The 144179-nt window shown below is 36.3% G+C and overlaps 2 protein-coding genes, 1 long non-coding RNA gene, 1 other non-coding gene and 1 pseudogene across 9 annotated transcripts; 4 read left to right on the top strand and 1 right to left on the bottom strand.

Moving 5' to 3' along the window:
* The first annotated feature begins 16288 nt into the window (after positions 1-16288).
* Positions 16289-17005, top strand: LOC106667675. The gene is made up of 2 exons (XR_001340617.1): positions 16289-16701; positions 16836-17005. It is a non-coding gene; the product is annotated as an uncharacterized LOC106667675 (long non-coding RNA).
* Positions 17006-29222: 12217 nt separating this feature from the next.
* LOC106667745 (serine/threonine-protein kinase BRSK2) lies at positions 29223-136581 on the top strand. Of its 5 annotated transcripts, none has more exons than XM_014395884.2 (16): positions 29223-29454; positions 116993-117087; positions 124743-124828; positions 126499-126639; positions 127612-127762; positions 131180-131395; positions 131450-131649; positions 131723-131941; positions 132018-132113; positions 132173-132366; positions 133048-133167; positions 133211-133392; positions 133460-133640; positions 133722-133891; positions 133964-134182; positions 134466-136581. In XM_014395884.2, exons 1-15 carry the CDS (start codon positions 29367-29369, stop codon positions 134174-134176), a joined length of 2352 nt encoding a protein of 783 aa, XP_014251370.1. In that variant the 5' UTR covers positions 29223-29366; the 3' UTR covers positions 134177-134182; positions 134466-136581. The 5 variants fall into 5 exon arrangements, with proteins under 5 accessions (XP_014251370.1, XP_014251369.1, XP_024084887.1 ...); XM_014395883.2 differs by having other exon boundaries at positions 132161-132366; XM_024229119.1 differs by having other exon boundaries at positions 132155-132366.
* Trnan-auu lies at positions 68943-69016 on the top strand. The gene has a single exon. It is a non-coding gene; the product is annotated as a tRNA-Asn (tRNA).
* On the bottom strand, positions 118613-119501 carry LOC106667746 (annotated as a pseudogene).
* A 2753-nt stretch (positions 136582-139334) lies between the features above and the next one.
* On the top strand, positions 139335-141402 carry LOC112127739. 2 transcript variants are annotated; one of them, XM_024229128.1, is made up of 4 exons: positions 139335-139442; positions 140621-140707; positions 140938-141125; positions 141201-141402. In XM_024229128.1, exons 2-4 carry the CDS (start codon positions 140630-140632, stop codon positions 141202-141204), a joined length of 270 nt encoding a protein of 89 aa, XP_024084896.1. In that variant the 5' UTR covers positions 139335-139442; positions 140621-140629; the 3' UTR covers positions 141205-141402. The 2 variants fall into 2 exon arrangements, with proteins under 2 accessions (XP_024084896.1, XP_024084895.1); XM_024229127.1 differs by having other exon boundaries at positions 139338-139442; positions 140938-141402.
* Positions 141403-144179: the final 2777 nt, after the last annotated feature.

The raw sequence follows: 144179 nt of genomic DNA, 5'->3' as shown, positions 1-144179 counted from the left end.
CACTAGGTAACTTCTCGACTTTATTTAGTGAACAGGCTATTCGTCTAAGAGTTCCTATGAGTTTCAGGTTTGTAGGAAACGTCTCTTTGCTCCTTACTGGGTGGGCGAAGATCAGATTTTTGGCCTTATTTCCAATAGATGTTTGAATTCTTTATTTTTAACTGATTTTAGCAACTATTCATATAACTTATGCTCAGATGGGGACCAAGTCGCATAATCTAAGCAATGAGATGCTCAATATTCTACCAATGGCCCTATTACCTTACACATCCACTCTAATAAATATAATCGAGCTCACGATAAGTTAAACAAAAAACATTATGTGAGATTTCTTCTTGAACCTGCAGTTCGGTCGTTTCCGATCATCCTGGCATGTCTTTGTTCTTTTGGTCCATGAGACGTTGGGATTTCGCCAACAACCAAATATAGACAGGTAGACCGGGATGATACTAAACGGCCAAACTAGAAAACATTTGTTATATTGAACCATATGGGGTAGAAGACTTGTACCTTCCAAAAATTGCAACAGTGGCCAGAATACAGTTCTTATGTCAGGTGGCACCGGATCCTCCTCGAGCACCTTCCATAAACGCAGCTTTCGGCCCAATCGTGATTGTATACCAACAGCGTGGCTTTTGTAAGAACGATCTTCTTCGAAACATAATCTTCGGAGGGTCACCATGACTATTTATCTATCCCAAAAAAAAGTCAAAAATTGACTGGACAATTACTTCAGGACGTTTGAAGAAAGACAGTACACAGCTTTTACAAGGACAATTCAAGTCAATGAAGAGATTTCATAAATCGATATGTTCTTGAATATAAAATAGACAATATTACTGAATTGTACATTCTACTGTACAACGAAAAGGTTGTTCCACCCAGGACAATGTGTAAAATGAGCACGTGTCGGTGAAGAGATAGGGAATCGTGCGAGGAAATTTTTCCGCTTCGGTGTAATGGATTCGCCGATAAGAAATTCCCTTTTGAGCATACATCGTTATACCCTTCAGCCCATCATCATCCATTATCTTAAACGTGTTTCAGCGCGCTGCCTCTTTTCATTTCGTAACCGTAATTAAACTCGGCAGGGAAGACGCAAACTTATAATTTGTACTTTTCTCTATCAAGCAGACGTTAGAGCTGTCATTGTTCATTTATGTTAGAAGAAAATTATTTTTTAAATTAATTTTTAACCATATTGTTGTAGCATTGTTAAACCTTTTTCGAAAATCAAACGTAGTAGAAGACAAGTTAATATCTGGCCTCATATCACAAGTTTCCAAGTTTTTGAAAATTCCAATCATGACAACCTTATAGCAACAAACTATGTCCAGGCTCTCCCCTCCATGGTAGAAGCAGCAAAGCGAGGACGGATAGTTCAGTACTTAAGTCCGGCCTTGGCATTGGAAGGAAAACTAAAAGGAAAAAAAATCCACCTGAAACCAGCCCAATCAGACAATCAGATTTGCATCATTTAATTTTTATTGATATAAATGATTTCTGTTGTGTAGCCCATTTTCATTTATGGTTTTATTTTTTGGTATTTTTCCTTTTTGACTATCAAATTTGATTGTTTTAATTTTGCACTTCAGGCCCATATTATTAATACTTATCATATCTAATTATTGTTATATTGTTTACTTGTAAGCAAAAGTTCATGCTTTATTTGTTTTTCTCTGTGTCCTGGCACCCAAGATATCATCAGGTGTTTCACCAGGTTTTCGAAATTTTGGATGTATTCACTGACTAATTTAATGTGATTTTTTTACATCCTAATGCTTTAAAGGCTGCTTGGCTAACAGATCTTATGAGGATTTTTAGTAGGTGTATTGGTATCTCCTTTGCTTCTCTGCATAATCTGCACGTGCAGTGTTGGGTTATGCCAATCTTCTTCAGATGTCCATTTAGTTTGGAGTGTCCTGTTAAGAATCTTGTCAATATTCGCAGTTTTCTTCCAGCTTCTTTTAATAAATTCGGCTACCCCTTTCCTTCCAAGTATGTTAGGAGGTTCTTGGATTGTATGAGTCCAATGAGTCAATTTTCCCTCATTTTATGTTTATCCTTCTGTCTGAAGTGCTCATTTATAGTGCATTTCCTATGCAACAGGAGTGCTCTCTGTCACTATATAAGAGGTTTGATTAGTTAGGCCGTTATACCAATGATGACCCAAAGGTCAATTCTGAGCCTCAAGGAAAACTTGAATATGCCTAAGCATATTTTCTATTATTCTTACGTGTCTACTATTTTAACAACGACGCAGTGTAACTATAGAGTGATGTGGTTTCAGTCTTAAAGAGTTTTGCTCACTAATACATTATTACAGAGGGCATGTGCTAAAAACGACCTTTTGAATAGCTTATTTTTTCAGTGGCCCTTTATATGAAGTCGGTTTATTAGCTTCAGGAAGGGATCCAAGTTAGAGGACGTGGTTGAGCGGATGCTCGAGGACGACAGCCGGTGGCAGTGACAATCCCTCATCATAACGACACCCGGGGGCGATATTGCTGAATTTTCCCTTCTTTCCTGACGGGATACGTGGCCGGGCCGGGCTTTATTGGAAGTTTGCGAACGGCGATAGTGCACCGTGAGGACGGCGGTTCTGCAAGTGGCACGGCCGGGGGCGCATGCTTGCAGAAAGCAGGGCCGGGCTGCCTGCCACCACAATCGATACCCGGCCCCCCTTCAATTCTCACCCAGACTCCCTACCAACTACTAACTGCCGTTATTAATTCTCGCGATTCTGCCCATTTGCATACCGCGATCCGAGGGCCGCCACCGCCGTCACCGGGGGACGACAGTTTCCATTCATCAACCATCCGTGGAAATATTGACTGACCGCCGCAATTCGCGGGACGCATAAAAAACCGGATTTAATCATCACGGCTTAAAAAAAAGAAAAGCTCATTCAATTTATAACGTGATTTCATCAACTTGATTCGTCGGCGAACCAAAATACCAACATTCCATCCATATAAACTGCTCAAAAATGAATACGGATATTGCCAATTTTGTAGTATTTACTTTCCCTAGCAGTTTTATTATAAATTGCATTAAAATTTATTAGATATTATTGTTTTTACTGAAAAAGAATTTAATTAAGCGATTTTGAAAAATAGAGAAATAAAAGGTTTTAATTCCATAATTTTGTTTATTGGACAAAATAATTTTTTTGAAACAATTGATACTGTGTATAATGTTCTAGGTTTCTTCAAGCTAAAACTTCTGGGTACCTGTTAGGCATACTGTTAATAAGGTTGGCACTAATTTTATAAGGAATTTCACTCCATAGATGCTGCAACGCTGCACTCAGTTGTTGCAGGTCAACTGGATGCGGATGGTGATCGAAAAGCCTTTTTGTGAACTCATCCCACTTGTGCCCAATGGGAAGGGAGGTCTGGTGACAATGGGAGAAGGGCCAGATGGGAAATTTTCAGGTTTTCTAAACACTGATGAACAACCATTTTGCCTCTATGAGGTCTGGCATTGTCATCCAGAAATCGAAAAGCCCTGCCAATGTGAACCCTGGTTTGAGGGTTGTATTCCTCGATAATTTCTTGGACCCAAGGTGGGGTTGCCTTCAACAATACGGAGTCCAGTTCGTCCTCCAGTGTAAATCCCAGCCAAGACCATTACACCCCTTCCTCCAAACTGCGCTGAAGAGAGCACGAACTGGGGCAGTGTACGCGCCTGCTATCACTATACAGAAAGAGACGGGACTATCAGTAAGCATAACAGCATTCAAATTGGTGTTCTCTTCTCGATCTTGCTGAACCATATTCATCTGTGTTGCAGGTGGCGGGCTGTTGCTGCAGGTCGTCTCAATGAGGCATACCATGTGAGGGAAACCCAACAAACGATTACGAATCGTTTGTGTCGATAAAGGCCTTGCCAAAACATCTTGTACTTCATTTCAAAGGGTTCCGTCTTGCAGCAATGACAATATTTCTATCCTCCCTTAGCGTCGTAATGCGCTGAGATCCACTACCAGCCCTCCTATTGGCACTTCCAGTCTCTCGGAATCGGGCTAAAACCCGGGAGGCCACGCTCTGAGAAACTGCCAACTGCCTCTCCGATATCCACTTCCCGGTGACCTCGATGACTGATTCTCACAATAATATTTCAAACTTCCTTGGTTGAAGAGAATTCCCTTGGTTTAAAATGGAGAAAAGACGAGAAAAGAATCTTTTGAGCCAGCAGCGTTTGAACACTTTCAAAACGTTTTGGCCGTTAAAAAAAAATTGTTTATTCGTTACGAGGAGAGACCAGAATTATGCCTCTCTTCTAGATTGTACAATAATACTCCTTCCCAAATCTAATATCAAGAATTCTACAAATTAAAAGCCATGCACATACCCTCTGAATTTATTTTCACTGATGGATCGAAAAACGTAGATGGAGTTGGAGCAGGTATTGTTTGCGGCGGACAAACGTATAGGTACAAACTGTCTTCACTGTGTAGTAATTTCACAGCAGAGCTACTAGCAGTACAAAAATCCCTCCATATACTTTCCACCCCTACAATCACATCGGTTCGTCACTGATTCGTTATCGGTTTTGATGGTTCTAATGAATCATTTTTCGAACAATCAACTGATACATTTTCCTCTGATTGAAACAACTGCAGACCGCAAATGTAAATGTGATGTGCACACGGACACAAGGCCATTGTGGCATCACCGGAAATATGAAGGCAGACTTAGCAGCGAGACTGGCTACGAGGAAGGTCTCCCCTTTCAGGAAATTCCCCCAAAAGACTTTTCCACGGATGTACGGATGAAAATGGACGAAATGGCAGAACAATCGGGAAAACACCATCGACAACAAACTGAGGGGAATAGAACACAACGTCCGAACATGGAGCTCATCCGCGAGAGAAAACCGGCGATCTTGATCAGACTCAGAATAGGGCACACAAGTCATACACACCGTTACCTAATGGCACTATACAAATGTGTGCACGCACCGAGCCACAGTCGGTGAGGCACATTCTGGTGGACTCCCATTTATATGCATGTTAAAGTTTTACATAGACTAGCCAATAATATGAAAAACCTTCTCAATCATCGATCCAGCTATTTGATGAATTGTTTCAATTCCTTAAAGCCTCCAGTCTACACTCAAAAATATAACAGGTCAAACCAATATATGATACTCCAAATAAAATAACAACCTTAGTAAAAATTTAATCAAAAAATTAGTCTTGTTCAAGATTTAATTATCTTGGTCCATTTATTTGCCTTTTATATCCACTATAGTTAAGTTATAATAATAATTTGTTAGTTAAAGCTATGGAAGGAATCAAGGCGAGATAGCCCAGGTGCTTTTAGTTAAAAAAAAAAAAAATATGGCCAAAATGTAGTTACAAAGTGAAATGTCCGAAAAGTATGGCGGCTAAGATAATTAATAATTTTTTGGTGTTTAATCCTCAAAGCAACATGGGGGTGGGCTTCGTCGTCGTGAAAGACTACATCTTTTCTGTTAAGTAGATAGGAAGGAGGACATATTTCTTATTGAATCAAACAGAAGAGCGCCGAGTGATAAACTGTTATATTTAATTGAAAATATACGAAAAGCCTTTCATAATCACACGAGCTCCGAAGTATAACTGTAAACTGACTGTGACAAAGTCATTAAAAAGTTCATTAAATGTATTCAATTTACACGGTTATTTCATCAACCTGAATCGTCGGCATGGAAATTACAAACATTCCATCCACATAATACAATATTTTTCTGAACTTCTGCCTAGTATCAAGTAATGAAAATCTAAAAAACATTAATATAACAAACTTATATTAAATTGGTAAAAATTTAATATTTACCGACTGGTTTACGAACTGATGAAGTCTCAAGGTTTTATTTCACGTACAATAAAGTAAAACACGTCTAAATTCTCTGAAATTCGATAAAAGTACTTATAAAAGAAGTAATTTAACTTTTCCTGTCTTGTATAGAATGTAAGATCATCAAAGTGCCAAAGTCGTTTCTACTTTCTATATTAACAAATTGTCGGACGGTGATGAAATTTAAATTTTACAGCAAATCTAAGGAAAACTAAGCGGTCTAAATTGTATAATTGAACGAAAATAGGTTCTTCATCTTTTTAGCGGCTTTATGCTGTTAAATCAACACTCATTTATCCTCTTCACCCAACCTGTTTGAAAAGTGAAGTTGCCTGGATTGTAAGGACTACAGTTTCCATTTTTGTGATTATGTAATAAAATGACGTAAATCTAATAAAATATAATATATTATAAAATATAATATTTTATTATAATATATACAATAAATAAAATGATTAGATAATTAGTACGTCTATTTGATAAAATTAAACAATAATCGAAAGTTAGTATTCCTTCGGTTTGCCAACAACCGTCTTCATACCAATTGCTGAAAGAAATAAAAATTTACTGATGATCTGAATAGTAAATTTAATATATTATATGTATTGTGATATTCATTAATAAAACATTTTGTATACTTGCTGATGAAGACATAATCCCTGAAAATCCAGCATTAAAAAGCCTTTTACCAAACTAGGTACTATAACTGTAACTTTTTTTTTTTTTTTTTTTTTTTTTTTTAACGAGGGTTTGCAACAGCAGAGGTCATATAAACCCTCAGGGTGCCGGTGTTTTTGAAAAAAAGCCCATTTGTAAGTATGTCGGATTCGAATGCAGGGCCGCTGGATTCGAACCCGGGACCTTTACCTTACAGTGATGAGCGCCGTGTCAAAGACTAAACCTTGCGGCCACCGACGCCCCCCGACTGTAACTATTAAAAATTATTTGTACGGTTTCATAAATATTTTAGGTAAATGTTGCTACAAAATTTAATAGGATTGGTGAAAAATTAACTCAAATTTGCCGAACTGGAAATCACTTACTTGGTTGAAAATTCTAATTGTTTTTGTAATAAAAACTAATCGGACAAAATTTTTTTTAAACCTAATGAACACAAGGGTTACATTTAACAATTTAATGATAGGGAAAAAGTTAAGAAGGTAGATATGTTGGAAGATAAGTTGAGTATTTAGGAAAGTAGGAAGGCATGTAGGTTGGTAGCTAGGTAGGTTAGTAGAAAGGTAAGCAGGTAGGTATGGTACGTTGGTTGGTTAGTAGGAAGTATGTGGGTTAGTAGGAAGGTAAATAGGTGGGTATGCTGGTTGAAATGTTGATAGATAAGGTAAGTAGGTTAGTAGATCGTTGTTTCCGTGTTTCCCTAAACAATGAAACTTCCAGACCTTTCACAATTGCCGCCGGTGTTCCCCAAGGTTCAATCCTAGGGCCATGCTTGTTTCTCCTTTTTATAAATCCACTCCCCTCACTGAGAAATTGCAAAACTGCGCTTTATACTGTCTATTGTTCATCCTGGAGGCCTAAGACAATTGTGAAAAGATTAAATGACAGCATCACCAGGATTTGTCAACGCTGGAAACTAAGGATTAATATCCCCAAAATTGAGGCCGTACTTTTCACAAAACGACGACCAATATTCAGTGAAACCATTTCCATTCATGGACACAAAAACGAGTGGTGTGAGGGGGTTACTTGGGTTTAAATCTGGAACGAAAACTTAACTTCTCTACGCACATAAATGACATAGTTACGAAAGGTAAAATAGCCATAAAAGCCTTATTTCCGCTGATGGCCTGTGAGTGGAAAGAGCTTTGAAAATAAACTAATTATTTATAAAGTAGCTATTAAACCTATCCTGCTGTATGCTTGCCCAGCATGGAGTCACGCGTGCGAATCGAACATCCAAAAACTGCAAGTGGTCCAAAATAAATTTCTAAGATTTATAACCTAACACGAGAATTGGCCTCCTTCATGAGAGAACGGGAGTGGAGTATATTAAGTCCGGATTAAAGCGTCTGTCCAGGAAATTTTTTTATGGTCTCTCCACCAGCAAGAACACTATTTGTAGGGATGTAGGAGTGAATGATGTTAACTTTCCATGGAAACATAGAAAGATTAGGCATAATACATAAATCTAGGATCTGTGATGTATTTATTGTTTCCTCTACCAGAGCTGTGATACTGTAAGTCTTACAGTGTAAGACAATTTGTGATAATTCAATTACTGGGGATGCATTGTTCTTGTTAATCTCATTTATTTTTTTATATTTTTGTTAACTCATTTAATTGTTGTCCTATTTGATACCTGGTGGGTTTTTTAAAAAAAATTCCCACTATTTACTTGTTTGATTAATTAAAAATAATAACAAACTAGGACTAGGTGCGTTGATAGGAAAAAGTTTTGAAATGGGACGTAAAAGTGCCCCGCCACTTCCCCAGCTTAATGAAACGTTATGTAACATAATGTACAAGTACTTTTTAATAAATTGTATTCATTCATTCAGGTTAGTAGAAAGGTGGTAAATAAGAAGGTCAGAGGTCAGTAGGTTGGTAGGTAGGTAGGAAGATAAGTAAGCTAGCAAAAGGTAAGTAGGTAGGTAAAAAGTAAGATAAATAAATAAATGTTGATAGGTAGGTCGATAAGAGTAGTTAAAAAGGAAGGAAAGTGGATAGACTGGCAGTAAGGTACGTAAGTTAGTTGGAAGATCGGTACGAGCAGATAAGAAGGTAGAAATGTTGTAAAGGAAGAAGAAAGTGGAAAGCAAGAAAGCGTTATATCTTTATAAAATTGTAATGATCGTAATTTCCCGATAATTCCTGAAATCTTTATCGATCTATAATCATATAATTATTTGGTGATCGTGAGATGCGGTCTGGTGTGACGTAGGTTTAATAAAAACATTTTCTTTCGTCCCAACGTTTCGATCTTTATTGAGATCATCTTCAGGGCTCAAAATGTTTGTTTTCTGTGTAGATATGTCATTATTGTGCGTCGTGTTGAGAGGACATTGCCACTCTTTGAGCCCTGAAGATGATCCCAACAAAATCGAAACGTTGGCACGATAAAGAAAATGTACTTCTAAACCTAAGTCGCACCAGACCGCATCTCACGATCTCCAAATAATCATTAACTAACGGTCACTAAACACCACACATACAATCATATAATTGGTCAACATTAAAACATCAAATATTTAATTTTGTGCATATATAAATTTTTTATTGTTTATGAATATTTCTTAAATGTTGTATTTTCGTCAATTTTCAATTGACATCTCTTTTTTGCAAATCAGCTAGTTATTGAACCTCGAAGGTTCGTTCGCTTAGTAATCTACTTAAAAAAAAGTTAAATTTCTGTAAATTGACGTTCATTTCTCTTTGAGAATCCCTGCTGTCACTTATGCAGATGTGATACTTGACCCAGGGCTTAACAAAGTGGTAAACGCATTGCAACATGCATATTTTGCATCTGATTTTCAGTTATAATCTGGCATTTAAAGCGAAAATTATTTCTCTTCGCTGTTTTTCATCGTTTGCTGTCCTGTTTCGAAGCAATAAACAACAAATTTGAATATTATGCGGAATCAGAGGGGCCTTTATTACAAGGGTTTGTTGACCAAATCATGAATATAATTTACAATTTTTTTGTTTTTTACTGTTTAAGTTTGTCTTTTTAGGAAAAGCATGAATGGGGTCTTCTTGACCGAAATAAAATATTTATGCGACTAGTAGCGCGATGCCCGGCAACTATCTTGTTCACAGGATATTTGGATTCAGGCCAGCATTAACCCTGGACATTATTTATCCTATGGTAACTTGCGCCATCCTTGGCACACTTTAACCGATGCCCTCCGAAAAGCCTTCGTTTCCCTCCGCCTTCTTTCCCTAAGAGCCAACTTTTCACATTAAGCTTGTAATGCGTCCCGGCATGGATTTCGCCTTGGGAAAAAGCTTGCTTTTGTATCGGAAAAATCACTGCTTCGGTTTTATTTAAATATTTAAAAAACAATTCTGTGTGTGTTATATTTTGCCATATCCTTGTCACAAATGAATAATTTTTGTTTTTATTATTTTCGCTATACTGACACTGGCTAGAGTTGCACAAGGAGGATACATGTTTTGTATAAACCAGCCAAAGGTAACATTCACTGTGAGGGAACTTCGGTCTTGAACCATCGTCGTCCAAGCCTAGGCGGGGTTTTTGAGATGGAAATATGTAGAGGTGTTTTGAGGAGTAGTGTAGAGGTAGATAGAAATTTATTTAGAAATCGTGAGATGCGGTCTGGTGTGATGTACGTTTCAGAAAAACATTTTCTTTATCGTGCCAACGTTTCGATCTTTATTGAGATCATCTTCAAGTCCTGGGATTTACAAACATTGTTTACATATTACAATTACATTTTTGGATGTGGAAAAGTGAATTTATACAATGCAAAATATATTTTTTATATTCAATCAAAGTGTTTGTTTTCTGTGTAATTGTACCATTCTTGCGTGGTGTTGAGAGTGCCAGTGAAATTTTGCTGTTTTATGTTTATATACGTTGGATTTTGAAGGGGTGGGGAAGGAAGTCGGTAAAGAAAAGACATTTTTGTATAAGTCGTCGGCTTCTTTGAGGTGAAAGGTGCCGACGAAGGGAAAAAATGTGTTGGTAATGGTTCGGCCAAATTATCCTTTCAGGATTATATAGAAAGGGATAAATAAGAAAAGGAAAGCCGAATTGTCATGTCCGCATCTCACGATTTCTAAATAAATATCGATTAACGGTCACTAATCACCACACATTTCTACACGGGTAGATAGATTGTTTGCATTTGAATTCTAACGGACAATGGTCATTTCAATGTTGACGAAAGGAATTTTAGTAATTGGGAGTTTTTTGATGGTACTGCCAAAGGCCGGTGTTTTTTTTCCCTTGGCTTTGCATCATCGGCCATGCGTTTTCCTTCGGCGTCGCCGCAGTTATAGAATTTACTATGTTTCTTTCACTACATGTTGTTGTCTTTTCTATTTTGATGTCATTATTTTTTATAAAGGTCATTAAACTGTCAAATACTGGAATATTTTTAGTGTCGCTCAATATAGTTGCTATATTTGTTGGGAACGCTACTCCGTGCTTTCTTAAATTCTCATATAATTCCTCTCTACCTTTGTTTCTGCTGTGGCATGTTAATATGATTTGTTCCGGGTCGGCATATGTTTCTCCGTCACAGTCGCAATTTGCGTTTTCTATGAGGGATATTTTTGCTAGTTGGTGCGGAAGTTGGTTGTGGTTAAGTCTAAGTCTGATAATGGTAGTGAAAAAGTTCCTTGGTCTAGTAAGTCTGTGGAACCATGGCTTGTAGGGAATGGCGGGTTGTATTCTTGCATAGTATTTCCCTTTAATTCGTTTGGATTCGACGTATTCTTTTTGCCAATTCTGTTTGGCCATTTTATTTATATGTGCTTTGATATCGCATGTTGTTATCAATTTAAATGGGCTCCCATTTTTGCAGCATCTTTTGCCAGTAGGTCTACTTCCTTGTTGTATTTATTTATATCGTGTGCTTTGACCCATATGAAGTGAACTTCTACTTCGCTTTTCCTCAATTCGGCAAGTACATCTAGTATTTCCTCTATCAGTGGGTTTTCGTCAGTTTTAGCCTGTTCTAAAGCCGTTAGTACTAGGGTGTCTGATACGATGGCTGCGTCGTCGTGTGTTAGATTTTCTGCGGCTAGAACTTAAGAGCTTGTAGTATGGCAATGCTCTCTGCCGAATAGATGGTGATTATTTCCGGAAGCTTCCATTTATGGGATACTGTGCCTTCTGTTGTCATTATTGCTGCGCCCGTTCCTTTGTCTGACTTTGACCCATCTGTGTACACAACTTTGGTAACGCTGCAGTTGCCTGTCTCGTAGCAGCATTTAATCACGTCTGGCTTTCCTGTTAGGTGATTTGGGTTTAATATCACACTCGGCCTAGTCACAGGTTTCCAACGCAGGTTCGGTGTTGTTTTGCATTGTTGAGCCGATGGATGAGGCCAAGACCGTATGCCGCTGGTAGTGATCCGTGACCCAGAGAGCCACTGGCTTAGGTCCGGGGCCGTGAGTCCGTTGAATCTGCAGCAGTTGAAGGGACTCTGGTGCAGCAGGTAGCCGAGTACAGCAGTTGACCAGTAGCCAAAGCGGCTGTGTTGAGAAGGCAAGTTCGAAGTGCTGATTATTAAAAATTCGTCGGGGAGACGTGTCTCGAGATGCGAAGAGAGAACTCGAAGGAATTTTCCCTCCTTTTTGCCATTTTTCAATTAGAAAGGTAGGTTGAGATGGGAAGTTGGTGTCCGAATGGATCGAAGTCACAATAGCCTCAAGTGGTAGAGCAGCGACGTATTTAGCCGAAGGTCGTAGGTTCGAATACCGTCCGGGACTAGCTTTTTTTTCCAACCAATACCTTACATAAAGATTAATTAATTGAAAGAAATTTTTATTAAATTTTAGTTACTCTGTTGATGACCTCAGCTCTTTGTCCGTCCATAAACCTCCCACTTTAACTACTTTTCCCACAAAACGAATGTTCTCGTGGCGAACCATCGAAACATTAATGCTATGTTATTTAAATGTGAAAACTTATCAAGGAAGTGAAATTTATAAATATCCCCTTCTCTGCTGCTGGTGTGTTGGCCGGGGGTTTCATTTGGCCCAAGGACGGCGAACCGGCTTTGATGTATGCCGAGAAGAGGGGCTTAGGAAAAGGCCAGCAAAAGCCGAGATAATGCAAAGTTTCCGTTTAAAGGAAATCGTTCCCTTTGAGGATCTTCACAGGAGATATATTTCAATTAAGTTCCGCATTCCAAGCTCAAGGAATTTTCCAGGAACTGCCCCTGGTTGAATACATACCAAAACAATTTCACTTGTGTTACGAATTAGTCTTAAACACTCTTAAATAAGTTCAAAATGCTTACCAACATCCAATCACTTGTGACTTTTTTCACATATTTTAAAAAAAATAATTTATAAATACGACAGGTTTAAATTTGAATTTTGGACTTCTCTAGTTTCTATACAGTGTCACTGTTAATGAGAAATAAATAACCAATTAATAGAATGTAGCACAAGAGAGAATAAACATTAATAATAAATTTGTATTTAGGAATGATTAGAAGATTTTTACGAGTATATCATATAATTGTGATTTTAAACGAAGAGATGATGGATGACTTCTGACGTAGGTTGATGACCGCTTCTTGCAGGTTGAAGTTGTACCTTTTGGTATTTCAGTATAAATAAACTATTTTAAGGAATCGATATTAAAATATTTATGGATCTGACCAATTCTAGTACACTTTCGTGCGTGATATGCTTATGTCAACTACAATCAAGTTACAAGTTAAAGAACTAAGTGTAGACGTAAAATGGCACTGAGGATTGTGAAAAGTTTCAGAACCATTTCATTTGAAGCTGTATACATTCTGGCTGACATTCTGCCCATTGACGTTTTCCTTCAAGAAATCATCCATCAAAATCAAATTTTGAAGGGAACTACTACACATATAGGACCCAACTATGAAGTTGATTACTGCTTACCAGTAGATAAATGGCCGCACCCGGCGACGTTCCCTGAAATAAATGAAACATCTGATCTTGATATTCAGATTTACACAGACGGAAGCAAAACGAACAGCTAGGTCGGTTGCGCAGTTGTAATTTTCAAGATTCAATCTGAATTCATGAGGAAAAACATAAAATGGAAAGTGCTCCAACAATCAAGCCGAACTTCTGGCTATTCTCGAAGCTTTAACGTGGCTAGAGGGATACAGTCCAAACCCTGATAAAAAACAGCAACATTGGACAGATAACCAAGATTCCCTGGTCTCGATTCAGGACTGTCAAAACCATTCGCTTCTTGTTGAAGAAATCAGGCATTTGACTTCCCACCTAGAAAATACCGACGGTATAAGAATCAAGTGGATTAAAGCTGACTGTGGATTCACTGGAAACGAAGCAGCTGACACATTAGCCAAGGAGGCAGCCAACAGCAAGGACGAAATTAGCTTTTACCGTGTGCCGATTTGCTGAATACACTTCAAGACGAGACAAGAAAGTAGGATAGATCGGAAAAACAATGGCCGGCGACAACAAAAGCGCTTCACATGGGAAGGTTTTCCCAACGATAACTGCCCGAGCAAACTCAACATTTAAGCACCATTATAAGTTGACCCAAGTACTTACTGGGCACGGGAAAAGCCGAGCATACCTTCATCGGTTCAAGATTATAGAGGACACAAAATGTCATTACAGTAATCCAGAGGAACAGACATGGGATCACATACTATTCTACTGTGCTTTATTTGATAAGCCCAGATCAGTGTTTGAGCGGTATGACAACGGGAGGCGTCTGGCTACCAACGAGGGATACGCTTATGAACGTTTACAGTGAACACTTTCTAAAGTTCCTCGACTCTATAGAATTTAATTTTCTGTGATATACCTGTGACGCTAAGTTAAGACAAAATTAGAATAACATTATTATTGCAATCTACACACAAGCGCCATATATTATAAATAAAAATGTAATTATTTGATATCTTACAAGCACACTTGTTATAAGCATTTAATATAAAAAGGGAGCGTGCAATAAATAAATAAAAATCCGCACACATCTTGGTCACCGCTTGTTGTTACACGTTATCCAATAGTGTTATCACTGCTTCAACAACTCGCCTTTCACGCTACAGCCAATGAGCGCTCTGTATATAAGAAGAAATTTAACCTGCTTATTTCAGGCGAGTCGACGAAGTTTCAGCTCTCACTAATGGTTCCGTCACCACTAGCTACAGTAACAAGGGTTATTGCAGCATCTTATCTCGCACTCTCAACAGCTTTCGTGGCTGTCTGCTGCTCGAGTCTCTTCACTCACTGCCGAGTTTACTGACTCTCGCTGTATCCACCATCGGCGACCATAACAACCACCCTTCTCAGGGGTCACCAAAAACTCCGGTCACTAAGCATCTGAATTGTAATACAGATTGACTTGTGTAGATGACACAGCATTTGGACTATATCGTGCAGTTCTGCAAAGTCTTTTGTTGATATGAGCTCTCTTTCAATCAAATTCTACCAAAAAAATCACAGCATCATCCTTTTTCGTCTTTTAAGATGATAATGGCCGCAATTGTTGATCTTAGGTTTACCAGCGAAATTCTCTGATCTTTCAGATATTGACTGAAAAATCCCGTGATGATTCTAGTCGGTTTCTGACGTAGGCAAATAGCGCCATTGAATGTAAAATTTCCTCCTGTCACTTTCGCACTTAGCTAGTCACTTTGCTACGATTACAGACTGTTGACATACCACGATACATGGGACTGTTCATTAATAAAATAATGACGTGGATCTTACACACTCGCTTGATGAACCGCCGTCACAAACTCTTACTCCTTGACCTCAAATCATTTACACAACTCTCATGCGTCCCATATGGACTTGGAGTGGAAGTTTAGAGCTCAACCAAACATTCCAATTCATCCCGTATCTAGTCTCTCCAATCCAAAATCCTAAGAAAAATCCTTAACGCTCCTTTCTACGTCACCAATAAAACTATCCACGCTGACCTCCATAACTCAATCCTTCTAGCCCTTATAACAACATTTTATTAGAAATTTCACAATTCTGTACACCCAAACCTCTCCGTCCAACAACTTTCCACTCTAACTATACCTGGAAGTCCTCAACGTCGGCTGAAGAGGCAATAGCCTAGGGATTTGCTTCAATGGTATGTGTATGTAATATGTATGGGCGCGCGGTGTGAGGTGTGTTACCAGTGGGTAGCCTCTCCCATCATATTTTTTTTCATATTCATGAATGACCAAATGTATTGTAACTAAAGTTATAGGTGTAAATAATAATAGCAATAATAAAAAACCCTCCTTTAGTCTGAGGGTGATGAATCTGTATTTTGATCCTTTTCGATCATCTTGGTTTTCCTATCCACGCTGGATGTCTGTCTGATTCAATGAAGATGGCGAAACGCCGAAACACGTCTGACAAAGCAATCCAACAATCATCCAAGATGATCAGTAAGGATAAAATTACAGATGATCTAGAAATTCAAAATTAGGAGGGAAACACTATATGGTGCACTGGTTGATTTTTGCCATCTAGGCACTATTGTTTTTTTAATACAATGCCCTTTCGATTAAAAAAGGTTTTGTTTATTGTAGTGGGATTTTGGCTAAAGCTTACAATTTTAAGCCCAACGTTCATAGTATTCTCTTAACTGCAATGATATGTAGACCTAAACCAAACCAAATATGGTTGGTCCATCCATGGTGGTCCAAATATAACATATTAAATAATTGTATAAACAGTAAATTTATTGCAGCAAATAAAAGTGACCAATAAAAATCAATAATTTGGAAAGGTTCAATTCAGTATGCTCGGGTAATTTAAGCTCGGAATTTTTGTACTTTAAAAATAAGCCTGGAGAAGCGGGTAATTTCAAAGAATAAAAATGAACTTCTTAATTGTTAATAATTTTAGTACTGGCCAGATAGTTAATTTAGTTGACCTTTGAAGTTTTTCTTTATGATAAAGAGTGCAAGCATCTGCGTTTAGATCGAAACTGGCGTGATCATCTGTACCAAAATCGAGATGGCATTGTTGTAGTTGTTTCAGGACGTCGATCGACACGTGGGATCGTTTAATTCATTAAAAAGAACCCGAAAGAGTTCTTTGTTACTTAGCAGTTATGAGTTTATTAAAGAACTTAATCAACAAGAGTCTTCCGATGGGGCAGACCTGTCCTAACTTGTGCCAAAAAAGAACGTTTATCAGCGGTCCGCCGACCCATTGTGTCTCCACTGGGGTAGGTCATTTGTTTACTAAGGAATATTAAATACAGATATGCCTAGATATTTACGTTTGATTCTTCTAATTTAGTTCTATGACTAGGTTTATAACGAAAGTGTTTTTGAATTTAAAGTTGTTTTTTTTTTACAGGAGAAATGTGTACATTTCACAACGATAGGCGTGTCCATGCTTGTAGTACCGCTGTGGATTCTAGCTCACATACGTACCTACAGAGAGATGAAAAAGTGATCATAATTTTCTTATTTGGAATATCGTCATTGTATTTTGAATTTTGATTAATAAAGAATGACTTGTTAAAATTATTACGTTTGGGTTTTTTATTACGCCTACAGATTCACGATTTCATTTCAAACTTTTCACAACCAGCATTGGCTATCGGCCTACGAACCCAGAAAAGATAATTGACATCATATTAAAGTTAATATTTTCTTTCTAAATGGACAATTCCGTGACTGTTTTTAATAAGAAATAGTTATAATGAAGTACGCACACACACGTAAACCTGCATATGGGGAAACTGAAGTTTGGAAATGTTTTTATATAGGTAGGAAAAGATATGAATGCTAATTTTAAATTTCCACCGTTATGGAATGTCTTTCCTGGATGAATAAATATCGGGAAAGCTTTTGAAGTAGTCTACCCAGAGCATTAAAGGCCCTCGAAGGCAACAAGTATCCCTATACATGGCCCATCTTTCCTTGTCCATCATGACCTGTGAGAAGGTTAACTTTAATAACAATGTTTTATAAATTCCAATTGTTAAATGTTATTTTATGAAAAGGGCTCAAAATTGACCATAACCTTTCAAGATGCCCCCACCCGGTATAGACCACTCTGTACGGACAGTCCCACGACGATTTAGAGGGAATGGATTGGTTTTTCAAATCGGGCAAAATAAACAGAGCTTCTTTTCAGCCGAACCAACTCCCGGGATTTGTTTGTCTTGGGAGGGGGGAAGTATAAATCATTCTCGCAGAAAAATCTGGGCAAGGGAAAACTCTTTAAACGCGATTTGTTTCCGTTTACTTCCAACGTCGAATCCTATCCTAGATGCTCTTTTACAAAGGGTTTACACCAGTTTTTTCCCCTTCCTGGCTACAACATTTGAACAGGAATTTTGAATTTCAAAATGTAGAACGGTAACAACTTTTTTGAAGTTAGGGTTTCTTTAGCGTTTATTTAGATCAGGCTTGTAAATTAAGTATAAAAGTTTCATGGCCTCAAGAAAGTCAAGCAAAAGACTTAAGTATCCCCTCAGATATAAAACTATAAGCTAATTTTAGCTTATTAAAGTAGTAAGGTTTAGGAAAAAATTGACACACGACTGAAAAGATTTAAGGAAGAAAAATTTATGTCGACAATTCGTAAATCGCTCAACCTTTTCCCGTATTTCTTATCTTTCTTTCTCTCTTCTGCACTTAAACTTTCTTCCGATCTAATAGGTTTTCTTTAATAAAATATAGAATTCTTCTTGGTGGAATTGTGTCGAGGTCTTCATTTCTCAGGAATGACTTTCCTAGGTGCCGTAGCCTTTTTGTAGCTATTGCAGGGCTTCTATATTTTCAACATCTGTTAATGGTCCCATTTTTAACTCTTTCCATTATGTTTTTGCATTTAATTTCAACGGAGTAGTTTCTATCCTGTTTGCGATCCAAAAATTGAACAATTATATCGAAATTATTTAATTAAAATAATTATTTTATACTTAAAAACTTAAGTCAGTCTTCGTAATCGAATTTGACCCCATTCTCGGGGTTAAAATTTCACGTTGTTTACCTTTCATGAACCGAAAAAATTTGTTTCTTCCTTCCAATTAGGAGTTTTCAAATATGTTTTTAACCTATTTGAATATTAATTATTAAACAATCAGTTATTAAAAAACACATTATTGTTTTAATCTAGAAGCCAACTTTAAATATTCCGTAAGTTCACTATCATACTTCATTAATTCTAGATGAAGATTCTCAATGAATTCACTAGTTTTCGTGGTCCGCTTGACCAATTAATATCATTCAATTAAGGTTTTTAGTTGACATAAAAAAGTCAGTGTCACGAGCGGGATTCGAACCCACGACCTTCGGCTTGATACGCCGCTACTCGAAGTCACGATATAGCTCAAGTGGTAGAGTAGCGGCGTATCAAGCCGAAGGTCGTGGGTTCGAATCCCGCTCGTGACAATGACTTTTTTATCTCAACTAAAAACCTTAATTAATTGAAATCTCAATGAAGATTTTTCTTTGTTCTAGACCATACTTCTAGATCGTTTCTATAATATATCTTTACAATTAATAATTACATCTTTCAATTAATAATTCTATTCTTTTTACGTAAGGTAAAAAGTCAGTGACACGAGCGGGATTCGAACCCACGACTTTCAGCTAAATACGACGCTGCTCTACCACTTGAGCAATACACACGATACACACGGAATACACTTCGATCCAGTCGTACACCAACTTCCCATCTCAACCTACCTTTCGAATTGAAAAATGGTAAAAAGGAGGGAAAATCGAAAGGTTGGGTTAAGATGGGAAGTTGGTATCCGAGTGGATATAAGTCACGATAGCTCATGTGGTAGAGCAGCGGCGTATTTAGCGGAAGGTCGTCGGTTCGAATCCCGCTCCTGACACTAGCTTTTTTATTCCAACCAATACCTTACATAAAGATTAATTAATTTCGATTTATGAGATTTGAATCATTAAAAAGAATCATTAATCCTGAAGAAAAACTTCAATACTACTTGTCTTTTATAATTATCTCACTAATTTTAAGGTTCCGGGCTTAATTTCCGCAGAGCTCGATTTAGGAGCCTCGAATTAAAAAAAAAAAAAAACATTAATCCGCCGAAAAACGTTAAAATTTAATATTATTTTAAAAATAATTATCTAGCTAATTTTTAGGTTCCGAGCTTAATTTAGGCAGTGTTTTATTGGGTTGTCCGGAAAATAATGCAGGATTTTGGTATTAAACAAAAAAAAAGAAACTAGTTACTTTAAAGCAATGTTCTTTAATCAAAATAATTTCCCATACTCTCAATACATTTCTCCCAACGTGTTGGTAACTTATTAATTCCGTCTGAGTAGAATTCAGAATTTTTAGAATTGATAAAGTCAATAAATGCATTTTCCAGTTCCGTTTGATTTTTGAATATTATGTGTTGTAAGTAGTGGTCCAGGTGTCTAAAAAAATGGTAGTCAGTAGGCGAGAGGTCCGGAGAGTAGGGTGGGTGAGGCAAAGTTTCATAGCCAAGCTCCAATAATTTTTGTGACGTTACACGTGACACATGTGGTCGAGCGTTGTCATGCAACAAAATGAGCCCTTTCCGATTGACCAAAGAGGGCTTCATTACTGCCAATTTCTGATGCATGGTATTAATTTGGTTACAGTATGATTCAGCATTGATGGTTTCGCCAGGATTTAAGAAGCTGTAGTGTATTAAACCAAATGAAGCCCACCATACCGTAACCATTACCTTTTTTTGATGAGTTGGGGGCTTTGGAAAATGTATTGGAGCTTCTCCTTTGTCGAGCCACTGTCCAGAACGTCTAGTGTTATCGTAGAGAATCCACTTTTCGTCACATGTAACAATTCTGGCCAGAAATGGGTCATTTTTGTTTCGACAAAGAAGTGATGCACAAACATCAAAGCGCTGATTTTTTTGGCGATCGTTTAATGAGTGTGGAACCCAATTTTCGAGTTTTTTCACTTTTCCAATCGCCTTGAGGTGGTCAGCGACGGTCGTTTTACTGACTTTGAGTTGCTCTGCAAGTTCTCGAACAGTTGTTTTGGGGTTTTCTTCCACCACTGATCGCAGAACATCATCATTAAGAGAGGAAGGCCTTCCACGACCTTCTTCATCTTCAAGGCTGAAATCTCCCTCCCGAAATTTTTTAAACCACCTTTGCACAGTGCACTCATTAACACAACCCTCGCCCCAGACTTGGTTAATGTTTCTAGCCGTTTGGGCTCCGCTTCGGCCGAGTTTAAACTCGTAAAAGAAAATCGTACGAAATTCTCGCTTTGACATTATAAGGATGACTGAATTATTTCCAAGTAGCGGAATGCTACAGAGGTAAACAAACAATATCATTTGGAAGAGGATTAATAAGTGTTGACATTCATACAAATGAGTAATCCTGTAAACGTAAACAGAATATTTTATATAGATTTTTTTTAATGAAAACTTAAAATCCTGCATTATTTTCCGGACAACCCGATACTTAAGTGACTCGAATCGATCGAATATATGTTCTTACATTCTAATGAAAAATAAATCATTATTTTTCGTTTTATGAACATGTCTTGTTTAATGACTTAAGTGGCATTTTCAATTAGGCCGGAAGGATGTTGGTTTAACGTGTTTTACATGGTGTCTGCAAATCAGTGCTGACAAAGTTGTTGCTGGCAATAAATCATCCTACAAACATAGTTGAAACAGAATCTCATGTGTAAAAGCCACTATATTGAATATGACAATTGAGTCTAATTTGACAATGTGACAGGTTTTTAAGACGTTTTGTAAACAGACTTTGACATAATTTTGTCAACCATTAAGAAAATAATTGCATGTTTGATCTGAACGGAGGTACAGGCATTTACATTGTAAAATATATTCAGAACGTCTCTCTTTTTCTTCCGCCCGATCAAAAAATGTGTCCTTGCCTTTCTTGAGTCCATTAGTACAAAGTCGAGGGAATTTACACGGGGCTTCTAATGTAGCCGTCGGGCGTAAAGTGCTTTAACCAGTCATTATGCGACGACCCTCGCCGTTACCATCCGAAAATAGGTGGCTTCTTCTGCAAACCTGGAGAAGGCGGCGGAGGTGTTTACTCTCTGAAATTAGTCCGGAATTAATTTCAGATAAAAAGGCCGGAAGCACAACAGGATCCTAAAGGTGAAGTCCGTTTTCCTATCAACTCAAATCGTTTACGTAAAACAAAGAGGATAAATTAAAAATAAATAACATTTATGATGATCACCTGCAAATTTTATAAATTGCAATCAGTATTAAAAGAAATTGTTTGTTTTCAAACATCATATTATTGAGGAAATCATCTGTTCGATCTGTTAACAGGTCGCTACTAAAAAATTATATAAATGTTTTCACGACATTTTAAGGGAAATAAACTCCTTAGGAGGGATTAATGATTTGTCTTTATCTAACTTTTTGTTAAACAAGATTAAGGATAAGGCCACTTGGAACGAAAATACTTAATCCTTCATCGACCTTTCTAGGAATAAAGAGCTTTAAGGACTTTAAAACTGTAATAAATTAATAATTTAAAAGAACAACTGGAGTCATTTTAATTTTATCTATGATTTCAAGTATAATAGAATTTACTAAGAACGAGATCAAACATGACGTGTTCATTTATTAACAAAGACATAACCTCCATCCGATTATGCTGTAACGTACAGCCAATAGATGTACTCATTTAACCTAATTATACTACCTAAATATAACTAAAACTGCTTTAAAACAGTTCGAACCAGACATCAATAGGGTCATGTGGTTTATCAAACAGCTGCCCAAAAGAATACGTATGTTCAGAGCAAGAAATACGTATAATTTGGGAAACTGGTTACAGCACGAGGGATATTTTGAGAAATGAAAATCTCACAACGTTATACGGATTTTTTTAACGCTTGGAAACAATGTACCTCTCTCTCTCTCTTTCTCTCTTAATCTCAATATCTCAAGCTCTCTCTCTCTCAATATCTCTTCCCACTGTGTCTCTTTCAACTCTCTCTCCCTCTCTCAATCTCAACAACTCTCTCTCTCTCTCTCTCCTCCTCCCTTCCTCTCTCTCTCTCTTAACCTCTCTATTCCAATTTCTCTCTCTCTCTCTCTCTCTCAATATATCTTTCTCCCCCTGAACTCGCCCTCACTCCCCCTCTCTCTTTCTCTCAAGTTCTCTCCCTCTCTCTCTCTCTCATTATCTCTTTCCCAATCTCCCTCAATATATCTCTTTCTCCCTCAAATCTCTCTTTCTGTCCCTCAAGGTCATTCGCCCTCTCTCTCTCACGCTCTCTCAACCTCTCTTTTCCAACTTCTCTCTCTCACTCTCTCACTCAACTCTCACTCTCCCTCTCTCTCTGTCTGTCTGTCTCTCTCTCTCTCTCTCTCTCTCTCTCTCTCTCTCTCTCAATCTTTCTTTCCCAATCTCCCTCAACTCTCTCTCAATATATCTCTCTCTCCCTCTCCTCTCTCTTTCTGTCTCTCAAGGTCATTCTCTCTCTCTCAATTTCAACAGCTCTCTCTCTCTCTCTCTCTACCCCTCTTTCCCAATTTCTCTCTCTCTCTTTCTCAAGTTCTCTCTCTTTCTCTCAATCTCTCTTTCCCAAACTCCCGCAACTCTCTCTCACTCTCTCCCTCTCCCTCTCTCTCTCTCAACTCTCTTTCCCAATCTCCCTCAACTCTCTCTTTCTGTCTGTCTGTCTGTCTCTCTCTCTCTCTCCTCCGCTTGCCTCTAATTAGTCCAAATCTGTCTTCACTTTTTCATAGACGATCTCTTGTTACGATTTGGAGTGTCTTCAGAAAGAACGGACCATGAAGTGTGTTATTTCTGCTGTTTAGATTTCCCAAGGCTATGTTCGACACTTATTTCTAGCTGCAATTTGCGGTGTCGGTGTTACACGTGTGGTCTGCGAATGTCAAATGAAAGTGGCCGAGGTCTCAAGGCTCCTAGTTTATCAAGAACGTTTTAACTTTGCAACGAAAAGCTCACAAACATCGTCCTTTCCGACTGCATCGTTAATGCTTTTTATTTCGATAATGGAAAGATATTCAAATTGCAGTTTACCACAGTAAAATTTTGTACTTGCCATCCGTTAATTAAATTCTAAAGAGTTAGTTAAGGTAGTAGAATAAAAGAAGAAGAAGAAAATAAATACTTAATTTACGTAATTTGTTTTGCATTAAGTATGTATGTAACGTTAATTTAAATAATATAAGTTAATAAATACAACTTGGAAGTATTTCTTGACATGAGAAGATATAACTATCCCTACCCACCCCCACTGAGAATTCCTGCAATTTAATACTATTTTACCAGTTTCTTAGAGTAATGCTTAGATTAAAAAACGTTTTGATTGGCCTTGGCTGACATTTTTCATAATATCGTTTTTAATGATGATAACACTTAAACCGAATAATTCGACTAATTATCGTTACTAATTCGGCTTGAATGGAATGACCCTATTGGCAATAATTAACGTAATCCCTCAAATGATTTATATAATGGTTCCCAATTGAGATTAAGGCATGATTAAAGTGTAATCGAATTTCGCCCCTAAAAATTAACGCCTTGCCTTTGCTGCACTTTTAGATCAAATTAAAAAAAAAAATTATTTGTCAACACTTATAAAGTAAATGTTAGATAATGATTAATACTGGAGGATTAAACAGGCTACATTCTTAAAAAAATAATTAATCACTTGACCCTCCCCCAGGTGGCAAAGATAGTCTGGAGTATTCCAAATAATATATAAAATATTCTAAGTATATAATTAGTTACATTAATTATACTTTTTATCTAAGCGTGTCACGAACGGGATTCGAACCCACGACCTTCGGTTCAATAAGCCACTTCACTAACCACTTGAGTTATCTTCGATCTACTCGGGCAACAACTCAATCCAATCTTTGAAATTTTCGAATTTTTTACATTCGTAGGCTCGAATTCCACTCTTTACCCTAATTTTTTCATCTCAACCAAGTCCTTTGATAAAAGTATAATTACTTTAAATGATTAGTAGTCAAATATGTCTATTGTATACTTATATGGATAAGTATATAATATTGTCTATTGAACATTGAAATATGTTTTATTGACAGAAATAATATTTTATAACATGTAAATTTATACAGAGATATACCTACTTTTTACAAACTTAGTACAAAGTTAGTGCCAATAATATCAAACCTTATTACTAAAAAGTTTTGTAAGGTTAGGATGTCTTGTATTATTTTCTATTTTTTACGCTTTCCTCATATTTTTAGCGTTTTATTTCATTTTTACAAATTTTTTCTCTTATGAGTAGTGTCGTTTCGTATTCTACGATATTGTTATATAAGGTAACAGCTATGACAAGAAATTTTTTAAAATTTGCTCACTCTCTTTAGTCAACAAGAATTTATGACGTTTATTTTTAAAGGTTTTTATTTGAGATAAAAAATGAGTGTCACGAGCGGGATTCGAACCCTCGAACTTCGGCTAGATACGCCGCTGCTCTCACTTGAGCTATCGTGACCTCGATCCACTCGGACACTAACTTCCCTGACTTTTTTTTATCTCAACTAAAAACCTTAATTAATTGAAATATATTAATTGGTCAAGCGGACCACGAAACTTGTGAATTTATTTTTAAAAGCCGTTTTCTTATTGCGGTTGATTTTACAGTTGTTCGATAGTTCATAGAAAAGTCTAGGACCATAATAATTGTCTATCAATTGAGACTTTTTTAAAGGTAGGAATTTCGACATTTAAAAACCATTGAGATCTAAAATCCATCCATTGTCCTAGATATTTAATTTTTTGAGTTTTCATCATTTCAGGGCAAGAATATGAATTTTTGTTTCGTTTTGAATTTGAAAAATTCATAAACCAAGTTTTGGAGACATTTAAACGGACTTCGTTCCTGTTTAACGACGAGTTTATTATATCAACTTTCTTATTTGTCACCTGTTTTGCTAAGGCACATGTGCAATTTCATCGGAATAAGCTGTCAAGTGATTGGTGTTAGCCAATTCAAAGAGATCATTTATATAAACAAGATATAATAGAAGTCCTAAAATCGATTGATGGGGTACCTTCCTTTTGACTAATCAAGGTTCTTTAACTTTTTGTATCATTTATCTCAACAAATTGATATCTATCCGACAACAATTTTTTTTGTATATTTAATACTACGTAATTTTTCCATCACCTCGTATTGCAATGTAACTGGCTCGTTGGGTTGCGAACTTTATTTTTTTGTGGTCTAAATGTGGTGGCTAGGAACAAAAGTTATAATATTGAGCGCTGGGAGAGTAATCTCTATTCAATTAACATTGAATGATGCATTCGCTCGGTTTTCAACCCCTTCTTTAGGCTTTTCGAAATGTATCCATCCCCTTGCAGTGAATTATAGTGCAATTAAGAATGCCGGGTACTGCAGCAATTAGATTCTTTTATAATGGCATTGTAGACTCCATTGACTCCACATAATTATGCACAATTCGCAATTTGAGGGTCAACGATATTTTGGCACACGTAATGCCAATGCTCCATATATTCGTCGTTAAAACAAAATTGTAAAACTTATTACAGAATGCACTAGCATTGTTCAACATCGACAAATAAACTAGTATGGTTACTAAATGGGAGCTGGGAAAATTAAAATATGAATGATTTATTTTACTATTGGGTGCATTGAAGTTGAACTAATATTACCTCACCTCGACCTGAATAGATCTATGTATTACCCTGTTTTTATAACTCACCGGCCAGTTTCAGGTTTTTAATCAGCCTCCATAGCTTTACCTGTGGCTCCTTAGTGTAGGATCTTGCTTACAGTTTTTTCTGTCCTAGTTGCAAGAACCTGCACCTTCACAGAAAAGTCCGCAAAGTTCGACCATCCACCCTGTGCCTGGGGGTAACCAATGATGGAGGCAAAATTCTCATTACCTTCCCTATCCTTCCTTACTCCTTTCCTTTTCCTTACCCCTCCCACCTCTCCTTTGGCAGAGGCTTCCTGGGTTACTGTACCCGCACCCCTCAGGCAACGGGTGCATCAGTAGGGGGTTCGTGCGAATCCCCGGGTGGGCGATCAGTCCCACTTAACCACGGTAGTAGAGGTTGGACTCGTGGTAGTCGTGGTTTGTAAACAAATTATACCTTATCTGGAGGGTACCGGCCAACCGGAGCCGGAGATAGAGTGCCTTCTCTATCTCTCTGTGGGTGATGAAAGGCACTTTTTCAAGGCACATGTATGGATGTGACCTTTGTAAGGTTTTCTGAACTTTGTTAGCATTGCACCACCTCGCTGGCCAAGGGATGTGACGTCCATGCATGTAAAATCTTCCTGGTGTTCTCTTTGAGAACACTGGGCGTCTGAGAAGTCCTCTCGGGGATAAGTCCGGACGTTAAAGATCCTCATGGGTCTCAACACCCATGAGTAAAGATGGGAACATCTGTCCTGTCAGGAGTCCAACCAGAACGCTGGTTCGGTTGCGATTGCCTTCCAGTAATTGCTTTTTAAGTTTTACAGATGGCCTTTCTATGAATTCGCGTGCTTCGTACCTGTTCCACCAGGTCTTGGACTCGTTAATGATCCATTTTTAAATGTATCCTCTTTTGTGACAGGATGCTATGCCACAGTAGGGTTCAGGACCTAGAGAGTCATATTGGCTCTAAATTTTCGTTGTCTCTATCCCCCGAATGGGACCCCATGGTAGGGTCAAGTCATTAGCATCGCTGACTTCAGTCAGGGTCTACTTGCAGTTCCAAACGCTCTTAGTCTTCACCTCGCATGAGGCTAGGACCTTCAGTGCTGACCTTCCTGACTGTCATAGAAGGCGGCTATATTCCGGGAATGTACTCATAGCTTTTTAATTTCCCTGGCGCAGTGTTTAATCTCTATGATTTCAAACTGGAAAACAGTAGCATATTTACCTAGGTTTACCGTCAGTAGCCGCCAGTGTACCAGTAGGAGTTTGCCTTTAGCGGCGTTCCTTTGGCCCATTGTTCCCATTCTAGTTACGGTACCTTGTACTTTTTCGTAAAATCGTATTTTGGAGTAGTGGCATCGATTGTCATGCCTAATATGGAATCACCCTGTATGTACCTCTTCCCTCAATTTCCATTGTTTATTTACACGGCCTAAACTTTAAGATGATTGTTCATTTATGAGCATGTGGGTTTTGCTCTGGCTTCTCCTTGAATTAAAATATGAAGTGGCGGGAGGTTTAACAATAAGGGGCGCAGTTGGCGTTGTGTTCAGGGCTCCATCGACACTGAGGCAAGTTTTCTTTGAGTACCACTTAACAGTTTGATTGCTCTGGCCTGCAGAATCTTGGTCCACCGCACCACCGACCCATACGTCAACATTTGTCTTAAGATGCAAGTGTATAGCCATAGGGTCATTTTGGGGTTTAAACCCCAATTTCTGGCGCAGAGCCTTCTGCACCTCCCTACATATGTATTGTTTTTAGCATCGATAAATTATTAGAATTGATAAATGAGGGAGTAAGTATGATGTTCGATCTTTTACAAAAGATAGTTCCTACTCGCAGTTTGTAGTTTTCAACGATCTGTAGTTCAAGTTTTTAGCTCATCATCAGGTTGAAGGTGTAGTAGGAACCTACGGTTACCGTGGTACACATTAGGTGTCACTGCCGGTCCTGGAATGGTCTCGTCCTCCACTCTGCAGCGAATCAGAGCAGAGCCAGTGCGTATATAAGCAGGGGCACTGCCCCAATGGCTTCAGACTCGTCGACCCGACGAGGTCTCACTTATGCCTCAAGACTCGTCTACCCGACGAGCTCACTAATCGGCAACGACGGCAGACTCGTCAATACGGTGAGTTCTCGCTTATCACTAATGAAGCACCTACGACCATGGCAAGGGTACTCTCAGCGTCACTCTCGAACTCGCCTTCTAAACATAGCCGACTTGGCTACACGCAAACCGCTGCACTCGGCCAACTGCTGCACCAGAGTCCCATCAACCGATGTAGAAGTCAGTCGAATCACGTCCCCGGATCTCAGCTAACTGCTCTACCTACCAATAGGCACACATCGGACCCGGCCTCGATACATCGTCTCAACGACACGTTTCCAAAACACCGACCCTTGTCTGGGCCACTAAAACACTCCTAGTCACTAAAAGGAATTTACCACCATCTCTCTCGACATGAATTGTACAGTGAAGTAGGAAAGTAGTGAGTACGAAAGTAGTGCATAGTAGCCTTAAAAAAAATGTGATAAATTATTGTAATGAATTGTACAATTCATGTCGAGAGACCTGATGCTGATGAAGAGTTAAAGCTTTAAATCCGGAACGTGGAACAACAAAATGTGAGCAGGCACTATCTTTTTAAAAAGAATGTGATTAATTATTATAATATATCTATGTAAAAATAAGAGAGAAAACAAAATATGCATCCCTTGCATATGCATGTATGTAATGCTTAAATACAATAAAATATTTTATTCTACAACGTAACTATTGTGTGGCTCTTTATACTTTTTAATAAATAAATGTAAAAAACGGAATGTGCTTTCATTAATCACGTGCTTGCCCACCGTGGTTCATCCATTTTATATCAGGGTGGTGGATAATATGGGAAATGGGTGGTTTTTGTTTTTTAATCTACAAATCATCCCTTGTTTGTTAAAAATACGAACCGTGTCTTTTTTTGAGAAAAAGCGTTGGACGAGGTTGGGCGCAACACCTGGCCCCGGTTGCAAGTTGCAATTTGAAGTTGGAGTGCAACCTCCGGCCGGTTGTTGGTTGCGTTGCGCAGTAGCGGGGCGGCGAAGATGGCCGGCGGGCGGCGTTATTGACTTTTGTCCGACAGTCTGTGCTCGGTGGTCGGTGTGTGCTCTGGCCCTATGTCGTCTCCCTTCAGCTGACAGGCAACAACCGTCATTAGGAGAGCCAGACCAAGGGGCAAAAGATGCAGAAGGAAAACTGCGGCGTCACCGAACAACACCAGTATGTCGGCCCGTACAGGCTCGAGAAAACCCTGGGAAAGGGACAAACTGGTACGTTGCTGGTACTCGCGCTACCTCACCCCCGCCCTTCGTCGTACAACCTAACCCACCCCCGATTTCCAAATGCATGCTCCTTTTTTTAATCGAGCTTTTTTTCTTGTATACCAAATTTTAACAAAATCTACATTTGTTTTATCAATTCAAAAAACGATTGCTGTTGAGATTTTCTAACGATTTATAACAAAATAGCCACGAGGGTTGAACAATCTTGTTGGAAGTTACTAACTTTAGACTGGATCTAATACAAAAACCGACTTATGACGGTTTTACTACATCCACCGGTTCACATGAAACAAATCTCGTTATTTTTTCATTGAAAATAATTTACAATGATAAAGAAACATTAAGGAACTTATAACCTTTATAGCCTGTTGGAAACATTTTAAAATAAAATTATTATATTCAGGACTTACGAAGTTTAAAATTTTACTCTCCATAAATGGATTATGCAAAATAAAATCAATAAAACTACCGCAGAATATACAAAGTTATAAAATAGTGTATTAAAAATAAATTATTAATTTGATAATTGTATACAATAATCAGTAAACATCATAAACAATCAATAATAAGAGTCAATCGACCAAAGGTCAACATAGTACAAGTTCAAAAGAGAAATTTTTTCTAAGCAATACTTCATCTATTGTTTTAATATCAATAATTTAATTTTTTCCATGCAAGAAGGTTTTTTTTCCGTTGAAACCAAAAATGAATGGATTGAGTAAAATATAATCAAAAAGTGGAATAAAACCAGCACATAATGTATAAAATAAAAAAGTGTTATCTCAACCAATGCCTTATATAGTGATTAATTAATTGACAAACGTTATTCGGTCAATCGGACCACGAACTATAATGAATTTAAGGAGTATAATTACATTTTTATTTTGCTATGAGGAGGTCAAATCTCTGTGAATTTTTTAATCCATGTCGTTTGAAGCAAGAGTAAAAATTATTTATATACTTTTGGATAAAAATAAATTATTTATTGGATAATGGTATAAAATAATCGTGAGAATCAAACGACCAAAGTGAAAGATAGACAATTAATCCTTACTTAGTTACAAAAGAGAACTTTTTTCTAAGCATTATATCTGTTGTTTTAACCGCAATAAATAATAATAAAACAAGTTTAGTTTTTTCGTACAAGAAGGTTTGTTGTACGTCGAAAAGAAAAAGTAATGGATTGAATAAAATATAATCAAAAATGGGGATAAAACAAGCGCAAAATGTATAAAGTAAAAAATATAGTTTTATTTTTATTTTCCAATCTGGTGTCAAATCTCCGTAAATTTTTTAAATTATATCTTATGAAGTAAGAGAAACGTTTAGTTATCCAGTTTTCGATAAAAATTAATTATTTATGGGATAAATATAAAATAGTTGTGATAATCAATCGATATATCCAAGATAGACAATAAATCCATACTTACAAGTACAAAGGAGAATATTTTTTCTAAGCATTCCTTCATGAATAACAACAGTTAATAATAATAAAACATATATAATTTTTTCTGATAATAAGTTTTTTTCCGCTGGAAACAAAACGGAATGGATTGATTAAACTATAATAAAAAATGGAATAAAACCGGCACAGAATGTATAAAGTAGTGAATGTATAAAATAGTTGTATTTTTATTTTACTATGTAGTGGTCAAATCTCTATAAAATTTTTTAATCCATGTCGTTTGAAGCAAGAGAAACGTTACTTATCCAATTTTGGATAAAAATAAATTATTTGTTGGATAAATGTGAAGATCGACTAGTGAGTTTGAGATCGACAATAAATTTACACTTATAAGTGGAAAAGATAACGTATTTTCTAAATATTAATTATTTTTTTATCCATTCTTTTAACTGCATTGGATAGTAATATAAAAACAAGTTAATTTTTTTTTCTTATGAGAAGGTTTATCGTCTGTTGGAAAGTGATGATTTGAGTAAACTATAATCAAAACATGGAATAAAACCAGCACAGAATGTATAAAGTAAAAAACACGAGTTATATTTTTGTTTTCCTATGTAGTGGTCAAATTTCTGTAAATTTTCCATATCGTTTTTTTTGTCAAAAGAAAGTGAAACGTTTATTTATCCACTTTTGGATAAAAATAAATTTTTATTGCGTAAATGTGTAAAATAATCATGAGAATCAGCCGAGCAAAGTTCGAGATCGACCATGAATCCATACTTACAAGTACGTACACAACTTTTTTCCAAGCATTACTTCATCTATTATTTTAACTGCAATAGTTAATAATGATAAAAACAAGTTTAAATTTTTTGTAATGATGTAGTGATCGAGGTTGTGACCATGTTTGGGAGTGTTTCTTAATCTAAAAAAACTTTCTGTCAAGCTTTCGACTTTATTTGAAGTCATTAAAGTTAAAAATTCTTGATAAGATCGACCAAACAGTTGTAATTGTAATGATGTGGTCGAAGTTGTGGTCAATGTTGGGGGATTGTTTTAAACCAAAAAAGTCGAAAGCTTCGCATAATTATTTTTGGATTAAGAAACACCCCAAACTAGACCACAACCTCAATCACTTCATCATTACAATTACAACTGTCGGTCAATCATATTAAAAATTTAATTTTTTTTCTTATAAGAAGGTTTGTGTCCATTGAACCCAAAAAAATAATGGATTGAGTGAATTATAATAAAAAAATTGGATAAAACCGTCACAGTTAGTCACCGTCAAATAGAAACAAGAGTTATAGTTTTATTTTGCTGTATAGAGGTCAAATCTCTTTGAATTTTTATTCCATATCTCTTCTACGTAAACAAGAGAAAAGGCTATTTATCATGTATGTTCATTATTTGATAAAAATAATTTATTTATTGGATAGATGTATAAAATAATCGTGATAATCAATAGACCAAGTGTCGAGATCGACTATGAATCCATACTTTCCATCCATACTACCATAAATAATTCTATTTTACAAAAGTGGGTGTTTTTCCAAGTATTACTTATTTTTTAATCTATTGTTTTAACTGCATTGATTAATAATAATAAAATAAATTTAATCTTTTCTTTTAAGAAGGTTCATTGGTTGTTGGCAACCTGACGTTTTGTCTTTGTTCAGTTCAGAAACATTGTAAGCGAAATTATTCCATTCTGAAATTTTAATTAAACATTTATAACTGTACTATCTCAAAATCAGCCGAAAAATAATTAAAAGAGCGCGAAAGCTATAAACTAAAAAAAGGTATATTTTTGTGGTTATGTGGTGTTCATCTTTCTGCATTGTTTAATGTATATTGTTTTAAAGGAAACACGAGAAAAAAAGAAGTTAAAATAACGGAATTGACTTTAAAAAAAGTCAATTATTGAACTAATTTATAAAATAATTGAGAATCAATCGTGTTCGTCATTATAGAACTAATTAGAAAAAGCTATATGAATTAAGCATTTGAATGTTTTCAATGAATCCATGCATAATTTGAACCAATATCAAAAATGTTTCTCCTCAAAGGAAAAGTCTTACCTCTAGTAATATTAAGCATTATGTGTTCATTTCATTGTTTCACTTTTCAACATTGATTAATAATAATAAAATTGATTTAAATTGTTTCCTTACGAGGTGTATTGTCTGTTGGAAAAAACATCTACAAACTTTTTGAATAACAAATTTATTCCATTCGGTACCATATTGGAATAAATTTTGCCCTTCCAGAAAAAAATAATGGATTGAGTAAATTAGAAAAAACGTTTAAAGAAACACGAATAAAGTTAAAAAAAGAGCTGTATTTATGTCAGGCTGTAACAGTATGTTGTGATCAACCCTGTGGATCGTTAAATCAATATTGTTTTAATGAAAACAGAAGAAAATAAAAGAAGGAACGAGAAATCGAGGTATTGAGTTTTTAAAATTAATCAATTATTAGAAAAGTTTATGAAATAATTAAGAAAAATCGGTGTGTACAATGTTCTAGATCGATGATAAAGGGCTAATTACAATTTCCATAATTTTTATTGATCCAAATGGAACTTTTTATTTTGTAATTTAACAAGCATGCTAATTTGGTCGTTTTATTATTTTCCTTTCAAAAATTAAAAAATCATCATTAACGTGTATCATCGTCATGAATAAAATGACAAGAAACAAAAATATTTTAAAAAATTACAGAAGATGTAGGCAAAATTGGATTCACAGTAGCTTAAAAGTAAAAGATTTTGCAATAATCTGGATCATGGTACGATTTGGATGAAAAAACAATTTGATTGTTATCTGCCAAGCTTTCGACCTATTTTAAGGTCATCATAAGGGCAAAACAATTTTCAAGATGTCTACAAATGGACATAATTAAGTTTTTAATAGACATCTACAAATTTGTTCGAAGTTATACTCAATCCCAACATTGCGAAGGAAAGAAGCACGTAAAAACTTTATTATAACGTATAACATCTTAAAGATTATTTTTCCCTAATGATGACCTTAAAATAGGTCGAAAGCTTGGTAGACAGCAATTGAATTTGATTTTACATCCTGACTATACCGAGCTCCACATTATTCGAAAATATTTATTTACATATACAGGCTGATAGCATAATTTATTAAAATACATATCATATAGGTAAACTGTCAACTTATATATAAATATATTGGAAACATATAAAAAATGTGTTAATTAATTAAAAGTATTATAAAACTTCATTATTATGTTTTAATTATTCAGAAATCGTGAGATGCGGTCTGGTGTGATGTAGGTTTCAGAAAAACATTTTCTTTATCGTTCCAACGTTTCGAACTTTATTGAGATCATCTTCAGAGCCTGGGATTTACAAACATTGTTTACATTTAACAAATACATTTAGGATGTGGAAAAGTGAATTTATACAATGCAAAATATATATTTTATATTCAATCAAAGTATTTCTATCCCTCAAAGTGTTTGTCTTCTGTGTAATTGTGCCATTCTTGCGTGTCGTGTTGAGAGTGCCAGTGAGATTTTGCTGTTTTATGTTTATATACGTTGGATTTTGAAGGGGTGGGGAAGGATTATGTTTTAAACATTTTAACTTAACTTAATTATTTTTTAACTTTTTTTTTGGAAATATGCAAATAAATCTATATTTAGTATGTTTCTTGTTCGCTGAATTCTATCAATGGAGAGTGGAACTGGTTGTTAGTGGAGCAGTGGGGACAGAATAATGAAAATTACCCACTTGTTTTCAATTTTGGGACATTTTTAGGATAGCAGGACTTGGGTTTAAGTTATTTAATAATTTGCAAAGAAAGCAGACAAACCTAGTTCTTCTTGCATCTAAAGTATCAATGTTTAGAATAGTGAGATGAAAATTGTGGTCCAAATACCTACCTGGAAAGCGGTGTTGAACCGTTTCGATACTGTTGAGTAGTGAGAGGAGATCGGACAGTAGAAGAAAATTCAATATTGGTTGAACAAAAGAGTTAAAAGATTTTGAATAGCGAATTAAAAACCCAAGAGTTTTTAGAGATTTATAGCAAATTTTAGATGTATGGTATCTGGAAGATAATTAATAATCAAAGTGAATTCCCTAACTCTTTAATAATTTTAGTAAAAGTGTCATTATTAATAGAGTAGATGAAGTTTAAATTGGTAAATCTGGTGATTCTAGAAAAAGAAATGAGATTGCATTTTGAAATATAAAGCGAAAGAACGTTCAAATAGCACCAAGTGCGCAGAGAAGTAAGGTTGTCCTATAGTATGACTTGATCAGATCTTAGACTTAAGGTCCTTAAATAGTTTAAGATCATGAGAAAAAAGTAGAAGTTTACTAGCAGAAAAAGCAGTCTAAATATAATTAATAAAGAGAAGAAACAAAAAACAAAAAGATGAGAGCCTTCAGGTACACCTGAAGAAGCGTGTAATTTGAAAGTGACACTACTTAATTGTATAAATATTGTATATTGTATATTGTCCCCAATGAGAGAAATAGTTTATTTAGTAACACTCAACTTCCAAATTAAAAAAAAAATGAGATAAATTAATAATTAATCAGTTCATTTGCTAAATTCTACTATTCAAGCATGTCACTATAAATTAAGATTAATGAGTATAATAAAATCGACATATCCCTTAATTATAAAATATGTGTGGTGATTAGTGACCGTTAGTCAATGATTATTCAGAAATCGTGAGATGCGGTCTGGTGTGATGTAGGTTTCAGAAAAACATTTTCTTTATCGTGCCAACGTTTCGATCTTTATTAAGATCATCTTTAGGGCTCAAAGTATTTGTTTTCTGTGTAAGTGTGCCATTCTTGCGTGTCGTGTTAAGAGAAAGTTCAATTACACGCATTACACATTAGTTCAATTACATTGAGAATGCCCAACACGACTTCTCAAGGCACTCTCAACACGACACGCAAGAATGGCACACTTACACAGAAAACAAACACTTTGAGCCCTGAAGATGATCTTAATAAAGATCGAAACGTTGGCACGATAAAGAAAATGTTTTTCTGAAACCTACATCACACCAAACCGCATCTCACAATTTCTGAATTATTATATAATATGATTAATTCTCGCAAATATTATCGATCGGGATAATTGCATGCATATTTTTAAACAAAATAAATAATTAAAAACGATTTTTATTAAACAATTATAAATCGAATGTGTAAAATTGACGCCTGGGAAATGGGGTTGATTTGATTAACATGACAACCGTTTTTCCACAATAGGGAGAAGGAAGGTTTTCCCCTGTAACATTGAATTGTATGCCATATACCAAACATCTGGGTTGAAAGATGACAAAAATAAAACCGCTTGTTTTTATGAGCTGCTTATTATTCAGCCGGCGACCGTACCCGGACCTAAGCGGAAAATGCATAATATTAAAGATGTAAGAACCGCATTGTCAGATGCGCACGATAAACATGGGGCAGTTTTAACTTACCGTTGACAGTTTGACGCGAACATCTTCAATATAATTAACCAATTACTTTACATAAAAATTAGACTAATGAAATAATTCGATTAAAAAAATACTAGGCTATGAGGTTTCAGAATTTGAACTTAAAGGAATTCTAAAAACTCATATAAAAGCATATGCTATCAAGATATGTGCCAAATATACAATTTTATCTTAAAGAAATTCTAGTATTTATTATGTTCGCATATAGAACCAAGATATATTGAAACGATATATGACAAATATACGATTTTATCCCGAAGAAATTTTAGTATTTCCTATGTAATAATATATTACCAACAGTCTAGTATTTTCTTTCTAATCATATATGATCTAAAAATGTCATACACAACGATACATGTCAAACCTACAATAAAATAGTTGTATTTTTATTTTAATATGTAGTGGTCAAATTTCTATGAATTTTCCATATCGTACGAAAGCAAGATAAACGTTACAATTTTGGATAAAAATAAATAATTTATTGGATAAAGTATAGTATAATCATGCGAATCAATCGACCCGAGTCGACAATAAATCCACAAACTATAAGTGGAGAAGAGAACGTATTTTCTAAGTATTACTTATTTGTTTATCCATTCTTTTAACTACATTGAGTAGTAATATAAAAACAAGTTAATTTTTTTTGTTACGGGAAGGTTTATCGTCTGTTGGAAAGAAAAGTGAAGATTTGACTAAACTAAAATCAAAAAGTGGAATAGGACAGCACCGAATGTATAAAGTAAAAAACCTTTATCCTGAAGAAATTTCAGCATATCCTTTGTAATTTTATCTGACGAACATTTATAAAGATACATGAGAAATATTCAATTTTATCCTGAAGAAATTCTAGCATTTCCTTGGTAATTATATATGACCAACATTTATAACGATACATGACAAATATACAATTTTATCCTGAAGATATTCTAGCATTTTCTTTGTAATTTTATCTGACAAACATTTATAACGATACATGACAAATATACAATTTTATCCTGAAGAAATTCTAGCATTTCCTTTGAAAGTTGTTGACAAACATTTATAAATAAATATCGCAAACATATAATTAGATCTTAAAGGGATTCTAGCATTCCTTACGTATGCGTAACTAATAAATGATTTGAATTCAAACAAACTATAGAATTTCATATGAAAGCATGTATAACCAAAGAATATAAGCAATACGTAATTCAACCTTAAAGGAAAGCAAGATTTTCCTGTGTAATTCCTGATGTTTCCAATACATAATTTGACCATGTGGTTTCAAATTAAAAATCGTTTACACCGGTGAATTTAGCATCGAAAAAACGTTCAAAATCTATAAGGGGAACAGGAGTTAACCCGACCCCGTATAACCTATGAATAACCAATAAGTTATCCAAGAACCATATCATATGTAAAAGTACACTAAAACAGATACAAACTGCAGATCCAACAACAATGATGAAAGAAAACATGATTTATACAAACTATCGTCATTTATATTCCTACAGAACTGATTAAAGGCACTTGCAGCATATTGTACGTTACATTCGACGACTTCGGACCTCGTACAAAAAAACATATCATATGTAAACGTACCCTAAAACACATACAAAATACAGAACCGATTTATAAGTTTAGTTTACAATTTACAGCATTTCTTTAAGTAAGCCATATATCACAATATAATAGTTATTCGGAGATCGTGATATGCTGTCTGATGTGATATAGGTTTTAGAAGTACATTTTCTTTATCGTGCCAACGTTTCGATCTTTATTGAGATCATCTTCAGGGCCTGGGATTTACAAACATTGTTTAAATTTAACAACTTCTTGTAGGATGTGGAAAGAAAAGAAATGAATTTATACAATGCAAAGAAAAGTTTTTTATATTCAATCAAAGTATTTTTACTCACTCAAAGTGTTTGTGAGTAAAACCTATGTCATACCAGATCATCTCACGATCTCCGAATAATCATTGTTGGTCACTAAACACTACACAATATAATAGTTTGATATTAAGGAAATCTAGTTTCCACTGTAAGCATATGCATATATATGAAATATAGTACTATATATAATGAATAAACAATTTGACTTAAAAAATTTCAACCAGTCCATAGGTATATATAACCAAAGTATATAACAACATGTAATTCAACCCTGAAATCAAAAATTTTTCTATGTAATTCCTAATATACATAACCTGATACATCGACCTCAACAAAATTCTAGTATTTTTTATTAAGTACCTTAAGTAAGCATACCTTGACTTTTTTCATGCACTTCCTATGTAAACATAAATAATTAATATGAAAGACGTAACATTTCATAGGACAACATATATAACAAAAGCGAAATTAAATTTAAAGAAAATCCTATGTAATTGCTAATATATAATTAGTCAACGAAATACTCGAACTTTTTATGTAAGCATACAATTGACCTTTTACATACAACGCTTATGTGAGCATAATTAACTAAGAAGAATGACAAGGCATTTAATATGTCAGCATTAGTGCAATTAGACCTTTAAGGAAAATCATGAAATTATTATGTAATTCCTAACGTTATCAATACATAATTTAACCTCAGCGACATTCTACAATTTTTTACGCACACTTAAAATAGACTTTTTTTCATGCAACTCTGATGTTATTATATACAGGGTGTTCGGCTACTCATGTCACAAACTTTTCTAATAGATTCTACAATCAAAATGGAACCAAAAAGTCGTAATTAACTACGGTCCGAATCTCAACAGTTTCGGAGTTATTCCTCTTTTTCCGATTTTTTAAATTTTCACGACCTTGCTTCAAATAAACAATTATAACACCAAAACTAAAAGGATTTGAAAAAATCCATTGATAGCATTGAAAACTACGTTAAATTTCCGATAAGATGTGATCAATACTTAACTTGTAACCGTTGTTGAAATATGCGTTTTAGTAGCCAGAACTTTGAAATATAATTTTTTTTAAATACTGAAAATCTTACTATTGTGATTCTAAACTACCATTTCCGAATCTAGATAGCAGCAAATTTAAGAAAACGTACTCCATTTAATATCCTTTTCATTGGAGTAATTCATTTTTAATTACTGATTTCAATGATGAAGAAATTGATGAAGGAAAGAAAAAAACCGTGGTTGACGGATTGGTAAGGTGGAAAGATCAATAATAATAAATAATAAATAATAAATAATAATAACTTAAGGAAATTTTTAATGAATGAACTAAAAACGTTCTGAATCTTAAAACTCACTTATTCCGGGGAATAATAATACAATAATCCTTTAATCAAAGTTGCAGTCGTGTTGGTAAATAAGTAAACAATTGCACTATTTCGGTTTCGAACCCAAATTAAAAAACGTTTAATAAATTCAATCAAAATTTCCTTAAGTTTTTCATTTTTTTTAATCTTTCCACCAACTCATACCAATCCGTCAACACGGTTTTTTCCTTTCTTCCATCAGTTTCTTTCTCTTTGAAAAAAGTAATTAAAAAAGCAATTATACCACTAAAAAGGATATTAAATGGAAACGTTTTCTAAAATTTGGAGATCTCTAGGTTTGCAAATAGTAGTTTATAATCACCACATTATGCTTTTAGACATTAAAAAAAAAATATTTTTCAAAGTTCTGGCTAATAAAATCCTTATTTCACTAACGTTTACAAGTTTAGTATTAATCATATCTTATTGGAAATTTGACGTAGTTTTCAATGGTATCAACGGATTTGTCCAACACTTTTCCCTTTTGGAGTTATCATCGTTTATTTGAAGTAAAGTTTGGAAATCTTAAAAATCAAAAAAAGGGGACTAACTCCGAAACTATTGAGATAAATTAATTACAGTTAATTAAGACAGTTTGGTTCTATTTCAAATGTAGAATCTACTGGCAAAATTTGTAACACGAATAGCCGAACACCCTGTATAACTAATATGAATGGCGTAACTTTTCATATGAAAGCATATTTAACCAAAGTATATAAGCAATGTTGAATGACATTACAAGAAACCTAACATATGTTGCGCACTATGTATGAACCAGTCTATAATTTGATTTAAAGAAGTAAGCATATTTAACCAATATGTAATTCTACCTTAAAGAAGTTTCTTTTAACTACTTATATAACCTTGTACAACATATGTAGCCATTGTAAAGTTTGACTTACGTGACCAATATTATGTTATTATTGCATACACAATCAACATTTATAATCACGTGCTACAATCACACATTTTCTATGTAAGTATAGTAATTAAATTAATAATAAATCGTAAGTAATTAGCATTCAATAAACAACAATACTAGACTATTTTTCTTTTTTTTCTTTAATTTGATGTTAAAAAAAATATTATTTATACCTGTTAGTTATCCTATAGCATAAAACACTAACAGGTATAAAATGCAGAAATTAAAATATTTTAGCATTTTCTGTGAAAGCATAGCCAACACGTGCAAAATTTAGCCCGAGGACAAAATCACACTTTGCGCACATAACACGGTCGTTTGTTAAAAGTAGATTAAAAACACATTTGACATAAATTCCCCGTATTCCAAACTATTCCAGAAACGCAAAAGTGTCATTTGTCTGATTTAAATAAATTAATGTACTTTGGGACTACATGTTTGAGGGGATGAAATGAAAATAAACATTTTATTACATTGTTAACTCGATTATCAGTTAGGAAAAAACATTGTTCGCTGTTTAAATTCAAGCGTTGTAATTTGCGGTACACTAAAAATAATTAGAAATTAATAGAAAATATGCAGAATTTGTGATGCAAACACGACTTTAGTGTATAAATAATTTGTAATTTACAATAAATTACCGGCAGGACTCGGAAATCACTCACTCCGGGTGTTGGTTGCCAGACCTGGTCTTATCCGAGGTTGGGCTCCAGGGCTATCAACAGCTAGGTCGTTTCAGGCCTCAAAATTACCAGTTCCTAAAAACAAACCCATTCACCACAACTCAATTAAAGTAGTGGAGTTATATGACTAACCTAATTGAGGGTCGTTGGGTACTCAATATTCCGCCATGGACCCTCTCACACTACACATCCACTAATAAATACATTCACTCTCAATACACGCAAGGCACAAAACTATTAATACTATATACAATAAAATCTGTTTCCTCCAAGAATCGGAACAGGGCGCTCAGATATTAGCTGCCGTGCTTAAGCACGATTCTCTATCAGGTGCATTCCTACACACTCTCTATATAGAACCAACGAGTTGCAACCTTCAATTATGTGGACACGTGAGCAACCTTTCTCTCCATACCGAACACATACGCGGACTTTAGCCCAAAAGTAAGTGCTCGCCTGACAACCTCGCATGGCCTAATCTTAATCGGGTGTGGCTATGACCTATGAGTCAGGTCTTCCGAGAGCTATCTACTAGCCTACCTCTTGATGACGAGAGCTTCTCTGTTGATTCGGCCCATCGACGAGACACTTTCTTGTAATTCCGTTGGCCACTCACGCTAATATATTAACCATCACATTCACCCTGAACGCTAGGGACACGAAACTATCAGCATTATATGCAATAAAAAACCCTGTTTCTTCCAAAAATCGGAACAGTAGAGCCAGATACTCGTTGCAGTGCTCTCACGTTCATTTATCAAGAAACCAAAGTAATAAAAATAACTTAAAAGCTTAAAACTACCGAGTTTGTGGTACCAGCAAGTGGTTTGATTATAGCAGCCAATTGGTAGGGGGTTTTACGCTTTCAAGTATTAGAAATGTCTGTACGAAGCATGGAACAAAAATGCCCGAAATTTCTCATTAAATGCATATAATTGATAAAAAATAAACACTCATTTATATTTTAATATATTATGGTCTTGATGTATGCTACTAATTTATACAGACAGAAAAAAAAGAAAAAAAACAAGAAAACAATTGTCACAGCAAATTTAAAACTGAAAATGCAGTTTTTTTTAGCCTGGTTCGAATTTTAAAGTGAACTCGAAAGCTTGGGAAGAGGGTGGTCGTGGAGTGAAGAGGGATGAAAGGAGGTGAAGGGGTGCGGATCGATCCCCCAATGTTGTGTAGTAACATTGCTTCAAAGCGGCACCGGTGTAAGTGTAACTCATACCTGCTCTTTTCTCCCTTCCTCGTTTCGAAGGAAGTTATCGTTTATAAACGGAAAGCCTGTATCTTATTTCTCGTAACGATTGACCTTTCAACATAGCCGTCATCATTGATCAACTTCCATCGCAATTAAAGTTCTTTTTTTCACCGGAAAATTTGTTAACTAATTCTTTAACGCATTAAGGCTATAAGTATAAAATGGCATATTCCGCCCCAGTCCCGAGAGTACATTCAATTACTCTCCGTACATTGAATGTCGAAAACAGATTTAATAATAATTATTGTATAAAATAAATTAGACTAGGATTTATTTTGTTATAAATTTTGTCTCTTTCCAATTGGAAAATATATATTTTTAGATTGTGCAGAACTCGCTGTGTCAATTGTATTAGCAGCTCTGAAAAATCCCATTACCGTAGTGTATCACTCGAAGTAATCAATTAAATAACCCGGCAAAAGGCCAGGTTTTCCATTTGCGGTGAATCTGATTGGGCATTGTGGAACCAAAGACATATAAAAGTGATCAATTATGATCAAATTGTCAGTGGAAGGATAATTAATAGAAAATTAAAAGCCGGTAACGTAAAACTCCTTTACCTTGCAGCAGATAATCTTTAGTACGAAAACAAGAATACAGCTGTCATGTCAGATAGCTAAGGAGCCATTTATACACTAAAATATCAATAGCTTAAAGATGGTGCTGAATTGCTAAACAGACTAAATAGGTATCCGTAGAATTCAAAGAAAATACATTTACTGAAGTACAATGCACTTGAGAGATGTACCTAGTTCAATCTGAACAAAGAGTACAGAAACAAGAGTATAGCTTTCCAGTCAGACAGCCAAGCAGCCATGAAAGCAGTAAGTTCAAACATCACGTGCTAAATCGCAATTATGTTTGCAAAATAAAGTCACCCTCTGCTGGATCCAAGGACATGTGAGAGTAGAGGGCAACTAGAGAGCGGACAACCTTGCAAAACAAGGTACTGCTATACGGCTGATAGGTCCTAAAACCTTCTGTGGACTAGGGATGGACACTATCAATGAGTATCTTACACAAAAAGACAAAATGAAAATGAGGAAGCAGTAGAATTCACTCATTGGAAGGAAAGAAGAATAGAATGAATCAAAAGAAGCAGGAAAAAACGTTGTATCCTGACAGCACACTGCAGACTGAACGGGTATCTGAAGAAGATTGGTATAACACAACACGGCACGTGCAGATTCAGCAAAGCAGCAGATGAAACACCAACTCAACTACTAACAAACAGCCAACATTTGCCCGCAAGAGGAAAATTTTTGGATGTGCAATATGACCGTAGAATAAATTCAACCAACGAGACTGGGCGTAGTTATCACGTTTCTTGATGAACTAGGACTTGCCGGTGTGCTAAGTAAAGAACGGGTGATACGATAGCTCTTAAGGGAAGCAGTATATTACACACCCCGAACGTTACTTCTAAATCTAATCTACAGCTAATTGTATATTTTGTATTTAAAGATATACGTGCGCTCCTGAGTTCGGACCATCAAGAAATCATTTTTCTTGATGAATGAGGACTCACGGGTGTGCTATGAGCTCAGGACCGTGGATATAATAGCTCCAAAGAGATTAATATATCTACCGACAAAACCAACGAAAACTTGGCAGACAAGTACATTTCGAAACTAACCTATTATGTTATATATACCACAAATAATATCACTTTCGAATAGCCGCAATCACAAAACGTAACGTGTACATGCTAGGAATGAAGAAAAATGGATTACCTAACTACCATACCTAAACATGCTCTGAAGCTTACTGTCATAAAAGCCTAAAGACACGTCATTTACGTTCATTTGTTTGGAATTAGAAAGAACTAAATTGATCAGTTATTTGATAACCGACCATGGTTAACTGATAATCTATCTGCAACAAAAATCCATATTTTTATACAAGGAACAAAATATGATCAAAATGTCAATAAAAAGAGAAAAATCTAATGCATTTTTCAGAAGTTTTTTATTTCGTGAGATGTTCCATGATCTGTGAAGTAAAAACACAACAATCAGTTTGGTCATCTCCGATTATCCTTGGTTTACCTAGACTCACTGGTTTTGGTCTTTCAGAAATGTTTCGGCATTTCAACAAAACCATTCATCTGCTCAAATCTGTAAATCCTGTTTCATGATGATAATCGTACGAAAATAAAGGAAGAACACATTCTGTATAAAAGTACCTCAAAAATAATCGCTCGTCATTCTACACATAGTCCTGTAGCAGCTTGTATGCTCTTTTGCCAGTGAGTCCTAATTCTTCACTGAATTGGATTATTATGTCTAGTCGTGTCCAGAAGCACTAACTGTAGCAGGTCTGATAGTAGGTACATTGGAATTTCCTCTAGCTCTGCAAAATCTGCACACAGCATTTGCTGAAAACGATGGTTCCACTCACAAACTCTTTTATGCAGTTATCCGGATTAGTGTATAAAACAGTTTGGCTGTTAAAACAGTGAATTGATCCTGCATCTAAACTATTTCTATTTGTACACAACGTGTTGCCTGGGGTCTATATTTCTCAGATTCTCATTGAGCCTGTGAAACGTGCGTGCTAGACGATTTTGCCCTTATGACTTTGCTTTAGTTGTTTTGGTTTTAAGTGATTTTTTTCAGGTGCGTTTCTCCATTTTGCCATCTTGATCTGCTAAATGCTTTTTAATGGAGTTATGAACTTCGCATATTATGAAGGAACTCTACTGCCCACACTAATCTCAATATTCAATAACAACGCTGATCTGAACTTAATTTCTAAGCCGAAGTAAGCCTCTAAAGTGAAAACTACACCGATGGCGGGAGCCTTGAAAATATTTCATGTTTTTCTCGCGTGGTAAAACCCACGATTTTGTTCGGATACGCTGCGATATCAATCATTAAAATTAGGGCAGGGTGTATTGCCAGACTTCTTTCTTTTGCGACTGGGATCTCTAAAAACACTTTTTAATGTTTTATTCATTTTACATTTAGTTCTTGGTTTTCCATTTTTATGTAGCTATGATGCTAAGCTTTCCGTCATTAGCTTTAAACTCAGCGGAAAGTGGGTCTGTAAAATGTCGATCACTTGGCTCTCGTGAAAGTAGTTTTTAAATCTCTGGATGATCAAATGATGAGGATGTCAGTTGGAAACAGCGGTATGTTGACCCTTGACCAGTATCGAATCAATAGCTATCAGCGTGGCCCTGTTTCCCGAAGTGTTGTTCCCCTTTTATGCAATCAATTTCTACTTGAGCCCAGCACCCTTTTTCGTACTGAAAAGCGCTCAGCAATATTTTGCCTCATCTCTAATATCTGTTAAATGGGCGTGGAAAAGAACCACCGTAATTTCTAATTTAAATATGATGCATCAATACTGCCGGTACTGAGGAAATTAAATTAACACTCAGAAAAGTGCTCATCGGAGATTTCATTGTTTTCCTAAACAGATTAACCAACTTTAATTCAATGGTTTCGTCCGCAGAATAAAAGTTTCAAAAGTTTCATTCCAATGGGGTAGCCTGTGGGTTCCGATTTCCATTTTTTCCACTTCAAAACTTCTCTTACTTCTCTCTTTATTAAGGGCAAGGCTCTTTCCTTCACACTGTCAAACTCTTTGAAAGAGTAGGAAATTTTAAGAATTGTTAAAAATAAATTCAAAAACGTTTATTTTCAACAGTTGGGGTTCTATAAGGACATTCAGCGATTCTCTGTTGTGAGGGTTCTTTGACGTCAGCGTGTAGATAAACATGTAGAATGGTCAATTCCGATCAAATTATTCCACCTAGTTCTGTTTCTAGTCTTAAAATAAACATAAAACTGCTAGAAGCCTATTTTGACCTGTGGAACCTGTCAGTTAATCTACAGAAATCCAACGTAGTTGTGTCCAGGAAGGTTGGGTTACGAACCCGCACCCCTCAGGCAACGGGTGCATCAGTAGGGAGTTCGTAATACCTCTCGGGTGGGCGAACAGTCCTACCTTAAAAATAATTACTATTAATTAAGCTTTTTAGTTGAGATAAAAAGTCAATGGCACAAGCGGGATTCGAACCCACGATCTTCGGCTTGATACGCCGCTGCTCTACCACTTGAGCTATCGTGACCTCGATCCATTCGGACACCAAATTCCCATCTCAACCACACCTTTTTGAATTTTCCCTCCTTTTTGCCATTTTTTGAATCCCGCTCGTGCCATTGACTTTTTTATCTCAATTAATTGTAATATATTAATTGGCCAAGCGGACCACGAAATTAGTGAACTTAAAAATAATACTGAACCACGGGAGTGGAGTATCCAAGCGGCTCCACTAATTGACGTTGTGCCCTTGGTGGTCGTGGTTTGTAAACAAATTGTACCTTAGCTGGAGGGTACCGGCCAACCGGAGCTGGAGTGCTTTCTCTACCTCTCCGAGGGTGGTGAAAAGCATGGCTAAAAGGCTTTGCTGGAAACCACAAAACTGCCTTTTTTAAGGCACATATATGGATGTGCCCTTTTTAGGGCACTTCTAAACTTTGTTAGTATTGCACCACCTCGCTAGCCAAGGGATGTGACAAGTCCATGCATGTAAAATCTTCCTGGTGTTCTTTCGAGAACACTAGGCGTCTGAGAAGTCCCCTTGGGGATAAGTCGTTAAAGATCCTTATGGGTCGCAACACCCATGAGTAAAGATGGGAACATCTGTTCAGGAAGGGTGGTAGATTAAGATCTTCGAATCGTTTCCTCTACAAAGGTGAGACTATATTATAGAGATACTGTATTCTTATACAGGTAGCGAACGAATATAAATATTTAGGCATTTTATTTACTCCCAGGTATTCTTTGTCGAGATATGTCTCCTCAAAGGCGTCGGCAGCTAAATTGGCATTGAATCAAACCTGGTCGACTATTATGACCTTAACATTAACTCTATGTCTCGAGTGATTGTTTGCTATGGTCGTCAGATGAGGAAATTTCAGAGATTCGAAGTTGTGGAAAAGGTCCAGCAATTTTTCATAAGAAAACTTCTCTAACAGGTGGCACACTAAATTACCTCATCTATTTAGAAACTGCCACCGATCTACTGTTTGTGTTCATTCTCAAGCTGCACTTTTCTGAAAACGCTAGGTTCTCCAGACTCGAGACTCTAAAAAATGACCTCACTTGAAATAGTTAGATCAGGGGGGATTTCTTGGTTCTCTGCCTGGAAATCACTGTTCGCGAAATATGGTATTGGCTTCTCCCTGTCATTGGTAAATATCACTAACTGGAGCACCAATTTTTCGGCTCTTTTGACTCGAATTAATTCCCAACACCGCAGTGAATGTGCTGGTCGTGCCATGAGCTCGGCGCACCTTCCTTTATATAAGGAGTTAAGGGGTTCTCCAGCGTTGTTCGATCTGAAGAAGCCTAATTTTAAAGGTTACTCTTTGTTTGAGCTGCATTGGTTTTTTAAAATGCGTGCGAGGTTCTTCAGCTGAATTCGGCCGTGTGGAATAGGGGTGAGCAGAGGTTCTATTCTCTTTGCAATTCGTATGCCCTCGAATATGCTTTCGCCTCCAGGCAGTGATACATTCTGAGTGAGATCCGCTTGCTTCACTCAATGACGTGAACTTCTGTGTTTTTTGGAAGGTCCGAGTTCTAGGCCTTTGGTTGGGTTTGTGAAGCAGGTTTGGAGCTACGAGATCAGATACGAGCTGACAGAAGAATTTAATTTTTGATTTTATTGCTGAAGTATATATATATTGTTTTATTTTTTCTATTTTCTCTTTTTTTAATTGCATATAGAAGTGTCATTGTCATTTATTTTAACACGACGACCTACAGCAGACAGATTTGTCGACCATTGTTATGTTTTTCTTCTCTCTATTATATTTTGGTTTATATTAGAAATATAACAGTTTTTCATTCATTCATTCAACATTTCTTTTTACATATGAGGATTAGATTTTTACATAATACCGGGATAATTCGGTTCATAAAGAACGGCAACTTGAACAATAACTATAAATTATAAAATATTCTCTTTCTCATGGCTTCAAAACCTGTAATTCGTGCGTGCTTATAGTATGAATTTAAGCTCGATACTGGACCAACCACATAAAGCCATTAAAAATATGTTAAAAAAAGTTTTTCTCTTGGCTTTTCTCTTTGACACGAGCCATGAATTGGAGATGAACGCATTTGTTTGAAATTATTCCAAAAAGAGATGCGTCACGAGGGATGAGTAAACTTCATCACTAGTCTCTAAGTCCCCCCGAGCTTTATCCTCGGCTACTAACATTTTACGGGTATTGAATTATATTTGCCTTATCTTCGATCCGGCCCTGTAACGAGGGGATTAAGGGGAATATTGAAGTGTGTGAAACCGGTAGAAAATATAACCCTCGACCCAACGAATTCGACTTCTTACCACCTTCGTCTCCTTTCAGAATAGAATTGGACGAAAAATCACATTCGTTATATCGTAATTCAATAAGATTCCTTTGTACAAAATTATACCATAAACCAAGAAAAATTCAGAAAAGTCGATAAACTGAAGCTCGGTAAACAACCTAGTCGTTACATAAAGCGTTATTCAATAAGGGACATCGTGACCGACAGATCTTTAAAAGAAACCTGTAATGTCAAGAGCGAACAATGTTTCCACCAATGTTATTAACTTGCATTAAACCACATCTGGAGCAAGGGCATTTTTACGTACCCGGCCACCTGTGGCAAATTACCTTTGTACTCTTTCTACGTGAGATATATTGATTTTCTTCGCCAACTAATTCAAGTTTCTTATTAACACACAAGCAGTTAATTTGTCAAACCGACATCGGCAAATTTAAAAAATTTATAACGTTTCTTATTAATATATTTTCCATAAATTTATCGAACTAAATTACAATCCTAACAGTTTCGGTATGCATTTTAATAGTTCATTAGAAGAACTTTTGACCATTAAGTCCGGTATATTTTCATTTGATTCAGTGTTGTACGGGTTGTTTAACCATGGAGTTATTGTGTGATTTCTGGAAAGTAAAAGTAAGTTATTAGCGAGAATGGAAGGTCATATCCCCTTACCCCGAGGAGTATTAATTCTCTGGGGGATTGGGTGTGATCAGACTTATATGTTTGTGGTGTATATACTGGGTGAGTCATTTTTTGATGCACCATTGGAAAATCAACGTGGGTGCGTTTAAATCTGACTCAAGGCCTATTTCTTTTGATTTTAACATTAAAAAAAGGAAGTGAGTCAATTTTCGGTGCACCATNAACGCACTCACGTTGATTTTCCAATGGTGCGTCAAAAAATGACTCACCCTGTATATATACATATCTTACGTACACATATTATATAACTAATACATATAATATTACATATAATATAATAATGCATGTAAGAATTATATATAATATAAATCTATTAATGTAAAATAACTAAATAATAAATATATGAAATAAATAATATATAAATATAATATATAAATCCATATTTGCTTAATGGTCATATTTGACAAAATTAATTATTCTTCTTATCTATGGTTTTTGGTTGAGATGAAAAATTAATGTCACGAGCGGATTTCGAACCCACGTCCTTCGGTTCAATACGCCGCTGCTTTAATCACTTGACCTGTCGTGTTCGAATTTTCCCTCTTTTTGCCATATTTTCCTCTCAACCAAAACCTTACATAAAAAGAATAATTGGTGTATATATATATATATTGTGGATATACATATCTATATTTATTATATTTATTTATGATATATTTATAAGTGAAGATGCACCGTACGAATTGCAGAAAGGTCATAAAAATGCTGCATGTCTTGGACGTATCAGTAAATATTTGAGAATGTGGTGATTCAGGCTAACAAATAAAAATAAAATAAAAAGTGAAAACGGATCAAAATCGTATATTAAGACTATGTTGTTTAGAAAGAGAACAAAAACAACAAGACAATTGATATTACCTAAATTATGACCGGTCGTCATTATTTCTCCATGTCAAAACTACAATTTTACGATTATAGTCCTCAATCCACCAAATGAGAATTCCACATGCTTCAACTTTAAATAGCTTCCGACTTGATTGCATGTAGTATGAAATACTGCTTAACTATATCATAAAATAATATATCATATTTTTAGCATTGCAAAAAATAATTTAAGATGGTTACTACTGATATTGAGTGGGATTCTCGACACAATTTCAACTCCGTGCCAAATAGATATTGTACCATATTGTATACTAAATTTACCATGTAAAAATAATGTTTCTTAATAGATAACTAAACAACGATTAAATTTAGCCAATGTCAGTGTTATCAGAGATTAAGCCAAGTTCAAATGTTGTAATGACTAATTACCAAACATTAGCAGTAGTAATGTGTGGTGATTAGTGACCGTTAATCGATAGTTATTCAGAAATCGTGAGATGCGGTCTGGTGTGATGTAGGTTTCAGAAAAACATTTTCTTTATCGTGCCAAATTAGCGTGTAATGCGTGTAATTGAACTTTCTCTTAACACGACACGCAAGAATGGCACAATTACACAGAAGACAAACACTTTGAGCCCTGAAGATGATCTCAATAAAGATGGAAACGTTGGCACGATAAAGAAAATGTTTTTCTGAAACCTACATCACACCAGAACGCATTTCACGATTTCTGAATAATATTAGTAGTAGTTACAATCAGACTTCTAGGCTCAATAAAATGATTCTTTTGGATTTAGAATTGGATTTATATAAGCTCAAATCTGAACTTGTACAGAGTTGAGCTTCTATCACTTCTCGTAGTTCACCGACAATTTCAGCTTTTGTAATTTATTGTAATTTACAAAAAATTCCCGGAGAGAATTACCCACTTCAGGTGATGGCAATCCGGGGTAAGTCCTCGGTCTTAACCTAAATGAGAGTCGATGGGGTACTCAATATTCCGCCATTGGCGACTCACACTACGCATTCACGCCAATAAATTATCACATCGCATTCAATCTCAAGACACCCTAGGTACACAAATTTATCAATTATTACATACAACAAGACAACCCTATATCTTCAAAAACTCGGAATAGGGGATTCAAATACTAGCTGCCATGCCCATTCTCATGTCGGGAAGCTACGTGCTCTCTATATGGAGCCAATGAACACATCGAGCAAATTTTCTCTGCATACGCGTGCTTTGGCCTAAAAAAGTACGTGCCCGTGTTTCACCTTGCATGTCGTCAACCCTATTCTTAATCTTATAGAACTAACCCATTCTCAGGATCGATGTGGAACTGCATATTCCGCCATCGACCCTCTCATACTACACATTCACTTATTAGCGTGAATAGCGACAGCTAGGTCATTTCAGTACCCAACGCTAATTGAGAGTGATGCGGAACTCAAGATCCCTCCACTGACCCTTTTACACTTCACATTCACACCGATAAATACATTCACTCATAAGACAACTACATACAATAAAATAAACAATAAAATAGTTCCTCCAAGAATCGGAACAAAGAAACCAGATACATCATCAGCTCATGCACGATTCTCATATGGGGTGGCATCCGACACGCTCTCTATACCGAGCCAAGTAGTTGTGCCTTCCAATTAGGTCGGACAAATTTTCTCTACATGCCCAACACATAAGTAAAACTATTATTTATTATGAGCAAAACAAGATTATTAATTATTATTTGAATTATATTGTAGTGCTTAGTAATTAAATAAATAAATTTGGAAAAACCTTTGAAAATAATGTAAATTCAGTACCCATAAATACATATTTTAAACAAAATAAAACTAATAAAGAGAGTAAGTACATTTGAAAAAAAAGTTTAATTTTTGGATTCCTCAAAGGGAGACGAAAAGGAGCGTAATAGATGATGATGTTATGATTATTGTTATATCGCAACTTTACGCACCAAGTTCTGTGTTCTTTGTATATTTTAAAGTTGGTAATGATATGAGTTTAATGCGCGCTGTATTTAGAGACAGCGGCACTGGGCCGAAGTTGAAGTTAAGGTTCATCTATGTTAACCAAAGTTCGTAAGTAAAGCATAAAAGTTTTTGAAACAAACAGACAAAAATTTGGTATCAAATTTTTATTAAATTAGAGGGAAATTTTTTGAAAAGAATTCAAGAGTGAAAAGTCGCTTTCAAACATAAAATTGTGGATCAAGATGCAAAAATTGTGTTGAGTAGGTTTATAGTTAAATTGTAGAATCGTTAAAATTGTAAAAAATTAATACCAGTATTGAACAGTTTAGTGATAAATTAAGGACCAACGGCTAAAAGCACCAGGTAAATTATACAATTGTAATTTTGTCAATTTTCAGAAACAAACTGTGGAAAAAATAACGGGAAGCACTTAAAGAATGTGTTTAAAAATGAGTTTTTATTTTTAAAAAAATTCCTGGCAGGTTTATAAATGCCAAATTTGTTTAATGTCGTTATATCCCTCTTCATTTATGCGGCAAACGTAGCCAAAAGACTTGATAAAAGAAAAAGTTACGAATTAGTCGACTTCTTGTTTGCCATGTCATCTATCATTCGCTTTCATCCTGGCTGGGATGAGTTATGCTTAAATACCCCTTTTCTCTCGAATCTTCACGAAAAGAATTCATGTATGATATGATCATCAACGTTGTTTCGAAACCTTGAAGAAAATTTTGAAAACAGTTTAACAAAAAATACAGAGAGAAATGTCTAGACAAACAGAATCTACACTATATTAAGCTTAACATTCATCTGACTAACCATAACATACGAACAACTTAAATATAAAGTTTTTAAAACATTTATACTTAAAAGGAAACGTAAATGAAACGAATAGATTTGACAAAATTTTTTAATAGTCTTCAAATATGAAGAAAATTCAGTTCTTTTTTGATATCTGCACTTAGTTTAGAATGAAATAAATGTTTTTATTTGTCTTAGAATGGTTCAGTTTGTATTTAAAGCAAATGGATAGGATAACGGTCGAGCACCTTTACAATTACTACCGTGAATGGAATAGGTTCAACCCCGCCGGGACTGAATGTGGCCAAATTTCTATTTTGTATAAGGTGGTGATGTATATATACACCGAGGGGGCAAATTTAACGTACCACCCAATTTATTTAGTTTTAAATTAAATCCATTATCTTTCTACATTAGTTACAGGTAATTAGGAACTATTGTAGTCAAAATAAACATTAAGAAATGCTTTTCAAGTGTCACGAGCGGGATTCGAACCCACGACCTTCGGCTCAATCCGCCGTTGCTCTAACCACTTGAGCTATCGTGACTTCGATCCACTCAGACACCAACTTCCCATCTCAACCCACCTTTCGAATTTTCCCCCTTTTTGCCATTTTTCAAATGTCGTGTAATCTACTTGATTCTCGGCGACAAATGAAATGGCTACGGAGAGCTTGAGTGAAGCATACTTCATTTTGCTCATTAAATCCATTAGGTTTCGTGGCACAATTGACCAAATAAATTCTTTTCAATTAATTAATCTTGAAGTAAGGTATTGGGGGAGATAAAAAAGTCAAGTGTCACGAGCGGGATTCGAACCCACGACCTTCGGCTCAATCCGCCGTTGCTCTAACCACTTGAGCTATCGTGACTTCGATTCACTCGGACACCAACTTCCCATCTCAATCCACCTTTTGAATTTTCTCTCCTTTTTGCCATTTATGAAAAATCGGACCACGAAACCTAATGGATTAAATAAGAAATGCTCTGTTTACATTTGTGCTGATTAATCCAATTTGCACAAAACGGAGCATTGTGGCCTTCCATTCTGCCAGGCCTGAAGATAGTTTGCAGTCATTTTTTCCCTTCGTTGATTTAATTTGATATTATTATTATTCTTTAATCTTTTTTAATGGCTCAAGTCAAGCATTTGATTGAGTATGACAGAGTCTGGGTCATAGCATTCTTAAAAGAAGGATGCAGCGCGAAGTCGTAGGAGACTGAGTGAAAAATCACTCTATAGGAAGAGTTCTTTGGCGCGTCAAAAAAACTAGGTCTACAGACGAGAAAGACGATAGAGTCATCTGTTATCAGGCTCTACAAAACCGCAGCATTACGGGAAATGAGATAATAAAGACAAGTCCGAAATGTTTCGATTTCCTCCAGGACTGTAAGAAGCAGACGCAATAAAAATAACCTCAGGGCTAGTGGGCCTCACCTTACCACAGCTCAGAAAATGGCCAGGCTTCGCATGGGAACATGTGAATTGGACATTGGAAGATTGGAGAAAAGTTCTCTTTATTGATGAGGTGAGAGTTGGCCTCAAATCTTCAGATGGGTGTAATTTCATACGGAAACGCTCAGGAGAAAGGTACGCCTATGCTGTATGGTTCCTCAGGTAGCATTCTATGGTAGGTCGTTGATGTTCTGGGTTGCATTTCTTTGGTCGCATCGATTTGGTTGTTGTGCGAGGAAGATCTGAGTTTAGATAAAATCTCTAGATGTATTAGTCGGGGTGTAATATACTGCGCCCTTTAAGAGCTATTGTATCCCCGTTCTCTGCCTAAACCACACCGGTGAGTCCTATTTCATCGAGAAACTTGATTAATAGGCCCGGTTTCAATGATTGAATCTCTTCTATGGTCACAATGTACATCCCAAAGCACTTCCTCCTGCGGGAAAGTGTAGCAACCACAGTTTGTTAGTAGGTGTGTTGGTGTCTCTTCTGCCTCTTTGCAGAATCTGCACGTACCGTCTTGGATTATTCCAATCTTCTTTAAATGTACATTTAGCTTGCAGTGTCTTGTTAAAAAACCTGTTAGGAATCGCAGTTTATTCCTGCTTCCTTTGACACATTCTGTAACTTCTTTCCTTCCGAAATTTGTTAGGAGATTTTTGGATTGTCTGTGTCCAATGAATGAATTCCATTGTTCCTTCATTTTCATTTTGTCCTTCTGTCTATAAGATCTCTAATTTCACAAGACATAATCGAAGAACATGTAGAGCCCCAAAACACATCGGTGAGAGATTCTTGTTAATGAAGGATAATGCCCGGCTCCGTAGAGTAGATATTGTGGATGACTTCCTGAATGAGGTTGGAAGTGGCCTGCTGGAAGTTCAGATTTGAACCCAATCGAACATACAGTATTATTAATGCTACTTTTTATGCAAACGGGATTAATCAGCACAAGAGTAAATAAAGGAAGTAAACAAAGCATTATTTACTATTTATTTTGACCAAGATATCTACTAATTACCTGTAACTAATCTAGAAAGATAATTGATTTACAATAATTTTAAACTAAGTAAAATGAGTGTGAAAGTGAACTAAATAAATTCATATTATTATTTAAATTGATTGGTCAAGCGGACTACGAAATTAGTGAATTTTATAAATTATTATTTAAAGCAAATTCTCGTCCTGTGTGAAGTGTGTTTATACAAAAATCTAGTTTATTTGGTAAATTAGATGGTGATGGCTTATTTGAAAATTTAGACTTTCTGGTGTGAAGCAGTCATTTTAAGATTTTAGGAATCCTTGAACCGAATAAAGATATGATCAAATCTAAAAACAACTCCAAATCAGAAGGTCTAAATCTTCTAACATAGGACGTCGGTTTATTTATAAAGTGAGGACGGTGAAACTTTTAAAAGTGAAAGTACCATCATGAATTAACGAAAAGAAGCCGACTTTTCTCGACCAACTTTTTGATTAAATTCTCCTCTTGGATAGTAAAAGTTTAAGTTTTAATTTCTTCTTTCTGTATTTAACGGTTATATTAAAACAAAGAACGTGCGAAGTACCTTTCTGCCTTCACAATATTATACCATTTCCATTTTTTTATAGTTGTTTAATGTGAGACAGTGTTAAGTAAACTAAATTGGACGTTGAACAGTTTTCATTATCTGCGGTTTATCTGGAAAATAAATTGGTCAGATCTCTGGATAGACCGGGCAAAACGGTTCAATACAAGCGGGTAGTCTATTTTAAGCCTCATTTGCATGAATCCATCCAAAAAGGTCATCATTTAACATTACATATTTTTTATATTAATTTTAAAACATGAAATTATGACTAGAAGCGGTTAATACTGGAAGAAATAAATCAAAATTTTCATATCGGCGTTTATTCGCCCGTTTGAGGTTTATGCCCTCAGCGCACGCAGATCTCTAAATATACAATATACACATGGCTGTAGATGTAAATGAGATGTTCGGAGTTTTAATGTACTGCTTCCCTTAACAGCTATCGTATCACCCGTTCTGTACTTAGCACACCGGCAAGTCCTAGTTCATCAAGAAACGTGATTGGTTGAATTTATTCTACGGTCATATTGCACATCCAAAAACTTTCCTCTTGCGGGCAAATGTTGGCAGTTTGTTAGTAGGTGAGTTGGTGTCTCATCTGCTTCTTTGCAGAATCTACACGTGCCGTGTTGTGTTATATACCAATCTTCTTCAGATGCCCGTTATGTCTGCAGTGTGCTGTCAGGATTCGAAGTTTTTTCCTCCTTCTTTTGATTCATTCTGTTCATTCGTACCTTCCAATGAGTGAATTACACTGCTTCCTCATTTTCATTTTGGCTTTTTATGAAAGATACTCATTGATAGTCCATCCCTAGTACACAGAAGGGCTTAGAACCCATCAGCCATATAGCAGTCCCTTGTTTTGCAAGGGTGTCCGCTCTCTGGTTGCCCTCTACTTCTCACATGTCCTTGGACCCAGCAGAGGGTGACTTTATTTTGCAAACATAATTTGTCTACGATTTAGCACCACCTATTAGCAGATGATGTTTGAACTGGCTGGTTGGCTGTCTGACTTGAAAGCTATAATCTTGTTTCTGTACTCTTTGTTCAGATTGAACTAGGTACATCTCTCAATTGCATGTACTTCAGTAAATGTATTTGCTATGGATTGTGAGTATTTGATACCACGACCTGAGTACCTGATACCTCATGCCTGTGTACTTTCTTGCGTTCTATACCATCCTTGTACCAGCAAATGGTGACGTCCACAACGGAAGGTTTTTTCCCCTATTTTACATTCTTTTTTGGTACTTAAAGTTATTTGGAAATTTTGATTGAACTCAAACGTCCTGATCATTCGTCCCTCGGGGTCATGAGCATCGGTCTCCTTCATTAAGCTGTTTTAGGTTTATCCCTACTGGAGGTTTCTCTTTGATGTTAATAATAGTCTTCTTTGCTTTCCTCCTTATCATACGGTGATGGTTAATCCCAATTTCTCCATACCAGCTGTCGGACATATTTTCTCATTTCCGTTATGCAAATGCATCCGAGTCTCTGTTTTTTCATAAGTTCTTACTGTTTTGTTATTGGCTTTACTTTATGGGCACCATAGGAAGATAGGTTAAACCATCATGGTGTACATCTAGAGCAGGGTTCCGGTCTGCATCCACATTATACCCACAGTTATCAACGGTGTGCATATAAATTATCTGTTAATTTAAGAGATTAAAATTAATTAGTTTTAATTACAGTTTCCTAAAGTCTTTAGCATTCCAGCGTTCACGAGGGCGTTTTTTTGTCTTCAAGAGCGACTTCCGGAGTCGTTAAGGATGCAAATTGAATTTACAACATCACAAGGCTATCATTAAGTGTAATGCAAACATCAAAGGGAGAGAAAGCAAACAAGGGGAAAATACGGGCGGGGCATAAATTCAAACTAACATAAACAGAAACAGAGAGGCAAACTGAGACGGATTCGGCTCCCGTTGGGAAAGGGCGAAATGTTGAAAAGACGTGCCAAAAATCCCTTGGCGCCCATCTGTGCAGGGAATATCAATCAATAAAGGTTCAGCTTGTTAATCTTCGACCTCTAACCTTAGGTCGAGTCGGCTCTCGCGTTAATCACGTCCCGCTCTTCTTTCAGGTTATACGGAAAATTAGGATAATTATTCCAGTTAAATTTCGTCCATCGTACTCTGTGTTCGGTGTCAGGTCTACTTTTCTATTGAAATAAAATTGCATTTTCTAATTTGTTTATTTGCTAGTCATTGAAGCAAGTTCAGACGCGTTTCGGAATTTGACCACATTTTTAGTTCGTCTGTTGTATCAACTTTGTCGTATTATGAAGCTTTTTTGGTTGTTCATAGTGGAAAATTTGAACATTTTCGTTACTGAATTTCCCAACGCACCCTGACCTTCTATCCTTACCTTTGCTGATGAAACAGCAATTTTCTCCTCACACACCGATCCTGCCACTTCCTCCCGTAATCTTCAGCATCGTCTTCATTTAATAGAACAATGGTGCAGAGCTAATGGAATTAAACTAAACACCAATAAATCAATAAACATTACTTTCACCCTCCGTCGACGAAACTGCTCTCCCATCTACTTCAATAATATCCTCCTGGGAATGTACCACATACGAGCCTTAAAAACACAAGAACTGATGAGACGTTACAATACCCTTTCAAGATTACTTGACAAAAGATCTACTTTATCACTAACAACGACTAAATTACAATAATAACCTAAAAACAATCTCGACTTATGCTAGGTCAACAATTGAAACGACTTCCCTTTTTTATTGCTGAAACAAAAGCTTTCAACAAAACATTGTTTGCGTTCAAGAAAGAAAATTAATTTCCATCTCAACTGGTCTTTGATTTGTGAGATGAACTGACGAAGAGTAATGAAAGGTCGAGATTTTAAATGAACATGCGTCATAGTTATTGATTATTTTCACCTAGGCTGGTTCGCCGGATGGACGAATTGTGACAGATAGCGGCTGTAAAGCTCTCCAGAAAACTGAAGATCCTATATTTATATAAACAAAATAGGCTGTTTTTAAACGGTTAAAATATCCGAACGTTTATCGATTATTCAGGGTGTAATTTTTTAGGTGTATATAAAACTATTGGCCTTTCTGCTGTTTTATAAAACAGAATTTTTTACGAAATATACTCGAAAGAATGTATCGTGAAATCCCTGGTTGATTTATTATACACAGCGTATTTAATTGAAACCCTTCATTCTCAGAATTTCGAAGTTTTCGAGTATCAAAATAAAATGTCTCACAATTTATCATATTTTTTCCACACAGTTATTTTAATTTCATTAAATTTTTCCATGAAAAGAACCTTTTTTTTTAATTCGTCGTTATTTAGAAGACAATTAACGATAATTGTACGTATCGTGAGGATAAAAATGGTAACTTTTCATTTACTCATTAAACAAAACGCCATTTTGCGAACCACACATTTCCCAACGAAGAGGAAACATGCCGAAATATCGAAGATTAAAACCGCAAAAACAACAGGACCCTGAAAGCTAACGGCCGATTAGCCTTCTTTCAATTTTTTTTAAAAAGTTTGAATGGCTTATTCATTTTGCTTTAGTCCCTTACTCCTGCCAAAAACAACTTCACAAATAGTGGAATGCCTACTCGACTCCTACGTCCCAAAATGGACTGGGCACCGAAAAGATGTTAGATCTTGTGTAGCTCTTATCCAAATCAAAACTAACACGTATTATCGAATTGTCCAATCCTTAATTACAAATCGGAGCTGTAAGCTGAGACGGTGCACAATCAATAAGCAAAAAAGATGAAAGCGTACCACCGTAGAGAGTAGGGTCAATTGCTCCTCTTGGTCTGTGTCCACGGTCTACCTACATCACCAAACACAAGTTTAGCCAGCTTCCCCGATAATTAATCCATCTTGTCCAGGAATAAGTGGGGATTACCAGCTTCTTGCAACTGCAATGCCACCTGGATGAAATCCAATCATGGAACAACCGCTAGAGAATTGCTATGAACCCTTACCCTACCAGTTATCATATTTCTTAGATGGTATTAATAGGAAAAATTTTTCGATAATAAACGTTTCTTTATATATCATATTCAATCAGTTATTTCTAGGTATAACAATTTGAGTTTCCTTGTGAGGAACGTTAAGGATTTTAGGAATATTTTTGCCTTTAAATGTCTACATTCGTTCTTGTGAGAAGCATAGTTCAATATTGTTCCTTGGTTTGGTATCCCTGGGCTTGTAAGAGAAACCTGTTCCGTATCGAACGTCTGCAAAGTCGTTTTATGAACTTCTTCTTATTTAAAATGGGTCTCCAATGGGTCGAGTTGGAGTTGTTAATCACAGGTGCGCTATGGTACATCAGTAACGAGATATTGCAGAAAGACCTTAACGTCGCAGAAATTCAAAATATGATAAAGAATGTACTCCACTGCACTCCATTATTAAAGCCCATAACAATCCAGCCTTGGCGGAATATGCAGAACGTGTAACTTTATAACTAAAGATCAGTTAAACGACTCAATATTCATACGAAAAAGGCATACTACATGATGGTAGTAGAGTACCATGGTACTCTATATTCCGATGGTAAACCATCATCATTCACACAAAAATCTAAACCTAGAAATGCTGGCCCTCAGTGTGTAGGATTGTCTTGAGGCCATCGTCGATTAAGGCGACGTGTTGGGTTCTCGGGAAGGGAATGTGTGGAGAGGGGTCGAGCGGTTGGTATGAAACTTTTGGAATCGGGAATGATAATGGATCAGTTCGTTGACAAAAGGGATGTTAAGGCTTTGTGAGTTTAATAATAATCAGCTTTGACAATTTGTTCGAGGACTTTTGATTGGAAGGTTTGGATGCGCTCGATGTTGGATGGCTCGGCAGAACCCCGCAGTTCTGCAGTATGTTCAAATTGGTCGCAGTAAAATCTCATGTAAGGTTAGTTTAGTTTTGACTTCGTCAGATTTTGGCCTTAAAAGTCTTGGTAGTTGTTCAAGTCTTCTGTTGAGTTGTGGTCTCTTAATTATTCTATAGGGAGTCCATGTCATTCTGCTACAAGTACAGTCCTAAGTGATTGACATGAATGGAAGTCGGTATCTCTTGGTTGATGTACAATGAAGGGCAAGACTGTTTCCTCTTTGTGAACGTACTCTTAGTACATTTTTCTTTATTCAATCTTGTTCTCCACCTTTGCACCAGTCTTCAATAAGCTCAAGGTGTTCTTGGATGTTCGAGGTAGCTTGGATAGGATTCGAATCAGGGGGCAAAATTGCGGTATCGTTTTTATAGGTGATGATGGTGGTATACCTACTTGGTGTATAGGTAAGTCAGCAATATAAATGATAAAGGATGGGACCAAGAATGCTCCGTTGCGGGACGCCGGCTTGTATCGGCCTGATTTTTGAGAACTCGTTGCTGCACGTCACTCCGAAGCAGTGGTCTATTCGGCAGGATTTGAGGATAAGATAATAAAAAGAGGTTAGAAAGCTTTCAAGATCAAGTGCCAGACCTTATTAAAAGCCTGTGCATTAACTATAAATGCATCCAAAGAATATTTTTTATTGTGATCTCCACTTTTTGACCCGTCTTCGATAAGCTGAAGGTGTTCTTGGTTATTGGGGGATTCTAGGTTAAAAACAATCTCCTAATTTAATTATATCCTTTTTATTAAAACTTTAAAGTGTGTTTGACATAATTTACGCTTAAATGAGATAACATTCAACATAATAATCAGTTATTTGATTATGTTTGAGAAATGTTTCAAGCTTTTTTTTTAAACATATCCAACTGTGTGTAATAGACAACGGTTTCAAGTATAGATATAAAGGTCACTGTTGTCATAGTCTCGCTTGTTCATTTTGTTAATAAATAGTCATTAATAGTTTTCAACCTCGTTATTTTCTCTCTCCGATACGTTAGTTGGACTTTTCTTTAGAATCTTTCTCTACTCAGACGTTTCAAATTAGGCGATCCGTGGACAAACAGGGGTAATTGGCCATTTTCGCAAGAAACAATCTAATTTCACGGGGGTGGCTCTGTCTGTTTACGCGAAGGGTGGGCATTACGTAACGCCCTTAGTTAAAATTATATATCACCTGTTTGAACTGTGTACCTTTCTGGACTTTTGTTAATTAAAGTATTGACACAAGTTTCTTTTCTCTTTGTTGTTTATCAAACGGTTGAAAGTTTACTGAGAATAGTATTTACATAAATTGGGCTTATGGTGGCACATGACAACACAATTTTACCTATAGTTAAAACCTAATTTTACCAAGTAAATTTGATTATTATTAACAAATGTAGTTTACACAAAATGGCATGAGCCGTTGTATGGCAATAGGTTTTACCAATATATACAAAATCACTATGGATGTTTGTAATGTTTAAACAATTAGGGCAAACCCTGATGCGCTTTGTTGGATATAACAATACCTCGGCCGGTTTATTCTTTCTTTTTTTCCAGGGGGTCGGGCGTAGATCTACATTTATGATTTAGAAGTTGTGGAGGAAGGAGGCTTTGATTGATCACTCACTCGCCAAACGACCGTATCCGGAAACTTGTCACCTCGGGCAGGCCATCGTTCATTTTTGCGAATTTCAACCCGATCTGGCCCGGAAACCGGTGTCGAAGAATTGCTACAAAATTCAACTCTGCTGTTATAATAAATTCAACCGGTCTTAATTAAAATGCCATTTAATTACTCTTCAATTAAATAATACAAAGAAATCATCACTGATGCTGCAATTAATAGAGAACAAAAGAAATTTTTTAAATATCGTGACAGATTTTCATATTGCCAAGCATCCCATCATTCAGGGTAATAAAAAATAATGGTAATCACAAAATTTGAGCATCTCACCGGCATAGAACGTTGGGCAACGTATCTGACCAAAACCAGCAAAATTAGACGGACCAGGATGATAGAAAAGGACCGAACAATTTCATCAACCCGCGGAATACAACACGATAAAAAAAATTTTGTTAAGAATTTTGTTCCATTCTAGTAGGAAAAAAATTCATACCAATTAGGTTTCAACCCCATCATTCCTCAAGCCAACAAGGTTTCAGAGTTATTGACACTATATCCTATTCACTAGAGAATAAAGACTACTGCTTGGGTGCGTCCCTAGATGCAGGACAGGTTTTTGGTAGGGTCTGGCACCCGGGCATGCTTTATAAACTTAAACCGCTTCATGCTAGTTCGTTATTATCTTATCTTGAAATTGTACCTGAGTGAGGATCTTGAAAATTAGACCGACACAAGCCGGCGTCTCACAAGGGAGCATTTTTGGTCCGATCCGTTATATCACCTATACTGTTGACGTACCTGCACACCGCGATACCATCATCACCACCTTCACCGATGATACCGCAATTTTGTTATGCTTCAGAGTGAGGTGAGGCAAAGAGTTCTCGAAGAGGCGGCGTCCCACAAAGGAGTTCATCTATCCTTCTCACCTAACTGCGCACCCCAATACCATCATCACAATCTATACGGACTATATCGCAATTCTGTACTATAACTGGAATACTACTTAAGTTACATTCAGTATCATAGAACACCTTGGGCTTATCGAATACTGGTGCAAAATATGGCGGACTACACTGAATGGTTAGGGATAAAAATGTACTCGATGTACGTTCACATTGAGAAAACAGCCTTGCCCTCCATCTTACATCGACAACAAAGTGATACTGACTTCAATTCGAGTGAAATGTAGGACTGTACCAAGATAGCAGACTGACGTGGAAACCCCACACAAGACACGTGAAACAACAACTCGACAACTTGGACAATTACAACGACTTCACTGCGGCCACTTTGGAAACAGGGTGGTGAACTATGGGATTCTGCCAAGCCATTCATCCAGCACGTCCAATCCTTCCAATTAAAAGTCCTCAGAGAATTTGTCAAAGCTCTATATTACGTCACTAACTTCACTATCCACAACGATCTCAACATTCCTTTTGTAAACGAACTGATCCGTTCAAAATTCCAAAAGTTTCACACCAATATCTTGATATATCCTAGCCCTAATACTCGAGCCCTATGTAATATTTACGAATATGTAAAGGGACCTAATACTTTGCATATTCACCGCGAATATCGTTAACTGTATTGTTATGATTTTGTTTTGAAGTTATGATTAACTCCATAGTGTTCTTGCACGTTCGTTTTTAAAAACTCCAGTGTGGATGTTTCATAGGAATTCGGTCATATCAGACATGCGATTCCTTAACTCGCTTATACAACTTTGTAGGGACTAGCAGAAAGTTTGAGAGATCTGAGAACTTTTCGTCAAAAGCTATGGGATCAACTTCGAGCGGTTTACTTTTTCAGTGATGCTTAGGAAGCGGACAGACATGTGCTTCATGATGTATCAACAAATTCAATAGCTCTTTACTATTGTTTTACTAATTTATTGCGAAGTACTATCTTGATGAATTATTTATTAGCAAGTTACAATAAAAAACAATAAATTTTGTTTTATACAGACGGTTGACCGTTAGTTTGACGGCTTCCGCTGAGTCATAGAGCTGAAGGCGATTCGAGATGAATGAATAGAATCCCATTGGAATAAATTGAAAATGGAATTGGTTTTCGGTGATCGGAAAGACGAAAATTTTATAACTTCATTTTTCCATCGGATCTACGCTGTTTTAAATATGTAATTTTAAATGTGTAAATAAAAAAGACAACACGAAATTTATTGGTGCATATATCGTCCAGAGCCGTATTTATTTTGAACACATTTCAATTTTATTTGATCGTTTGATTACTAACCGAAGCAATTTTGTTAAACTTCTTTTCCTGCTCTGTTGTACTCCAAAACCCAATTTTTTGATTTTTTCATTTTCGATTTTGCTCTTTTCATTCTTGTTTTTTATTTAGGAAATTAAATCAAATTTAAAAAAATTGTGAAATTACCGAGTCAAATTACAAACGGTGATGACTTGTTGCACGCCACCCTTTGCTTTGACCAATCAAAAACGGATTATCCCGTTCTCATCTCTAATGATCGCCGGCCGCGAGCCGAGGGGTGTTAAACGGCGGATTCGTGTTTTAATACCGCCCTTATTTATCTCGGTGGAAGGACGCTTAATTAGCCGCAGTCCTCTCGCGGATCAATATACTGCGATTTTGCATCTAGACGAGGAGAGGAAGTAAATAAATATAAAGTATTTTTTATCACGTGCCTCCTTCTTTACAAGCCTAGAAAACCATTAATTTTTGCCTACTACCTTTATTTTTGCACAAATTTTGGACTAAAAAGGACATTTTATTATACAGTAAATCAAAGGAAATCTAAAAGATTTTTGTATCTGACGGTGGAAAGGAAGATGAATTCTGGCGTATATGCCACAAATCTTGACAGACGAATATACGTGATCGACCTTTCGAGAGTTTCATCTGCTAAATGTGCTAACGTGCCCAGGAAGGTTAATCGTAGTTATTTTGAATTACTGATTATAAGCTTATATCTGCACATATACATGTACATATTTGCTCCTATCACTTTTCGCGCAGTCCACCAGCACTCACCTCGGGTGTACGCGGTACTGGTTCAGACCTCGGTCTTAACCGACCAGCCAATGATGTTGGGCTCGAGGGTCTATCAAGAGCTAGGCAATTTTATTCCACACACAATACGCAAATCCATAGAGCCTACCTCTTCTCAGCCTGCCACTAGCAATTTCAGTTACTCTACTTTACAATAAATTGCTGGGGGCCTCGAGAATCACCCACCTCGGGTGTTGGCAGTCTGGGGTTAGCTTGGTCTTATCCGTCCAGGGCTCCAGGTGGTACCAACAGCTAGAACATTTCAGCTAACGCAAACCCACTCACATCCTCTTGTAAAACCATTCCTTCCTATTTCATTCACTCAGTTATGGTTGTGGAGTACTCGATATTCCTCCATCACCCTCTCTACATACATTTCACATAAATAACCTAATTGAGTATGAGCCATGGACCCTCTCACACTACACAGTCACTCTTAACACACGCAAGGCACAAAACTATTAGTATTATATACAATAAAATCTGTTCGTCAAAGAATCGAAACAGGGGACCCAAATATTCGCTGCCGTGCTCAAGCACGATTCTCTATCAGGTCTTATACGCTCTCTATATAGAACCAAGGAGTTGTACCCTTCAATTATGTGGGACACGTCGAGCAACCTTTCTCTCCATACCGAACACTTATCTTAATCGGCTGTGGATATTGTTCTATGAGTCAGGTCTTCCGATAGCTATTAGCCTACCACGTGATAGGCGAGAGCTTCTGTGTCAATCCGGCCCATCGACGAGACACTTTTCTTTTAATTCTGTACAACACACATACACTTTTACTACACCTGTATTAATGTTTAACGCCTTTTTAGTGTCAGAGGTACGGATCGTGATGATTAGGTCCGTAGGTTGGCACATCCCTGTCTTAGCCGTCTCCGTCCGTCTTTTCGTTATCCTCTAGACCTGAGCCCGGGTACCCAGACAACAACCACCGTTTTGCCGAGATGATCCAGTTTGTTGTCTTTCTCCAACGGTAGGATGACCTGTCAAGGACAGTAGTAACCACGCTTAGAGAGTCGGAGCACACCAGGCAAGCTGAGCCACCATTGTCTCGAATCACCCCAAGCGCGTGCCAGATGGTGTACAAATTCCTTCATGTAAACCCTGGGAGTGGCTAAAGTGCACGCCACACCCTCGTCGTTCTTAGATCCGTCTGAGAAGCAGATGATAAAATCGGTGTACAAATTAGTGTTGTGAGTTATTTGCCTTATGAATAACTTGTTTCTTCATTTCTGTATCTTTTTAACACCAACGCGCGGTAAGAAAACCAACGTTTAGTCTTAAAAGAGTTTACGAAGTAGCAAACTGGTACAACAGGGAGTATAGGGTGTTATCGGACCAAAAAGTGACTCTATGCCTGTTCAGCATGACACTTATTAGTACTAATTGCGGAACTAATCTTAATCTCAACTAATCCCGTTTCATCTCAACCAAGTCCTTAGATAAAAAGTTCTATAATTATGTATTGAAGTAATGAGGAGCGGTCAGGAATGAAGTTAATAGAAAAACACTTTTTCATTTTTGCCGACGTTTCGACTTTTATTCGGGTCATCTTCAGGGCGTAAAGTGTGGTGGTATTCTTGTGGCGTCCTGTTTGTTTCGTGTAATCTTGATATGACACAATTTCACACGAAACAAACATGACACCACCCTTCATGCCCTGAAGATGACCAGAATAAAGATCGAAACGACGCAAAAATGAAAAAATGTGTTTTTCTAATTTTTTTCCGTTAATGATGGCTCCTCACTACTACAAAAAATGATTGGACAACCGGTCGATAAATAACACATAATTCTATAATTATATGTATATTGTTTTGTTTTTTAATTATAATTATTGCTTCATTTAAGCAAAATGTAAAGAAAAAGTAAATAAATAATTTCACCCTGTGAAATAATAAATTAGAGTGCATTAATTCTAAAGAATTTGTAAAATTACTTTTGCACAGGATTGGAGATTGGATGAGAATATAACTCTGTTATTTGTTTTTAAATGTTAACAGAGGAAAAACATGGGAATTTTCTTCTGAAAACATCACCTCCCTACTATGCAGGGCTCATTTCCACAGGGGTGTTAAATCCCGTCTTTAATAAAATGGGATTTGCGGCGAGGGATGGGATTAAAAGTCAGGCCAAACTCGTCCTGACAGCAGAGGATTTCCACACTTACCAAATCTTCAATTTCCGAATGCTCAAAAGCCGCTGAGTGGAAATTCAATTTCTCAGCAATTAGGAACCGCCAAAAGAAGATTCTAATTGTGAAGTTTTAAATCGCAAATTGTGAATCACACGTGAGAATATTTTCTGATTTAAGTTTTTTTAACATTGCGAATATTAAATCTTCGTATGACCATGTTTTATCGATTTTATGAAAGACGGACCACAAATCCATTTTTACGTTCAATAAATCTTTGCTCATAATGAGAAATGGCATGCCTATACTACATTGATATGTAGCTCACATTAATCACATTAATTCTAAGCACAGTGAGTAAAATAAATGACTGAAATATTTTTCTTTCGTTCATGTTTGTTTTCATTTTGGTCCACTTGGCCACTTGGTCGAACAATAGACGATTATCGGGCTAGTATCGAATAGATCTCCCCAGACCTAAAAGGATAAACCGACGACCCCTCTTATTTTTCAGTACTTAAACTATACACTATACTAAATACCGTACTTAACTATAACTTTGCAGATCGAGAGCCATCAGCTTTAATTGAATAGCAAGAACAACATTGTAATAGTACGAAAAGTTTCCCTTTCAATAGAACCCAACAATAGAATATTTAATTGCTTAACGAACAATAAACTCTTTTCTATTCATTTAGGTGTAGATCATTCGAGGTGTGTAATAGACTGTGTCCTTTGAGAGCTATTGTATTCCACTTCTGTACTTATAGCACACCAGTGATTGGTTCATCAAGGAACTTGATTAGTAGGCCGGGAATCAGTGGTTGAATTTCTTCTACGGTTAGTTTGTACATCCCAAAACACTTCCTCCTGCGGGTAAACGTGGCGCCACGGTTTGTTTGTAGGTTTGTTGGCGCTACAGCCATTCACTACAGCCACTTCACTACAGCCATTTTCATAAGTCGGTGAGAATCGACTCCTGATTACACGACATTTGAAAAATCGCAAAAAGAGGAAAAATGCGAAAGGTTGTAAAAGGTTGAGATGGGGAATTGGTGCCGAGTAGATCGAAGTCACGATAGCTCAAGTGGTTAGAGCAGCGGCGTATTGAGCCGAAGGTCGTGGGTTCGAATCCCGCTCGTGACATTGACTTTTTTATCTCAACCAAGACCATAAAAAAAATAATTAACTGAAATAGTTAATATGGTCAATTAGACCTCTAAACGTGTGTTAGAAATAGTGTTGGGAAAATTGGCTTTGGGAGCGCTCTCACTAACACATCAAAGAAGGCATACATGCGGGAACAATGTGTGCTGTAAATAGGTGTCGTGTCCATACACCAACATTGATCTTCCATTGTTTGTTGTCCAACCAGGTTTCTGTCAATAACATGTAAATAGCAATTATGCATCATAGCCAGGGACAAAGCTGCAGCAGCGATTTCCTCGTCGTCGCTATCCATCACCGCACAGGAAAAGTAAGCTACTATAAGCCACTGAGGCTATCTTGGGCCAAGGTTGGAATCTGTTGGCTCAGTATAGCCACGTCCATGGCCAGGGTGGCATGGTGCCCATCTTGGTGACCAACGCATGGGCCTGTCACGGCCCATAGTGCAGAAGGGCCATCAATTGCTAGCCTCCCATTTTTACCTCAGGTTATCAACTACAGAATTGATATAAAACATATTTTATTGATTGGGCGTTTTTTGGTGGCCGGTGTTGTTTGGAAGCGTGGCGTTGGTCATGTATCGAGGACAGGACCGAGTATGTGTGCCGGTTGGTAGAGAGAGCAGTTGGCTAAGGTCCGGGGCCGTGAGTCGGCTGACCCTAAATCGGTTGAAGAGACTCTGGTGCAGCCGTTGGCCGAGTGCAGTTTGCCTGTATGCGAGTCGGCTATGTCGAGATGGCGAGTTCGAGGCTACGCTGAGAGTACCCTTGCCATCGTCATATCAGCTGTCGTTATCGATTAGTGACACCTCGTCGGGTCGACGAGTCTGAAGCCAGTGGGGCAGTGCCCCTGCTTATATACGCACTGGCTCTGCTCTGATTCGTTGCAGATTGAAGGGCAAGTCCATTCCAGAACCGGTAGTGACACCTAACTACCGTGGTAAACGTAGGTATAGACCGAGACTATTATTAAATGAATCTATCACTATTAATTAGTACGATTTGATACTAATTAATATGATTGAATTTGTATAAATTTTTTTACTACCAACTAAGAAGTGGCATAACCAATGCCGAAGCTAGTGGAGTGAGGGCGTAAACTTAATTTTTGAGAAAGCCCAATAAAAAGTAATTCAGAGGGAATGGGATGCCATTTCCCCAACATATTTGTGGGGATATGTCTTCGCAATAAGAGAATTATGCGAAGGGAGATCAGTCATAGCGCAAGAATGCTCCTTGACCTCGATAAATGTTGTTCTATCAAATTAAATTTCACAAAATAAATTCGTATTATGTTTTGCAAAATCATCTTTAAAAATTGGGTCGTGATTTTTAACTTTTTCCTTCCGTAAATAACAACCATTAATTAAATGAGCGCTGGCGTATATTAAAGGGCGTAAGGACTTCCTTTGTGTGAAAATGGCCCGTTTCTGTGGTAAAACCGCGTTAATTAATTTAACTACTAACTATTGCCCGGGTTTTGTGTAATCTCTGAGAGCCTGTTATACACGCAGCTATATCACATCTTAGCTCGTTCTAAAATACAATCGTGTCAACTAATTAAACATAATGTTTTCTTCGGACGTTATTAAAAAATATAACGTGTTAACGAAATAAAGGCAATAATTGTAAACCCACTGAACTGTCAAAAAGTCAGCGATGACGCGTTTTTAACTGAAAAGGTAAAAAAAATGATTCTCTAAAACATTGGATACCAGAGTAAATAAATTATGCATGGTTACATGTTTTATCCACCGCGGAATTTTATATGTCTCGGATGACTTCCGACTGAATTATTGAACAGGTAGAATATTATTAGAATCTAAGTCTTTTACTAGTAAGGTTTGTACAATTGGAAGGAATAATAAATATAAATATTTGTAAAAATAAATTCTAGTTTTAACTAAGAAAAAAATCACTAGTTTAACAAAACAATTAGAAACTTTCTTGGATTGTTAGGTAATACATCGCTCGTTTATGACACTTATTATAACATAATAATTATGTCGCGTATGATGAATATTGTTTACATGCAAGGCTTTCATGTCATGGCATGGCATTCTTCATCTTCTTATCTGATTATAATCTGATTGTGAGGTTTAGTGATGCCTCGAGTAGTTAGGTGTCGTGGGTGATCAATTTTGAGTGGAGCCTATTTAAAAGTCAATATAACCGTGATTGCATTAATATCTTTGTGAAAAGAAGCATTACGAATAAACGTAATAAATAAATAACTTCTATGTGTCTTTTGCATCATCTAATTGTAAATGTCTGCCTAACTTTAACTGTATGCCCATAGCGTGGCTTTTGTTACAGAGGTTATTTGAATTGTGTTTTTCTAGGTTTTGAGTCTTCCAGTAGTAAGCGGTTGAAATCTAACTTGAAGTATTTCAGGAAAGGCTCAAAAGTAAACATGCTGTCTAGTGGAAGTCAGATGTACTGCCACTTTTGACACATCCCTAAATATCGTCGTCAACTCGCGTTTGTCAATTTGGGGAAAGGCTAAATGAGGCATAAGACCGGTGGTACTTAGAGACCTGGTTAAAATATTGCTCACGCTAACCAAAAAGTCGTTTGTTAAGGTGGCCATTCACGATCGCTCCTAGCAATCCAAAGCGAACGCCGTTCCAAAAACCACGTGAATGGCAAAACTGAATTGGCGTGCCCGGCTGTGCCGAATATTCGACCGGTCCAAACTCCATCGCGCTACTCCAGATATCTACGACGCGAGACGGCATGGCGCGTTCGTGAATGGGAAAAACCCTCGTTTTTTTGGCGCAGTCTCCGTCTTTCTGTCACTGAGCATCTGTCGTACATTCTCAAAAAGTGAAAAACGTTTATTCTTTATTGGTAATGACATCCAATCGAGATTTTATTGTTGAGGTGATTGAATTGTATGAAAGTTTACCATGTTTATGAAAGTGGTGGACAATGATTATATTACCACGATAGAAATAAAAGAAATTCGATCCTCAACCAGTTGGTCGACGTTTTCAAAACAAAGGATACAAATGCAATGAGAGATGCGGTATTGATAACCCCTAACAATGATCAGAAATCGTAGTAGAGAACTTAAGTTCTTTGTAGTTCATCCCTGCAGCGAGAAATCGTAATGTGGTTGCCAACCTTTCATGAAGTGATGATTTCTCTCATGAGTGTCTTTTGTTTTCTAATCAAGGGGGTAACAAGCTGGAGTAAATATAAATAAGACGTTAATCGTTTTTTTTTGTAAGGTTTTGGTTGAAATAAAAAAATAGTGTCACGAGGGGATTCGAATCCACGACATTCGGCTAAATACGCCGCTGCGCTAACCACTTGAGCTATCCTGATTTCGATAGTTCGATCCACTCGGGCACCAACTCCCCATCTCAACCTACAACCTTCTCTCTTTTTGCCATTTTTTGGTGTCGGAGAGGATCGAAGTCACGATAGCTCAAGTGGTAGAGCAGCGGCGTATTTAGCCGAATATCGGAATGGATTCAGATCCCGCTCGTGGCATTATCTTTTTCATTTTAACCAAAACCTTACAAAAAAGATTAAATAATTGAAAGAAGTAATTTGGTCAATAGAACACTAAATATAATGAATAAATAAGACGTTTCATCCTCCAATCAGCGGGTTCAAGGGAAAGTTCTTTCATCAAATTGATGTGGGTATTACGGCTTCTGTTCAGGAGCCACTTCTTACACCATTTCCTCTTCGATTTTTTGCTTTTAACATGTAAATAAACAGAAGAGTAGCCCAAGAGATCGTCATCCATTTTGAGAAGGTAATTCACTGGTTGAAGTTCGGAGCGACTGGCTGTGGAGCGGTCGTGAATGCCCCCTCAAATTTCAGGCACTCCAAATGGAGCTGTACGGCTTGGCGTGGTTCCATTTGGAGTGATCGTGAATGGCCACCTTTAGTGGTCAACACCACCCATTTCTTTGAATAGATGAAAGTAGCAGACCAACGTTTGGTACAAAAAAATGAGTAATTCCAACCATAATAAAATTTATCAAAGAAAACTTTGCCCTAATTGATGTAAAATGCTATTCCTCGTGGAGTCGATAGCCTCAAATTCCTGTACTCAAGAAAAATATGTCTTACGAAGATTTTCATAGCTTGAGCGTAGAAGTGCGGGAAAAGTCATCCTCTTGTTGAAGGAGAAGAGAAAGGACACTAAACCCATGAATGCATGTTTACCAAATGATAAGAAAGAAGTTTTATAAACGTCTAAATTGAAATAAGTTTGACTTTTAAGTGTTTTGTATTTTTTTAAAGGTTAAAATTGTTTGAAGGTTCTACAAATATATTCCCTAACCCAGAAACATATCAGTCTCTAATTTTCTGTGAAGTTTCAATTTTTAAATACAACTTTACAAAAAAAAAGCTGTTTCTTTATTATTTTGTCATGTTTTTGCAACCCCCATGCAAAATTTGTTTTGAGGCACTTACAATGTTTGGTTTAGCAGCCTTCATTTATGTTGTTCCAGTATTTGGCTCAATCTTCATCTTTTTAAAGGATTTAATAATTAGCGACATGTATTTGACTGATCTTAATTCATTCGTCTATAATGTGAAATTTTAAACTTGTGGAAAATCAAAGCACACTTGTAGTAAGTATAAATTTGTAGTTCGGTCTTCTACGATTATCCTTGCCTAACTAGTCCCGCTGGTTTTGGTCTTTCAAGCAAGATTCGGTAAGTCACTGACGGTCATTTTATTTCTGTCTTGTTATTCTAGTATGTTTGTAAGACATATAAACGCTATCAAAGGTTGTGCAGTAGAAAACCTTAAAAGAGGTCATATTGATTAAAAAGGTCGTGGGTTCGAATCCCACTTGTGACACTGACTTTTCTGTGTCAACCAAAACCTTAATTAATTGAAAAGAATTTATTAGGTCAAGCGAACCACGAAACCAAATAAAAATATGATAACAAGATTGATTATTGATCATTTCCATCTCAGAATAGGGTCACAAAAAATAAAAATAGAAGACAAATTTCAGAGGTACCAGGTAAAACTCTGTACGGTGATAGAGCGCATTTGGGGCCCTTACACACTGGCATTTGAGAAAACACCAAATGTGTCTATGCAGTGAGGACCCTATTTGTAGGTAATACAATGAACAGGAGAAACTTTTTTGTCTCAACCAAAACCTTAATTAATTGAAAAGAATTTATTTGGTCAAGCGAACCACGAAACCAAATAAAAATATGATAATAAGATTGATTATTGATCGTTTCCATCTCAGAATAGGGTCACAAAAAACCCACCATTTGAATGCGAAGCAAATGCTCAATAGAGACACAACCTAGGAAACCAAAAAGATCCGAGAAAAAGAATGGTAGCAATGACCGTCAATGATCTACTACTTCTTAAAAGAAGGATCGAGTCAATTGAACAACCAACGAACTAGAAAAAAAATAAGCCTAAACGCTCCAGTGCTTGGAGCGAATATCAAACACCCTTCGTAACATCATTATTATCACTGATAAAAACGGTATGATAATGAATAAATCCTGACTTGTTAAAACCAAAGATGAGGCCCATAATGATCGGAAATTCAACTCAAGGTTTTGGATTACTCGAGTATTTGATTATCTAAAATATAAAGCCCCGTATTCATACAGCTATGTTTCATCACTTACATGAGTAGTTGCTATAAGTAACAGATGTTAAAGAGGCACTTAATCACGAACTAGTTATTGGGGTTAGTGATTCATGAAGTTTATTTATAGCCAGACTTAATTCAATAGTATTTCAATCCTCCTCTATAACTGGACTTTGGTAAGGGAATTATGGACCTTTCGGCTCTGTTTCCTGTGTAGGCGGATGTTACGGAGGGGCGGATTGAGCCGATACCGCCGTAGGGCGAGGGTGGAAAAGGTGGTCAGCGTGGATGCTGCACTGTTTACAAAGAAACAAGGGTTCGGTGATTAACTGCCCTCTCACCATGACTCATCCGGGAATAACTGAATTGAGGCTTAAATCCCATCTTGTACCAGATCGGAATCACTAATGCGGGATATCCCCCTCCATCGGCAAGAAATTAGCAGGCGGATCTGTTGATTCAACAATCGGCTACCCGACCCGGAAATAATGGACTGGCTGATATTATATACAGTCTTTTGTAAAATATGTCCCAAATCCTGAGAATGGTTACAAAATATATTACCTAAGAACAACTAACTATTAAAAAATTAAATATTTCTTCATTAAGTTATGAACGTGTATGAACATTTTATGGTTAATAGTACACATGGTGTGTCAGAGGTTGCAAAGGCACTAGATAATAGAGAGAATACAGTTTGTTTGATTATTTGGAGATCGTGAGATGTGGCCTGGTGTGACGTAGGTTTTAGAAAAACGTTTTCTTTATCGTGCCAACGTTTCGATCTTTATTGAGATCATCTTCAGGGCCTGGGATTTATAAACATTGTTTTTATCATACAAATACTAGAAAAAATTAATTTAAACAATACTAGACATATTAGAATCAATCAAAGTATTTGTTTTCTGTGTAGTTTTTGTAGTGTTTTGTGTTTATATACTTAGGATTTTGAAGGGTTGGGGAAGGAATAAGGATAGAAAAACCTTTTTTATACGAGGAGTCGGCTTTTTCAGGTGAAAGGAGCCGACAATGGGAAAAATGGGTAATGGTTCGACCTGATTATCCTTTCAGAATTATATGCACGGGGATAATTAGGGAAAGGAAAGTCAAATTGATGAAGAATAAGATTATGTAGAAATGTTTAATGTGAGGAATGCAATGATTGTCTTATATGTTATATTGTATATTTTGTGTGATGTTATGTATATTATTGATATTGGATTTGATTGATATTAGCGTAGCTGCGACTGCGTTTACATGTGTTCGTCCTGTAATTGATGTTTATCCCTGTTGACGTAAACCATTTCTAAAAAGTTACGTTTATGTTTGTTTTGTTCTGTATGTAATATTTTTGGATTGTTGAAGTCGAAATTGTGTTGGTGTTCAAATAGTCCATTGGCCGTGTTTATTATTGTATGAAGGTGAGGTAGCGATCTGTGTTTCTTGGTTTTTGATACCAATCTGTGATTAATGTGTCATCTGGTTGTTTTATTACGAGTGTATCTAAAAATGATGTTTTGTTGTTTTCGATTTCACGTGTAAATTGTAGGCGTGGATGAAAGCTGTTCAATGTATCTAATGTAGTTTGAATTTGATCTGTGCGAACTGCTGTCAATATATCATCTACGTATTTAGTGAGGAAGGGCAATGTGAAAGGAAGTTGTGGTGAATCAGTGTTTAATATATGTGTCATAATTGTATCTGCAAGTATTGGGCCTAGGTTGTCTACCCATGGCTATGCCAAATAGTTATTTGTAAAAATGATTATTATATGTAAAATATAAAAATAAAATATGTTCTTGTGGTGAAAAGATTCATGGTTTAGAGTAATAATTCTGTGAAGTTTTGTATAATTTAAACCATGTTTATAAATCCCAGGCCCTGAAGATGATCAATAAAGATCGAAACGTCGGCACGATAAAGAAAATGTTTTTCTGAACCTTCGTTTCACCAGACCGCATCTCACGATCTCCAAATAATTATTAAATAACGGTCACTAAACACCACACGTTTGTAAGTATATTTACTGGTAAAATGCTTCATTGTACACTTCAGTTAATTTATAATCCTCATAGTGAGGAGTCCAATTAACCAAGAATCAAATTTTTCATCAGCAGGATCAGAACTCTCTCAGTCATGAGCTACATATATCATGACGTTGATCACAAGGATTATTACCAAATCGAAATTGTGAGGATTTGTAGCAGAGGATTACTATCATTAAGTCCCTTCCAAGCCTTAAACACAGAAAGACTACGTCATATAGTTTATTAACCTGGGAAAAAAGGTCGGCTCGCAAGACCGATGTTTTTCACGTGTTTTCATCGCCCTGACGAACTAGACGTTGCTGAAGACTTTTTCTTATTTATTTATTATCTTTATTGCTTTAAACTTATAACTTAGAAGGATTACGTCGAGTTTTAACGTAATCCACGACGTTCGGTTGTGCTGTTTTGAATCAAACTTTTGAATGTGAAGTAGATGTAATGTTCGGAGTGTGTAATGTATTGAGCCCTTTAAAGATATCACCGTTCCATAGCATACCTGTGCCTTTTCCTTCTGATAAGTCCCTTCGAGGATAAGTCCGGACGTTAAAGATTCTCATGGGGCTCAACATCCATGAATAAAGATGGGAACATATGAACCTATCTTCTTTCTAGCATACCTGCACTTATACCAGGTCATCAAGAAACTTGGTTAGTAGGCCCGGTTTCAGTGGTTGAATTTCTTCTAAGTTTGAAAAACACTTCTCCCAAAACACTTCTGCTGCAGGCAAATATGGCGCCATAGTTTGTTGGTAGGTGTGATGGTAACTTAAGTAGGTAGATAAGGTGAGTGGTAGTTCCTTCGATGCATTCTATTTTTCTTTCCTTCCAAAATTACTAGGTCTTGGAAAGTTTATGTCCAATGAGCAAATTCCACTGTTCCTCATTTTCATTTTTAGTCTAAGATACTATGAACGTGTGAATGCGTTTCAGGAGATCTCAAGAAGTCAGGACCTATCCTTGCAAGGGCCGTTGCCCTCTTCTCTCACATGTTCTGAGACCTAGCAGAGGGTGGCTTTATTTTGCATACCTGTTTAGTTTAATTTTGCAATTCGGCACCATCTTGGAGTTAATGGAGTTTTAACTTAACTGGCTGATTGGCTGGCTGACATGATAGCTATATTCTTGTTTTTGTAGGATCCGGAAAAAAAGATTTCTACGACCTGTATATCGACTGTATATAAGGTAATGAAGGAAAAGAATGATTATGGCTTCATTCTCTCAATCATTCTCATCAACATATTACCAAGTTAAAACTTAAATTTCAGTCGATTTATGCTGCTAAAATGGGGAATAATTTCAAGTATGTAAATTTGGGACACTCGTTGTTTTCGTTCTGTATAATTCAAAATATCTCAATTTTGTTATATTAAGTCCTCACCGAGCATCGAGTGTGTCGTTTCGTACTTGTCAAGTAAGTAAGAGGGTTCCCATGGTGACTGTCAAGTGTAATCGAGTTAGAATTTTAGAGAAGATGATCAAGTACAGGTAAATCTCTCCTGCGGTGCGACTTAACGTTTCTAGTTAAATTTTCGCCTAGATGTTTTTAATTGTTAATGTGGTTGCTCTTTCTTGTCTTTATTAAACCGCGCTGACTGAATTTTCGTTTTCTTCCGCATATACTAAAACATTTATGGTCGTAATCATAGCAGGTTCGTCACAACCGAACAATAGAAAATAATTGGGAGAATGAATCGTCCATTTGATTAAAGGGCATCGATCCCTCCTAATTAACTCGATTGAATAACCAACGAGAAGAGGCATTTAAATCAATTTCAACATTTTTTAGAGTTAAATATTAAACAACACAAAAAAATACTTTTATGTTAGTAATTTTTGGAGTGGGTTCGATCCTGACCCGAGGAATATCGAGTACTTTGCGAGGGGGGAGTGAACGTGACCTAACTATGTTTTCATCGAGTGTTGTATGTATGCTAATTTATAGGAAAGAATGTAATTATTAGCGAGAGAGAAGGGGTTTCTTAACCCCGCCCCGAGGCATAGCGAGCACTCCGGTGCCAGTATGTGACGTCTGGAAAGACAAGTAACTTATTAGTGTAAAAGGAAGTGGTTGTTAAACCCCGCCCCGAGGAATTTCGAATACCCTGGTGCAGTAGATGAGAGCTGAATTCTACGTTTGTGGTTACGTATATATCTATATGTAATGTATATTTTATATCTATTCTATCGGTGACAAACTGAGATACAAATAAGAGTCTAAAATTTTAGAAAAGCGACTTAAAAGCCATTTGGAAGTGAAAAAAGTGTTTTTCTCATCTTTATTTTAAATCATTTCACATTACCAAGCACATATCATGACAGGACCAAAATAACTGGAGCAGTGTTCCCAAGCGGATGAAAATGGACGTGTACTGTGTTTAGAAAATTAAGGCTCATACCCAAAATTTAAAACATAAAAAAAAATTCATAACGATTTCAAACAGGAAGCCAGCCAGAATTGAGAAAAATCGTAACACTTTTCCAAGTTGAGCTACCATTAAACCATCATCTGAACGTCAGATACTTGACTCTGCCAACGAGCAGTCAGAACATCTACATTCTCACGGAAGCTAGTACTGAGAAGTTTTCTGTCAACTAGAAAAGTGTCCAAAATCCTAAAGAAGAATAGACCCTCCATGGGAAATCCGTAGAATACGGTAAATATACAAATCTAGATAAGTTATTAAGGAGAAGGTGGTCGTACCTATTGATCGATAGGCCGATTGATGAGGAATTCAGGACCAATGTAACTGCGCATATTTAAGTATCTCCTGATCTATACCTCGCTGATGTTGAACTTCCTTCCTGTGTGTACTGTAGATGCCAAAATATTGTCTGTCTCCTGTAAAGGAGAGTTCACTCTAGGTCGGCAAGTTCATTGGTTCCATCAATTTGCATAATCTACACAAATCGAATTGATTAATATGATGGTTAAAATTTATCGAAAGAGCCTGCAGTGCCTAGATAAATAACTTTCAAAGGTGTGGTACTCCTTCCAGGAGCCGGGAAGAAAATACGAGCCATATCACAAGAGAAACTTCTTATTCCTTATTCTTCCCTACTATGTACAATATATAAAAGGTAAAGTCTGAAATGTGAGGGACGAGAGATAAAAGCCCTCCTACCTTTATGGGTGTAAGGTGCAGCGGGATTGTAACGGGTGAGTTTCCTGGCTCTCGAGATCCTCGGAGTCCTCGAATCCATCCGGTAGCTCAGAATACAAAAAAAGATGTGTTCTGCTACCCTCAAAGACTTCTCCATCCTTAATATTAGGGAAAAAGAAGACAAGGAAAATGAGGAGAAAAGCGTCACAATCAGAGGACCGCCTTGGCATCTTTCTCTGGGTCATCACTCATCACAAACGTATCGGATTGTGTAATTTCTTTCCTTTCAATCGTCATAGGAGCATTTGGGTTTCTTGTGCCCAGTGAGAGATTCAATCCACGGCTAATCTTCACAACTGAAAAGTACTATGACAGTTTGAAATCTTATCAGTAGAAGGGTTCGGGTCTTGACAGCCTCCTTTGTTCTGAAACCCAGGGTGATTCTGATTTGCATACCCACCTTATTTAATTATGTGTTGCGAACTGAATTATGTTCTATCTGATAAGTTGAATAACATGGTTTTTGTTTGGCTATAAGGAGAAGAAGAAGAAGAAAGAAGAAAATAAATTTTATTGCGGGCTTTGGGCCCTCTTCAACACAAAAAAGGACAAAATTTGGCCTAATTTGTATCAAAATGAATACGTAAACGAAAATTTAAATGTAATAGCAAAAAAATGGGAAAATTAATTGATAATTAACCAACCACGATGTTAAATAGTAGGGACAGGAGGTAATAAAAAATACGGGACTTGAAGGTGGAAAGGGTTGAGGCGCGGCGAATCAGGGTTAGGTAAGGAATTCCAGAGGTTGTAGGAACGCATAAACAAAGAGCGACTAAAAGCGGTGGCTTTTTATGAGAGGGGATAGAGATCAAAAGATAAACTAATTTATGAGCACATAAGACTTACAAAGTAATGATGAAGCCTTTTGAGAAGAAAAAAACTCATGCCGTTCATTCGTACTGTGGCCACATGCCCTAATAGAGGTAATATACAACGACATGGATAGAGGATTGAGTAATTACGGAAGAAGAGCGCTTTTCAATGTGCACGAAGGGGCTGTTGCGTGAAAACATTCTATCTTTTCATGTTTGTCCGCCGCGGTTGCATGCGACACCCTTGATTTATGCGAAGGCATTTTTTCGAATACAAACATTTCTCTAAGAAGGATCATAACACGTATAAAGACTATTTACAGGCCAACCCGGTCTGTTTTAATATGACATAGAGACGCAAAATGGCCATCTGTCAGTCATAAACCTTTATCGTTTAATAACCATTCCGTATATGCAGTTAGAAAGAGATTTTAAAAACTAATGAATAGGTAAAAATGTAATGAAATTATTGAGCTTTGTGGAAAGATAAACCTTTATTTTGGTACTTGCCATGATTCTGACTTGCCTAGCCTCACAGCTGTCTGTAGAAATGTATAAAAAATAAGCAGAACTAAGTAAAATAATATGAGTTAGATCAGATAAAACGACCACTGAAGATTGAAATGTATAAGTTCGTTTGAGACATAAAACGAGCGAAATTTAGCGGAACAAGATTTTCACAAATGACCAAAAAAATTGTTGATTCTAGGTGTTGTTCTGCGAGTGAACTAACGTTGAACCAGCTCTGGTACGCTTATTGGGTCTTAACTAGCGGTTTTGTTGAACTGCACAAACGGAGTTCCTCACTGAAGATGGCGTAATACCGAAACGCATTTGAGTAATTCGACAAACTCGCTAGTGAAGACGGACCCAATAAGTGACCCTATTCCGGTTGAACATTTTAGTTTTTTTGTTTTATGTAGTGTTTTTAGTGGTGTTAAATTAGTATGTGAATGTGAGTTGGCTGTGCATTTATAATTTTCCCATCTGTAATTGTTATTTTTTTGCATACCTCTAGGTTCTACAGTACGTTGAGTTTTCGTCCTTTTTCATTAAAGTATTAAGTTTGTGACATAATTTGATTTCCTTCCAGCATGTCCAATGACTGCGCATTGACATGTGATGTTGTATTGTCTAGTGGGTCAGTTGTGTCTATAGTTTCTTTTTGTAGTTTACCTGTGATATTATTGGTCCTTAGTGCTGTTTTAGTTTGTGTTGTTGAATAAGTTGTTAGTCTGTAGGTTTCTTTTTCTGTGCATGTGGTATTGACCATTTGTTGCTTTGTGTTTGGTTTTTAGTAAAATTATGGTTTATTAAAAGTAACTGGTTGGTGCTTGTTTTGTATCCGTTTTTTATTGATATATTCGTTATTGTATTTAGTTCTTTGTTGTAATTTTCATTGTTTAGTGGGATTATTTTTAATCTGCGGATTATGTGGCATAGTTTTGTAATTTTGTGTTAGTGTTGGTGGTCAGATTGTGCGTTTATGATGTTGTTCTTTGCGTTGGGTTTTCTGTACATTTGGAATTCGATTTTATTTATGGTTCTGGTGAGTGTTAAGATCAAGAGGTTGTTGCTGTTTTTGTTTTCAGTTTCTATGGTGAATGCAATATTTTTGTATTGCGTTAAGGTCCCTAAGTGCGTTCCTGAAGAGTTGCTGTTAAGGCAACGGTGTCATTGACGTATTTAAATAGATAGAGTATTCCGTTCAGAGCAATATATTTTTGGAAGTTGTAATCTTCAAAAATTTTGGAGAAACACCTTTGCAAGAATGGGCGATTTTACGTTGCGCCATCACTAGACCGTCTTTTGGGATGTATATGCCATTGAATTTTGTGCAGTAGTTATTTCTGTAAGTTGTGCTAGTTGTACAGTTGTCGCAGTTTTTGTGCAGTATGTTTGTCAGTATGCCGATATTCTCTTTGACTGTGATGAATAGATACAAATGGGACTATTTTGGCAGTTTGTGATATTGTTAAGTTATTGAGTTTGTCTGCCAAGTCTATTGTGTTCTTAACACGAATTAATTTTAAATTGGTTTTTAGGATATCTGCAACCAACTTTCAGAGTTTGTATGCGGGGTCTGCCAACGGTGACTATTGGTCTGATGGAAAGTTAGGTTTGTGTATTTTTGAGAGTGAAGTTGTTTTGGAATTCATATTGTTGAATTTGTAAGTTTCTTTGGGGTCAATGATTAGGGAACGTAACAAACAAGCCGTAATAGACGCAGAAACAGCATGGGTTCCTAACTGCGGATACAAGTACAAACAAGACACCTGGCAGCCATCATAATAGACAATAATATATTAATATTTCACAGTTCATAGATTGCATTCTACTATAAAACATTAATATTTCGTTTGAGTTCATATACCATTTGTCATTGGACGCATGAAAATTAGGAGTATTAATGAGGAAATTGGGATTTGATACTCTTTTAAAAGGTTACAAAATTTTTGTCCATCAAATCCAGTACACATACTTAAAATATTTTCTTTCCTGTATACACAGCGTTTATTCCAGTGTGTCGATATTCCTCCACCATCTTGTAAACAAAGTTGGTGAGCTGCCTAGTAAGATTCGATTGGGTACACAATACACACGTCACGCTAAAATGCAGTAATTTACACACGACGAAAAAGCGAAACTATAAAACAGAAGGACGTTGTTTTTTAGAATTTAACTTAAGTCCTGAAACCCGACGTTTTGACGGAGACAAATGTCATGTTTATTTCTCTAAATAGAAGGGGCACATACTGTAGAGTAAGGGGTCTGCGGTAGTCGGGTTCGAATCCCAGCACAGCCCATGGTTTTTTTAAAGTGAGAATGTATAAAACATGTATTATAAAGTGGTTTGATCTTTCGGCCGCGATACTCAACGTGTAGTGGACGTCTTTTTTGTGTCAACCGCGTATGGCCTATTCTAAGTCGCTCAGAACGATCCTTCTTCATCGATTAAATTTTTTGGCAAGTCCTTGAAGTTCACGAGCTTCTCTGCCCGTACTGTTACAAGACGAATCTAAGATAGAATTTGTTATTAACTTTATGTTCTGTTTTCTTGAATCAGATCCTCATTCGTTAATCTGTTACTGTGCGCTGCCTAGGACTATTCAAGATTAAAAGACCTAGGCCTAAAAAGACGTAACTAACTGTTTCGAGACCTAACAATAAGCTATTTTTAGAAAATCAAAGATATAGACCATAAAACAAAGTGCACTTACGGACTTTAACTCAACTGTGCAAAATCGTTCGGAAAATTGTGATGATGATTATGGATATTATGAAGTGGGGATTTTCGTTTCTAAAACAGTGCAGCCTTCTGGATTGTTGTACTTTCCTAGTTTCTTAGTTCAGTACAATCGACACGATCCTTCTCCTAAGAAGTACTAGGTCATTGATAGTCGTTTCTGCAAGTTTATTCTCTGGGTTTACTTTGTACATGGTTGTCTGCGTTATGCAGTTGCTTCGCATTCGAAGATGACATGAGTGGCTGTTTCTTCCTCCTGCATAACCTACGAAACGGGTCAACAAATATTATTGATATGCCCATGTTGTGCAGATACTTTCTCAAATGATAGCGACCTGGCCTATCACTGTTCTGAGTTTTGCCTTCTCTAACTGTAGCAGTATGTTTGTCATTCTTGGTGAGGGTTGTTTTAACGTACGTTTACTGTATCCAGTGCTCCTAGAGTTTATCCACTTCTCCTTTGGAGAATAGTCATTACCCTTTCTATATGTTTAACATAACCATTCACCCTGTCTCAACATTCTTGACAGGACCGTATAATTCCTTTGCACTGTTTACTTCCAGCATAATCCTATTGACGTTCAACTAGTTTCTTCCATAAGTGTAGCAATTAATATCATAGCATCATCATTGGGTGATAATATCTCATGGTAACTTCCAGTTGGTTTACTTGTTGTAGTGCATTTTCACAGTTGTTTCTTGTTAATGAATAATAAATATAAATTATTTGGAAATCGTGAGATGCGGGTGTGACGTAGGTTTCAAAAAAACATTTTCTTTATCGTGCGAAGTTTCGATCTTTATTGAGATCATCTTCAGGACCTGGGATTTACAAACATTATTTAAATTTAACAAATGCATGTAGGATGAGGAAAAAAGTGAATTTATACAATGCAAAAAAAATTATATTCAATTGAAGTATTTCTACTTAGCAGAAAACAAACAATTTGAGTGCGTAGAAATAAAAAATATTGAATAGTTAATATGTAATGCTTATTTTTCTTGCATTGTATTCACTTTTTTTCCACATCCTACATGTATTTGTTAAATTTAAACAATGTTTGTAAATCCCAGGCCCTGAAGATGATCTCAATAAAGATCGAAACGTTAGCATGTTAAAGGAAATGTTTTTCTGAAACTGACGTCACACCAGACCGCATCTCACGATTTACAAATAATCATAGACTAACGGTCACTAATCACCACACAAATAAATATAAAGCACTTTATAACAATTATTTGTTGATCAAAGGATGGGATAAATTTTAATCTTTACTATTATGAACTTATTCTAGTGATACTATTCGATTGCAAATAAATTTTCTCTTTCTCCATCAGTCTCTCTCCCTCGCCCTTTTTTCCTACAAATCAAGAAAAAATAAATGATAAATAAACATACTATAATTTTGCCAGCGTTGGTTTTGTTTATCTTTCCCAGGCCCATCTTTATACGACAACCTTATAAGAATGAAAGTTGCATAAAAAAAACCTCTCCCCTTTTTTAATTATAACATAAATAATAAATAATTTGTAAAACTGAAAAGAAAATGAACCAATGTCTTTCTATCTCAGGTTCTGAGCATAAAAAACATCCCCTAGAGGTTCGCCAATAAAGGATCCGATACCATATCTACGATCGGCCGTCATTTGCAAAGTGTCTTTCCAGCCAATTTTTTCCTCGTGATCTTACTTTCCCTTCGAGGAAATTATTCGAACAATATGTTTATGATTTTGAAACACATAACTTTCGATTTTATCTCCTAAACTGTACGTATATTATTTTACATGTATACAAGATCTCGGCGAATTTGAAACAAAAAATCAATGTTCCTTCGTCAAGATTTCATGGAATATATCCGTTTCAACAGGACTTTAAAACTATTTCTAATGATTTAAACATCTACTTTCGCAGATCACGGTTTTGACTGGGTTAATGCAAAAGCAGTGGATTGTGACAAATATGCCGGCAGAAGGATAATTAATATGATCTACCACATGATCTTTGATTGATAAAATCCTTGATTGATTGTTTTTTTTATTATAGTTCATTTCAATAATATAGGTAATTTCATTTCTGAAACTCTTTTATTACCGATCAATTTGCTACTTTGATGGCTGTCAAAGTCTTTAATAAATATTTGAACAACGAAAGCAAAGTGTGAAACCAATAATTCAGTCGATATTGCATTTCAACGTTTTTATGATTCCCAGAATAACTCATATACAACATAGTCTAATTACAATCGCAATACAGAAAAGAAATCAACCAAGCTTAAAGACTGGATGACAAAGGGGTTATTAAAATCGATTAAAAATAGGAACAATTTACACAAAAATGCTCGAAACATCCTATCTTCTTGCCACATCATCAAAAGACAGTACAATAATACAAATTTTAAAAAAAAATTCTCTTAAATAAAGTTAATGTTATCAAAACTAATTTTTATAAGAAAAATAATTCTTACTGCAAATAATAACAAAAAAAGGTTTATGAAATAATAAAAGAGGTTAAAAATGATAAAGCAAATCACCCTAAACAATTTACAATTATGTAGCCAAACTCACAAGTAGTCCTCTGCTTAAATTGATTTCAACCAATATCATTTCTCCCCTCTTATATTTTTAATTTACCTTTTTCATTAGGGGTACTCCCAACATATTTTAAAAGAACTTTTATACCACTACAGTCGCATAAATAACTATATACGCACCTATTAGCCATATTTCTCTATTGATCTACATAAAATATTAATAATCCAATCTAAATTAGCGTCAATGGGGACCTTTTAAAGGGGTTAAATCACCCCGCAAATCAGCCTCTCACCACTCACACTAATAAATACACTCGCTCAAACAAAACACATAAGCAAATACAAAATAAAACTTTATCTTTAGGAAAATCATGGAAATTGTATGAAAAAATACATTAATTAAATTTCGTTGCAAAAATAATATAATTTCTAATAAAAAGTTTGGTTTTCATCTTAGTAAATCGGCAGAACAACCCCTACTTGATGTTACTAATCTTATTGCTCAAGAATTGGACAGTAAAAAAAATACTGTAGGTATTTTTATACATTAATAAGGCATTTGTCTATGTACAACACTCTTTCAAAAGATAGATAAAATTGACATCAATGGAACTGCTCTTAAACTTTTTAAATCAAATTTTTCTGTTAGGGTTCAGAAAATCGTAATTGGATCTTGCTATACTACTCTATTATTGCTTAACAACCACAGTGTACATTTTTATGTTTTACCTTTTTTTCTTCTTACATTAAAGATTTATTAAAATTGAACATTTCTTTAGTTACGCCGATGACACTACTAATTTATTCACGAAAAATTAAATGATTCTCGGCTTTTATATTTTAGGGTGATGGAGTTTCGATATTCCTCCATCATCCTTTACACATATTACACAACTAATTCGATGTTCCGCCATCGACCTTCTCACGTCACGCATTCACGCTAATAAATACATTCACTCTCAACACAAGCAAAGCACAAAACTATTAGTATTATATACAATAAAATCTGTTTCCTCAAAGAATCGAGACAGGGGACCCAAATATTCGCTGTCGTGCTCAAGCACGATCTGGCATTCCTATATGCTGACTATACACAACCTTTAAGCATACTATACAACTAACCTAATTGAGTGTCGATAGGGCACTCGATGTTCCGCCATCGACCTTCTCACATCTCACATTCACGCTAATAAATACACTCACTCTCAACACAACCTTTAGAAATAGTATACAACTAACCTAAATGAGAGTCGATATTCCGCCATGGTCCTTCTCACGTATACAAATTATATGAAAATTGAATTATTATCAGTAATTTACAAACTTTAGTCAGTTACAAAAAAAGTATACATTCATACATTCTTGACTCAAGAAATGAAGTTTCTCTGTCTTTTTTCTGAATTAATTTTTTTTTAAACTTGTTTTGTTATACTAAAAAGATATTGTTAATTTTTCAACTCCTACTTTCCGGCGTAATTATGGAAAACAGGCTGTAATGGAAGAATAACAAATTACTATAATAATGTGCTAATTTTATTTTTATGATTCTATTTGGAATGTTATCATCTATGTCACTATTATCTTTTGTACTTAACATTATGGTGAAATATTATTATTATTATTATTGTTATTTCTATAAAGACATTTTATGAAACATCGTGTAACCATAGAAAATATATAACAAGTTTAAGTGCTACATGTTACCTCACAATGCACACATGTAAAATAAAAGGAAAATATCTTGATTCGAAAGTGCATTCAATTGTTCTGCAGCAACAGAAATTACTGTTAAAGTGCAATATAGAAAATTATTAAAGACAGAAAATAATTTATTTACTTTTAATTGTAATCGTTCTCAGAACAAATTCAAAGTTCGAAAAGTAAATTTGAAGTAATTAACGAAGCTTGGCTAACAATATTTGGAGTAAAAGTCCCTAACGACAAAGGCGTTAAGATTAATGTTGAATTTTGGTTGCTGCTTGTTGATTTTCAAATGTCTATAGTCGTTATCAGAAAGCAAGAGAACATATAAAGTAAATACGGACAAAATACAATAGCATACACGGTGTCCTTTTTTGATGGCAAACATAAACCTATAAACTGTTTTAGAAATTTAGGAAGTTTGGTATTAAACAAGTCTGCGGAGACCTATCTCATTTCCTCTTTGATCTAAGGGGTCATTACATTGAATGCTGTGACAAAAATCTCATTTCCTTCGTAGGATTGGTCGATCAAAGAATCGAGACGAGCTCAAAATGTCTAATAGTGTCGACTGAGGGGGCAAAATCGATTTGAGAGCTTCGAATATGTGTAATTTATGTTTTTCGCCTAGGCGGTTTGTCCTGTACTTTCATAAACGTCCATATTGACCAATTTATCAGCTTGCTCACTCGCTATATTCACAAAGCGTTAATGCCTGCATTGTTCCTCACCGAGGCGTTACCGTAAATTACCGTCGTAATGACGACACGGGGCTTGGCTAATAACGGCTATCTGGGTGGGTAGAGAAAACAAGAAGTTTAATATCGTGGCACATTTTACTGAACTTTAATAGTTTAGCCGTGTTTGTTGTTTACAAATCTCTCAACCATTCTATCAGATAATAAACTTCTGCAGAAACCCAAGGGAAATCTTTCTCTCTTGGAAATTCTCGGTCATCTTATTTTCTATCGACGATCCTTCCCATTCAGTTGCAAGTGTTCGAGGAGCTCCTCCTTATCCAACTAAAAACCATATCAACAAGTCTGAACCTCATTCCTGACCTACAGTTCGCCTTCCATCATATCGACATTACAAAACCAGCGTTGTGGACAGCATAGCTACCAATCACGAGTCGAAAGAGTCTTGTATTCTGCCATTGCAACAGGACCTGAGCAGGATCTCCAGCCTCCCTCCGACCTCTCATCCTTAAATCCTTTCTATTCAATAGTCACATTTACTCCCGAGATCCTGAATTAAGTATCCTTGCCACTATTACCGCTGCACTTCAGGCCTTCTCCAACAATTCGATATCATAGCCTTCACAATCGCCGATGATACTCCGCCCCCAAAACGGATGTCATAGACTCCACACACTCTCATATTTTGAGCTGAAACCGAAAACCCCTTCCTCTGATCTGTCGTCTGGACAACGATATTCCTTTTCCCAACAGGAAGCAAGGACTCTACTTTGGCTATAAACAAACAGAAGATTTAACCGGAACCAAAACTAAAAAGAACCAAACCAATCACATACAAAATGACCAAACGTCCACTTGTATGTTGGACGTTGGAAGCTATCGTTTCTGGGGAAAAAGTATACAGGGCAGCAAATTATTTCAAACATCGCACCTTCCAATCCCAAGTCCTCTTACAACTATTGTCCGTGTATTCACACCATCCTCACCGAAATGGATTGTGGAAAGTCAGCACGTCCTTGACCTGATAGTTAAATTCCATGCCAAATTATCTCCTCACCCTGTCTATTAATACAGTGCTTATTCCACCTTTCCAACTTAATCTAGTCAAACGGCCGTGGCCCTACATATAGCTGATTAGCTAATGTCGGAACCCAGTGGTGCTATTTTGGGTACTTGTAGTCTGGTCTGCCATTTGTTGATTTGTTCCTTTCAGAGTCCTTACATTTAATTTGAAGATTATTATGCTGGTAAAACTTGCTTTATGTATTTATCGTATCTGGCCATCATTGATTGTTAAGTCACTCTGTTCTTGCCCCCGGCATATTTAGTAGTTGGCCGTTATTTTGTCCTCATTAAGTTTAAAACACCAGACAGAATTAAAAAGATAACAACATACCACTTCTCCTTTTACGTTCTAATTGTGCAAATTCGAAAAACACTATAACTGAAAAACAAAAATGAAAAATCAACAAGATGATTTAATCAAATTCATCAGCCTTAGTTCCACGGTTTTGCAAAATCTGTAAATGAATCCACCTGGAATTTCTCAAATGACCTTGCTGTCGATTGGTTTACCCCGAATTTATGATACAATTAAAATAAAAAAACCGTTTAATTAACAATCGAAATTTACGATCACGCACGCGATTGACTCCGAATTGGAAAATCCGAAGCACCAGCCGACAGAGCCCCCTCTTGTTTTCCATAGGAATCTTTTCTTCCGATAGGGACGATTGCTGAAATAAAACATGTACCCAACTTACTGCAAATCGTCCCATTCCGGGGGTTTCTGACTGCTTGATATGTTCTTTATTGGAACCCGGATGTTGACAAAGGCACGCAAGGATTGGTTGTAAAAACAGAGCGGTCCGTTTGCTTTACGCTCTTCATTTTCTATCTCGACCGCCTTATCTCGATTATGACCTGAATTCATTTATTTATCTTTTATCCGCGGTAAAATATTTTATTTTTTCAATAAATATACGGAATCGAAAGCAAATTAAATTAAAACCAAATTGAACGAACTTTTGTTTTAAAACATTTAGTTCTCTTTCATTTTTCAAATGTTGTCAAAATGAAATACAGTTTTTGGTCAAACGTTTATTAAATTTAAATTCCTTATTCTCTTTTAAATAGTTAATAAAAAAAATGTTTTACATTCGTTTAGAGGATAGCCGCTGGACCAAAGCCTGCGCAGGTGCCCCTGCGAGAAAATTTGCTCGATATGTCTTTCATAACAGAAGTTGTCACGCCTTGGCTCCTTACAGAGACCGTGTAGGCATGCCGCCAAATTTACGAATGGTTCTCGATCACAGTAGCGCCCTCTCTTCCGCTTTTAGGAGAATCTGGTTGTGTTTTTTTATTATTATATGTAGATCTGTTTTATTTATTTTGTCTTTCTCCGTATGTACATAAGAGTCTCATGAATTAGGTAAAGCTTTTGAAACAAGACAAGCCCTCCTCCTAAAGTCATAACAATACACATATGTAAAACGTTTAATAAAAAGAGCCTGTGATAGAATATTAATTAAATTTATTTTTATGGGTTAAGGTTCGATGGCCACATATTTATAGAAATAACCCATCGATCCTAATTTAGATTAGATTATTAATATTTTCTGTAGGTCGATGGAAGAATATCGAGTACTCCACAGGCTATCGGAATGAATGTTATGTACATAGCTGTGAATGTATTTATTTGTGCGACTGTGTTACAAAAGTTAGTTAGTTTTAGGCTAGATTATATTTTGCATTCGTTGAGGGCTGAAATGTCTGTCGAAAGTCCTTGTTGGTTGGAAAGCGACGATCTCATGGGCATTTGGCTTAAGTGGGATACTAGCGACCCAGCCGCATAACGGTGTAGGTACTTCGAGGTATAGACCTTAGGGCCAGCACATGTGGAAAAGACAACCCTTCGGGGTGAAAGTCCATCAATATTGATTTGTTAGATTTCTTGTTGTGGTTTGATAGGTAACTAGTACGCAAGTCTTTTACGTTCATCCTGAACTGCGTAATCTCACTGTCAGATACATTTTGTCAAAAAGGCACGACAGACAAAACAACACAGAATCTGGCCACCAAACCTCAAACAAATCGCTAAATTTGACTCAAACTGCGGAAACGCTTGGCCAAAATGGGCTATTTAAAAATAGTTATATTAATTAATTATCTGCCGCTACAATTAAGAGTTTCTCTTTTTCCAATCGTAAAATTAACTTTCAAATGTTATTCGCAGTCAAACATTTAATTACGAAAGTCTGAATGGCCCCCTCGTAAAATTGTTTCAAGCTTCGAATATGGTAATTTTCTCAAATCCCTTTTCTATATACTTCGCCTCCTTGGTGTAAATCTGGGAATAATTTGAGCCATAAATGCAGAATTCGACCTTCTTAAAAGTCACGTCGCCGACATAACAGCTAAGTAAGGACAAAGTTTTGGGCTTAATAAGCTCGCTTAAGTAAGAGACTATACTTTCGAGTAAAGCGTTTAAGTTTTAACCAAAAGATTAGGTTTATGCATCGAACCCTATTTTATTTTTGCCTTATTTATTATACTGTCAATACAACAGAATTGTCTATATAGCAAAAGTGTGTTTTTTCCTTTGTATATTAGTAAAAATTATTTTTTCTGCTAAGTTTTTAAATACTTTTTATAAAAATGTATTATAAGCTCAAATCCGCACATGTATGTTGATATATATCACTTCCAACAGTCCACAAGTTTTTGTAATTTTCAATAAATTAACAGCAGGCTTCCATCACCAGTTGCACTTATTATACATATAACTACCCTGATTGAGCGGCGATGGGGTACTCAATATTTTACCGCCCTCTCTCATAACACATTCACTCTAATAAATACATTCACTCTCAATACAAGCTCACAAAACAATATAAAATAAAGCGACCCTGTTTCCTCAAATAATTGGAACAAGAGACTCAAATATGCAGTGCTCAAGCAGAATGCACATACCGGGTGGCATTCCTACGCGCTCTCTATATAGAGCCAAGAAATTGCACCTCTCGACTTTATAAAAATGTTTTAATTATATTTTTTAATTTTATAATAATATTTTGAATAACCGAGGGTGGATTATATTTTGTAATTATGATGCCTTTTAACCCGTAATAAAAATTTTAAAATTCAATCACTTCGTCTGCGTTCTTTTGACAAACTAAATTTTAGATAATTTTCTAAATTAAAACCACAACGAATTTTACGGATTTTTTTCTATTTGAAATAACTTAAAAATAAGCTCGAAACCTACCTGCTAAAGCCTAGTTAGATTTATTCATTTAGATTTCGCCGGCAAGTTAAAAAACTTTTTTTAAACTAAAACTGCTATTCTGTGCATTTTTTTACATACTGTACATTAAGGTAGTCAAATAATTTTCTTAATTTTTGGTATCATGTTAACATTTAAATTTTCTTACTGATATTACTTCAGCAGCCCCTACGGTGTCATTCGAGTGTTTACTTCTCCTGTCAGTTTTTCATATAACCTCATTACAAATATTTATCTTGACTTAAGACCAATGCATAATTTACAATCAAAATTCTTGGATACCTCTTCAAATTTTGTATACTAAGAAGGTATTGAAATTTTTTTCTCAAGAACTTTGAGGTTCCTATGCGACAATTTCGATATATTTTCTAATAACAGCAGTAATAAGGTATTTTTTTAACGATGTTCCTTCTTGAAGGTGGGATAATAGGTCATCTAAAAAAAAACCACAACCAGTTTTTATCCACAACGTTTCGGATTTATTTGAATCCTTCCTCAGGTGAGTTAACGCAATGGTTAAAAAAGTGGTCGTCAGTCATTAATATTTTATAACAATTTATTTAAAAAAAAAAAAAAAGAAAAAAAAAAGCCAGTGTGGTACTTATTCAGACTAGAAACAAACGTTTTAATATTTTGAACCTGACTCCTTATTATTTTTTAAATCAAGAAGCAACAATTATGTATATGATTAAACAATTTTTGATCCAGAAAAATATCAAATTGGATTAAATTTACTCATACATTTAAATTAAACATAATCTTGCAAATTGTCTGGAATGTTTTTGTTTAATCGGTTCGCTTCCATTTAGCTGGAGACATGTCTTACGTTAGAGACGTTTTGTGTTGAATCCTTTTTTAAAAGATAGTTCCTACTCACAGTAAGTTGTTTTGCAACGATCCGGATTTCGAGCCCTTTAGCTCATCATCAGGTTGAAGGACTTCTACAACCACGACTCTCGACATGAATTGCCAAAGTGAACCCGCTGATACCTCCGCCAACGCGACGTTCCAATTAGCAGCTGATTTTTGTAATGGCGCTCAATTTGAACGTGCGAAACGCGGAAATTATAACACAAATAAATATTATAATAGTAAATACTTAATATTATTAAATTACTATAAAAATAATAACAATTAAAATAATTAATTTAATTATTTGGACGCTTGATATTATTTATGTACATATTTAAAATGGGAGGTAGATCAAAATCTGTTATATTATTAATGCATTTATCACCATGTTCCATTTTACATTTTTTAATTTCAAATTTCTCAAACCAATCTAGTTCTTTCCCTTTGTTGAAACTATGTAACACTCTTGTATTTAAATTTGAATTGAAATTATGTTTTGTTTCTGTTAGATGGTCCTTAAATTCCGAAAATTTGCTCGATTTAGGCAAGTGTTCTTTTACTCTCGTTTTTATTTCTCTACCGCTTTGTCCTATATATTTAATATCACAATCATTACAATTGAGTTGGTAAACTCCGCTTTTTGCCAAGTTGTCTACTTTGTCTTTAGGTTTTGAGAGGATGTTTTGAAGTGAACCCGTACTTCCAAAAGCTATTCTAAAACCTTCTTGTTTTTGTTGTTGTTTTGTGTTGTTTTCAGATTTAGGTTGTAAAACCAGAAACGTAGTAGATTTATTATTAGGCAATTAATTAAGGTTTTTAGTTGAGATGAAAAAAAGTTAATGGCACGAGAGGGATTCGAACCCACGACCTTCGGCTAGATACGCCGCTGCTCTACCACCTGAGCTATCGTGACCTCGATCCACTCGGACATCAACTCCCCATCTCAACCCCACCTTATGAGTTTTCCCTCCTTTTGCCATTTTTCAAATGTCGTGTAATCGGTTTGGATTCTCGGCGACAATTGAAATGGCGAAGGTCGTGGGTTCGAATCCCTCTCGTGCCATTAACTTTTTTTCATCTCAACTAAAAACCTTAATTAATTGTCATGTATTAATTGGTCAAGCGGACCACGAAAGTATTGAATTTATTATTAGGATTACTTTTTTCATTAGGAAAGTAAAATATTGTTCCTTAAAAATTTTCGCGTATATTTGTATTGTTGTAGTGTTAATATCAACTCATTATTATTCGTCAAGTATGATACAGGTCTGTATTTAAGGAAAGTCGTATAAGTGTAGAGGTGAGTCGTTCTATGACCGATAGCTGTCGATAAAGGCTGAAGAACTATCGATCGGTAGGGTGGCATCGGCATTCGCCATGACCTGGTACGTGTCAACTTGTAAACGTAATTGTTTCAGGTCATTTGACACAAAGGGACTCGGTTCTTTAAATATAAAGCCTACTTGCTTATAAAGGTTAAATGCCACGAGACACAATCCTGTATCGACAAATGTCCTTTCTTTTTAAACTCTTCAAAATATTTCCTCCTCTTCTTCGTCCCCTGAGTCTAACTCCATACAGAGTATTCTTCACGTAAAGGAAATAAATAAAAGGGTGACGGCCGATCCCAAAATCCTCGGGTGTTCCTTGATCCGGCATCACGACCCTCCGTGAAATTGCTTTATACATCACAACTACACTGTGTGGAAACGAAAAGGGGGGAACCCTGTTTATATTCGGCCCTAACTCGAGTTAGTGGTCGGTGTGCTTCGTGACGGATTCAATGTCGAAACTTTTAAAACGATACCAGGATTTAAATAAAGAGAAAACAAACATTTTTTTTCTTTTCCAAAAGATAAAGGAAAAATGCCTGTGCGTTCATAAATAAAAATAATATATATCCATCTATGTAATTCTTTTCAAAAACGCAATTCTCCAGAAAATAAACATAACAATAACCATAAATCAATCAGGATTTGCCAGTTGTTTGTTCAATATTAAATTTATTAGGATTACTATCCTTTAAATTTTAATGGATTCCCGGAAAAATAAATTGAAGTTTAATCTATAAACGTCCCTCTCTGAACAATTTAGAGATTGCATTTAGAGTTAAATATGACTTTTGATGCGTGAGACACGTTTCGGGATTTTGCCATTTTCAATGTGGGTCTGAGCGACACTCCCTACTTAACGCCTTATGTAAAAGAGTCTGACAGATGTAGTCACAATCTACGAAATTAATTATCCTATGATGACATGTTGAACAATTGTATGAACAATTAATTAAGGTTTTTAGTTGAGATAAAAAAGTCAATGGCAAGAGCGGGATTCGAACCCATGATCTTCGGCTAGATACGCCGCTGCTCTATTACTCGAGCTATCGTGACCTCGATCCACTCGGATACTAACTTCCCATCTCAACCCCACCTTTTTGAATTTTCCCTCCTTTTTGCCATTTTTCAAAAAGGTGGGGTTGCGATGGGAAGTTAGTGTCAAGATAGCTCAAGTGGTAAAGCAGCGGCGTATCTAGCCGAAGATCGTGGGTTCGAATCCCGCTCGTGCCATTGACTTTTTTTATCTCAACTAAAAACCTTAATTAATTTTTATATATTAATTTGTCAAGCGGACCACGAAATTAGTGAATTGTATGAACATTTTCCAACCTGTCAGGAGAATTTAGGGTAAAAAAAGTAAAGATAGATAGACGTAATTTTGTCTATTTCGATCATCCCGGTTCATCAGGATTCGTTGATTTTGGTGTTTAGGCACTTTGCCGGCTTCAGTGGTTGGTCTGTTTGTTAGTTTCTTGGTCGTTTGCTAGATGTAGGCGGACTATCCGCAAAACTTACAAAAGACTTACTGGAAGGCAACCGCAACCGAACCAGGATTCTGTTTGGACTCTTGACAGGGCACTGCCACTTAAGAAAGCACATGCACAGGATAGGAGTACAGACAAAAGAAACTTGTACAGATACTGCCAGGAAGAGGAGGAGACCGCAGAACACATTTTATGTTTCTGTGAAGGTCTATGTAGGTGCAGGTTCCTGCAACTAGGACAAGAAAAACCACCAAGCAAGATCCTACACCAAGGAGCCGCTGGCAAAGCTGTGGAGGCTGGTTAATAACCTGAAGTTATAAATAACAGAAGAGCACTGTAGATCTACTCAGGTCGAGGTGCAGTAGGCCTTGTGGCCGTCTCTTTTATCCATATCCCTATCCCTAGATATGTAAAAAAGTGAAAAGCGACTGACCGATATAACTTAGTAGACCTCAACAAGAAATTTTTCGTTTTTTCGTTGTTTTTTCTAAACTTATCAAAACTGATCAATTATTTTTGTATTTTAGATAAAAGTTCTAATTTATAATATTGTAAAAAACGGACATGTATAGTGAATAAGTCATGTTATATAATAAAAGCCCAAGTTAAATGTAAGATTACAGAAACCTTAACTTGATAGCATTAAATACATAAGCATAAAGTGTTAAATATTATTTTTAAACTAGATTGTAGTTGCAGTTTGGTCGTTGATCATCCTGATCTGGCTAATTTTTCTTTCTTTTTTAAATGGTGGGCTGCCGAACTGTCATATTCTGTTAACGGCCTTCTCACTCATTTACAAAAACAAACAAATATATATATATATATATATATATATATATATATATATGATAATGATGACTAGGAAGTTGGAGTTTTTGTTCCCCGAGCAATGCATCCTTTTGGCTTAAACTTTCCTAGTTGCTCGGGTACTAGCGCGATCGATTCCATTCTTCTGCTAAGAAGTATTAGGTCATTGACTGTCGTTCTTGCGATCCCATGACCTTGGTTTTCTTGTATCCCAGGTTATGTCTCCATTGAGCTGTTGCTTCGCATTCGAAGATGACATGGGTAGCTGTTTCTTCCTGCTTATTGCATAATCTACAGATGGGATCATCATTGAATATGCCAATTGTGTAGATTCCAGTAACTGGTAAATAGTTCTGTCACTCCTTTGATTTTAGCTGTGATGAAAGATCATGTGTTTTTTTGTTATCACAAGGCTAGGTCCAGGAACTATATTTGGTCTTACTGATCTTCCTCTGGCCAATGTGTCTGCCTTCACCCAAAATTTGTATCCTGATACTCAAGAGATCATCAGGTTATTGTTTTTTCTGAGGTCTTGGAACTTTTAGATGCATTCACTGACTAGTTTTGATGAGATTTTTTTACTTGCTAATGCTTTAAAAGTTGCTTGGCTATCCGACCATACGAGGATTTTTTTGCCAGTGTAACCTCTTTTAGGTTTTTGTAAGGCACAAGCGTTGATGGTATAAAAGAACGAGGTGAACTTCCCTAATAAGTTTGATTGCTCATATTTTTTGATTCCTTCATGTGTTTTGGAGCCATCTGTATTTTTAAGAATGGGTGTCTGAGTTTATTGATTATTATTGTATGCCCGAAGTTTTAGTTCCTACTAGTTTGATTGTTTTTGGTGCCTTGGTGTGCTTTTCCTTGCCTCCCCTTGTATAAATATTTCCGATAGAGGTAGGTTTGGCAGAGTTTCTAGTGCAATTAAAGAGTTTTTTCGTTGTCTCTTTGATGCTTAGATTTGCCATTCTTTGAATGCTTCCCAATTTTTGGGTAGTTTTGATCAACCAGATAACAAATATACAAATACATACAAACTGTACTGTTACACAATCGGGAAACACCCCTGTTTCCCTTAAAAATCAGAACAGGGGACACCCACTCTCATCCCCTGACTGTTCATGTTGGGTGTCATTCCTACTCGCTCCCTGTTAGGAGCCATGGCGCGGCATTCCTCGATTAAGTCTGACACACTGACAATTCTCATAATGTTTCGTCTGTCAGACGCGTTCCGGATTTCACCTTTTTCTGGAGTTCGCCTATGTGACATATCGGTTTTGTCCTTTTATACGTTTAATGACAAGTTGGACAATGAAAACCCACACCTTGATATCCCGTAATTCCTTATCTGTAAAGAATGTATTCTATGCACAGACTATACCAAAAATAATAATGAAAATAATATCCGTTGACAGAGTAAAACAAAGGAGACAAGGCAGACCAGTATGATCATAAATGATCAACACTACAACCACCAAAAAAATCTCACAATTGATGGCCTATTCCAAACAATATGAACGGTAGAAAAGAAATACTAGGCTTGTCAGGATTATATGGCTTATTGATATTTATCATCATATCCTTCTACTTTTACCATTCTTTTATTTGATCTATTGATTTACCCCAACCCTCAAGACTGATCTAAAAAAGTTACATAATAACGGACAGGACCGCCATTTTATTCCTACATAATAATTAGTTATCTATTACAAATTTATAATTATTAAAACGTAAAGTAAATTCCTGTCATACAGAAAGGATTACGTCAACTAATCGTTGGGTGTCTTGGAGGGTGATCACCTTACAATACATTTTTCATACTATAATCAATTACGAAACCATGGGCGGTGCGGGGATTCGAACCCAGAACCAACTTTGTGACAAATTCAAAAATGCCAAAAGGGAGGGAAAATTAAAAAAAGGTGGGGTTGAGATGGGAAGTTAGTGTCCTAGTGGATCGAGGTCACGATAGCTCAAGTGGTAGAGGAGCGGCGTATCTAGCCGAAGATCGTGGGTTCGAATCCCACTCGTGCCATTGACTTTTTTATCTCAACTAAAAACCTTAATTATTTGTGACAAATACGATTCGGACGTCCTAACCATCGAGGTCCCCTTATAATTATTAAAGCAAGCAACGACTTCTTTAGTCTTTTATCACCGTCGATGATTTTTCATGATAATGAGGAAAGACAGCGTAATCTAGACGGTATTGCACAATGATTATGTATGTTAATCTCTTTAACACATAGTGTGGTATAATTTAATTGAGCATAACGTATGTCTTGAGGTTTAATTAAATTTTCTCGCGATACCGATCGTTTAACATTCCAGTTAAGGGTTCAGCGAGTAGACGTGAGAACGGCGAGTAATTGAATTTGCCAATTTGCGAGGGCGGCTGCTGCTGCTGCTGCTGATGCCACGTGAGACGATGTTCAACTGTTGATCCATGTATGCTTTTTTCATTCAAATTTTAAAAACAACATTTAAAAAAAATAAAAACGATCTATATAACAATGTTTAGGCTTAGTCAGCCAGAAAAGTCTTAATTTGATTATCGTCCATCGCTTAGCATGCAATCAGCAAATTGTGTCGTGTGTAGATAAAACGTGCATCAATGTTTTATGAGCAATTACTTGAAGCCTGATGATTTTTATTAATATAATCGTAATAAAACTATTTATGTTTTTAATTTAGCGTTTATATAAATGGATAAAATCTTTAAATAAGTGAACTTTTAACGCAGTGCCGTATTAAATGTTCTCGTACCTTGTGAAGCGCAAGCATTTTATCACGGGCGTTTAGAAATTTTGCAAGTATGTCGGTTTAGCCGTGAATAAGGAATTATTTCGCGAAACTTTAAGCTTTGTGTTACACGAGCGAAGTTTTAACGAGCAACGACCAGCAACAAAGTCGATGCAATAAACTTTCTACATTAGTCACTATTTTGCCACTGTATTATCTCCTCGAGCCAAAACGGAAAAGAGTGGAACCTGCAATCTGTCTTATTTATCACCGGCCAAAAAAACGTTTAGGGATTCACTTAGCGCTTGTATTTCTTCAATGGATTTTTTTTCACTTCTCACAACCGCCCTGAGGCCATAAACTAGTGAAATCTTGGAAGTTAGACACGCAGGACCTTGAAATATTGAACGCGCCCCCCGAACCCGTGGAATGCGCCCCACGACCTAGTTTCCTCTGCCCGTACCAATGGATGACGACGTGCGACGGCGATAAAAGTTTCAACAAACCGCTGGTAAAATGTAGCCGGTGGCTAAAGCGTAAATTTTACAACTAACAATCCACATATTCTGCGATTTTTTTGTTTCGAAAATATTGATTCGTAGAAAATGTGTATTGTAAGAACCAAAACTGCCTGGCTGTAAATAATTGATATTTTGATCACAGTATTGACTTCACAGAAAGGTATTGCCATGTATTGCGAGGGGGCGTCAACTTCAAGGTCCCAACTGCATTGTAGCGTTTACAGCAGAATTGTATGCGATTTGGCATGTGCTTGGAATGATTCGGGTCAATGGTGGCACAGCCTACCTAGTCTACACCGACTCTTTCTGCATAGCTACTCCCGTCCATGACATGTTCTCCGTCGACTCCCTAGTTGTACTCTTGTTGGAGAAGTACCAAGAAAGTAAGTATGAACTGAAGCGTCTCGGGAAAACGGTGATTCTTGTCTGGGTACCCGGACATGGTTGGTAACGAAAAGGCGTCCCGACCTCTAGACGTAACCATCACATTCCTGGCCTCTGACGCTAAAAGCAATACCAATGAAACTAAGTGCTTGATAGGTAGCTCTCGGAAGGCATGACTGAAGGGTCATTCTTACCCGATCAAGTACAGGCCATGCGAGGTTGCCACACGGACACTAATTTTTGGGCCAAAGCCCATGTATGTGAATGTAGAGGAAAGGTTGCTTGATCTGTTCCTCTGAATTGAAGGGTGCCATTCCTTGGCTCCATTTAGAGAGCTGAAAGACATACGGTTGTTTTATTGCAGTGCTAATATTTATTAGCGTGAATGTGCAGTGTGAGAAGGTCGATGTTGGAATATTGAGTACCCCAACTCAATTAGGTTATTTATATAATGTGTGTAGAGAATGACGGAGGAATGTCGAGTATAAAACTAAACCAGTCCCTCTTGTCGTTGTTAAACTGTTCAGTCATTTCCGATCACTTTAGTCTACCTAACTTCGCAGGTTTGGCCTGTCGGATGCGCTTCGGCTTTCCATTTTCAATACTGTGTTACTGTTCACTGCACTTAACAGGAACTAGGAGATTAAGATGAATAAACAAGGCACTATGCACGCTCACATAAAATGAACGGAGACCGTATGTCAACCTCGTTTGACCTTTCTTTAATCGGGTGAGGATGACCCTTCTTCTACGGGTCAGATCCTCCCACGGACACCCAACGACTTGATACACGAAACGTTCGGCTCTGCCGCATTTGAATTATGTTCTTTTTGTATTTTTATAATCAGAGGGTCGGATCGAGGTGGTTAATTCTGGATGTTGGCAATAAAATATTATCTTAACGTCTCGGTTCGTTTATTCGCGTTGTTTTGTCCAGACTTTGTTCGTATGACGTCATTTTCAGAGAATTTCTATATTTAGTCCTTTGCCACCATACTTTATTAGATTTTGTGTGATTAAATATGTTTGCTCAATTCGATTTTCCTGAAATAACCAATTATTTACAATTTTAACAAACTCCTAGGCTTTACAACAGCACAGATTTTTAAACATTAAGGTCATACTACGGTTTCACTACTGCCTTCCTCAAAATAACCTTTTTTTTTTATATTCTATATATTATGTAACAAAGCCTCAGTTAAAACAATATTATCCATTTACTTTACGAGAAAGCTAATATTTTTTTTCTATTCTCAGTACGCCTATTCTCGCTGTTTTTGTCAGAAATGCATGCATTTTCAGTGTAACGTCTCTATTTGATTAGCTCAACAAAATTTCGTACTCAAAAAATTATAATTTAAAAATTTAAGTAAAAAACAACTATTTTTGTCGAAAATAGCCAATTATGTATAATTTTAACAGCACCCCTGCTTCATTTTTTTCTGAAGTAATTAAGATCTATAACTTTAGAACATTAAAAATAAATAGAAAGGTTTAAATTAAAAAATTAAAAATTATTTCTCTCAAATTACCCATTTTTTAATAATACATATTAATAGTGAGAGATTTGATTTTATCCATAGACAAGATTGTCTTTATTATTAATTCTATTATATTTAGTGGTCTATTGACCAAATTACTTCTTTCAATTAATTAATCTTGTTATAAGGTTTTGATCGAAATGAAAAAGTTAGTGCCATGAGCGAGATTCGAACCCACGACCTTCGGCTAAAAACGCCGCTGCTCTACCATTTTAGCTATGTTACAGCTATGTCGCTATGTACTGGAGCTCTATCAACTGGTAGAGCAGCGGCGTATTTAGCCGAAGGTCGTGGGTTCGAATCCCGCTCGTGGCACTACTTTTTCATTTCGATCAAAACCTTACATGAAAAGATTAATTTATTATTAATGTTTTGTATCCTTCCTAAATAAAAATATAGTATTTTAATAGCTTATTTATTCTGTACCGTTTTGGTCAGTTGGATAATTTTTCGTATTCGTCAATTTTCCTATTTAGTTTTTCTTCACGATTTTATTTTTGAAGATTTTATGAGAGATAATAAATATTTAATATTTGTTATGTGGAGTGCTATTAGATCAAAACAACCAATTTTATCAGTTTGCTGTTTTAGGTCGGTTTAGTTTTTTTTAGCATTATTTAATTAATGCCCTTTTCCTTCAAAATAACCCACTTAAATAAAACGCTTTGTGTAAAATTTACAGATATCAGTTCCAATCATTGTTACCTTCGAAATGACGAAATATTTATAATTTTGTTGTTGAAAAGCACTGGCGTGTGTCCAAGGGACGCTCGGCTTTTGCGGTTTCGGCGAAACTAACCGCACCCATTTACGACTGAAAGTATATTAAGAGTGAATTAACCGATCGAGTTTAGCTAGTATGCAGATCGTCCTCATAAGGTACTTTTTACTTCAAAACAACATGCGCCTGTTTTAACTTTACCTTTTCTGTTAAAAAAAAGACCAATCATTTAATTCATTTTCTATTCGGGGTCTACATGAGATATTTTTTTTTATTGTGTTTAATGTTTTTACAGTAAGAACTTTCGCAACTTCTCAACTGTGCAATAAAAATAATAAAAGGGTCTCAGCACGAAGCCTTCCAGCTGTTTCGACCCTCACGACACAAGTGTAATGCGCAACTGTATCGCATGAATCAACAGATCCTAATTCGAATAATTTCCGCTTTAACAGTATGAAAAACGGGATCGGTCAAGCTTTGTTTTTCAGTAGGAGAGACTTTGCGAGTAAATAATGGTTGAATTCGAAAGTTTTCGGAAAAAATAAGTTTGCTAGTGTTACACAACTTGAACTTCACGGTAAAGTCATGTGGAAAGAGCGAACCGATCGAAAAAAAGCTTGGCTCTGTTTTATCCCAAATATTGCCCCTGCAATAAATCTCTCGGGTTTACCGCACCCCTGGACATTAGGAATAACCTAATTTTAAACCAAAGAAGAAAGCAATAAACTGAGCAAAAGGCTAAATCGTGAAAAAACCAAGAAATAAAAAATAATTAAATATTAGATCTATTATATTTAGTGGTCTGATTGAACAAATTACTTCTTTCAATTAATTAATTTTTTGATGTAAGGTTTTGGTTGAAATGAAAAAGCTAGAGACGTGAGCGGGATTCGAATCCGAAGATCGTGGGTTCGAATCCCGCTCGTGGCACAAGATTTTTCATTTCAACCAAAACCTTACATAAAAAGATTAGTTAATTGAAAGAAGTAATTTGGCCAATAGACCACGAAATATAATGGATTTAATAAGTAAAACGAAGTATAACTTTACTATCAGCTCCCCGTGACCACTTCATGTGTCGCCGAGAATCGAATCCTGATTATACGACATTTGAAAAATGGCAAAAAGGAGGAAAAATTCGAAAGATTATAGGTTGATATGTGTAGTCGGTGTCCGAGTGGATCGAAGTCACGATAGCTCAAGTGGTTAGAGCGGCGTATTGAGCCGAAGGTCGTGGGTTCGAATCCCGCTCGTGGCACTAGCTTTTTCATTTCAACCAAAACCGTACATAAAAAAAAAGGCTGTCTCACACTGTATATTTTTTACCAGGGGTTTTCAGCGAATGATTAACAAAAGCTTTTCATACAAATTATTTTTACCTAATATTTAATTAATTAATATTAGATTAAAATAATTTGTATGAAAAGCTTTTGTTAATCATTCGCTGAAAACCCCTGGTAAAAAACATACAGTGTGAGACAGCCTTTCAGATCAACATGGTCAAGAAAAAACACTGTTAAATGTATATTTGGTTTATTAATTATTCCGAAATCGTGGGATTTACAAACATTGTTTACATTTAACAAATGAATGTAAGATGTGGAAAAATTGTAAATCCCAGGCCCTGAAGATGATCTCAATAAAGATCGAAACGTTGGCACGATAAAGAAAACGTTTCTCTCAAACCTACATCACACCAGACCGCATCTCACGATTTCGGAATAATTATTGATTAATGGTCACTAATAATCACCACACATTTATTGTTTTATTACTGTGCTTTTCATGTATAAATTTTTTCTATTTTTGGACACCATTCCAAAGCTTTACTTGAAACCGTCGTACCGTGATAAAAGTTATGGCATTTCGTATTTTCAAGTGAGGATGAAGTTTAATACCTCGTAACTTCAACCGACTACTATTTTTTAAGTTTGTGTTGAACTAAAACCACAAAAAAACATTAATTTGACAGTTTTTTGTTATTGTGTTTACAATTAAGTTTCCTTATTAATCAGTACGTAGGGTGGATAATTTTATGTACTTCAGTCTTTAATAATTTAAAGACCTAGATTTACCAAAGATTGTTTTGTTCGTATTTAAGCCTCCTCTCGATAAAATTTTGAAGTCTAAATTTTATAATAAACTCACAACGCTATTTCATTGTTTTGCGGGGATTTTCTCTGACACTTAAAAAACGGGATAATCTATATTTTTTACGGCGGTTTTATCTTATCTGCCGTGGAAGCTTCGTCAGGGGAAATTGACTTTCCTTTCTGCTGAAAACGGCGCGTGTCCTCCCCTCAGACATTATCTCCGTTATTCCAACTCGAAAATGTTGTAATATAACGTTGAGATACAGAAAGCTTTCACTTCGCTATTCAAATTCGAATATATTTTGTATAGGGCGATTCGCTATTCGCATAGGGCTGCAAAGTTGTGAAGGTGATTCGCAAGGGCGAAATAAGACATCGATCATTACAGGAGTTATGCTGGGGCCAAATCAAAAGTTAATTTGCTTTATTATTAAACCCGTTTTGTTTAATGTAACTCAAAAGGAATACTAAGGAAAATTTTGAATTGATACAATTCAAAGCCGAGCTGGAATGGATTTCTTTTACTATATGATGATGATGAAAGGAGATTTCAAGGAAAGTGGGGTTTATGCTCTCCAAGCACTGCAGCCTTCTGGCTTATTCTACTTTCCTAGTTTCTTAACTCAAAAGTCCTTCTCCTAAGAAGTACTAGCTCACTGACCGTCGATTCTACAATTCCTTTCCGTTTTCTTTGTATCCCAGGTTACGCCTCCATTGAGTGGTCCTTCGCATATTTCATCTTCATTGCTTAACATACAACTGGCGTCATCATTAATATGCTTGTTGTGAAGATATTTATCTCAGATCCCAATGACTGGCACAACACGTCTCTTCATCTTGTACGAAAGGAATATGTAAATCTGTATGTGTAGTTTGGTTCGATACATAAAATGGAGCATCTAGTATTTTTCGTAGTATTATAGACTGGGCAGTTTGAATGCGGTGGATATTGGAATGCTTGGCTGAACCCCACACTTCCAGTCCGTAAGTCCAAATCGGCTTAACTATGGTGTTGTAAAGCAGCCTTTTATTTTTGAGAGGTAAATTAGAGCGTTTGTCAAGAAGTCGTGCAAGAACTCTAAATCGTGTCATAACCTCCTGACGTTTCAGTCTTGTGTGAGGATTCCACGTCAGGCGTTTGTCGATGTACAATCCGAGGTACCGCACCTTGTCCGCAGTTGGGAGGGGAATATTGTTTAAGAAAACAGGGGGGGGGATCTTTTTACGAAGAGTGAAAGTAATGTGGGTGGATTTGTCTGTGTTAAATTTTATCCTTTTCTTTTTACACCAAGACTCTAGTAGTATGAGGTGTTGTTGGAGGTTTCGAGTGGAAATGACAAGGTCGGAGTTGCTAGAGAGAATTGCCGTATCGTCTGCAAATGTGAATGTGGTGGTTTCGGGATGAGATGGCATGTCAGCTGTGAAAACCTGGTACAGTGTAGGGGCCAGAACGCTACCCTGAGGAACACCAGCATGGATAGGAAAATATGAAGAGAGGGAATGGCCTTCGATGACTTGGAAGAATCGGTCAGTGAGGTAACTGTGCAGTACGAGATAGTAGGTGGATGGAAGGATGCCCTTGAGCATGAACAGCAGGCCCGGGTGCCAAACTCGATCAAAAGCTTGGCTTACGTCAAGAAAGGCTCCGGAACAGTACTGTCCCATCTCAAGGGAGGATGAAATAATGTCTACCACGCGGTGACACTGCTGGACAGTTGAGTGGCGGTTGCGAAAACCAAATTGATGGTCTGGGATTATGTTTTGAGAATTTAGAATCGGAAGAATTCTTTTCAGTAGGAGTTTTTCTAAAATTTTACCCAAAGTAGGTAGTAGACTTATTGGCCTATATGAAGTAGTACAATGTGTTGGCTATTTTGGCTTAGGGAACATTCGAATATACGAGTGCTTCCAAGCTATATGGAAGTAGGTTGTACGAAGAACAGAATTGAATCGGTATGTAATGAATATGATGGCCTTTTTGGGAAGATGTTGGAGAATTTTTGGAGTAATAAGATCAAAACCTGGAGCTTTCTTGGATTTTAGGTGTTGTATGGTAGAACGAACGTCAGAAGGTGAAAAAGCTTTTGGAGGGAGGGATAATGGAATCGGTGAAAGTAAATATTCATTGATAAGTTGTGAATAAGTATGGTCTATTATGTTGGCATGTGTGGGAACACTGTGTTCAGGTAAAAGGCAAAAGCATTCGCTTTTTCCTTATCTGACTTGGCCCAACTGCCGTCGACTTGGCGAAGCGGGGTAGATATTTTGTGGTAAGATAGAAGATTTTTAGCTGCCGCCCAGTAAGATTAGTTTTCTATTGTTAGTGATTCAGTAAATCGTCTGAATCGGTCGGAGCGATATGCTTGCAATTGCGTAGTTAGCTGATGTGTTAGTTTATTCAGTTTTCGTTTATCTGAAGGGTAACGTGTTCTTCCTGAAAATCCACGATCTTGAAAGAATTCTTCGTGAAGATTGGGCTGACCTCGAGCAAAGAGGCATTTCCAGACTGGTAGAAAGTATACCGATGCGTCTTCGAGACAAGAGAAGGAAATACGCGATATTGATTAAAACAAATTTTATCAGTCTGTATTTTTTTTTCATTTTCCTTAGCAATTTACATTTTTTTTACTTTTCTAAACACAGACTCAATACTAAACATTAAACACGTGAAACTTTGATTCATATATAAAAATATATACAAATTAAGTTATTTTACAAGTGGGCAAAATAGTTTGCCTGTCAGTGTATATTTTGTGTTTATAGATATTTTCTGTGATGGAGAATTCTGTTTGTATTTGTTATCACAAGAATAAGTTCAGGGCCTATTTATGGTCTTAAAGATTTGGCCAGTGTGTCTGCCTTCACTTTACCCAAAATTACTTTGTGTCCTGATACCCAAGATATCATCAGGTTATTGATTTTCCTCGGGTTTTGGAGCTTTGTGATGGATTCACTGACTAGTTTTGATGTGATTTTTTTACATGCTATTGCTTTAATATCTGCATGACTATCAGTACTTCCCTAATGAGTTTGACTGCTCATATTTTGGGCTTTATAAAAAATTCTTAATCCGGTTCTTTCGTGTGTTTTGGAGCCATCTTTATACGTCATAGGATGTTGTAAAAAGGGTTTCCGGGATCAATCTCTATTTTGATTTGATTAATTATAGTTGTGCGATAGTTCACATCCAGTTTATTGTTTATGGTGGGGATTTTCATGTAGAAGTAGGCTGATATATTACTCGGCGCTAATCGACTCGTGATCCTATATACAGCCCCAGCGTGGACACACAGTCTACGGTCAGCCGGCTGGAAAACGCTAGAAATGGCGCAAAGAAAAGCATTGCTAGCTGTTACCCAAGCCTATCGGATAGTTTCACAGATGCGCTCCTAGTAATAGCAGGGCAACCTCCAATTGAATTGTGGGCGAGAACGCTTGTGCGAAGTGGGAGCTGCAAAAAGGAATAACCCCATGGAAGCCAGTAAGCACCGAAAAAGAAGCTGTAAATTGGGTTCTGGTACAGTGGCAACGAAGATGGAACAATATTACGAAAGGACGATATACATATATATAAACTTCACGAAGATCCGTCCGGGTAATGTTCGCCGTGGCAAGAGTTGATGATCACGTCGTGGGCCAAAATGGAGTTTAGTATAATCTTGTTAGGAAACGGTAGGCTTCCCCCTCCGAAACCGAATCACCCTGGAAGTGAAAAGCCTGTCCCTCACTCGTTTTCCACCCGACGTTGAAAAAAAATCCTCGGAAATTTAAGACTTTTGGAAAAATGGCCATTATTAGTTTATTATAAGAAAAAGATGGCTTTTCATCTCGAAGATTCGATAAAATTAGTCTTCGCTTTTGATTTATTTTTCAATGAAACATTTAGGTTCTTTTGATCGTATTAAAACACAAAACAGAAAAAAGTAAAATATAAATAACTTTTTCATACATAATGTATTTTTCCTTAAATACTTACTTACTTTAATTTTTGAAATTTATTTCTATCCTATAAATGTTTTCTTATTACAAATGTGATCACAGTACATTTTTTCTCCACGGTCACAGGAGTAACACTAATGTTAGTACTGCACTCAGACGATACATGCCATGAGTAAGCCAACTGACTAGTTGAGTAATGCTAGGGATTAAGAAGCAAAGAGATCTCGAGGCCATCGTCGTTTAAGGCGACGTGACCGGTTCTCGGGTGGGAATGTGTAGAAGGCTCGAAGTGGTAGGGTTAGGATGGATCGAGAGGTTGGTTGAAACATGTAGAATCGGGAGCAGACCAGTTCGTTGGCAAAAGGAATTACGAGGATGTTGTGAATAGCGAGGTTAGTGACTAGTAAGGAGCGACGATTTGTCTGAGAACTTTTGATTGGAAGATTTAGACGCGCTGGGTGTTGGATGTCTTGGTAGAACCGCGCAGTTTCCTCCGTACAGTGTACAGTGGTGGGGCAGACTGTATTTTTTTTTCTTCCCCAGTGTGAACGTACACTGAGTACATTTGACTTCATTCAGTCTTCTCCTCCACTTTTTGCACCAGTCTTTGATAAGCTCAAGGTCCTAGATATTGGAGGAAGCTTGGATAGGATACGAATTATATAACAAAATTGCTGTATCGTCGGCGAAGGTGGGTATTGGGGTATGAAGATAGGTTAGCAGTATAGATGATATAACGGATAGGACCAAGAATGCTCCCCTCTTGTAAGCCGGCTTGTATCGGTTCAATATTCGAGAACCTCACACTGAAGTGGCGGTCTGTTATGTAGGATTTCATGATAAAATAATAAAGAGTATGTAGGAATCGTTTAAGTTTATAAAGCATGCCCGGATGCTAGGCTGTATCAAAAGCTTGTCTAGGAACGTACCCAAGCAATACTCTTTGTTCGGAAGAGCAGAGGAGATAGTGTTGACAACTGTGAAACCCAAAGCCATCCAGCACATCTTGGTAGAACCCCTCAATTCCACTTCTTATGTCAAAAGTTGTCTTAGTATAGTCTTGTATAAGGTTAGTTTAGTGTTGAAGCTGTCTTTTAAGTCCTGTGTGGGGATTCCACATCAGTCTGCTGTCTAAATATAGACATAGGTATTTGACACGAGTGGATGACTGTGTATGTACACTTTCAGTCTTGTCCTCCACTTTTTGCACCAGTCTTTGCCAATCTCTTCGATATGGAGGTAGCTTGTGTAGGTTTCGAGTTAGAGAATAAACTGCGGCTTGATGGTTGGGGTTGCCAGGACAGAATTATCGATGATATAAAGGATGGGATCAGGAATACTCCCTTGTGGGGCATCTGCTTGTATCTCATTTCCGAGAACTCATTGCCTCACCAATTCTCAAGCAGCGGTCGGTTAGGTAGGATTTCAATAAAAAATATTATCTAACTGTACTTGATTTTTAATTCCAAGAGTATTAATAGTTAATAGTCTAATCTTTACTTCGGGTTGATATATTTAGATAGACAGTGAGCTCTCAATGGGATTTATACATGGCATTGTCTCAGATTCTTGTAAGCTGCATATAGTATAGTTGATTAATAAATCCATGTTATAGGAATGACCCTTAAATCTCAGTCGTTATGATTTACACTTTGCTTGATAGTTTCTATCCGCTAGATAAGCCTCGCCAGTGCCCAAATTACTTCATGTCTTGTATTCAAGCTTATATTGTGATTTGACAACATTTGTAAGTTAAGTGACCATAAATGTTTATTCCAATATCTTTCCTTTATGTTTTTATTTAATAAATTAAAGTTGTTAAAGTGTTTTCTTCCTGGGAATCCTAGAATCTTAAGTATGTCAGAACCAGTTATTTATTTTGTTTTATTTTTAATAGGTCAACAATATTAATATCAGAAGAATAAGATTGGTAAATTATTGTTTCTAGAGGATATGGAAGTACATTAAGTAACCAATTAAATAGTTTTTGTAAATACAATAAATTTGACGCGCTTAGCGGCTATTTAAGTTAGTATAATGTGATCAGGTCTATTTTTTGGCAGCCGGTACTGCATTTGGACAAATCTTTTGTATAAAAATAGATATTTTAATGGCAAAGGTCGTGAAAGCCAAGGGTGGTGGTAATCGATAATCATAATCCTAATCGTGATGATGTCTACTACGCTAAAGTCGTCGTGAAGTCTGGATAACTGGATTGTGATACAGTTCTCAGCAGTTGGATTGTCGGTGAAACTTTTCGGAGTGTTCCGTGCGGGCGGTTCACGCTTACAAGGCGAGTTTAGATTTTTAGAGAGGAATATCAAGCGTCAAACTTGACACAAGTCGTACACCCAGATATACAACATTAAAGCAATAGTGGAGAAAAAAAGGCCCATTGGTAGTTCTCCAACGATACTAAAATGTTGTCTGAATAATCTGTACGCTGGTGTCAATATCACTTGCACTATCACTTCGTAGGAGATCTCGCGACCATCGTCTCATCTGTCGACATTTTTGATGTGTTCACCTACGGTGGTTGGGAGGGTTTTGCGAAATTTTTGATAACGAGAGAGGATTTCATCTTGAAAAAAGGAATATTTAAGACAGTATGTGTAGTGGAATTTGGATGCGGCGGATGTTTAAATGTTTGGCGGAACCCCACGCTTCCGGCCCATTTTGGCTTAACTATTTTTGAGAGGCAGAACTTTTGTCAAGTAGTCGCAGAAGGCCCTCTATCGTGTCATAACTTCTTGACGTTTCATTCGTGAAGCTACCACGTCAAGCGGTTGTCGATGTACAGTCCGAAGTACCGCACCTTTCCTCAGTCGGGAAGGGAGTATTATTTAACTGGAGGCAAGATCATTTTAGAGTGAAGGTAATGTATGTGGATTTGTCTGTGTGTGAAATGTTATTATTTTCTTTTCACACGAAGACTCAAGTGTGTAAGAATTTGGGAAAGGTTTCGAGCAGAAATGAGACAGGATCGCGGTTACTAGATTGCAATATCGTCTACAAATGCGACTTTGGTAGCTTGAGGATACAATGGAACGACACCTTGCTACACTTGACATAGTGTGGGGGCCAGAACGCCGTGCTTCGGAAACCCAGGTAGCATAAGGAAATATGCTGAGAGAGAGATGCTTTCAATGATTCGGAAAAACCTGTCAGTGAGAGAACTGTGCAGCATGAGTTAAGTGAGAAACTAGCAAAGAATTACTACAGTTAGAGACGGTCAAACTCGGAGGAGTGATAGGACTATTTTCCGATCACTGGTATCGGAGAAAACAACTACACGACGTATTTAATAACGTCCCATTTGTAGATTATGACTAATCAGTGAATACATCCAAAAACTCCAAAACATGGGGAAACAACAACTTGATGATATCTTGGGTACCAGGACACAAGAGAATTTTGGGTAAAAAAGCAAGACACACTGGCCAGAGAAGGATCTGAAAAACCATGTATAGTCACTGAACCTATTCTTCAAACATAGGAGAAGTGGATAAACTCGAGCGGTGCTAAACCGGAAACTTATACGAAAACCACCCTCACCAGACTGACAAAATCACTGCTACCGATATAGAAGGCTATACTACAGAGTGATAATACTATTTACCTTATTTACTAGTCACTGGCATCTGAGAAAATAGTTACACAACATAAGCATATTTAATGATGACCCAATTTGTAAGTTAAGCAATGTGGAGGAAGAAACAGTAACTCATATCACTTTCGAATGCGAAGCAACCGCTCAATGGAGACGTTGGCTCAAAGAAACCCCTGGGAAAGGAATATCAACGAGTATCAATGACAATCAATGAGCTAGTACTTCATAGGAGAAAGATTGAGTGGAGTCGAACAGCACTGAACTACGAAACTAGGAAAGTACAATAAGACAGAAGGCTTGGGGAACAAAAACCCCAACTTCCTTGTATCCACCATTATCATCACCATCATAATAGATGGAGGGAAGGTTGCTCTTGAGCATTAACAGCAAGACCGGGTGACAAACTCGATCAAAAGCTTGGCTTACGTCAAGAATGGCCCCAGAACATACTGCCCCAACTCAAGAGTAGGGAGGTAATGTGTACGACACGACGGCATTGTTGGATAGTTGAATGACAGTTGCGAAAAACATTAATGAGATTTTATTTTGAGAATGTATGATTGGAAGAATTATTTTTTAATTATTTTCTACAATTTTATCTAAAATTGGCAGTAGACTTATTGGCTTATTTGAAGCAGTACAATGTGCTTGTTTTAGGTTTGCACTAGTGTTTTCATGCTACAGAGAAGTAGATTGTAGGAAGAACCGAATTGAATAGGTAAAAAGAAAGGTAAAGATCAATTATTTTAGAAAAAATGGGGTTCTTCAACATTCTTTCTACTGGAGCGGAGGTCGTTTTCAAAAACCGGGTAATATTGTACAGAATATAAATTGGTCGACCTAACGTTTAACGTCTGATCCAACATAAATATGCTTGCGTTTGACACTCAAGGACAAAGGGTTTATTTTTCACCTAAAGCACGTGTACTACACTACAGTTTGTATCGATCAGAATCGCGTAAACAGCTGACAACCCCTCTTGATTGGGTCGTTTCTGAAACCCCTCTCCCCTTTTGTTTAATTAAACGGGATAATTACCGTGAAATTATTTTCTACCGGCTGCCCGTGAAAATGTTAATAAACAGACGCTCAATTGTTAGTTTAATAATATAGATCGTATTTCATCCGCGATAACAGGTTTAGAGCTCTCCGGTGAGTTATCGGCTGTAAATTCGGCAAGGCAATAATAACGCCGTGCTTGGATAAGGGATTTACCGAATTATTATACCTCTTAGGAAAATCATATATTTTATTTATTCAAACCAGCCATACTCGGGCTCGACCAACTTCAAATTTGCCATATTCTTTCAAACAGATGTCATTGTTCAAAAACCGGTCAGTTCAATTCAGTTCAGTCAGTTCAACAAATAGCTGAGGTCACTTCTGGCCCAATGCGTGTTCTTTTTTTCTGGTCTTTCACGCTATTTTACATCTTCCAGCCACTTGAGCGTCCCAAATCTGTTACTGACTCTCTGCTTTTATATGAAAACTAAATCGATATTCTAAAATGCCAGCCCTTCATTTGTACCTCAGGATGTGCACTGAATAGACACAAAACATTATATATCACCACAAGCGCAGAAGTTTTGTCACATTCACCCAGAGTACTCGATATTCGTCGGGGTGGGGTCGAGCCCACTCCATTCTCGCTAATAACTTACTTTTACTCTCCGACATCACACTCAACCACCGTTAACCAACCTCTTCCTTTCACGCTAATAAATTACATTTATTCTAATATATTAACATAAATATTACATAGACACACTACAAACACTATATACATTTAAAAATCCCTTTATCCCTTAAGTACCGACTAATTTGTGCTCGCAGCCGTGCCCCGAGACTATGCACAGGTCAGATGATACGGTGAGACAAAGGTCGACAGTTATTCCAACCTTGCGTAATATTCTGCATTTATTTGTTTATATGTAATATCTGCAGGCAAGGCTCAAAAAAGAACAGTCATGAGGTTACTAACATAATCAAAAGAATAAGCTAAAATAAATAATATAGAAGTAACAAGGTATAGCCCATTGAGCACATGTGGGATGCGTTGCTGAGAAAGCTTTTCGATGATCATCCGAAGCCAGTTGACCTACAACAACTGAGTGCAGTTGCAACATCTATGGAGTGAAATTCCTTATGAAAAACCTTATTGATAGTATGCCTGCTAAGTTTTAGCTAACAGAGGACATTAGTTGTTTAAAAAAATTATTGTACCCAATGATTATTTGGAGATCGTGAGACGCGGTCTGGTGTGACGTAGGTTTAGAAGTACATTTTCTTTATCGTGCCAACGTTTCGAGCTTTATTGAGATCATCTTCAGGGCTCAAAGTGTGTCACAGGGCACTCTCAACACGACACACAATAATGACATATCTACACAGAAAACAAACACTAAAAGAAAAGAAAATGTTTTTCTAAACCTACGTCACACCAGACCGCGTCTCACGATCTCCAAATAATCATCAACTAACGGTCACTAAACACATTGTATGGATTTAAAACCTTTTATTTTGTTATTGTTCAAAATCTTTTAATTAAATTTTCCTTTAGTAAAAAATACAATAATTTCTAATAAATTTTAATGCAATTTATAATCAAAATAAATGCTAGGGAAAGCAAATACTACAAATTGGCAATATCAGTATTCATTTTTGAGCAGTTTACTTTCGGGACCTCACCGTTCTTAAATATTTGGTCATACCGACCATACAGTAATTCAAAATACATAAAAAACTTGAACCATGAACTGATGGGCACTTGATCGCTACAGTTCGCAAACCAACAACCACCAACCTAGTTTCATTCAGTCACTTCAAGAAATCATCAACATTTCCTAAACATTTCTAAGCTGGCTAACTTAGTTCCTGTTACCTTCAGTATTAACATTTATGAGACATTTGATGGTAATTTTTTAATTCATTTTTATGGCTATTCTTTATTGGTACTGGGCTTGAAGAAATGTTACAAATTGGCGATCAATTAACCGAAAGGCACGCATTTTTCAGCCGGCCGAGATCATTATTAGTGTATTGGAGACTTTTTTTTTATATGAGTGGAGGGTGCGAAGCAATTGATGATCGAAACGTGTTTGACGAGTCGATTACGAATAGAGTAAAAGTGCACGAGGACCCTCAACCCGGTGCCCGGTGGTACTTGGCATTCCTTCCACTTCGTATCCTCCCGACCGTTCAGTCGTATTTATCTCCAAATTGAAATTATAGATACGACCCGGCAGTTTGATCATATATTTAACCGTTTGAAACCATTTTATGGCGAGTCGATCGAACAAGTCAGGCTCATTTCTCATTCTCATTTCGGAATGATAAATATTGCATGGAGTTACTCGGACGGATATATTTCCGAAGAGACAAGAGCAATCTGAAGTTAACACAATTCCAAAAACGGATCAAAAATCAAATTTAGCCTTATTAAGTTTAAATTTGTATAGACGGAGCCAGAAAAGTGATCAGTGACGATCTGTTTATCATATGTACATCAACTTGCAGACCAATCATCACAAGCTTTAATTATTTTGTAGACTGATCGTTTCCGTTCATTTTGGTCAGATATTTCGCCATCATTACAGGTCAACGCCAATTCACGTCTTCAGAAGATAGGAGGTGATAAAAATGTTTGGCATAAGATTTTTTAAATTGTAGCTTGATCTTCGACCATCTTGGTCTGCCTGGTCTCGCCGGTTTGGTCCATCAGACGAATGACCGGAACACTGAAATCATCAGACAGATCAAACTAGTGAAACTGGATGGGCCTGGATAGTTTGATAATCTCATACCTCACCAACAAACCTCAAAATATATTTTTTTTTGTTTCAGGTCTCGTCAAGCTGGGAGTCCACTGCGTTACCAGCAAAAAAGTCGCCATCAAAATAATCAATAGGGAAAAACTTAGTGAATCTGTTTTAATGAAGGTAAAATTTATTATTTTAGTTAATTAATATTATTTTTTAGCTTTCATTCTTCTTTCACCAGTCCTAGGTTTTCTTTTTGTTATTTTCATTTTTTTGGGCGCTCTGATGAGAGGGTTTTTTCCGACAAAGACATTGTTTCTATTCCACAACGTTACGGCCATTAAATGGTTATTTTATCGTTATTAGGACTCCTACTTGCTGATCAGTCAAATTTATAAACCAACAATGTTTAAAAAATAAGAAAAAATTAATTAATCTGTTTTTAGCATATATGCTGTATTCACATTGCAAATGTGATCACAGTACTTTTTTTTTCACACGGTTGCAGGAGTCAAACGAATGGCAGTTCTGCACTCAGAGGTCACATGCCATGAGTAGCCAGCCAATGATGGCACTCAGTGTGAAGGATTAACGTGCAAGGAAGACTCGAGGCCATCGTCGATTAAGGCGACGTGGCGATTTCTTGGGATGAGAATGTGTAAAAAGGGCTCAAGCAGTAGGGCTAGGATGGATCAACAGGTTGGTGTGAAACTTTTGGAATCGGAAATGCATCACTTCGTTGACAAAAGCAATTGTTGAGAGCTCATAGTTCACGGGCATTGTGCTGAAAAAGTAATGGCTTTGAGCCAAAGGCCAAGCTCCCTCCTCTGGAAAGGTCACGGCAGTAGTAATACCAGTGCTGCACCCGAAGGACACTGGTTCTCGGGATAGGAATGTGTGGAGAAGGCTCAAGCAGTACGGTTAGGATGGATCGAGAGGTTGGTTGAAACATGTAGAATCGGGAGCAGACCAGTTCGTTGACAAAAGGAATTTTGAGGTCGTTGTGGATAGTGAGGTTAGTGTCTAGTACGGAGCTTTGACGATTTGTCTTGAGAACTTTTGATTGGAAGGTTTAGACGCGCTGGGTGTTGGATGTCTTGATAGTAATCAGTTTAGTGTAGAAGTTGTTGTCTTTTAAGTGTTGTTGGGGTCCACATCAGTCTGCGGTCTAGATATAGTCTTAGGTATTTGACATGAATGGATGTTCGTACACTGAGTACATTTTTCTTCATTCAGTCTTGTCTTCCACTCTTTTGACGAGGTTGTTCAGTTATCGACCAACTTTGATTATAATCTGGTTTGGGATGTTATTGGGTATGTGGTCCTTCAATGAATCATACACTGTATTATACAGTTGCCAAGCTTTCGGCTCTATATTTGCCCTTCCTCAGGGCAATATACTACGCCTAAATAAAAATAATAATGTAATAACCATTTAAAAGTCAATGATTTTTTTAAATACACCTCTCTACACGTTTTTAACGGCTAATAATAACCCTAACCATCTACTTTTTGCGTCAGTCTTTGACAAGCTCCAGGTGTTCTTTGATATTGGAGGTATCTTGGATAAGTTTCGAGTTAGATGAATTTCGAGGGCGTTGTGGATAGTGAGGTTAGTGACTAATAAGGAAAATACACAAAAAGACACATATTTTGAACTATGTTTGTTTTAAATCCTGTAATTTCATTTAAAAACACAAAATTCAATCAAGTCCGTATTATTTGGTGTGTGTGAGTATTACAGGCAGTCTCGGAAGACTTTAATTGAATATTGATCATCACTTTTGATAGAGGATAGTGGCTGATGTTGTTAGGGCAGCAGACCAGTAAGATGAATACGACAATGATTTAATGTTGGAGGGCCCTTTTTATTAGATGCCGAGCGGATGTTGCCTTTTGCAAAAACTGCAATTGTAAACGATGGATAGGTTGGAATTGATCAGTCGATATACTGTGCTAGCCAACGGAAACCTTCGCCATAACCTTGCCTCTTGAGCACAGAGCACATAAATAATTCTAAAGGACGACCGGGCAATTCACTTCGTGGAACTTTGCTCTTGCCAGTTGTCTGTCCGAAAAGGTTGAGAAAGTTTCTCAGCTCGTCTTCCGATTCTGCCCCAAGGAGGTCGATTTTATTTCCAAGAACGAGTACAGGACAATTCATAAGCGATTCATCAGTTAGCAGGGCATTAAGCTCGGCTTTGCTCTCTGGGAGACTGACTCTGTCGCAAGCGTCCACCAAAAACACAATGGCATCGACAGCTGGAAAATAATCTTTCCAGACTCTCCTTGCTTGAGTATGGCTACCAAGGTCAAAAGTAGTGAATCTAATATTTCCAATGGACAATTCTTCTGATGTTGGGTGAAGTGTTGGCACGTGCTGGGCAAGCCTGTCATCCTTCAGTCTATGTAGAAGTGTAGTTTTACCGGCATTGTCAAGACCGAGGAACAATAGTTTCCCCGATTTTTTCCATAAGCCCAAGTAGCCCAGAACTCCTGTGAACCAGTCCGAAATGAACATTATAATTTCCCTAAAATCCCTTGGCGTACGATGAAATGGGGCGATGAGAGGTTTTTCTACTACGACTTGTCACTACGAACCTCCACACAACACCGGAATAAAATGGGGACGGCCGTAACAGATGCACGGTGGAAACTTACTTATTCATCTTACTAGTAAGGAGCTTTGACGATTTGTCTGAGAACTTTTGATTGGAAGGATTGGCTGCGCTTGGTGTTGGATGGCTTGGTAGAATCCCGCAGTTTCACTCCGTACAACGTGGTCGCAGTAAAGTGATGGAAAAGGTTAGTTTAGAGTTGACGATCAAGATGGATTTCGGTCCTTGAAGTCTTCGTAGTTGCCCATATTTGAATTGAATGGAAGTCGGTACCTCTTTGTTGTTGATGTACAGTGGTGGGACAGACTGTTTTTTTCATTGTGAACGAACACTGAGTACATTTTTCTTCCTTCATTCTTGTCCTCCACTTTTTTCACCAGTTTTCGATAAGCTCAAGTTCCTAGATATTGGAGGTAGCTTGGATAGGATACGAATTATGTAACAAAATCGTCGGCGAAGGTGGTGATGATGGCATTGGGGTGTGCAGGTAGGTCAGCAGTATAGATGATATGATGGGACCAAGAATGCTTCCTTGTGGGATGCCGGCTTGTATTTGTCTAATTTTCGACGATCTCACTCTGACGTAGTGGTGTGTTACATAAGATATCAGGACAAAATAATAAGGAATATGTAGGAAGCGTTTAAGTTTATAAAGCATGCCCGGGTGCCAAAAGCTTGTCTAGGAACGCACCCGAGCAATACTCTTTGTTTTCAAGAGCAGAAGAGATATTGTTGATAACTCTGAAATCTTGTTGGATCGTATAATGATGTGGACGGAAGCCGAATTGGTGAAAGGATGAATTTTGTAAGTATCTAAGATGGGAATTAATCGCTTTAAAAGGAGTCTTTTGATGATTTTCGACATTGCAGGAAAAGGCTGAAGGGTCTGTAGGAGGATATGTGGTTCAGAGGTTAGTGTGATTTAGGAATGAGAATAACGAAAAAAATAAGTAATATTTATGAAAGGTGTTGGTTAAGATAAAAAGTCAGTGTCACGAGCGGGATTCGAACCCACGACCTTCGGCTAAATACGCCCCTACTCTACCACTTGAGCTATCGTGCTTTGATCCGCTCGGACACTAACTTCCCATCTCACCTCACTTCACGATAGCTCAAGTGGTAGAGTAGCGGCATATTTAGGCGAAGGTCATGGGTTCGAATCCCGCTCTTGACACTGACTTTTTTATCTTAACCAATACTTTTCATAAATATTAATTAATTAAAAAATGTTAATTGGTCAATCGGACTATGAACTGTAATGGAGAAAAATAAGGTTTTTAACATTGACTGATCAGCAGATAGTTGTGCTAATAACAATTTTAATCTATCTTCTAATTAACGATTAATAGGACATAAAACTGCTTTGCTTATAAAGAATAAATATTCACATGAAAATGGCTGTTCAATGGCCGAAATGTTGTGGAATATAGAAAAATATTTTTCTGAAGAAAAAAAACTCTCGCATAAAAGCGCCTAAAATAGGAAAATACCAAAAACTTAATATTATTTATGTTAAAGAAAGAATATTTGCTGGGCTTTACCATATTACTAATCGTGCTAAAATCATAGCGACCTCTCATCGAAATAGAAATGATGAATGGTGGACTGAGTGTGTTGTTCAATCTTTTTAAAAAGACTAGGAAATGTTAGGCAAATCATATTTGAAGGTTTGATGGGCGTTGTGTTAATATTTGAGTTAGGCCTGTTGTTAGAAATTTCACTTTTTAGGCTTTTTTTAGGCATAAAAGTCCACTTCTGCAGCATCTTTTGTAAAAGGGCCAAATCTTCAGCCGGGTTTTGCTGAAAGATTGGATTTATCCGGCTGTCAAATTTTCCCTGGGGTTCGCCTCGTCGGCGGCCGCTTGATTGCTTTACCTTTCTTTCTACCCGCATCAACTTGGCTTTTATGGATGTCACGTTTCTAAAGGATAATACAAGATTAATCCTGTTAATCTCGTTGGCAAAATGTCGGAAACTTCTCCGACTTGACGGCGATTAGAGCGAGATATCCGAAAAGACGATTTCTAATCGATTTGTACGAGCGGTTTTGTACCAATTCAGCAAAGATACTCGTCTGTATTAAACATTCAAGGTGTCTGACAGAGTCAAAACTTTCTGTTACCCTTTAAACTGAACGATTCAAAAGTTACAGTTAAATTTCATTTACATTTCCAATAAATTAATTTTACTACTGGATCGTTAATCTCCATAGGGGTTGTAAATCTGGCTGAACGATTCCTTGGAGTTTGATTTAAAAGAGTCTTTTACACCACTTTTTACGTCTTTCCATGTACGAAACTATGAAAGTTGCTGAAGTGGGCCATTGCTCGGAACTGGTAGTCTGAAGGAGCAAGGTCAGGGTGGGTTAAAGCTCGATTCCATCAGCAGCGGAAAGTTTTCGCTTTGTGCAACCGAGCGTTGTCTTTTTGAACAGAAGTTTCTTCCTATTCACCAAAAGCCGGATATCGCCTGTTTAAAACTTTTCTGCAGGTATCGGTTCTTTTGATGAATCGTTCATCACTTTGAAGGAAGGGGCGACTGGCGTGTTACAAGGCGATGTTATGCTGTTAAACTTCTCTACATGCTTTTTTTCACTTATCTTGTGTATGCGGCGTTTCTCTGTGACAAATCCAATTTATCTGGCTATTTGACAGTTGACGAATGCTTTTTGTATGATGTATGGAGGATTTGATCGACCCCGTTTCAATTTTTTGTACTCCATCATTCACCCCTTGGTTGCTTATGTCGGCTCTCAAAAGAAAGTAGATATCATTCAAATCACTAATTTCGTGGTCCGCTTGACAAATTAATATATAACAATTAATTAAGGTTTTTAGTTGAGATAAAAAAGTCAATGGCACGAGCGGGATCCGAACCCACGATCTTCGGCTTGATACGCCGCTGCTTGGATCGAGGTCACGATAGCTCAAGTGGTAGAGCAGCAGCGTATCTAGCCGAAGATCGTGGGTTCGAATCCCGCTCGTGCCATTGACTTTTTTATCTCAACTAAAAACCGTAATTAATTGTTGTAGATTATAATAATAATATCGGACGTTTAGGGGCCGACAAATATCTGTGGTCATCGCGGGCTCTCTGCATGTTTTTATTTATTTTTATGATCGTTCACGCGTATATTCCAACCGCCATTTGAGCTTCTCACATCTGTTACTGACTCTCTGATTTTATATGAAAACTCGAAAACATCGAAATTTTAAAATGATAGGCTCTCATTTGTACCTCAGATTGCCCATTACAGAATAGAAATAAACATAAATGCATCACCACAAACACAGAAGTCTGGTCACAATCACTCCACCAGAGTACTCGATATTCCTTGGGGTGGGGTAACAACACCTTCAGTTCACGCTAATAAATTACATTCTCAACCCCTTCCTTTCACGCTAATAAATTAATTTATTCTAACATAAACACATAAATTACAATCATTCTAATAAATTAACATAAACGCAACAGCCTATACAAACATAGAGGAGAATTCACTTCCCCAAAATACTCGTTACACCTTAAGGTGGGGGTTAAACAAACCCTTCCTTTCACGCTAATAATTACTAATTAATATTTAGTGACCGTTAAGTTATGATTATTTAGAGATCGTGAGATGCAGTCTGAAGTGATGTTGGTTTCGAAAAACATTTTCTTTATTGAGATTATCTTCAGGGCAAAAAGTGTGTGTTTTCTGTGGATATGTGTCACTGTTGTATGTCGTGTGATAGTGTTCAGGACAATGAGAATGTTTTTCTAAGCCTACACCACGAGAAACCTCCAACAGGAATAAAACTAAAATGGAGAGATAGCAACAAAATAATGATAGACCATCCGATACTCATGGCTCTAAGAGACGACATGAACAGCATGTTTGAATTTAATCAAAACTTCCAAATAAATCTAGGTGCCAAAAAAGAATGGGAACGAGAGGTAAACACACCTCCTTTAAGAATGGCACCATCCTTTCGTACACAGATGTATTTAGAACACAAGAAGGTACAGGAGCAGGAGTATTTGGTCCTGGAAGCAAATACTCAGAACCCATGGGAAAATACACCAGTATCTTCCAAACTGAGGTCCACGCAATCGAGATATGTACTCAACTCAACCTGAATAAAGGGTACAAAAACAAGAACATAGCTATCATGTCAGGCCTGACTTTGAACTGGTTGTAGTTTGCGACTGCTGTAAATGACCAATTAAACAATTATTCACGTGGCTTAGGACAATAGGTCAATGCCCAAAAAAAACCCACTCCATTCTTGCTAATAACTTATTTTCTCTCCGGACACCACAAACTCACCCCAGAGTACTCGATATTCCTAGAAGGGGGGAGTTAAACAACCATTTTCTTTTTTACGGTTTAGGCGTTGATACGAAGGTAAAGACTTGTAAGGTAAAGGTCCGGAGTTCGAATCCAGCGGTCCTGCATTCGAACCCGACATACTTACAAATTTTTTCAAAAACACCGGCACCCCGAGGCTTTACATAGCCTCTGCTGTTGCGAACCCTCGTAAAAAAATCGTGAGGTGCGGTCTGGTGTGACGACGTAGGTTTTAGAAAAACATTTTCTTTATCATGCCAACGTTTCGACCTTTATTGAGTTCATCTTCACGGCCTGGGATTTATAATCATTGTTTAAATTTGTGGTGATTAGTGACGGTAGTCGATGATTATTCGGAGATCGTGAGATGCGGTCTGGTGTGACGTAGGTTTTAGAAAAACATTTTCTTTATTATGCCAACGTTTCGATCTTTATTGAGATCATCTTCAGGGCTCAAAGGGTGCCACAGGGTCAACACGACGCACAAGAATGACACATCTACACAGAAAACAAACACTTTGAGCCTGAAGATGATCTCAATAAAGATCGAAGCGTTGCCACGATAAAGAAAATGTTTTTCTAAAACCTACGCCACACCAGACCGCATCTCACGATCTCCGAATAATCACTGTTTAAATTTTACAAATAGATGTAGAATGTGAAAAAAATGAATTTATACAATGCTAGAAAATTTTAGATTAAACAAAATGAATTTATACAATTGCCAGACAATTTAAACAATTGATTTTATAAATTACTTTCCAATATTATCTCCAAATAATCTTTGGCTAACAGTGACTAAACACCACAAATAAAAATAGTGTGTAATAAAAAAAATGACTTTTTATTATAACATTTAACGTTTTTTGTTTTTGTTTTTTTTTCAGGTTGAGAGGGAGATAGCAATTATGAAACTAATAGACCACCCACATGTACTCGGTCTTTCGGACGTTTATGAAAATAAAAAGTATTTGTGAGTATCGTCAGATTTTAGCCTTATTCAATTTAATATTTTAAGAGTGGAGTGAATTTAATTTGCATTTCCAGCGGGTTCGGGTTGATTGGGTATAAGTAAATTTTAACAAGAATCACGGAAAGGCGACAGCCTTAGAAATAAAATCTGCCAAGGAGAATGATTCGAGAAACGGGCCCGGCTCCGATTAAATAAAATATGAACCTCTCTGGATAGCGTTAAATTCGTAAAAACAATTTTCCCCGAGTGGGAAATCAAAGTTCCATCCGTTTTAAACATAAATGACTTTTGAGTAGCCACATCGTTTTCGATAAAGCACCGACATATTTTATATTCCGGCTTCAATTAGTCATCCTTTTCTGTTTGTTACTCAGTTTGAAAGATTTTACCAACAAATAATAACCAATTAAAATTAATTTTGAAAATATTTTGTTTTAAAGCTTTGGATTAAGTAGGTGATGCATGATGAGGGATGGGCAGTTGTTTTGAGCCCATTGCTTCATGTCTCGAGCAGAAAATGTACGCGACTGGAGAGTTTTTAAATGTTTCACAGGCTTATTTACTTGGGGAGGGACTAATTATACAAATTAAAAGCCTTTTATCTGATCGTAAAATCATATCTCAAGGAGAGATTTTTCGCAACCAATGAAAGAAGTACTTCCAGGTGTGCCGCAAGGGTCAATACTCGCTGCGCTGTTGTACACAATTTCTACTTCTGACATGCCCACAAATCAGAATGCACTTACCGCCACTTTCGCAGATAACAAATCACCACTCTACTACATGTCTTATGTTATAAAACCACATGACAACAATTGAAAAAAGTAAAGTACTTTGGAAAGTAAAGTTTAACCCCTCAATGGCACAAAACGCCTTTACGCCCGGTGTGAGATTTATCCCGTATACTTCTACAACTAACCTTTCCTGAATCCGACAAAGTTACCTATTTAGGGCTTTTTCTTGACAGAAGATTAACTTAGAATCCGCACAGATTAAAACAACACACTTAACAAACGATTTTAAATGAACCGACTATCAAAATTATCATTAAAATCAAAACTTTCGACATACACATATCCATTCAACCTATTTGGTTATAGGAGTGCCAAATTTACGGATTGGCCAAATTTCAATTGAATCAATATTCAAGATTACAAAATTTTCATCAAGATTTTATGACTAAATGTTTCTGCCCCATGTAAACAATAGCACACTGGGGGCGTCGGTGGCCGCGACCCATTGACACAGCGCTCATCACTGTAAGGAAAAGTCCCGGGTTCGAATCCCGCGGCCCCGCATTTGAACCCGACATAGTTTTCCAAAAAAACCGCCACCCTGAGTGTTTATATGACCTCTGCTGTTGCGAACCCTGTAAAAGAAAGATTTTTTCATCCATCAAAACATATATCAGACGTTTTCACAGTAAATTATAACACTAACTACTCCATTCCCCACAATTACCCCGTAGACGACTGAAGGGAATATGGTTCAGAGACCTCTTGAAGGATTGATCCAAAGCTGCTGCCACTGTGTCGCTTCCTCTAGTAATGATACACTTACTAAAAGAAATCTAATCTGCTGGTTGTATATACTACATATACAGTACATATAAATAAATGAAGTAAAAAAAATAATACCCCTCTTATTAACTGAATTTAATTTTGTTTCAGATATTTAGTTTTGGAACACGTGTCAGGTGGCGAATTGTTCGACTATTTAGTTAAAAAAGGGAGACTGACGCCAAAAGAAGCCAGAAGATTTTTTAGACAAATAATTTCCGCCTTGGATTTTTGCCATAGCCATTCAATATGGTGAGCCGTTTATTTATTTATGAACCATTTTTTTTTTTTTTTGTTATTTTTTGATCGATTGAACTATGCCTTGTACTGTGCCACAACAGGCTGACACTTTAGGAGGACTTATAATGTACAAAAATCATGAAGCATAAACGCTTCCGGCCAGATCAAAAGTGAAAAGAGGACGAATTTTCATATCGTTGACCGGATTCTATGGGGCTTTCAATTGCCTCAAAAATAACCCTTCGCCTTGAAGCAATTAAGATATAATCTGTTCGATCTTTTACCGCAGACGATTGTTGTAAAATAAACGGTAGACAGTAATAACAACGATTTCCTGGTTGTATCAGGCCCTCAGGAGGTAATTTATAGGCGAAGCACGTCCGAAAACCGCAGCAATACCCCAAATTTGGTCATCAAATCCCGAACCCACTCAAGCTCATTTCTCATGCGTGCTTCGTCGATCCCACGTCGTGTTCATTAATGCGCGAATCGATCCGACAGCCGTTTTACAAAGCCCTTGTTAATAAATTTTTAATCAGGTGGGATTTATCGTAAGTCTGTACATAAAGCAAGGAATTGAAAGCTTTGTAAAATTTTATTGGGGCCGAGGACCGGTTTAATTTTTCTAATTAGTCTTTTTAATAATTTGAACGTTACGAATACATTTTTGGTCCGCCCATTTTCGCTTTTAGTAATTATTCAGACATAGTTTATCATCCAATAGCTGTACCACTTATGTATTTTTTCTTTAAGTATTTTTTTTTAAACCACCATCACATTTTCTTAATGAACAAATTTACATAATTTACTAAAGAATTGCACTGAATTTATTTTTCAGACTAAACATTGTTAGTAAATGATTAATATTGTTAAACATAAGCATTACTAACAAAAGTTAGTTTTGGCAGTTTAAAAAAAACTGCCCTTCAAACAAAATTAATTATTTTTGTCCGAGAATAATTAAATTGTCTTTTTCCTCTCCAGCCATCGCGATCTCAAGCCAGAAAACCTGCTCCTAGATGAGAAAAACAATATCAAGATAGCCGACTTTGGGATGGCTTCGCTGCAGCCTGGAGGGAGTATGCTCGAGACCAGTTGCGGCTCACCGCACTATGCCTGTCCGGAAGTTATAAGGGTATGACCTATATTAAGTTAAAACATTGTGAAATTAAAAATAATGTCATTTGTTGTCCAAAAAATGCAAATTTTCTTTGATAATTTTAACTTCTTTTATGATTTTGGTACAAAAATTATGAAACATAAAGTTATCCTAATGGGGGTTCACTGTATCAGACTCATGGCATTTCATTATTAATAGTACAAGATTCAAATAATTGAATTTTCTGGGAGAATTTCAATCAAAACTAATTTTCAATGTGGGAAATATCGGCCACTTTTTCAAACACTCTAGATCAGTGGTTCCCAAGGGTCTGTGGAAAATTAAAATTGATTTGGGGGTCTCTGTACAACGTCAGGGGTTCGCGCAAGGTTTAATATAAAATAATATAATATAAAATAGAAGTATGTTGGTTATCTAAAAGTGCATGTTTAAATCGATTTTATGCACTTTTTGATTCAGTGTTGGAATTCCTGGAAACCAAAGACAATGATGTGCGACACAATTTAATTAACTCAAAAAATGACATAGCCTATATGTCTGATTTATTTGCCAAATTTAACGAAACTACAAGGTGACCAATTAAATTTAATCAAAACTAAAAGCGTAATATCTGCGTTTGTTGCAAAACTTTTTCTTTACAAACAAACTTGGGAAGAGGAGAATGCTCTCAGTTTCCAAATCTTTCGAAATTGCAAATTAGAGATGATTTGCTTTCTCTACTCAACACTTAACAGCTCTTCATACTGACCTGAACCAAAGATTAGAAGACATTCTTCACTTGGATATTCCCGACTGGGTTTTGAACCCTTTTGCATGTGGACAAACTCATATCCCAAACACAGAGGAATCCATACTAATTCAGGAGCAGCTTATTGTAATATCCACAAATGAGAAACTTAAACCAATGTTTGAACAAGGATACCACAAATTCTAGTTACAAAAAATTTTATATCCTGCATTATGGGTTATTATAAAGAAGTTGTTGACTGCTTTCTCGTCTTTCTATTTGGTAGAACGTGGATTTAGTGTCGTTATGAACCTCATCATAAAAGAAAGAAACCGATTAGAAATTATACTCTCATAACATCTCATCACGTTCATCCAAGTCATTAATTTTTTTGTATTTTAATTTTAAACAAAAGTAATTAATATTATAATTTATATATACAGGCGTTAACTCACCTGAGGCTATACACGACAGTAATAAGACCCAGAATAACCTATGGATTACTAATTTGGTAGAACAAAGCTCAACAAAAAGTAGCTACCTGAACATTAGGCAGCATACAAAGACTAGCAAACCTATGTATCACAGGGGCAATGAGAACAACCCCTACAAGCGCATTAGAAACTTTGCTAAACCTACCACTGGAAATATTTATACAAGGAGATGCTAGGAAAAGCTCATTTAGGCTCCAGAAACAATTAAATTTGAAAGGAACCAAACAATTCGGGCATACAACCATAATCAACAAAATCAGACACCCATTATTAGAAATGGAGACTGATTAAATGATCCCGGAAACAATCTTCACAACTTCCTATAAAGTCTCAACGGACTGTAAAGGAGAGGAAGAACACAGGAGAGCATCAGATACAATGATATCGTACACAGATGGCCCCAAAACAAACGAAGGAACCAGATCAGGAATTTTCTGTTCAAGCCCAAAACATGAGCAATCAAACTCATTAGGGAAGTACACCTCGGTCTTAAAAGCAGAAATACATGCCATCAATGCTTGTGCCCTAGAAAATCTTAAAAGAGGTTGCACTGACAAAAAAATCCTCTTAAGATCGACAGCCAAGCAGCTATTAAAGCATTAGCATGTAAAAGAATCACATCAAAACTAGTCAGTGAATGCATACAAAATCTCCAAAACCTGGGGAAACACAACAACCTGATGATATCTTGGGTGCCAGGGCACAGGGGAATTTTGGGTAATGAGAAAGCAGACAGACTGGCCAGAGGAGGATCTGCAAGACCATACATAGGCCCCGAACCTATCCTTGGAATAACAAAAACAAATATAGAATCCTCCATCGCAGAATGGATCCAAGCAAAACAAAAGGTAAAATGGATAAACTCTAGCCGTGCTAGACATAGTAAACGTATGATGAAACAACCCTCACTGACACTGGCAAAAACACTGCTACAATTGGAGAGGGCCAAACTCAGAGGAGTGATAGGACTACTAACCGGTCACTGGTATCTGAGAAAACATCTACACAACATGGGTATGTACAGCAATGACCCATTTGCAGATTATGTAATGAGGAGGAGGAAACAGCCACTCATATCATCTTCGAATGCGAAGCAACAGCTCAATGGAGGTTTAACCTAATGTACGGAAAAGACTTAGGGAATGAAATTGTAGCAGCAACAGTCAATGACCTGTACTTCTAAGAAGAAGGATTGAGTCTATTGACTGAACTAAGGAACTAGAAAGGTACAATAAGCCAGAAGGCTGCAGTGCCTGGGGAATACAAACCCCGCTTCCTAGCATCCTTTCCACCATACCATACCAACTCACCTGAGGAAGGATTAAAAGAAATCCGAAACATTGTGGATAAAAACTGGTTGTGGTTTTTTTGAGATGACCTATTATCCCACCTTCAAGAAGGAAAAATGAAGGTCGAAATATAAGAAAACATTGTTAATTTATATATATTTATAATTTATAATTTCAAAAATACTTCTTCAACAAAACTTTTTTTTAATTTGTAATTTTTATGTTCTTAAAATGTTTTTTTGAAACCTACACCACACCAGACCGCATCTCACGATATCTGAATAATTATCGATTAACAGTCACTAATCTCTAGGCATGTAATTTTTATATTATGCATTTTTGTGGCTTTTTAATTTGGGGGTCCGTGGGCAATTTTTGACTGTAAAAAGGGGTCCATGGGTCAAAAAAGTTTGGGAACCACTGCTCTAGATCAAGGTATAGTCTTCAAGAAAAAAGAAAATTCAGATGATACTACCAAGCTTCGACTTATTTTTAGGTCATCATCAGGGTAAAGCAATCATAAATATATTCACAGATTGACATATTTAAGTTTTTTACAGGCGATCTGAAATTTCTTTTAAGATTGACTCAGTCCTAACATTACCAAGGACTGTAAGATTAAGATCTATACATTTTCCTTATTTATTTTATAATAATATCCAAGTAAATTGGTCAAACACCATATTTGTTTTTTTTTTTAAAGTATCTAGGGCGTGTTTGCTTAATAAATCATATTTCTAAATGGGCAAAATTATCTTGAATGATAATTAATTTTAATTTTCAGTTATTTGCCCAGTTATTACTGAAATATTCTTTTTATTTCTTAGACATGTCCCAAATAAACAATATGTGTTTTCATTAATTTTACTTGACAAAAGAAACATTTTGAATTTAAAAAAACTTGCGATTTCAATTTTAATAGGGAGAGAAATATGATGGAAGAAGAGCAGACGTTTGGTCATGTGGGGTGATCCTGTATGCACTGCTTGTCGGTGCGCTTCCCTTTGATGACGACAATCTCCGTCAACTTTTAGAAAAAGTCAAAAGAGGTGTGTTCCACATACCTCATTTTGTACCTCCTGATTGTCAGAACCTGTTACGCGGAATGATTGAAGTCAACCCGGAAAAAAGGCTCACAGTAAGTCGATCATGCTTAGCAAAATTGATTTCCGTTTCTAATTTCTGTACAAAGCTTGCAGATATCAACAGGCATCCCTGGGTGACAGCGGGTGGCAAGGGAGAACTGGAACTCGAGCTGCCAATGATGGAAGTCGTCCAGACACACATTATACCTTCAGTAGCGGATATGGATACCGATGTCCTACAAGCCATTACGAGTTTAGGGTGTTTCAAAGAAAGAGATAAACTTATACAGGAGTTGTTAAATCCAAAGTAATACAAAGAAAAAATATATATATTAAAGAATATTTGATTTGGTCGTTATAATGTTTTATTTGTGTTTCAGCCACAACACAGAGAAGGTGATTTATTTTTTATTACTAGAAAGGAAAAGAAGAAGACCTGCACTAGAAGATGAAGCAGAACAGGTAGTGGCGAGGGTGAGAGCGGAATCGAGTGACCCACCGAGAAAGAGAATCGATACTTGTATCAATGGGGCAAAATCTCTTCAATATGCTCAGATATCAGAAGGATCACCTATCACACCAAGAAGACAACCACTTCAGTAAGTTAAATCACCTTCACTATTACTTTGAACAAATTTTGAACCTAATTATTTTTTTTTGTGTGTTTAATTTAAGAAATAGACATCAAAACAGAAGGGGTAGTAACACTTCCAGCAATTCTAACTCATCACTCCAGCCACCGTCACCCACCAGCATACAGATTCCACAAAGGTGAGAGAATCAAGGAACTGACAAGAAGTCATTGACTTTAGCAAAAGATTTGATTTCAGGGCGAGTTCGAGTAGCACACACCATGCAAACCACCAGAGCTCGCCGATACACTCAGCCAGGCCTGTGAGTGTCGCAGCTCCAGCCGCCATCCAGGTCATGAACAGTAGCCCCGTCATCCCGCCCCCATCCCCGTTGCACCACCGATCAAGTGCGCCCAATGAAACAACAGAACCGCCCACCATTACTATAGCAGGTAGCTCAATTCATACTACTGATAACATTTAAAATATACAACTTAAACTGAATTACAGCTTAATCTCTTATAGAGCCTGTCTTGGTCATGCAGTAGTTGTAATCTAAATGTTCATTCATAGTAAGTAAATAGTAAATTAAAAATGACTAACAGGATTTACTAACTGTGTACAACATTCGGCTTTTCATATAATTTTAACAGTTCATTGTTCATTTCCAATTTAATGATTAAAAAAATTAAAGTATATAAACCATCTCTGATCATCTTGGTCTGCTTTTTATCGCTGGTTTTATCTGCCAGCACTTCACCATGTTTAGTTGGTCTGTGTCAACATAGGCAAAGAAAATTTCACTGCCAAAACAAATCTGGCAGACTAGGATGATCAGAAATAATTAAACTAACATTTTAATATAATTTATGCAAATCATTTTATTTTCTTATGTAATTGCACTGCAGTTTTAACTTTGGGAATGGTTAGGTTAACAGTTTTAACCAAAAAAATTATTGTTAGTAACAGTTAATTGATTGCCAACAGTTTCTGATAAGTAAATAAATTAAGTTGCTGCTTAATTATAATAACTAACTTATAATAATATAGCACCAAAACAATTTGAGGGATGATTTGAATGTTTTTACAACTGTATGGATGTAAATGTTAAAAGCAGTTCATTTTGTTCATAGGAACCCATGTGCTGGTACCACCTGGCTCTCCTCACACCTCTAACCACTGGAGGACAAGACTGACAACCATTAAAAACAGTTTCCTCGGCTCACCGAGATTCCACAGGAGAAAACTTCAAGGTAACGACTGAATTTTAATAACAGCAATTATGTGTTATTGAAGTTATGTTAAATATAGCATCAACTGAAGAAGTGGGATTGACTCCTGAGTCGTCGCCAGAACTGACAAAAAAGTCTTGGTTTGGGAGCTTGATGACATCCGAAAAAGATGAGACACTTACAGTTCTTGTGAAAGGGAAACCGTTAGCTTCAGTCAAGGCAGATCTAATACACGCATTTCTTTCTGTGAGTAGATGCAAGCATAGAAACAATCATATATTGCAATTAACACAATAAATCTATTTGAAACTAGATAGCGGAACTGAGCCATTCTGTTTCAAGTCCGATGTCCTTTAGGGTAGAATACAGACGAGGAGCAACAGGTGCGGCAATGTTTCAGAGACAAGTTAGGTTCCAAGTAGACATTTCTTCGGTCTCCAAGCCGACATCTCCCAAAGAGTATCTTTTCGCTGTCACTTTTACATTGCTAACAGGTTATCATTGATTTTTTCTTTTAGCTTGTTTGCTTTGAAAATAATATTTCACAGGAATGCATATTTCTCTTTTTTCTTCAGGTAATATCCGTAGGTTTAGGAGAGTCTGTGAACATATCCAGTCTCAGATCTGCTCAAGGAGACCTCCCTCATCACCTCGAGCCAGCAGGAAATTCACTACAGAGCTTTCTGAAAGTAGCAGCTGTGGGAGTGACACTTCGGAGCGGCTGTCCCCTTATCCTGGAACAAGAGTAAACCATTTTCCTTTATAAAATCAAATATCGAATATCAGTTGTTATAAAATGTCCGTACTTTTTTCTCAGGGCGAATCTGATTTAGAGTCCGAGACCTGCCTTTTTGATATGAAAAGTGTAACTAGGGAAAATGGAAATGGGCGACGGCGGAGCAGCTCAGTCGTTACTAACAATAACAACAACAACAATGGAGCTGAGGAAAAGAATACCACTGAAGTTGTACCTCCAATTCCTATCAGGTCAACAAGTGAACGCTCAAGTGTCACTCCTCAATTACCTTGAGAAATGGTGAGAAAAATAAAAATATTCCTTCAATTAAATATATTTGTCAAGTAGAAGGCTGACTAAACATTTTAGACTCTGAATCATTATAAACTGCTTTTTTATTAGTTTTTAATTGTTAAACGGTTTTTGGCCTTTACCGTCCTCTTTCACATAAATTCCAAGTCTCATAACATTTTGTAAAGGCTGTTACAAATTCTGCAAAATCAAAATCTGCATTATGGCAACCTTATTGGCTTAAAGTAAAATGTGCAGTCAAACTTATCTGAATCCAATTTTTGTTGAACAGGAGGCGTACTTAGATATCACCAACAATTCCCATGGCCGGAGCTACTGCAACCGAGTCAAGTTTCAAATTATTAATGGGAAGGTTTAATCAGGTGCGCCGCAAGTATGGAAAAAAAAGCTTCATTGATTTCTTTTAAGATTTAGTTATAAATTCCTCAGTGCCATATTTTGTGAGATAGAAGTTCTAATTGACAAACACCATGCCACCCGTGACGTGCTGGGCTCATCGTGTAAATTCCAGTTATCGGAACAATAAATAAATTTGTAAAAAGTAGGTGTAAATTAATGCGAACATAGTTAACTTATTTATATTAATAGCGGTTTTAGTAAGTGACAGATTTTTCACTCAGTCCATTTAGTTGTGAACTTATCTGTTAAAAATGCTGTTATGAATAATTGTAAAGAAAAATAGCATCTCAGGTTTATAAAATGCATAGGTGCCACAATAATCTGTACAAAGGATTTTAAAAAAATTGTCACTTTTTTTAAATTTTGATAACTGTTTATTTTAAGCAGTGATCAAAAACCTATTACATGAAATGCTATTTAACTAGAGTAAATCGTCCAATAATAAAAAGAAGAGTTAATTTTTTTGCTTAAACGTCATTTTGATACATTCTAAATGATAATAAATAGAAATGTGTGAAGGTAACGATTAAGTGCCATCAGAGTTGTACATTCAATTTGCATGACGTGATATATATAAAAACAAATGTAAATAAATAGATTTTAATCAAAAAATAAGCCTTGTAATCATTTGCTATAAACAGTACTTTCAAAATATCTTTGTTAATGATATATACACCAAAACCATTAAGCATATCGGACGGGTCTGACTGAGAGGTGAAACGGCGAGGGAGATGAAGAATTTGTGTGATATACATACTTATATCCTGGGATAAGAAGTGTGATCAACATAGGGTACACTCATTTGAAAATTTTGCTGTACACATAAATAACCAGAAGTTTTCATAATTTATATTTATTGTGATTTCATTGTAAATAATATAAGTAATGTAAAAAAAAAATAAAAATGAAATTTGAGGAAAAAATGTGGAAGCGTATTCAATTAGTGCAATGCCGGTTAATAAATAAAAAGCTAAGAGTCAAAAAGCTAGTATATGTATCAATATCTATTTAATGAAACAAATAAAATAACATTGTCAATATGGGCTGGAAATAAAATTGGACGCACCAAGACTCAATTTTAATGTTTTGCTAAAATTTAGTTTTCATATAATATTTAGTTGGTCATTATTCAACTATTGTAATATTCACCTAGATGTGAGAAAATTATTTCATAAAATACATGTTCAATTTGTGTATGTCTCAGTTAATTTTATTGATCTCTTACGACCACATGCTGAGAAACGACGGCAAATAAATCAAGTCAGGCAAACAGAAAAATGCACAAAGCATTTATTTTAATGATCACATTTATAATACAATTGTGATCTAACAAACACGAGCATAGTACCGCCTATATTATGAATTACAATAATACGTCCAAAATATTAACCGTTCTTTATATTTATATAAAAAAAGGAAAAATGCAGAACAGGGTTTTCAATTAATATTCCATAACAAAGTATGTTCTGTGAATATTTTCCCCTGCCTTCGAATTGTTTCAACAGCATGTGGTGTGATTTTTGCGTACTGTTTTAATGTTTAAATAACAACACAAATCAAAAGAGTATTTTGTGGAAAGAATATGTTACCAATTTGAATTGTTTAATTCTCATATTTTATATTAAATGTTAACATTTATTGTAAACTAGTCAGTATTTTTTATTATTTATGTAATGGAGTGCAATATTATGTTTTGTTGTATTTTGTTCTTTGTGTTTCATTTCATCGAAGAAACATAGTTGATGAAAATGCAATAACGAGTAATAGCTTAGAGTTGTATAGTATTTTCTTTAAAAAGTCTAAGAAAGCCTTACCTTCTCTTTCTTTTATATTCAATTTTTGGTAAGCCTTTTAATACTGAAAGAAGTACTGTGAAAATAAATAAAAAAACGCTTCGTGTTGTTAACTATGGATTTTGCTTGTTTTTGTATCGGCCACATAATATTTTATGGAAGTTGGCATTATTAATAAACGCCTATCTGAAATGACTTTTCAATTTTACCTCTATTCTTCCTTTTCCATTTATTTCTCGTTATCAGTTTCCCAAACAAGGCAATGCTAACAATGATAAAGGTATATAATATTGAAGATGTTTTATTGTTTTGATGAAAGTGCCATTAAAGGACAGTTTAAACACTTTAATCACTTTAGTGAATCAATGAATCAAACTCAAGCTCAATGGACAAAATTTTAAGAACTTTTGAACTTATATAACTTGAATTTTTCTTTGGTACTTTATTTCTCCTCCCATTATTGCTCATTCACTTCGAATCTGTCCATTTTTAAATTATCGATATTTTATTAGTTTAATTATTTATTGACAAATAAGCAGAATGTTTGAGAAATACAGTTTGAAAGATGTTAAGTGTTTAGTTATAAAATATGGAAATCTCAAGAGACCATTGAGCTCATTCAATTACTGATAAAGAAATTGCTTTCTCCTTCATTTAAAAGATACTTTAAGTGTGATTTGAAATTAATCTTAGAATTTATAACCATACAAACAGAATTAATAATATTAACAATATTCTTTAAAATAATATATACAGGGGCATCAGTGGCCGCAACAGTTTAGGCGTCGACACGGCGCTCTTCACTGTAAGGTAAAAGTCCTGGGTTCAAATCCAGGGACCCTGCATTCAAACCCGACATACTTACAAATGTTTTTTTTTTCTTTAATTCAAAAACCGCACCAGTAAAATATAAATATATATACAATATATATACTTAAATGAACATTTACATATGCAGCGATGTGCTCTTATTGGAGACCCTAACCATCTCAGCAAAACAGTGGTTGTTGTCCGAGTACCCAGGCAGATCGATCTAGAGGTTAATGAAAGGCTTAGGGTACGTCCCAATCTCCAGCCTAACCACCCCCACTCTGCTGACATTGACACAGAAGAGGGGTCATCCTCACCAGATGGTGGCTAGGCCATGAGATTAACACGTAGACACGGGCCAAAGTCAGTGTATATTTTCAATATGTAGAGAAAGGTTGCTCAATATGTCCCACTTAGTTGAAGGGTGCAATTCCTTGGCTCTATGTATAGAGCGTGTAGGATGCCAACCAATATGACAATCATGCTTGGGTATCTGGATCCCCTGTTTCAATTCTTGGAGGAAAGTAGTTCTATTGAATGTAATATCCCTTGCATGTGTTGAAGAGTGGATGTGTAATGTGATAAGGCTGATGGCAGAATTTCACTATCCTGACTGAGTGAATGGTATATTTAAGTGTGAGTGAGAGAGTGAATGGGTTTAGGGACTGATTGCATTGAGACTAAAATAATCTTGCTGTTGGTAGCCCCTTGAACCAACCTCGGCGGCTGGAAAGATAAAACCGTGGTCTGACCCCAAACTGCCAACACCGGTGGGTGATTAGGCCGGTAATTTATTGAAAATTACAAAAGCTAGAATTGCCGGTGGACTGTGAAAAATGATAAGCACAACACTGTACGTGTGTGTGTCATTTGAGCAGAAAGTACACCTATGTTAATATCATTTTCATAATTTTGAAATCATTAACAAAATTATAGGTTAAGTAATATATATGGAGGTTTGCAATGGAGTTTCAGGAAAGGAAAGCATAGTATATAATCCATTTACATATTAGTGGTCAATTGACCAAGTTACTTCTTTCAATTAATTATTCTTTTTACGTAAGGTCTTGGTTGAGATAAAAAAGTGTCATGAGCTGGATTCGAGCCCACGACCTTCAGCTAAATAAGCTGCTGCTCTACCACTTGAGCAACCGAGCTCTACCATCCCAAATCTTTATCTTAACCAAGACCTTACATAAAAAGAATTATTAATTAAAGATAGTACATAATGAGCAATTTTCCATTAGTTTTCCAATTTCCATAGTATGCAATAAACTTTAGTTACAGAGGCTTTTTGTCATATATCAATATTAATAGGCAACTATGCTGAGATGGAAGTGAGTAATATTGCTACAACCTCAGGTAGGCTTAATGTACATAACATTCCAAAATTATTGTTTGTTTATGAAAAAGAATCAACCATGACGATTAATGTGTTTAGGATCTGGTTTCTGGTCAGGTAGAGAAAGAAGTAGACTCTGTGATCACTTGCCAAGTTTAACATTAAATAATATAATGTTGCAATATTTATTCAGGCCCTGATGATAGTCTTATAAAGACCGAAAACTTGGCAAGTGATCACAGAGTCTACTTTCTCTACCTGACCAGAAACCAGATCCCAAACACAAAATTATTGTTTGTTTTTTTAACATGAATGTATCTAACAAAAGTAGAAATTCATAAAAACAACATGGTTGATCCGAGTCCGTTGGGATTCGAAATTTGGCCTCCAAAGTAGGCCTTGTAGTGTGCTACGGTAAACCAATGAAATTAAAAATGCAATTTTTTCATTTATTATTTTTACATGGTGCTAACAATATGCGGGCATTGGCATAAAAGTAAGGGACCATGTGTCAGCCTGGCATGGCCTATTCTTAGTAGTTGGTACAATTTTACAGTCAATTGTTCGCTTGTTACCACAATTTTATTCCTGGCCAGAGTATGAATCACTTTTAAATTTTATGACCCAAAAGATTCTATCTGTTGCTTTTAAATTTAATAAATTTGCGAAACATGCTTGTACTCAAATTGATTTAAGTTAGCCCTCTCAGGGTATAGCAGAGCATATTTCTGTAAAGATAAGGTGTCAAAAACTAATCTTATCTGACAAAATGTCGATATAGGTGATTCATTGATTGAATTAAAACATTTCGTTAGAGGGTTGACTTCAGTCCACTCGATGGCCCAAAGGTGTCCGGCAGTTCCAGTTGTCCTGGGAATTTTCTAATAATCGACAATTTTCAAAAGTAAGTATGCAAATTTTATTTTATAAACTTCAAATGATCCAGTAACAACATACATTTTTACATATATTTACAAGATTGTGTCTTTTTGTAATGTATTTGTTTGAATTTGAATTTAATTTTGTTTAAAAAATAAAATGATCAATCATCATGTAATTATATTTATGTTTATTTATTAATATCAAAACCTCATCATATTTGTAAAACAGAACAAATTTTTGGTTTCACCGTCGAAGCAATTTATTTCTTGTGTAAAACTACTTGTTGAATTTTTATTTAAATTGAGCCAGTTTTTAAAAATTAGTTGTTATTTTAAATGTGTTCAATCATTTCAACCAAATTTTTTAATCATGAAGGAATAATCTATTTTCTCCTGATGGTTTTACATGAAAGTAAAGTTCCTGAAAGTGTATAAAAAAGAAAAGTTCAATGTAATTTGGTTGTTTGCTTGCTTGTTGTATTGTCTCTTTTTTATGTGTTTTGTTTGATGCTTACATTGAATTTGTGCTTTTTTTATCGTTAGGATTGGGTTTCACAACTTCTGTGTTGTCCTTTTTTATGTCTTTGTTTAATGAAGATATTTTGGCCAATTTTTCTGTTTTGGTTGTTTGCTATGTTTATTGACTTTTTTATGTGTTCTGTTTCAAAAGGGTTGATAATTGGATCATAATAGTAAGTAGAAGCATCTTTCAGCCAGGAAAAAACAGAATTGAAACCCACTCCAGCTTGAGTGAAAGTTGCCTCCATTTAATTAAAGTTATTGGAAGAAATGTAATTGGTTGAGGGGGGGGTTTACTTAACAGGAATTACCTATTTGGACTGCTTTAGATGGCCCAAAAGCCCAAAATGTACAAATAATTAAACAAAAACATCACCGTGAATCCCTTAGGTTTTTTATTTTTTCAAACACCCTTCATCAATTTTAAATTTGCATATTTGAAAATTACAGCATGTAAATTTAACATTTACAACAACATTTGAATAATTGTTCTATCATTTGTTATTAACCTAGATTTATATTGTGGCATTATGATAAAAATTACAACAAATTTTTCACACCTTTCAATATTTTTTGTTATCATTTAACAGAATGCTTTGCTAAAGACTTAATTTAGTTTTTTATTGATTAAAAATATTTCAAATTTATATTTTTGATATAAAATACTAAATTATTATGGCAGTTATTTCAGATGGAGACTACACTGAGAGTTGAAAATGAAATTCCCAAGCCAAATAGTTCAGGCGAACGGCGTTCCAGCATAAATGCAGTAAGCATCATAATTATTTAAATATAGCATATGTCAAATAGAATGAGTAATCTACTTAACCTGATTTTTGAACTTTGTAACGTTCAAGTGTTGAATTAATAACTGACGAATGTCTAATGGATAACATTTCACTTAAGATAAAAGTATTCAATTTACAATTACTTTCTTTTTATATTTTTAGAATACAAAAATCCCTGACAAAAAAAATTATCAAATGAGATTTTTTGCAGGAACAGAATTTGCCTGGGTCAAGTGACTGTCCGCCTTGCCCGCCGTGTTACCAACCACCGCCACCCTACATCATCAGTGGTGGTCTTCAGCAGCCTTTTGTGATCGGGCCAACTGCCAACCAGGACTACTACTACGTTGCCAGAGTGGAGACACCAGATTCTGTGAAGCTTTCCAACGCTTGCAGTCTGTACGGTGGCATCCTGTGCATAATCTTCATCATTGTATCTTTCATGACATTTTTTTATTTTGTTTATTACGACAGCTGACATTAAGATGTTTGGAAGACTTGTGGAAGACATGTGAGTCTCATAACCTAAGAAAGCCAGGCATGTTAAATTAAGAAAAATTATAGCATCTGCATCAAAAGATCTTTAACCAACTTTGATCTGTTGTTACTAATTTATTTTATATATTTAATTATGTATCTTGTTACATGTTGTATTATTTACTAGTGCTTTCCTATATTAAACACTTTAATTTTATATATTGTTTATTTTATCCAATAATTTTATTACTAAGAAAAAGTCTCATTCAAGGTAGTTTTAATATACTAAATTATGGTGCTGTGTTAATGATGAATTAACATTTAATTTTCTTAAATTGTTGATTAAATTATGGTGCTTCTCATAAAACCATTTTTCATTTTTGGTGAGCTGTCCTCCATTTCTAAAAACCATAGCTTTTGATTTTTTTAAAGTTAAGCAGAATCCAAATAGCGTGACATATGACATATGATTCAGAGGAGTTTATCTTGAATCGAAGTACCAGGGGGCTGGATGCTAAAATTACTAAATCATCAGCAAAACATAAAAATATTGATTTTTTAGCCCACCACTTTGTATCGCCTCATCTAAATTGTTTATAAATAGGGAAAAGCAGGGGTCTTGTTGTCAGTCCCTCTTTATACAATATTGCACTTTTAGTACCATCAGAAGAGCATTGATTGCTATGACCATTTTTATAGGACACCCAGATAACCTAACTATAACTGAGCAGAAACCTACAACAAAAGCATTTTTGGCGTTTTTTTAACAGATGTAAATTTACTATATTGGTGAGCATGGACACATTGTGAAGTATGCTGTAAAATACCATCATTTGCTCATTCGTTGAGTCTTGCATACAATAAAGTTTCATGAGGGGTGTCGGTGGCCGCAATGGTTTAGGCGTTGACACGGCGCTCATCACTGTAAGGTAAAGATCCCGGGTTTGAATGCAGGGCCACTGGATTCGAACCCGACATACTTGCAAATGGGCTTTTTTTCAAAAACACCGGCACCCCGAGGGTTGATATAACCTCTGCTGTTGCAAACCCTCGTAAAAAAAAAATAAAAAAATAAAGCTTCATATAATTTATTAACCGGGCGAACATGGTAGCCAAGTGGTTAAGGAGCTAGACTCTCCAGTAGGAGATCATATAGTCATGGGTTTGATTCCCACCATCTCCTCTGGACTTTTGTGCAGTCGCCTAAGAGGACCGGTTCATCAATGGAAGGTCTGGGGCAGGATCGAATCTTAGCGACCATGAATTTGGTCCTGAATCCATTCAAATGGAATTTTTCATTGGAAGAACACAGTCACACCAGGGGCTCAATTCAAACACATGTTGCGAGCTCCCCAAATGGAGCCAGGAAGGAATACAATAAGCTCTATAGAGCTGCAGTGCTCAGGGGGAACTCCTCCACTTCCTGGTATCCACCACAGAAAAGGAAAATTATTGACATCATTGTTCAACGAAATTCCTTTTTTATAAGCATTGTAATTTTTCTCTTTCACTTTTGTAGAAGCTTATTCAAGAAATGGGCTTCTGATCCATAAATGAATAAAATAGGTTTGGGGTTTGTTTGTATATGTACAGACCATATTTAGCAAGTTTGCCAGCTTTTTAATTATTCATATTAAATCAAATAATAAATTTTATTTGGAGATTTTAGCCTTAAAAATTTTTCTCATTAAAGTAATTCTGGTTTTTATTAGAAGCATTCCTGTCTCAAATTTTTCAATAGTATTGAATGAATAGATATAATATCAAAAAACATTTTCACAATAGAGCTTGGCTTACGATGAGTAGAAAAATAAAAACTAATTAAATAACAAAATGGTTACAAAATGTAATACAAAAAATAATTATTAATAAACAATATTTGTATGATATTAACATAGTGGAATATGAATGGAGAGAAGTAGATATAAATGAAATGTATAAAAGAGAAAAGAAAAAGAGAATAGCATCAAGACTATGTTGAGTTAGTTTGATCAAATCAAGTATCGTTTGCAAAAAAGTTGAAAGCTTTATGCCTGAAAGCCCAAGTGAATCTTCATAGATTTGGTTCTATGATGCAAGCTTTTTATAATATTTAAACTATGGGAAGAATTAAAATCGAATATGGGCAGAGTTTATTTTTAATTTTAAATAAGTAAATAAAAGATTGGAGTTTAAGGTAGTCAAATAAATTACTAGCCAGAATGAACTTGTCATGTTTTGAGATATGCCCTCTTCTTTGTAAATTTAACACAAATCTTGTGCACTTATTAAAAGAATTTTCCCATAGTGTAGTCAAGAGTGATTAACTTTTTAACTAAAAAGAGTAGATAGTACTGCAATAAGTAAAAAACGGTAAAATAAGAGTTTTAACTAGTCTAAGTTGTATTGTCGAGAGATAAATTTATATTTCTAAAGTGAATTTAAAGTCCCATTTACCCTTTTAGCAACAAAGTCTAATTAATCATCTCTAGATAATCTGGTATTAAAAGCCACACCAAGGTTTTTTACCTGGTTAGAGAAGGGTATTAAAGAGCTACCAAGAGTAATGCAAGGAAATGTAAATAATTATCAATTAGGATTTGAGTGAGTTAGTTTGAGTTCATTGTTTGTAGCCCAATTAACTAAGCTCTTTGTTAATGATTTGCATGGAATCAGGGATTAAATGAGGACGACATTAAGTATAGATTTGGGTATTGTCAACATATAAGTGAAATTTGGAGTAATTTAAAGGAGGGAGGTCGTTAATAAAAATTGAAAACAATAAGGGTCTTAAACCTGCACCTTGAGGAACGCCCAGGCTTCAAGAAGGTCAGATGAGAGTTTGTTATTAGGCAGTTTGACACCTTGTTTACGACCTGACAAATAAGATGATATTAATTTAGAACCAGGGGAACAAATATTTAAGTTCCAAAATAAGTAGTACATTGTTGACTATGTGGTTTCTTTTCTTTGCTTCATTCTCCTGAATCCATATTG

Source organism: Cimex lectularius, unplaced genomic scaffold, assembly GCF_000648675.2.
Source record: "Cimex lectularius strain Harlan isolate CLEC.00 unplaced genomic scaffold, Clec_2.1 scaffold200, whole genome shotgun sequence".
NCBI classification, from domain to species: Eukaryota; Metazoa; Arthropoda; class Insecta; order Hemiptera; family Cimicidae; genus Cimex; species Cimex lectularius.
The sequence above is the reverse complement of the archived record's forward strand: the minus strand, read 5'-3'. Positions and strand labels throughout refer to the sequence as shown.

Coding starts and splice junctions, on each gene's coding strand:
- LOC106667745 (XM_024229119.1), top strand. CDS start 29,367: ATGCAGAAGGAAAACTGCGGCGTCACCGAACAACACCAGTATGTCGGC. Junction 126,640..127,611: donor TGCCATAGCCATTCAATATG/GTGAGCCGTTTA, acceptor TTTCCTCTCCAG/CCATCGCGATCTCAAGCCAG. Junction 131,650..131,722: donor CAGGAGTTGTTAAATCCAAA/GTAATACAAAGA, acceptor TTTGTGTTTCAG/CCACAACACAGAGAAGGTGA.
- LOC112127739 (XM_024229127.1), top strand. CDS start 140,630: ATGGAGACTACACTGAGAGTTGAAAATGAAATTCCCAAGCCAAATAGT. Junction 140,708..140,937: donor GGCGTTCCAGCATAAATGCA/GTAAGCATCATA, acceptor GATTTTTTGCAG/GAACAGAATTTGCCTGGGTC.